The sequence below is a fragment of the Aethalodelphis obliquidens genome, unplaced genomic scaffold, assembly GCF_003676395.1.
Source record: "Aethalodelphis obliquidens isolate GAN/ISIS:26980383/991018 unplaced genomic scaffold, ASM367639v1 scaffold78, whole genome shotgun sequence".
NCBI lineage: Eukaryota > Metazoa > Chordata > Mammalia > Artiodactyla > Delphinidae > Aethalodelphis > Aethalodelphis obliquidens.
In genome coordinates this window covers 5,692,068-5,831,333 of record NW_020838022.1, presented here as the reverse complement: position 1 = coordinate 5,831,333, position 139,266 = coordinate 5,692,068, and the positions used below count along the sequence as shown (strand labels likewise).

The following is a 139,266-nucleotide window of genomic DNA, read 5'->3' as shown; positions in this document are numbered from 1 at the left end:
TTTTTTTGCGGTACGCGGGCCTCTCACTGCTGTGGCCTCTCCCGCTGCGGAGCACAGGCTCCGGATACGCAGGCTCAGCGGCCATGGCTCACGGGCCCAGCCGCGCCGCGGCATGTGGGATCTTCCCGGACCGGAGCAGGAACCCGTGTCCCCTGCATCGGCAGGCGGACTCTCAACCACTGCGCCACCAGGGAAGCCCAACTTTTTTTTTTAATACAGAATTTTTTCATGGGAGTCAAACTATTGAAACAAATGCCACTACCCCCCCCCCTCACTAGCTGTTATTATTATTTCTTGTAAACATTTCACTAATTCTTAGAGAATGGTCTCATGGGAAGCTGCTCTGAAGTGCTTTTTCAGTTACTTGAGTCTGCGATCAGTGTGGTAAGTTGCTGGCAGGCATTTTGGTGAAAGACCCATCCATAGTTAGGAAGGATGAGGCCAGTGGGCGGATTCTAAACCTACATTGATTGCTCAAAAATATAGCTCTTTCAATAAATTTAGTTGCTATGTTGCAGGAGGTGGTGGTGGAGATGGGGGTCACTGGAAAGGATTGAGGTTGAGACAGATTTTTTTTTAATATAGTATTAAAATCAGAAAGACTTGAACACATTTACATGGTGATGGGAAGTATCAATAGCTAGTTGAAGTATAGAGATTGAAATACTGAGGGGGAGAGGGTACGATTTAGCCAACCGAGCAAGGAAGGAGGGGATGGGGTCCATAGCCCAGATGGACAGACACCTCCTAGACAGAAGGTGAGACACTCCATTGTAACAGGAAGGAAGGAGGAAACGGTGGGAGTGGATGCTGGCAAATTTATAGATGTGGTAATAGGAATTTAAGGTAGTTCTGATAGCTTCTATTTTCTCTCTGAAGTAGGAGGTGATGTTACCTGCTGAGAGTGAGGGGAGAAGTGATAAGATGGAGAAGGTTTAAAATAGCTGCTATGGAGAACAGGAGGAAGCGCTGAATGAGGAAACAGAAGAACTTGTAGGCCTCCTTCAAGCTCCACTTGAGGTCATAATCGGGGGGATGGTGTGAGTTCATCTCCTGGGAGTGAGGGTAGAGGTGGAGGGTCTACACAATGTCAAGATCTCCGATCAACTGGGTTACTTGATTCAAACAACTAGTTAATTCAGTGAAGGAAACCTGCTAACATAATTACTTGGCACGAGAAGAGCCCAAATCATGATTACATCCCCAGTGGAAGCATTTGGATTGAATTCCATCACCAGAGGCTCTATAGCATGTTGGAGAAAAGGAGACTTAACAGTAGCACCTCATTACTCTAGTCACAGCTCAGAAGCAGCTGCCTTTACTATTCGCACCCTCACCAACAGTACTTTTCTAAATTGGAATGTTTCTTTTTTTTTTTTTTGCAGTACGCGGGCCTCTCACTGTTGTGGCCTCTCCCGTTGCGGAGCACAGGCTCCAAACACGCAGGCTCAACGGCCATGGCTCACGGGCCCAGCCGCTCCGCGGCATGTGGGATCTTCCCGGACCGGGGCACGAACCCGTGTCCCCTGCATCGGCAGGCGGACTCTCAACCACTGCGCCACCAGGGAAGCCCTAAATTGGAATGTTTCTTATTGCAGCATTACTTATGGCGACAGGAAGTTGGAGCGGCAAAATGTGGTGGACACACGTTTGGGAGTCGTCTTCAGCAATTAGAAGCAAGGGATTAGATGTAGATAGAACAACATGTATAGATTTTGAAAACAATACTGGGTAAAAAAAATAGCAAGAAACAGAATAATATTTACTGTAATACCATTTACAGAAATTAAAGACATTCATTGAAAATGATAATACGCATTTTATAAGAATACATACAAACAAAAATATAGTAATTAACCAGAAGAGAATGGTGGCCAATGAGGGAGGAGAGTGTGAATGACATGCTGGGATGGCTGGGAATAAATAAATTCTGTGTTTGATTAACTCAACCTTCTGCACCTAAGGCACTAACTAAATACAGAGGTAAATAAATCCAAACACTTCCTAATCTCTTGAAGACTTTGTTTCAAGCAACACCTTTATCTCCAACCCAGAATAATGGACTCATACGGGATCAGAGCTGGGGGAGAGCGTGCAGGTCATCTAGGGCTGCCCCTCACCTCACCACTTATTTTTATTGAGGAAGAAACTGAGGCTCTGAGAAGGGAAATGACTTGGCCAAAGTCACACTCTCAGTTGCAAAACAGACTAGATTCAGATCTCCCAAGCCCTGTACTCCTTCCCCTGAATCCTGCATATCCACTCGAGAGAATTCTCACTTGTTTTGTTGTCGTTGGCCTCTTAAATGAATTCAACTTCATCCTATGGTTTCTGTTTATTTTTTTTTAATCTAAAAATAAAAACAGGAAAAAGGTGTACTGCCCTGCTTTGCTTACACAGGGGAAGAGCGGTTAAAACCAGTGAAACTTGTCCCAATTGCAAGGGTTCTCAACAATTTTTTAAAAAGTCTATGACACACTTTTTAAAAACTTTTATTGGGATATGATAGCTAGATTGAAGGGCTTTCGAAAGTTTACTAAACAAGGCAGTAATAATAATAATGTAGTCCCTACTTCACTGCTACGTCTCACAGGGCCTGGGATAGCATGGTGACGTTAATCTACGTGTTTATCAGCACATGTCAACTCTGTGTCATGGTTTGAGTAGAACAGTTCCCTGCACTGACCACCCTCACTTATATACCCTTGAGGCATGTGAACATGCAGTCTTTCTGGACATCTGGAGTGATATTGTTCTGTGACATCCATTTGATGTTGTTTGATGTTGCCCTATGTCTCTTCCCCCTTTGCAGGTTGAACTCCAGTCTATTCTATATTGCGTGGTCTACTCAACACAATATTCTTTACGACAGTCATCATCGTGACATTTTGCATGTTTGGTCATAGTAAAAGTACATCACTTTCTTGACTCACCAGAGAGGTTCAGGGCACACCTGCTGAGCCCCACTGCCACAGGCTATAATGGAAGGCAGCAGAATGGAGTCATTATTAGTATCAGAGAGGCCAGGGTTTAAATGCTAGACCTGTCACTGTGTCACCAACCCTTGGCAAGATACTTAAGCTGTTTAATACAATCCAACAAAAATTCATGGACCTATTATAGGCAAGGTTCTGTTCTAGGTGCTCGGGGGTACAGTAGCAAATAAAACAGATGAAAATCCCTGCCCTCATGAGCTGACATTTTAATAAGGGGGAGATAGACAACAAACAATTAACGTAATAAATAAGTTAGAAGGTAGAAAATGTCATGGACTAAATAAAAAGTTGAGAAGTGTACTTGGGTATTGGGTTGCTGGGGAGAGGGTGCAGGTTGCAGTATTAAATAGAGTGGTCAGGGTAGGTCTTATTGAGAGGTGACATTTGGGCAAAGAAGAAAGGAAATTAGCCATATGGCTACCAGTGGTGGACAGAGGTATTTCTGGCAAGATCAAGGAACAGGGAGGTGGCAGTGGAGGGGTGAGGAACGCTTGAATTCTGGATATATTTTGAAGGTGGATCCATCATGATTTCATGACAGATTGGGTATGGTGATTGAGAAAAATAAGATATCAAGAATGACTCCAAGGTTTTTGGCCTGAACAACCAGAGGGATGGAAATCCTGCCTGCAACTGATGAAAGGTATAGTTACTGCCCACATCTGATGAAAGGCAGAGTTTGGAACAGGTTTTCCTTCTTTCTTACTTGTTTATTGTGGGGAAAGATCAGAAACAGTGTTTTGGACATGTTGAGATGTCTATTAGAAATGGTAGTGGAGGATTTCCCTGGTGGCACAGTGGTTAAGAATCCGCCTGCCAATGCAGGGGAGACGGGTTTGAGCCCTGGTCCGGGAAGATCCCACATGCCGCAGAGCAACTAAGCCCGTGTGCCGCAACTACTGAGCCTGTGCTCTAGAGCCTGCGAGCCACAACTACTGAGCCCGTGTGCCACAACTACTGAAGCCCACGCGCCTAGAGCCCATGCTTGGCAACAAAGAGAAGCCACCACAATGAGAAGCCCGCACACCGCAACAAAGAGTAGCCGCCGCTCGCCGCAACTAGAGTAAAGCCCGCGCGTAGCAATGAAGACCCAACGCAGCCAAAAATAAATAAATAAAAAAATAAAAAGAAATCCTAGTGGAGATAATGTTGAGTAGGAACACAAGCCTGAAGTTCAAGGGATAAGTCTGGGCTGGAGGTACAAATTTGGGAGTCATGGGTATAGAGATGGCCATGAGACTAGGTGAGACCACCTGAGGAAGGCGTGCAACTAGAGAAGAGCTCCAAGGACTGAGTCCTGAGGCCCCACAGCATCAAGAAGTCAGAGATGGGACACAACCAGCAAGGGAGACTAAGGAGTGATCTATGAAGTTGGAGGAAAAGTAAGACAGCGAGGTGTCCTGAAAGCTAAGGAAGGAAGTGCATGGAGGAGGGAGTGAGCCACTGTCTTCAGTGCTGCTGACGGGTCAAGGATGACCGTGACTGAGAACTGACCCATGGATTGGGAATGTGAAGGTTATTGGCGACTTCGCTGGAGCAGGTGTTATAAATGGTGGAGGCGAGATCCTGATTGGAGTAGCTCTAAGGAAAAATTGGAGACAGAGCAGAGGCAACTCTTTAATGGTGTTTGCTGTGAGTGGGAACAAAGAAATGGGTGGTAGATGGTAGATGATGTCTTAGCCCCCTCCTCTGTAAAAAGGGATTGATAGCATTGTCTATCCCTCAACATTAACAACAAAATTAAAGAAGATCCAATGCAAATTTTTTGAGTACTGAGATAGTACATGTAATATGTTTATTACATAATTGGCACTCAATAAGAGGTAGTTATTATTTTAATAGTGATTAGCCATTAAACATTATAACATTAAAATAGAATTAAAAGCATATTCCTTTTTAAATAATACATATTTTAGTGTCCTAGGCCAACAGATGAGTCATTGTATGAGGGAACAAAAAAATCTCAGAGGGAGGGAGGGAGACACAAGAGGGAAGACATATGGGAACATAAGTATATGTATAACTGATTCCCTTTTTATAAAGCAGAAACTAACACACCATTGTAAAGCAATTATACCCCAATAAAGATGTTAAAAAAAATCTCAGAATAAGTTTTGCTGTGGTGCACATCAAACCACATCTCACAAGATGACCTCCAAAGAACACATCAGCTGAGTTTTCATCACATCTGTGCTCCCTAGAATGTAGTAATTATATGTAACTACCAGAGGCCTAGGAGAAAAGCTTCTTTCAAAACCACAATCTTCTCTCAAAATGGGACAAGCATCTCCATTAGTGAGCATATCTCTTAAGTGTGACAAGGCCGTAAAGTTGGCCTCCTTTTTTCGTGTATATACATTATTTTTTCCTCTCTCAACCCCTAATTGCCAAGTTAAATGTCACAGAAGTAAACTGACATCTGAGAATTTTCTCCTGTCCAAGCCAATACACCTTCTAAAATCTTTTCAAGATGGTGAACAAACGATATTACATAAGCTACAAGTTGTGGAGCCTGAGCAGACCTGAAGAGAGTTTATCTGTGAAATAAAATAAAACTTAAAACGAAGTTAAGCTGATAAGTATTGAATATATGGTGGTATACACAGTAGTTAGCGTGCCGTATGTTAATTAGGCGTAAGTGGTGAGCTATTAGCATGAGTGATTCGAATTAGTTATTCTGTTACACAGCCAAGCCTGATTGCATCTTTCCTCTTTGTTAATTTTCCAGGCACTAATATTTCTATTAATGGTGAAGATGTTGATGTTCTCCAAAACATCACATTCTATCATGTTTGTTTACTTGTTAATTCCTTTCTGTTTCCAAGAAAAGGTGTTCTTCCTTTCTAAGAAACACACTTCCATCACCTCCTCAGGGATCTACCTCCATCAATTCCTTCTCCTCCATGACCCAAATCTGTCCTCTGCTCACAGTGCCCGAACCTCTGGCATACTAAAATTCCTTCCCCAGAATCTGTCTCCCCCACAAGCCAGCACCCTATTCTGCTTTCTTCCAGCACCAAACCCCTCACAATCCCCAATTTCTCATTTTTCAGTCCTTCTTCCTCCCCAACAACCTGCCTTCTTCCTCCCCTGCACTACTGAAACTGCTTGGGCAAAGATCACCAAGGACCTACTAATTAACTTATCTGATGATTTCCTCTCAGCACTTATCCTTTTCAACCTCTTGTAACATTCCAAACTATTGACACCTCTCCATGCTGAAACTTTGTCCTGCCTCAGCTTCCTTGACACCATTCTGTCCTGGCTCTTGTTGGCTTTTCCCCGAGTTCTCTCCTCAGTCCTCTCCTCTTCTTGCTTTGTGTATTCTCCCTGGGAGAGAGAATTCACTCCTGTGGCTTTTGTTAGCAATAATATGCTTGTAAATTTCATGTCTGTATCTCTAGCCTAACCCTCTCTACTGAACTCCAGCCCTATATTTCCAACTCTTAATGGACATCTAAATGACTCCTAGACAACTCAAAGTCAACATGTTCACACCCCAACTCATTAACTTAATCCCATCTTCCCAAATGAGAAATCTGGGCATCATTCTCAAGTCTCTCCAATGTCTGGCCACCCACATTCAATTTGTTCCCCAGTTCTGAAATGCCTCTGGAGTCCTTACCTCCCTCTTCTTCTCCAGGTACCAAGAACTTGATTCAGTGTCTCTGCATTTTTATATGAAGTCTCTCCTCCCCCACCAACTCTACTGGCTTCAACCACATGGAACTGCATAGCCTTCCCTGAAAGTGCAATAATGTCTTCCACTAAGGAGCAGAGCCTAACTTACTTATACTTCTCGAATGTATTTCTTATATTGTAGAAAATGCCATCTGTGTTCAACCTACAGTATATGCAGGGTCCAAGCCAATTATGCTGCGTTACTGAGTATTCAGTGTAAGGAAGCTCTGGGGCTGATGGGCTGCAATGTGCTTTGTTGTATTAACAAGGCCCTTTGGGTCCCTGGCTGGTCTGTGACCCCCTCCCTCTGCCCCGCTCTGGAAGTATTATGCAGATTAGAAAAGATCAACTAATGACCAGATATCATTCAGGGGACTCCTACCTTATTCTGTGCAGTGAAGATCTATAAAAGGAAAATGCCCATTCACTCATCCAAAGCAAAATGGAACCCCACGGTAAGCTGGAAAATGTAGGCCTAATTCCTGGTAGCAGCCTTTCCCCTCCACTCAACCCATTTGGAGAGAACGGATCTGATTGCAGTTCTCTCAGCTCATTGTAAAGGAGTATTCACATTTAACAAAGGTGTATTTTAAGAATATCTCTGTCACGTTGTTACATTTTTGTTTCAGACAAGAAATCCTAGCATAGTACAGTATTTCTTAGATCTTTCCTTCATTTCTCCAGCCATAGACCAAATGCAGATCTTAACCACGTCATTCTTGAGCAATTATAAGGTCTCTCCACCTCCCATGTTAGTCTACGTGATTCCTCTTTCCAAAGCCATTCGCTTATTTATCCAGTCTGCCTATTGTTTCATCAGTTAACAAGCATTCATTAACAGTTGTGCACTGGCCACTGTGCTAGGCCCTGAAATAAGGGAAGGGGAGGAAGATATAAAGTAAATCAGGGGACTTCCCTGGTGGCACAGTGGTTAAGAATCCACCTGCCAGTGCAGGGGACACGGGTTCGAGCCCAGGTCCGAGAAGATCCCACATGCCGTGGAGCAACTAAGCCCGTGCACCATAACTGCTGAGCCTGAGCTGTAGAGTCCATGAGCCACAACTACTGAAGCCCACGCACCTAGAGCCCGTGCTCCGCAGCAAGAGAAGCCACCGCAATGAGAAGCCCACGCACCGCAACGAAGAGTAGCCCCCGCTCGCCGCAACTAGAGAAAGCCTGTGCGCAGCAACGAAGACCCAACACAGCCAAAAACAATAAATAAATTTATTTAAAGAAAAGTAAATCAGACACCCACAAAAGGTCCACAATTCAGCGCAGGAGATAGACATCTCTGCCTGGAGAGGCTCCATTCTCCCCTCTGTGCGAGCAATTCTTCGTGCTTCAACTCAGCACTCAAATATCACAGGCAGAGGGGTTTGCTGCTCCTTGGTGCTCCCCCAGCTCTTTGTTTACACCTTCACTGGGGTGCCTGTTGCAGTGGATTGAATATTCTCTCTTATCTCAAGACAGTGACCTCCTTGAGAACAGGGATTATGAGCTTTAGACGTGTAGAGCTTAATGCATCCGAGATGGCTCAAACGTCGCCGAACGAAGTAACGCAAGAAGAGTTCAACTTCCTGCCACACTGAGTTCCAAGCAGAACGCCATCTGTTGAAGGGCGGGGGCTCTTCTTTATTCTGCGAGACCTCTTCTGCAGCCAGACAACCTGCTTGCCAGTCCATGAATAAGCAATGATTCGCCTGTCTCCAACACCCAGACATCCCGTTCCTGGCCCACCTGTTTGTAGTCCGGTGCTTCTCAACTTAAATGTGCGCCCAAATCGGTGAGACATCTTATTACAATGCAGATGCTCAGTCAGGAGATCTGGAAGAGGTACCTGAGATTCTACATGTCTAATAAGCTCCCAGGTGAAACCTGTGCTGCTGGCCCAAGGACCAGACTTTGAGTAGCAAAGACTCTAGCCAGCTTTCCCTATTCTTAGGCCTGCTAGTTACTTAAGTTAGGACAACCCCATACAGCTTTGTAGAAATGCCCAGCATCAAGGCACCCAGCGGAGGAGGATAATGAGGGTTGAAAGCTAAACCGTGCTTACCAGGCTCTGCACTCTGGCACTGGCCACATCTGCTGGCAGGAAGGGGCACCTTCCCCCCACCTTTTCTCTACTTCCCACAAAGGCTCTGTAAGCCCCGCGCACCTCCGGGACTGCATCCATCGGAAGGGAGCACCTTTTTTCTAATTCACACAAAGCTGTCCTATAGTCTAGCAGCCTCGGCCATGAGTGACACCCAGCCTACCCCGCTCCTGTATCTTTTGCTCCTTTCTGACTGATCACTCAGGTTGCTGGTTCTGTATACAGTTTGGTTTTGTTCTGTCACTTTCACGGGTGACCCTGCACTTGTTGATACGTGAGAAACAACAGGATGTGAAAGCACCGTACTCTTCATCACAGGACTTGGGCTCCAGACCCAGCTCCTTTTTTACTCACCTCATGACGTCAGGCAAGGCACAGAAAGCCTGTGAGCGTTGGTTTCATCATGTATCAAATGAGGATTGTTAAGACCTGCTGTACCGGATTCTCTTGGTTACTGTGAGGATCAAAAGTGATAACCTGGGGGAAAGCCCTTTGTAAATTGTAAGGTTCTGTACAAATGTTAAGGATTATTACGAAGGGGTTAGGTGGCATATCTTTAAATCCCTTTGTAATTCTCCCCAGCCCGGAAGCACAGTGACCTGCGTGTGGCGGCTTCAGAGCGTACTACTAGTCGACCAGCTGACTCCACAGGAGTGTGCTCTGCAGATTCCCTCTAAAAAGCCCAGCGACTTTGGCGAATGCCTTGTGTGCCAAATTTAGAAGGAACTGTAACTCAAGTCCATCAGCTTGCAGAGTCAGCAGGAAGATAACATCTTTTCATGCAATCACAGTGGTTTCACAGGAATTAGTCTGTACAGAAACACCAAAGTAAAGACACCAAATTCCAAAAAGTTGCTTTTAAAGGTAATCTTTCATTTTTTTCAGATTTGGAAGGTTGACTCACCTGTTTATATGCTAAAAAGAACCCCCTTATTTTGATTTCTGAATACTTTCCCTCCTAGTAGTCAAACTTATTATAGAATAAAACATTTTGATAATTGCTTTTTAATATGATGAAAGGTTGGAACCTTTTCCAATGACAAGGAAATGAGAGAATATAATGGAATGATGTCTTGTAATTTTTATAACTTCCAAATAGCAATGAGAGAGTCGTTCATTTATTCACTGAAGTTTCCTTCCAGAATCACAGAATTACTCCTACACAGCAATTAGGAGGGAGAGATGAATGTTTAAGCCTTAGCTGTAACTTGTCTTCTGGGGAGGAGGGGACTAGGTTTAAGCTGTTGGCAATGGGAAAAGCTAATTAACAAATAGAAAATTTTAGTTATTATTTTCCTATGTTCTGAAAAGCTTTTCCAAATTGAGGAGTTAAATAAACCATCACTGTAATCTTCAACGGTTTTCTTTTAGAAAGGAAGTCAAGGTAAATAAATCTAAATGTTCATATTTTAAGTGTTAATCTTTACTTTAAAAATATGGTTCTTTGGAGGAAGATTTCTTACCTATCACTTGTCAAAGTCCATGGCTGGGCAGTTGAGTGGGTAGGAGCCCAGAGCTAACAATTCCACGTGTTCAGAACCTTGTGGGCCCCTCAGCTTCCCCTCTTCTCAAGGTTACAGCCAAGCCTGCCAGTGTGGGTCACAACTCACCAAGGGCACTGGCCAAGAGAGTGGGGAGGGTTTCAAACAGAGCCATCCTCGCTCCTGGAGAGACAGCTCAGAGTTGATGACTTACTCTCGGGACTTCATGAATTATTTCCTTGATTGCCAGAGAGGCCAGGACAATTTCAGCCTTCAGGTGCAGTAACTTTCTATCTTCAGTTCCTAGTCCATTCCTGTCCCTCCTTTCCTGATGGAGTTGCTGATTTTTCCTCCTTATCTTTCCTTTAGCTTACCTGGGAATATGTTCTCTCCCAGTCTCTCTATCTCTGCCTCTGTCTCTCTCTGTCTTTGTCTCTCTCTCTCACAGTAAGCCTCTTCAGATCTTCTCTAGAAGTCGTTGGCTGTTAGATTTAAGGACAGCTGACTCAACAGCATATCCCAGTGGGCAAAGCTTACCTTCATCTTCTACCTAGAATCTTTATTTTTTAAATTTTTTTGACACTTCTCTTCTTCATCTCTCCTTGACATTTGTTTTCTCACCTATGTACTTTACCAGTTAGTGCTGAGAAAAGAATAACAAAAAATTAATGAGAAAGGACATGTGTGTTAGTATCCCATGTATTCAAGCTCTTCCAAGAACATTACTGTTTTGCTGAAAGTTGTGTGCGTCTGTCAAGAGTGAAAAAGCAGAAAATGGGATTTTTGAAGATGGATTTTTATTTCTTACTGCTTTAAACCTAGAGACTAGTTGCTACAACAAAAATCACTCGCTGGCTGTCCTCTTCAGCAATGTCCTAATTTTATATTTGTCCTAATCTAAATATACGTGACTTTCAAGCCATGTCAAGTCCTTTTGGGAAAACGATGGTGTGCAGATAAAATGGTTTTTTTGTTTTGTTTTGTTTTGTTTTGCCTTGCCTGCTGTTTTAGTGTTTTACAGGCTATGGTGTGTCTCCAGCATTCATTCATTAACTCCTCATTCATCATTCATTCATTCAATAATCACTTAGGAAGAGCCTCACTTTGTGCCAGCTCCTTTGCTAGGGCCTGGGGACACAAAGATACACAAAAAGTAAAAATCCCTGTCCTCAAGGAACTAGGTATAAGGGAGAAACAAAACTGCCCTCATAGAGCTTACACATTAGTGAGAGATGCAGACATGCTCACAAATAACTACAATATTACATAGAATTTATGTGCTATGAAGGATACAAGTAAAGCTGATGATAATGCAGAGGATGCAGTGACTAATTTTAAGTTGGGGAGGATGAGGAAGGCTTCACAGAGGTGGTGGCTTTTAAGTAGAACCTTGAAAGATGAATTGGTTTCTCTGGGCCAAGGCGTAGGAGAAAGGTATTCCAGGCTGAGGGAACAGTCTATGGGAAACCTCAGAGGTATGGAAGAACTTTCTGTGTTCATGTCGTTAGGTGGGGAGAAGATGATGAGAGAGGAGGTCGGGAAGGAAGTGGGAGCACTCGGAATACCAAGCTAAGGTAAGGACCACTCAGCACTCGGGGGCCTTCTCAACATGCTTCCAACCTCGCTTTCATCCTGATCCCGTCACTGTCTCCCATTGTCTCCCATTTTCCACCCCACTTCTGCAGGTGGGGGTGTAGTGACTGTACTGGTTTCCCTAGCATGATTCTCAATACCCATTAAGGACTTGGACTGGTACTTCTGCCTCTTTCTACTCCTGGTTGCTTTGGGTAATTCTCCATCTTAGCCTCCAGTCCTTGGGATCCAAATCCAACTGCCTTTGGCCTATATCCTGGTTAATTCTCTGCCCCCAGGCCCAACTTCCCTACACTTGCAAGGAGGGTCAGAGAGCAAGATGATCAGACAGGAACTCAGCTAGCAGCATAGGGCTGTGGGCTGATTACTAGTTTCCTGTGCAGCTTAACTAGCTAGAGACTGGGGAGGGGGCGTTCTTGCACCAAAGAATACCCCCAAGAGGCAGAATAAGACTACAATTAATTTGATATTTTAGGAAATTGAGTTTTGAAAACTCAAGGTTCTAAACATAAGGACAAATATCACAACATTGTGGCACCAGTGAGTGGCTTCTTGGAAAAGAAAAAAAGCAAATGTGGATGATTGAAGGGGAAGTAAAGGTGACCTAATTTTCACCTTAAATATAGTTATTTTTCCTGAGCTTTTCAGTAATATTGGGGGTGGGAGAAAGTTTGGAGACACATTATTGATATCTTCAGGCATTTCAATGAAATAGTTTATATTTATCCATTGTCATTTTCCTTCATTTTCTTTTCCTTTTTTTCCAGGTTAGCAGAGTGAAGAACCTATAGTGTGGGTCTGGGTAAGGCAGATCTGTATTTGAATTCAGGCTATGCCACATATTAGAGGTGTGACCTCAGCAAGGCATTTAATCTCTTGGAGTCGTAACTTCTTCTCCTGTAATATGGAGATAGCAAGTAGTACTTACTTTATAGGGATGTTGTGAAGGTTAAATAAGGTAATACATATAAGGCATTCAGCAACAGTGCCTGACACATAGTAAGTATTCAGTAAGTATTTATTTTTGCTGTTGTTATTGTCATCATTATCCTTTCATTGTGCCTCTTCTGATACCTTCATTCACAATTCTGTTCTTAAAATGTTATCTCCAAGGCAATCAATATTAAGGAGGCAGAATGGTTGAGATTTTACAGATTAAAGTAAGTATAAGGGTCACTGGTTATCTCTACTTAGAAGTTCAGTACTGTAACTGACATCAGTTAGAGAACAGCCATTGACCATCAAGCTCCCATTAATTTCTTTGAGATTATCCCCAACAGATAACCCAGGAGCAATGGATGCCCAAAGGTATCAATAATGTGTCCCCAAACTTTTCCCCACCCCCTGTATACATAAAAAGCTCAGGAAAAATGTATATTCTAGACTTAAACAGGAAACACATGTTTCATTGGCCAGAGTTACTTAAACAATCTTTTAAGGCCTGCATAGTCTCAAGGGAGTTGTCTCTATATGCTTGGATTCCTGCACAAAGGATTGGTCCCCTAGCTATTGTACTTTCATCTAAGAGCACTGGAACTGATTTGTGTCATACACGATTGCTGCTCTGTCCCAGGGAGGGCAATTTGTCTGGCCCAGGTAGTTAATTGGTCATTTGATAAAATTATAGAACCCTCCCATACTCAAAAACATCCCTTTTTAAAATATTCATTGCTGTCTCAATAGAACAATAAGTAAAGAAGCCAGATCTGAGAGAACTGAGGAATGAATGGTAGGTAAGAAAGTGGAGAAGGCACAACATGTGAAGACAACTATAAAACAGTTTTGCTGTGAAGAGGAGCAGGAAAATCTGAGAAGGGATGTGGAGTTATGGAATCTTTTAAGAAGGGAGATTATAATAGATTATGTTCAAATGCTGATGGAATGTTCTAGTAAAGATGGAGTGATTGAAGCTGTAGGAAAGAGGGGAATAAATAAAGGAGTCAAAGCCTTGAGTGGGTGAGAAGAGTTGGGCAACAGCTTGCAAGAAGTGAGTTTGAAAGAAGGAGGTAGTCTTCACTGTATCAAGAGGAAGGAGCGGACATGTACAGATGAAGGTAGAATTGTGGATTTGGTGATGACAAGATTCATTCATTCAATGAACACATACCAGGCACAGTTCTGGGCTCTATCTGAGGATAATGTGAAATAGACAAAGTCTCCCCTCTCACGTCATGGAGTTTTCATTCTAAGGAAGAAGACATATAATGAAGAATTAAAAACATAGAATATATAATAGAATTTCAGAGAAATACAAGTGTTAGGAGGAAACATAAATAGGATAAGGGGTCACTGGGTGGTTGTGTGTATGGGGGAGTTGAAGTGGTTATTGTTTCAAAGGGAATCAAAAAATGTCCTCTCTGAGGAGCAGAGCCCTAAAAGAATGTGAGGGGAGAATGTGTCAGAGAAATGGAACAATGAGGGCTTCCCTGGTGGCGCAGTGGCTGGGAGTCCGCCTGCCGATGCAGGGGACACGGGTTCATGCCCCGGTCCGGGAAGATCCCACATGCTGCGGAGCGGCTGGGCCCGTGAGCCATGGCCGCTGAGCCTGCGCATCCGGAGCCTGTGCTCCGCAACGGGAGAGGCCACAACAGTGAGAGGCCCGCATACCGCAAGAAAAAAAAAAAAAAAAAGAAATGGAACAATGAGCAAAAAATCCCTGGGGGAGAAAGCTGCTAGAGGCACTGATGAAAGAAGGCAAGTATTACTAGAACCTAGCAAAGAAGAATAGAGTCAGAGCTGGAAATGTGGGCATGGGAAGTTTATGATCATCCTTATAGGCCTTGGTAAAGACTTTGGATTACATTCTAACAGCAATGAGAAGCCTTTACTTTTATAAAGGATCACTCTGGCTACTTTGTAGGTAATGGACTGCAGAAGAGCAAGAGAAGAAGCAGGGAAACTAGGTAGGAGAGGCTATTACAGTAAGCCAGGTGAGACATGACTGTACCTTGGACTGGGATGGTGCTGTGGAAGATGAGAAGTAGGTTGATTGGTCATGATTTTGATAGTAGAGTTGAATGGACTTGCTGATGGATTGGTGTGAAAGCAAGAGAGTAACCCAGGATGACTCCTAAGCTTTGGGGCTGAGCAAATAGGTAAATGGTGGTACTATTAACTGAGATGGGAACGACTAGGAGAAGAATAGATTTTAGTGGAAAAATCTAGAGGATTTTTTTTGAAGATGTTAAATGCAAGCTCTATGTTAGACAACAAGTGGAGATGGAGAGTCAGCAGTTGGAGAGATGAGGCTGGAGCCCAAGGGAGAAGTCACAACTGGAGACATCAGTTTGGAAGTCATCAACTGATTGCTGGCACTTGAAACTATGGACATTGATACAACGACATTAGATAGAGAAGAAAAGTAGTCTGAGGAATGAGCTCTGGAGCACTCCAACATTTAGAAGTTGAAAGGATGTGGAGGAACTAGCAAGAAATGCTGAGATCGGGACTTCCCTGGTTGTCCAGCGGGTAAAACTCTGCGCTCCCAATACAGGGGGCCCAGGTTCGATCCCTGGTTGGGGATGCCGCAACTAAGAGTCCACATGCCTCAACTAAGAGGTCCGCATGCCGCAGCTAAGACCCGGCACAGCCAAAATAAATAAATAAACAATTTAAAAAAAAAGAAAGGCTGAGATGAAGTGGTTACCAAGGTAGGACAAAAACCAGAAGAGTGTGGTTTCCAGAAAGTCAATTGTATCAAGAGGGAGGGAAGGAGGGAACCACTGTGTCAAATGCTTCTGTGAAGTTGAGTAAGATGAGAGCTGAGAAGTGAGCTATTGATTTGACACATGGAGATCACTGGAGAGATTATTAAGAGAAATTTTGGTGGACTAGTGGAGATGAAATCCTGATTCGAGTGAATTCAAGAGAGAATGCGAGGAAAGTAACTGAAGACAGTGAAATTCTATAACTCTTGAGGAGTTCTGCTGTAAAGAGGAGAAGAGAAAAGAAGTGGTACCTTAAAGGATATTTGGCTTTTCTCTGATGAATGATAGAACACGTGTTTGTATGCCGAGGGTAATAATCCAGTACAAGAGGAATCTTGATGATGCAGGGGATGGGGCCATATATGTTGGAGCTGTATTCTCCAGTAGGCAAGAGAGGATGGGATCCAGTGTACAGGTAGAGGGGTTGGCCTCTGGTTTGCGTGCAATTGAATTACATGGCTAGAGAGGTAGGTAAGTTGGTAGATTTTGTGATAGAGACATATGAAATTTTCTTTTTTATCATATCTATTTTCTCAATAAAGTAAGAAGAAAAGTCATCTTTTGAGAGAAAAAGTAAAGAGAATCTTGGAGATTTAAGAGGAGAAGCTGTGAAATAATCGTCTGGAAGAGTAGGAGAGTAGCTTGACTAGAGAAATGTATACAGTAGGCCAGCCAGCCAGTACTGAGAGCCCACTTGAGGTCTTGGCAAAAATATTAAGTAAGATGAGTCAGTATGGTTGCGTGCTTTCCTTCAGACAGGCTTATCTGCTCAGGAGCTAGGACAGAGTAGGTGGAAAGTTGGGTTTAACCACCACTGAGGTTTTGTCAGGCAAGAATGATGGTGGAAGAAAGGGATCAGTCCTTTGAGAATATATGCAAGAGGGTGGTCATAGTATTGGAGTCTAAGCTGGGTAAGGAAGAAAATGAAGACATGAGAGTTTCAACTGGTTGGTGGAAAAGTGGTAGGGTTACTGGATTGGAGGTCTAGATAAGAGTCAAAGAGTGGTTGGCATAAGGGAACTAGAAGAAGTGAGCTGGAAGGGTTGGAGGTGGCAATCAGAGAGATGCTTGAAGTCAAAATTTTGCAGATGGTGCATTTTTGGACAATGACTATGGGAATGAGTGGCTGAAGTGAGTTGGAGGAAAAGATCACAAAGAGAGAAAGGGAGTCATGGATCTGAGCAGCTAGAGTGTTGGATGGATCCTATACTTAGATGTTGAAGTCACCAAGAATATCAAGAGTTTGGGCTGAGAAGATGGTAATTCAGGTACTGAAGTCTTCAGTGAAAGACTAGGAATAGCTTGGGGAAGGGTATGATTGATAACTGAAGTAAGGAGGGGATTCCTGTAAGGGGGCTTCTATTATCTCAATGAAATATAAAGTGAGGTCATCTGCTGAGAATGAGGAGTATAGCAGGTTTGAGGAGAGAGGAGAGACGTGACACGATTATTTTGGAGAGTGATAAAATGAATTTACCAGGGAAACGTACCAGGATTTCCTGGTGGTATGAAGTGCCATTTGATCCTGTGATCATGAACTGAACGTGAAGGCAGGCATCCCAGTTCTGTGATTATCTCCAGAAATATTTAGTGGCTCCGATGCTGAGTTCAATCAGAGTTGGACTTTTGCCAGGTGAATACTATGGGGGAGGAGAGAGAGAGGGGGGAGGAGAGAGAGAGGAGCGAGGGAGAAAGAGAAACCAGGGAGTTGCAAAGAAGTGATTATAAAAATGGCTCATGGAACCTAAGCTGGACAAGGAAGAAAGGATGGGAGAAGGTGAAGAACTTGAGAGAAAGTGATGGGTTGATGGATTGGAGGGCTCAATGAAGTTGGAGAATTTAGACGTGTCTGAATCCTAGCTTAGCTTCAAACCTGAATGAGTCTCCCCACTCCCCACACCATTGACAGAGCCAAGTCCTAGCACCTACCCAGCCAATTGGATCCACCATGTAGCAATCGATTGTTAAGACATTTGTACAATGGTTGAGGCAGTGGAATATTCTAAATTCATTGGATAGTTATACAGCCTTTGACTTGACTTTAGCTATATAAACACAAGTACTAAAAACCCAAAGACCTTATAAAACCTCCTTAGGGTGGACTTTAGAATGGTTGAATCCATTCAGGTTTTGCAAACGTTGTTCCCTAAGGTCACACCAAACTTTAGGACATTCACAAAAATTGGCTCTGAGTCCTTGCACAGTTTTGCTACTGAAACTGTGAGAGTCAATTCCCTGCTTGGCAGTACACTTTATGGGGGCACAAGTTCTTCTAGGATCTGGGCTAGAGAGCATTTGATTGAGACCACTCTGGGTCCCAAATGCATTCTTTGATGACTTCAAAGTCAAGACCAAAGACACAAGTATATTCTCTCTCTCTCTCCCTCCCTTCCATCCTTCCTTCCCTTCTTCCTTCCTTTTTTAAAAATTTATTTATTTACTTGTTTATTTATTGGCTGCATTGGGTCTTCGTTGCTGCACGCGGGCTTTTCCCTGGTTGTGGTGAGCGGGGGCCACTTTTCATTGCAGTGCGCGTGCTTCTCTTTGAGGTGGCTTCTCGTGTTGCGGAGCGTGGACTCTAGACACGCGGGCTTCAGTAGTTGTGGCTCACGGGCTTCAGTAGTTGTGGATCACAGGCTCTAGAGCGCAGGCTCAGTAGTTGTGGCTCATGAGCTTAGTTGCTCCGCAGCATGTGGGATCTTCCCGGACCACGGCTCGAACCCGTGTCCCCTGCATTGGCAGGCGGATTCTTAACCACTCTGCCACCAGGGAAGTCCCCCTTCCCTTCTTTTTCTATCTTCTTCCTTAGAGTGAATTTTCCGTCATCCTAGGGCCTTCCCCCATTCCCCAGCCAGAGGTTAGGGCACTCTTTGTTTTCCTACTTTGTCCCAGAATTTTAATCCTAGTATGGGAGACTCAATCTCTAAATCCCTTTTGTGATTCTTCTCAAGAGGCCCAGTGGTCACCATACAGATAAGGAATCCTTATGTTCTGGCTTGTCAGCTCAGAGTTTCTCATGTGACTTTTCAAATTAGATTCCTACCATTACTCTTGCTTCACTTTTAAAAAACTATCAAAATACCAAGAGGTTCTATTTAAGCGAGTTCACTATAACTGTATGTTAGCCAGTTCATTGGTTATAAAGTCCTTATAAGGAAAATAGTGCAACATGAGTTACAAATGAACTCTGCAACTAGACAGAAGTGGGCTCTGCTGTGACCTTTGGTAAGCACCTCACCTCTCCAAGTCTCCGTTTTCTCATCTGTACCATAGGGCTCATGACCACTGCGAAGACTAAAGGAGACAACGACCCACGTAAATTACACAGCACAATGTCAGGTGCATTGCAATTGCTCTACAAACATTCTTCCATATTATTATGGCATAGAATGCAAGTACTACGAGAGCAGGGATTTTTTTCTGTTTCATTCACTGCTATATCTCTAGTGCCTGGAGCACAGTTTGGTACACAGTAGACACTCATTAACTATTTGTTGAATGAATGAATTATACATGTCTTATATAGTCTCTTGTAATTCCCACAGTGTTAGGTACTTGTAAATGTCTATTAATCCCACGAATCTTGAAATAGTATAGCTATAAAAACTTGAGAGATGGGCTTCCCTGGTGGCGCAGTGGTTGAGAGTCCGCCTGCCGATGCAGGGGACACGGGTTTGTGCCCCGGTCTGGGAAGATCCCACATGCCACGGAGCGGCTGGGCCCGTGAGCCATGGCCGCGGAGCCTGCGTGTCCGGAGCCTGTGCTCCGCAACGGGAGAGGCCGCAACAGTGAGAGGCCCGCGTACAGAAAAAAAATAAATAAAAATTTAAAAATTTGAGAGATTATGACCAACATTTTTATTTTACAGATGAGGAGACTGAGGTTCAGGGAAATTGAGTGAGGTGTCCAAAGTCACAAATCAGTTAAAGACAGTACGGATGGTTAAGAGCTCAGACTCCAAAGCCAAACCACATAGATTCAAATCCCTACTCCCACTTACTAGCTGTGGGATTTGGGCAAGTTACTTTACCTCTCTGCACCTCAGTTTCCTCATGTGTGAAGTGAGGATAATGAATAAAACTCTTTACTCATGGAGTTTTTATGAGCATTAGACAAGTTAATATATATGCCTGGCATATAATAAGTGCTTTATGTATTAACTATTATTATTTATTAGTTATAGAGCTGAGAGTCTTCCTACTTTCAGTCCAAGTTGTTTCCTAGCACATTGCTTGGTTGAGGTAGGTATTTCTCCACTGGAATGAATTTCTCCAGGTTTCTAGAAAGTATATAATTGCTTCTGTGAAAGGCAGAGCAGATTAGCCTGCCTCAGATCCTCATCTTGTGTCTGGTGGCTTTTCACTGTAACATTTAGATCACAAATGCACCAGTGTTTACCCTGTCACCTGGAATGGGAATATGTACTTTTCTTGGTGCTGATAGTGTATCTTGTACAAACACTATTCAGGGTCTTCATCGTCTTTTAATTCCTAGGGTCTGGCACACATTCGAGTTCAGTTAAATATTAGTTATTTGTTGAGGCAATGTACCCTCCTTTAGATCTTTTGTCATATGATCGTGCAGTAACAGCAGGAGTCAGTGAAGTTTTTTCTGTAAAGGGCCAAATAGTAAATATGTTAGGCTTGGGAGCCACTCAGTCTCTGCCATAGCTACTCAATTCTGTTGTGAAAGCAGCCCCAGGCATAAACAAATGGGTGTGTCTGTGTTCTCATAAAATTTTATTTGCAAAAATAAGTGACTGATCTATGCATGGGTCAGAGTTTGCCAACTCCTGGTTTACAGAGTAGCCAGAGGTTTAGAGACAGAAATGGATAAAAGCGATAAATCTAGTTAGGAACATGTACTCGAATGAATTTTAAGCATTTAATTTTCATTAAACGAATGAACAGAGGTTTAAACCATAAACAAATTCATTTGAATTCTAAGCTTTTCTGTTGGATGTTGTCTGGGCCTGTGTTATCCGTGTTGGTAAATGAATCAAGCAGTAGATACTATTAAATTAAAATTAACAAGGTACAAATTAGTATGGGGACCAAGAGTACAGTGCTTCCAAGTTAGTGCTTTTTTACTCTTCGGGGTTCTTACACTTGATTCTTTATGAGTGCCAGTAGTTGTAGACCATATGACTTAGGGCATGGTTGGTCAGGGGCTCATAGGGACAGTAAAGCATGACTGGGGAGTCCTGCTTGCCCTCTACCTATTACTTTGACCCCAAAACATACACAATAAAGTCTCTACTCTTGCTTTTTTAAATGTGGCAGATAACAACAGGGAGAGGGGACTTATTCATTTGACAAGCAACTGAGCATCTATTCTATGACAAAGATTATGAGAACCTAGAGAAGGAAGCTAAAAGGATGGAAATATGCATGATCCCTGCCTTTACAGAGCTCCCAAGCCAGTGGGGGAGACAGATCAGCAAACAAGCAATAACCCTTGCACTAGAGTGTGGTATGGTTAGCGTCGTTGGAAAGCATTGACTACTCCTAGAGTTTTAAAATCATATAGTGTATTATTTGGATACTGAAGACTTACATTGCACTTTGAGGATGTTCACATCCAGTCGTTAGTATAAGCAAAATTAATTGCTATTATAACAGTTCATTTGATATGTGTATGGACGTGCTTTCAGTCAAATCTCATCCCTAGAAACAATACACTCAGAGAAGAAAGCATTTTTCTCCTTTGCTTAGCTTATGAAGGAGCCATTAACGATCCCAATTCGTTTGACATTTGTCCGGAAGGATAACAAAGCAAAACAGACCCGGGAAGAGGCAGAGTCCTTCATTCTCTCATGATCAATACTAGACTGCACAGAACAGGGTGCAGAAAATAAGGAAGAAATAGCACTCATTATAAATATGTCATGACTAAACCCTATCTGATGCATGTGGCATAGGAGGATAATTGGGAATTCTATTTATGGTCCTATTTACACTTCAATTGTCAAAATTAATGATTCACTATAAGTGAGAGGTTTTGCCTATATTCATCGCCATCAGTGCCTGTGACTAAGTTAACATGTGTTTATATTTCCATAAACCTTCATTTTCATTGTCAAACCCCAGACTCAAATTTTATGCGCTAACATTCATGACCAATAGCCTAAAGTATTCCCTAAATCGGCAAATCCTTACCCTTCCAAACAAACATTTATTTAATAGGTTTTATTAACTACTGAACAGATAGAATTTTCTAGCATACATCTAAGGAATGGCTATGAAACAAACCCGGAATGTCGGCCATCAAGAAACAAGAAATAAACACATTTTAAAAATTAAATTTACTTTTGTATAAGTAATGCATTACATGCTATAAATTCAAAATTTACAAGAAGGTATACATACGTTGAAAATTCTATCACTTTCTTTCATGTAAAACCCTTCCTTATTCTTTTTTTTTATGCGCATCCTCCGGTATACTTTATTTATTTATTTTTTACATCTCTATTGAAGTATAATTGCTTTACAATGGTGTGTTAGTTTCTGCTTTATAACAAAGTGAATCAGTTATACCTTATTCTTTTCATGGCTGCAGAGTATTCTATTTATAGATTTAACATCATTTATTTAATCAGTCACCTACTGATTTATATTTTGCTTGTTTCTAATATTTTCCTGTTATTTTTTAAAATGCTGCAATGATTAACCTTGTGTGTAAATTATTTAACACATATATGAGTATATCTGCAGAATAAATTCCTAGAAGTGGAACTGTTTGGTCAAAAGGCATGCATTTTTTGTTTTCTTTTCTGTTTTTTTTTTTAAGGCATGAGTATTTTTATACAGAGAAAGAGTATGCTTCTACCAGCAGTGCATGAGAGTGCTTGTTTCCCCACACTTTCATGAGTGAAATATGTCATTAACCTTTGTCGATGTTATAGGTGAAAAATGGTATCGTGGTGGAATTTAGATTTGCATTTCTCTTATTACCGAAGCTGAGCATCTTCATTTTTTCTGTATGATTCCCTTTATGTGAAGTTCTCCAAGAGGCAAAACTAATCCTTGATAATAGAAATCAAAATAAAGGTCTGGGGCAGAGATAGACTGGGAAGAAGCGTAAGAAATTTTTCTGGGGAGATGAAAATGTTCTGTATTTTGATAGGTGATGGGTATGAACGCTACCTCGATTTAGAAAAAAGATAAGCACATAAGTACCTCGCAGAGCATCTGGTTTGTAGCAGGTGCGTGGTAAGTGACTGCTGAATGAAATGACCACTCCCTAAGCGATGAAGATGAGGGAGGAGGGATTCGTGCTGGACTTCTCCCGGGATCCACTGCCTCCCACGGGCAAGAACTAGCTGGGACCGAGGGTTGCACTTAGGACCTCCCTGAGCATCATTTCTTATGTCAATAGCCATTTGTATTTGCTCCTCTGTGAACTGTTTGTTCATCTTCTTCACCTATTTTTCTAAGGCTTGTTGGTCTTTTTCCTATTGACTTGTAAAAGCTGTTCATTTAGGGAAATTTGCTCTAGAAGAAAATCCCTCTTCTCCCCAGTTCTAGAAGGAAAATCCCTCTTCTCCCCAGTTCATTTGTCTCTTTACTTTGTTTAGGTGGTTTTTCCATTTATAAATTCTTTATTACTATGTAGTCTAATGTATCAATCTTTTTATGGTTTGGGGGTTTTCTGACATATTGAGAAGGTCTTCACTCCAAGAGTAAAAGCAACAGACATTGAAACAGAACTGTGATTCCTGAATCTTCCTGCAATCGAGTGTAAATACTATTTTACCTGTAACATCTCTACATCTGACCTCAGGCACTGAATGGATTGATTGGGTATAAAGAATTCTGCATGGTGACGCTTCAGAAACCCAGTTGCTATGGAAATTTGATCCAGCTCTGTTGTTTAAAACACACTTATCACTTGTCTATTATGAGTAAAACACTGTGCCAGGCACCTTGTAGGATACAAGGAGAAAAAAATGGATCCTTCCCTCCAAAGAGCTTGCAATATAGTGTGGGAGATAGATTTGGTTAGAAATATGGGGGGTGGGGGGGAAGGAAGAGGAAAATGGTGTGTAGGGATGAGGGGTAGGGCTCAATGTAGGTTGAGTGTCGAACTAGCTAGCTTTTATTGGTCTCCATATTGAATCACCAATGTTCTTTTCTTAAAAATTTATTTTATTAAAGTATAGTTGATTTACAATGTTGTGTTCATTTCTGCTGTACAGCAAAGTGATTCAGTTATACATTCTTTTTCATATTTTTTTCCATTATGGTTTATCACAGAATATTGAATATAGTTCCCTGTGCTATACGGTAGGACTCTGTTGTTTATCCATTCTATTGGGTTGGCCAAAAAGTGCCTTTGGTTTTTAAGTAAAAATAAAAGGCACATTTTTCATTTTTACCAAGGACTTTATTGAACAACGTATTCACCCTTTCGTTCCACTACCTTCTGCCATTTTTCAGGCAACTTCATAATTCCATCTTCCCAAAACTTTTTATCTTTTTGAGCAAAGAACTGTTCCAGGTGCCTTTTACAGTCTTCCAGGGAATTGAAATTTTTTCCATTAAGAGAATTTTGTAACGACCGAAATAAATGGAAATCCGAAGGGGCAATGTCTGGTGAATATGGTGGATGAATCAGAACTTCTCAGCCAAGCTGTAACAGTTTTTGCCTGGTCATCAAAGAAACATGCGGTCTTGCGTTATCCTGATGGAAGATTATGTGTTTTCTTTTGACTAATTCCGGACGCTTTTCGTTGAGTGCTGCTTTCAGTTGGTCTAGTTGGGAGCAGTACTTGTTGGAATTAATCGTTTGGTTTTCCGGAAGGAGCTCATAATAGAGGACTCCCTTCCAATCCCACCACATACACACCATCACCTTCTTTGGATGGAGACCGGCCTTTGGTGTGGTTGGTGGTGGCTCATTTCGCTCACCCCACGATCTCTTCTGCTCCACATTATTGTACAGTATCCACTTTTCATCGCCCGTCACAATTTGTTTTTAAAAACGGAACGTTTTCATTACGTTTAAGTAGAGAATCGCATGCAGAAATACGGTCAAGAAAGTTTTTTTCCCTTAACTTATGTGGAACCCAAACATCAAAGCGATGAATGTAACCAAGCTGGTGCAAATGATTTTCAACGCTTGATTTGGATATTTTGAGTATGTCGGCTATCTCCCGCGTGGTATGACGTTGATTGTTCTCAATAAATGTCCCAATTTGATCGCTATCAACGTCAACTGGTCTACCCAACTGTGGAGCATCGTCCAGTGAGAAATCTTCAGCATGAAACTTCGCAAACCACTTTTGACACGTTCAATCAGTCACAGCACCTTCTCCCTACACCGCACAAATCTTTTTTGCATTTCAGTTGCGTTTTTACCTTTCTTGAGATAATAAAGCATAATATGCCTAAAATGTTGCTTTTTTCCTTCCATCTTCAATATTAAAATGGCTACACAAAAATTCACCAATTTTGATGTCTTTTTATAAATGCACACTGATATGACAGCTGTCACATACAATCTAACAAAATTGCTTTGGAATGAACTTAAAGACAACTAAGTGCTACTAGAGCCATCGTATGGAAAAAACTGAACGAACATTTTCGGCCAACCGAATACATATACCAGTTTGCATCTGCTAACCCCAAACCCCCAATCCATCCCTCCCGCACCCCATCTTGGCAACCACAAGTCTGTTCTCTATGTCTGTGAGTCTGTTTCTTTTTCGTAGATAAGTTCATTTGGGATGATTGATGTTCTTATCATGCAGAGCAGGGGTTGGCAAGCTTTATATGTAAAGGGCCAGCTAAGAAAATTTTCAGCTTTACAACTATTCAATTCTGCCTGAACAATGAGAGTATCTATGTTCCAACAAAAGTTTATTTATGGACACTGAAATATGAATTTCATGTAATTTTCATGTGCTGTGAAATATTATTCTCTTATGTTTTACTTTTTGTCAAGCAATAAAAAATATAAAGACAAAACCACTTAGTTCAAGGACCATACAAAAACGGATGGGACGCCATATTTGGCCCACGGGTCATAGTTGGCCAACCCCTGATGTAGAGGAACGACCATGAAATTCTACACAAGGAGGAAAGACGATTTTGGGGAAAGCTATCAATTATTGAAACCCTCAAAAATAACTCTAAGTTTGGTACAAATCATTAGGTATAATATAAGCTACAAGGATAGATTTACAACACGGGGAATATAGCCAATATTTTATAGTAACTATAAATGGAGTATAACCTTTAAATTTTTCAATCACTATATTGTACACCTCTAACTTATACAATATTGTACAGTAACTATACTTCAATAAAAATAATAATAATTTTAAAAACTTTAAGTTCATCACGTTAAGTTTTGCAAAAGGAACCTGGAAGCAATGAATGGAAAATCAGTGAATATGTGACCTTCTGCTCAGCTTAACGCTGCTTCAAGCTGGAGAGGATGGAGTTCTTTGAATCAGATTCACAGATTCCTTCCATTAAACTGCCTTTCACCTAATATTTCTGTCAAAGAATCTAGAAACTATGGTGATTGATGCCATAGAAACACATAGCGAGCAAGCAGGGTGATGAGCGTGTGGATTGTGGCATGGCTGAGAGGCAAAAAGCTTTTTAGCTGCCAATCTCCAGGTTAAGTAATAGAATAAAATGCACTGCAGCTAGCGTGTGGGGACCCTTGCTGTTTACAGAGCACTCTTCACGTATATTATTACCTTTAATTTTACTCAAAACTCACAATCACCCTGTGTGGTCGTTATTTTTATGATTTTACAAATGAGAATCTGACTCTTATAGCATTATTCACATTGCCCTATGCATAAGGACCAGATGTTCCTCAGGGCTAAGGCTAAGACCACAATTAGTAAATAATACGTATCTTCCTCCATTTACAATGGGGTTATGTCCCAATAAACCCATCATAAGTTGAAAAACTCATTAAGTTGAAAATGCATTTAATACACCTAACTTACAGAGCATCATAGCCTAGTCTACCTTAAATATGCTCAGAACACTTACATTAGCCTACAGTTGGGCAAAATCATCTAACACAAAGTATTTTATAATAAAGTGTGGAATATCTCATGTAATTTATTGAATACTGTCCTGAAAGTGAAAACAGAATGGTTGTCTGGGTACAGAATGGTTGTAAGGGTATCGGGTGTTTACCTTCGTGATCGCGTGGCTGACGGGGAGCTGCTATCGCTGCCACCACTCAGCATCACGAGAGAGTATCTGACCGCATATCACTAGCCCGGGAAAAAATCAAATTCAAAATTCGAAGTAGGGTTTCTACTGAATGCATATCGCTTTTGCAACATCCTCAAGTTGAACCATTGTAAGTTGGGGTTCATCTGTAATGAAGATGATGATAGTAAAAGCATGCTGGTCACTGGGTGTTAGTCATGTTCCAGACATTGAGCTAGGCAACTGACATATGATGGCCCATTTTGGCCTCACAACTGCCCGAGTATGGAGTCATTATGGCATTGTGTTTTCAATCACACGCTTTGGAGTCAGATAGATCCATGTTCAAGCCTTTGTTCTGCCACTTATAGCCCTGTGACCTGGGGCAAGTTACAGAACTTCTCCGATTTTCAGTTTCTTGATCTATAAAAGGCAGGTGACATAATGCTACCTATTTCTTCTGGCTAGAGGATGAATCAGATGGGATAATGAATGTAAAATGCTTAGCACAGTAGCTCACACATACTAAGTACTTGATAAATCTTTATTATTACTACACAGAGCTTATAATAACTCTGATGATCCTGCAAAGATGATGAAGATAATTTAATGGAATCCACACACACACCTGGCATTCAGACCATTAAAAAAGCTTTGAAATCATTATAGACTCACAGGAAGTTGCAAAACTAGCAGAAAGAGCCACACACTTTGCCCCCAGCTTCCCCCAGTGGTGACATCTTATATAACTGTAGTACAATATAAAAATCAGAAAATTGACATTAGTATAATATCATTAAAGACTTTATTCATTTTCCACATTTTTTAAACCTACATTCACTCATGTGTGTATAGCTCTATGCATTTCCATCCCAAGTATAAGTTTGTGTAACCACTACCACGATCAAGACAAAGAACTGTTTCCATTACCACAAAATAACTTCCTGGTGCTCCCTCTATGGATTTGCACCTAACCCCCATCCCTGTTCCATGGCAACCACTAATCTGTTCTCCATCTCTGAAGTTTTGTCATTTCAAAATGCTATGTAAATGGAATAATACGGTATATAACCTTTTGAGATTTTTTTTTACTACGTATGATGTCATTGAGATCCATCCAAATTGTTGCGTGTGTCAATAGTTCATTTATTTTTTTACTGTGTTCCACCATATATGAGAGTTTGTGCAACCAACACTCATTGAAGAATATTTGAATTATTTCCAATGTTTGGCTATTACAAGTAAAACTGCTATGAACAATAGTGTACACTTTTTTGTGTGGACATTAGTTTCCATTTCTTTATGCCCAGGAGTGGGATTGCTGGGTCATGTGATAAGTGTATATTTAAAATTATAAGAAATTGTCAAACTGTTTTCCAGAGTATCTGTACCATTTTATATTCCCACTAGCAGTGCATGAGTGATCCAATTTTTCCACATCCTCACCAGCATTTAGTATTATCACTATTTTTTATTTTAACTGTTCTAATAGGTGTGTAGTGATAACTCCTGGTGGTTCTAATTTGCATTTCCCTGGTAGCTAATGATGTTGAACATTTGTTCCTGTGCTTATTTGCCACACATGTCTCCTCTTTGGTGAAATATCTGCTGATGTCTTGTACCCATTTTATAACTGGATGGATTGTGTTTTTATTGTTGAGTTTTGAGAGTTCTTTATATATTATGGATATAAGGCCTTTTTTGAATATATGGTTTAAGTTGTGGGCTTGTGTTCCCCCAAAACCCCAGTACCTATGACTGTGATCTTATTTGGAAATAGGATCTTTGCAGATATATTCAAGGTAAGATGAAGTCATACTGGATGAGGATGGGCCCTAATCCAATGACTGGTGTCCTAATAAAAAGAAGAAAATTTGGGCACAGACACTTAAGGAGAACACCACGTGACAAAGGAAGCTGGGATTAGAGTAATACATCTACAGCCAAGGAATGCTAAGGATTGCCAGCAACCATGAGAAACTAGGAAAAGGCAAGGAAGAATCCTTTGCTTACAGCCTTCAGAGAAAGATACTGACACCTTGATATTTGACTTCTGCCCTGCAGAACTGTGAGGGAATAAATTTCTGTTGTTTTAAACCACCAAATTTAAACCACCAACCACTGTGCCATCAGGGAAGCCCCTATTTATTTATTTATCTTAATTTTTATTGGAGTATAGTTGCTTTATAATGTTGTGTTAGTTTCTGCTGCACAGCAAAGTGAATCAGTTATACATATACATATATCCCCTCTTTTTTAGTTTTTCTTCCCATTTAGGTCACCACAGAGCACTGAGTAGAGTTCCCTGTGCTATAAGTAGGTTCTCATTTGTTATCTATTTTATACATAGTAGTGTATATATGTCAATCCCAATCTCCCAATTCATCCCACACACCCCTTCCCCCCCAGTATCCATAAGTTTGTTCTCTACATCTGTGTCTCTATTTCTGCTTTGTAAATAAGTTCATCTGTACCATTTTTCTAGATTCTGCATATAAGCGATATTATACTATCCATTCTTTAGAAAAACAAGACCATGTGATCTAGAAACTAGAGAGAGAGAGAGAGAGGTCAGATAAGATGCCTAGAGGGAGTAAGGTGGAGAAAGTGTATCTGTAAGGGCACTGTACCTCTCACTTCCCTATGGTTTTATGGTATACAGTAAGTCTTAACATTAGGTAGAGTGATCCTTTCCACTTTATTCTTTTTCAGAATCGATTTAGCTATTCTAGTTCCTTTGCCTTTCCATATATATTTTGGAATAATCTTGTCTATAGGTACAAAACATCTTGCTGGGATTTTGATAGGAATTGCATTAAACCTATCGATCAATTTGGGGAGAATTGACATCTTTACTATGTTGAGTTTTCCAATCCATGAACAAGGTATGTCTCTCCATTTATTTAAATATTTGATTTCTTGCATCAGCATTTTATAATTTTCAGCATAGAGATCCTATACATATTTTGTTAGATTTATACCTAATTATTACATTTCCTTAGGAGTGATTTAAAATGGTTGTATTGTTAATTTCCTTCCACACGTTTGTTGCTACTGTATAGGAATGCAGTGGAATCTTGTGTGTTGATCTTGTGTCCTGCAACCTTGCTAGCTCATTAATTTTACAAGCTTTTTTTTTTTTTTGCTGATTTCTTGGTATTTTTTACACACTGTGACTCAGCTATTTTTTTAATAATCAAGATGCAAGTTTGCACTGATCTAGTGGTACATATTCAAGGAGGAAGTATCAGAACTATTGATATACAAGCTCAGAGTCATAACTCTAAATCCCCTTCACTCACTTAAGTCTTCTGAGGGTGGCAGCACATATGAGAATCCTTAGTTACAATTATTTATTTTAAAATTAACATTAACTTCCTAATATAAAGACAAGAGACTTGTCTCACATGTATGCATTCCTAAACTAGAATATGTCTTAGCAGCTAAGCTCAGTTCCATTGATCAGTCTGGGGAGCCATGTTAATTTCCTTCCTTCGTTCATTCATTCAACAAACAATTACTGAGAGCCTACTCTGTATAAAGTCACTGGAATAGATGCTGTGAACCCAGAAATAAACAAGATGCACATATTCTCAAATGTATTTGCCAAGCAACATCTTGAGCTCAAAGTCAAAATTTTATAAAAGGATGTTTATGCTGCTTCTAATTTCCTGAAGATTGAATTATTCATTCAATTAGCCGGTGAGTTCCCAAAGTGTTTTATGATGTGGCATTTACATTGGGAAAAGCATGAGAAAGAACACTGTGGTTATAGTTCTATTGACATAATGCTATATCTTTGAAAGCAAAAAATTAAAATAATAACAATAAAAGCAAAAAGAAAAGGAAAAAGGAACAGCCACCCACCCTGTAGTTTGATCAATGTGGTCACCATCCCCCCAACCCTACTTTTAAAGGCCATGACTCATTCCCAGGGTCTTCAGGTCTCCCTTCTCCCTATCATCCCAGATGATAATTTGACCCCCAGTTCCAGACTTAGTAGCATCTCCAGGCCCTAATATTGGTCTCAACCATTGCCATACATTAGGAATCACCTTGTGAGATTTTTAAAATACAGATCTTAGGGACTTCCCTGGCAGTCCAGTGGTTAAGACTCCATGCTTCCAATGCAGGGGGCGCAGGTTCTACCCCTGGTTGGGGAACTAAGATCCCACATGCTGTGTGGCAAATATATATATATATATATATATATATATATACAGATTTTAGGGATCCAGACCTGAGCAATTGATTCAGAGCCTCTGGGGCTGGGGCCTAGGCACAGGTATCCCTTAACATCTCCTGAGATGATGCTGAGGTGTAGCGAGAACTAAGAATTACTGTAAATCTAGCCCAACCTGCTGGATTATGGTTGTGTAAGTCCAGTCTTTGTGGACCAAATTGTATAATTGGATTTTGTTAAGGTTCCACTTACTATGTTCCAGGTACTGTAGTAAGCACTTTACACACATTATTTTGCTTTGTCCTCATGAAGTATTTGAGTCAAGAGGTGGCTTGAAGGATGTCAGGGGGAAGGAAAGTTTTAGCTTTCCTCCCATCTCCATCATATCTCTGAAAAACAACTCCAAATAATTATATACAGAATGAAAATACACTGCTGATTCCTCGGTATTTTTTACACACTGTGACCCAGCTATTTTTTAGGCTGTCCCCTCCAACTAAACTGTTCCCTCCAACTAAACTGTGCCTGAGTCACTCCTGTATGGAAATCCAGGAGCTGCCACTGCTTCAAAACAACCACGTGAGGTAGGTATTATCATCCTTATTTTACAGTTGAGAAAACCAAATCACAGGGCGCTGAAGTGATTTTCCCAAGATCACATAGCTAGCAGGAGAGCAGAAGCCATTTCTGTTCACCCACTTCACCAGGGCTGGGACAATCCTGTCTTAGTTGTCACTGTATAGCCAGCATGTAGCCCAGCACCTGCACCTGGTGCACGATGGACGCTCTAAATGAACAGAAAGGCAGCAAAGTCATGCTCTTCACCACTTTGCACACGCCTTGTCCCAAGGTCCAGGCTCCCTTGTCCCTTGCTCTAGTTACTGGATCTATGCTTCTTCCCCAAGCCCAGTATTCTACCTAGGACTCTCATCATTATGATCTGACTCAGCTCAGTGCTGGGTCTGCTGCTCTCTCCTGCTTAAAGGTATTGGATGTCAAAACACACCACACCAGAGCCAATGTTTTCAAGTGATTCAGAGGTTTATTTTTATACATATGTCCCCAGAACCAGGTGCCTGCCCACCCGCACTCTCTCTCTCTCTCTCTCTCTCTCTCTCTCTCTCTCCCCCAGGGACTCCTCTCACTTTGCCCATCCCTGGGTGGGTGGACCCACTGGTTAGAGGGCTTTCTGATGTTCAAGTGGAGGGAAAGAGAGAGAGCACACCTGGCCCTGGGTGGGGATACACACACACACACACACACACGTGTACGTGATAGGAGCCTACCTGCAGGAATTTTTAATAATATCGGGGCAGTCATCACATTGCAGGGTTTGGGGGGAGATCAAAAAAAGCAGGACAGGTTTCTTGTAAGGAAGTTATCGGACATAGTGATTAGAGCTGGGGCTTCCGACAGTTCCTGACCTGGCCAATGTGAATGGTTTGGTCAAACGTCATCTTGCTAGCAGTGACTTGCTGCGCTCAATTTTATTTTCCCACAATTCCCCCCTGACATTAGGTCACTGTGCCAGGACTCTTGTAAGTATACTTGCATGTAGGTGCTGCTGGTTTGCCACACCCAGCTGAGTATGGAAAGTCCACCTGCCATCGGGAGGGACCCCGGAACAAGGCGCACAGCCAGTCTCCCCAGGCTGCAGGGGATGCCCAGGAGAGAGGTCTGTAGGAGTTCCCACCACCTCAGGTAAAAGTTTAGTTATATTGTTAAGAGTTTTAGTTAGATGCTACATCTCTCTGGCTATTCGTGTGCCCAATTCTAAGACGTCCTGTTGCCCCAAGATTGTTTTTCCTGTGATTTAGTTGTTGCAGAAGGCTGAATCTCTACGTTTCCAGTACCAGCAGGTCTGCTGGGGGGCTTGCAATTTTGGCCCCAATTTCTGCCTTCCAGGGGTTCACCAAAATGGTAGACTTATGGGACCATACCAAATCTACTCAACAATTGTCTGCCTTCTTCTAGTGAGTTCTAGTTACTAAGGCCTGAGTCCCACTGCAGTGGGGTGGGCTGGGCTGTCTGTCTGGCCATGGAAACAGAATGTAGGAGAGGGAAAGATAGGGTCCTCCTTCAGGGACTATGATATTCTGGATGGGCCCTTTTTTGTCTTTTCTCTCTTTTTCTTTTCTTTTTTTTTTTAATTTCAAAATAAACTTAGAGAAAAGTTGCTAGTACAATGCAAAGACTTCTGTTTTCTTCAGCTGACACCAAGTTGCTGACCTGTTGTCCCCTGTGTAATAACCAGGTCTTTTATTTTTTGTATTTTGATGCTCTGACATCTGGGCTCTGGGGCCTTGCTGACCCTGGAGGGACTGCCCCCTCAGGATAGCCAATTCCTAGAGATAACAAACAACTTGTGAGTGAGGTCATTTCAATGTGAATCAACCACTCCAGAGTACCCCTCGCCCAACTCTCCACTCCAGCCACTATCCACCTGCCCTAACGGCCCCAGGGCCAGGTACCAGACAGGTAGGGACAGCTCCTGGAGCCCAGGGAAATTATTCCAGCTAGCCAGTCCTAAGCCTGCTTACACTGCCTTGCCTATTCCTTCCAATGGAAACCTCTTGTATGTCATCAGACTCTGTTGCTGTGGTGTTTCCCTCCCCCATCTGCCAGAGCCTCCCGTTTTGGGGGGAGAGGGGCACAGATACTGACCCCACTTCCTGCACCAGTTACGTGTTATGGTCATTCTTTACCTGCTGCTCTGGCCTTTACGCCAGGCCTGAAGTAAAGAAAAGCCCAGGGGTTGGCACCAAACCCTTCCAAGTGTCACCTGCTGCTGACTGCCTCCGGCCCTACCTGATCCCACTGTGTCTCCCTCATGGTGCCCCTCAGGCCCTCACAGCCTAGGGCAGCTAGAGCACACCCAGAAAGTTAGCACATACCAGGTCCACCAAGACCCCCTACCCACGTTTGCACCAAGTCTGAGAACACAGAATATTCTGCAAGAAACCAGCTGGAGAAGGCCCCCGTTAAAGCATAAAGGCCCCACCCACCTGCAGGAGGTCCAGCTCTGGGATCATGTGACCAGACCACCAGCCATCGCCAACACCGAGCTAAGGCAGACCGCACATGCCACCCCTACCAGGGAAAGTGAGCTGCTCTCTCGGGGGCCTTCCGCTGGTCCCCGGGCCAGAGCCTGAGCTACAGCCTGTTCTCCTGGGAGAGTCACCTTCACAGACCTGAAGAGAAGGGCAGGAAGGCAAGAGAGGGAAGGAGAGTGGCCAGGAGGAAGGAAAGAGCTGTTGGAGGGCGGTGCGGGGGGAGGACAGCCCGCGGGGTGTGAGATGCCAACGCTTCCATCAGGGATAGCCAACAGGGGCTGAGGTGCGGCCCCCTGAGAAGAAGAGGCTGAGTCCCTCTCGCAGACAGTGCGGCCGTGAAGCAAACCTGGGGGCAGGAGCGCCCCTGCAGGCTAGTCCCTCAGCCTGACCCCATAGCGCCCCGAGTTAATGCTCCCCTTCCTGACCCCCGTGCCTCAGCATGGGAGAAGGGAGGAGTAGGGGTGGGGTAGGGTCAGGGGAGGGAGGCCTTGCCCTTGGCCCCCAGGGCACACCTCCTTCCAAGTAGGAGTAACCAAATAGTGGGAGGCTCCAGGCAGAAGGGGTTGTGAGGGGATGGGAGGGGGTGGGGGCGATGGAGACTTTCCCAGCAACCAGAGAAGACGGTCCTTCTGAGCGGTGGCTCATCCACTTTTCCACTTTTTTTTTTTTTGGCTGCTTTGGGTCTTCGTTGCTGCACGCAGGCTTTCTCTAGTTGTGGCGAGCGGGAACTACTCTTCATTGTGGTGCACGGGCTTCTCATTGCGGTGGCTTCTCTTGTTGCAGAACACAGGCTCTAGGAGCGCAGGCTTCAGTAGTTGTGGCTTGCGGGCTCAGTAGTTGTGGCTCGCAGGCTCTAGAGTGCAGGCTTCAGTAGTTGTGGCTTGTGGGCTCACTAGTTGTGGCTTGCAGGCTCTAGAGCACAGGCTCAGTAGTTGTGGGGCACGGGCTCAGTAGTTGTGGCTGGCGGGCTCTAGAGCGCAGGCTTCAGTAGATGTGGCTCGCGGGCTTAGTTGCTCTGCGGCATGTGGGATCTTCCCGGACCAGGGCTCGAACCCGTGTCCCCTGCATTGGCAGGCAGATTCTTAACCACTGCGCCGCCAGTGAAGTCCCGTCTCATCCACTTCTGATGGGTTTTAGTTTTAGAGACTCTGTTAAAATGGGACAGAGATGAGAGAGAAGGAGGTAGGATGGACAAGGAGGGGCACAGCCCCCTTAAGCACGGCTGGCATCAGAAACGGCTGTGCTGTCTGGCTGGAGGTGCACTCTAAAAAGACTCCTGCGTGTCACAAAGCCATCATCCTTTCTCCACCTGTCCGTACTTTAGTTCCACCACTGCCAATTTAGTCCTGAGGTCAATACTCAATTACCCCCAGGCTCCTTCCTCCCTTGGGCCCTTTTCAAAGCCCTAGAGGACGTCATCTACTAACTGATCCGTTTCCCTTATGAACCAGCACACAGTTTTCCCTCCAGAAAAGGTAAAGCAGGAACGCAGAACAGGCATTAGGGACTGCAGGCCCCCACTTGCATAAGGAGAAAAGCCAGAAGTATCGGTAAAAGGAGAAAGGCAGGCTGGTGTAGAGTGAGTGAGTCTGTTGGCATATTAGAAAAGGCCCAGAAAGGTTGTGCAAGTGGGACCAGGGCAACGATGTTTCCCCTTCTGTTCCTATCATTCCACAGAATACTTCCAGAGGTCCCTAAACAGGGCCAGGCTCTGGCAAACCAGCCTGAGCTGTCTTCCAGCCCACCTCACAAGGAAAGGATCACTACTGATGCAAATTTATCTACTGCAAATCACCACCCACACTGCTCCCTTCCACATAGTTAAAGCTCAAACATGATAGAAATGCTATGAGTAATTCTAGGCACCTGCCTCTGTAAAGGCAGGCACACAGCTGCTGTGGCCCAGAAAAGGGATCTCCCACACCCGCTGGTCCAAGGCCAAAATGTGTTCTCACTGTTTCTACCACAGTCTAGAGGACCAATATCAGAGTTCCCGGTCTGGGTCTTCACACTAAGCCTCCCTCTCATAGGGGTAACACCTAGGAAGGGGCAGCTAGTGTGGACAGGGCAGCAGATTTGTCCCTGCCGTTGCCACCAGTTTTTTGACTAACACCAAATCTCCTTGTCTGGGCCATCCAACCAAGTCTCCCCCTGGGCTTCCTCCCAGCCGCCTAGTAAGGGGAGGATGTCTCCTGATCCATGCCCCTTAACCAGTGCATGATTTCTTCTACTGGAAATAGATCAGACTCTGGAAAAACAGAAAAGCTGATGCTATTTCCAGTTCCTGGCCCCTGCAGAGTCCCTAAGGCAACTGTTCAATTTCAGAGGGGAGGGGTCTGCAGAGACCACAGGCGCACGGCAGCAGAGGCTTGTGAAGGAGGCGCTAGACCTCATGGGGCACCAACATTTCCTCCACTGTCAGTTATTTTCTCTGGACCAGAGCTCCCTTTAATTCTCCCTTTGGTCTGTGTTCTACCCATCAATGGAGGGGAAGATGACTCTTGACCTATCCCCTTAATAGTCAATACCCAACTGCTTCTGCTGGAAATAGATCAGGCTCTGGGAAAATAGAAAAGCTGATGGTGCTTCCTGGCCCCAGCCGCTGTAAAGGCCCAAATGCAGCCGCCCCATCTCAGTCTATCCAAGGCAGAGGAGACGGCAGCAGAGCCGGCAGTGTAGACTCAACAGGGCGGAAAGGAGAGTGGAGCAGAACGTGTGGAGAGTGTATTGATCCTTGGGTAAAGAGGGTCAATCAGTTTCGGAAAAGTTTGAATCCTTGTTTTCTGGCTTTTGCTTTTAACCTCCTGAAAGCCATGATCACAAATCCACCTTTCTACTCTGTTGAGTCACTGCCAAAAATTCAAGGATTAGTCTTGGTTTATTAGTTTTAGAAACCGAGAGAGATAGTGTCCCCTTGCCCATAGTAAATTCAGCTGAAAGAGTAAAGCATTACCTAAATCCCTTACCCTAGCCCTGTAAAGGCCCTAACACAGTTGTTTTATTTACAAGGGAGCTAAAGAATGGGTTGAGGCGGACAGCTCCACATGCCAGGCCTGTGAGAAGCGGAGTCTTGACTCTCGAGGACTCTGGAGCAGCTGTGTTGGCAAGTCATTGTTTCAGGCTCTCCGACTTCTCCCCCTTCCGTACTCAGGATTCTTGTCACCACATAATCTTTTCAAAGTCTTCCAAGAGATCGTCTTTGAGATTATGTAAGTAACTGCGTATTGATGTGCACTCAAACGTGTGGTGTGTGTGAGAGAGATGTATAAAACAGTTCATTTCATTACCCGCCATAAAAATGACTAAGGCAGGCTTGTTATAACCCTTAAAGACAGGAAACTTCGAGGTGGTCGAGGAGAGTCTTGCTTTGGCAGCCTTTCTCTCATCCTGCCTCTGTTACCCAACCTCAGGTTAATCTGGGGATGTTCATTCCCTAACCTCATGTCCATCATGGACCCCTACTTAGCCAAGGGCCGTGAGACTCAGAGACTCGGTACCTAAGTCCATGCGACCACCCCGATAAGCAGCCTGGGACACAGGTGTTTCTCCCCAGCCTCACACCACGTGAAGGAACAAGCCTGCCCAGTGCCTCTGAGGGTGTGTCGGGCGTACTTGAATCCTAAACAAGGAGGAAGAATGAGAACTTTGGTCCGTCTGACAAACTGCACGGGAAAGCCATCTGGGTGAGGTCGGCTTTGGAGCGGAAAGGCCAGTTGTGCGGGGAGCGCCCAGCTGCGTCCTAACTGCCCCCTGCTGGTGCCGGGACCATACGCTCTGCCGCCACCACCACCCCCACCCCATGGAAGGGGCTGGCCCCCTTGCTCTTGTACGTGCCAGGTGAGGCAGTGAGCTATTTTGCACAGCACCCCGCTGGAAAGAAAGTGGATAGTCTGAAACGGAGGAAGAGCGTCTCAGAAGTAACAAGAGAAAGAAAACGGGAATTGAAGCACCATCATGCCTTCACAAGGCCATGGCAGTCTGTTTCGCTGGTCAGGAGTTCAGGGTCTACTTCTTGTTGTTATTTACGTGCATCTCCAGAGCTTCAAACTATCATTAGAATAAGATCAGATGCAAAGAATGCAGGCTGTTGCCAGTTGAGTGCATGCAGAGCACCCCTCTTCTGGGCAGATCCCTGGTGCATGGGATAACAGTAGCAAAGCCGCCATGGGCCTGCTCCCTAGACCCTGAAGTCTATCGCCTGAGAGATGGATGTTCTCGGGTTAGCCCTGCCCAGGAAAGTCACTATACTGTTGTAGCAGACGCTAAAGCACTTCCTCGGGCCTGTGAGAGGGGCAGTGCAGATCCTGTCACATCCTCCATTCCTGGGACTGTAGGACGCTCAACTATGTATTCAGTTCCAACTCCCAGTTCATGTGACTGAGGACTGGCTCTGAGGCAAAGGAGTGTGTAAGGCGCTCCAGCCAGCATTTTGGACTTGGCTTCAAGCTCCTTTATTACTTTTTGTGGCCCTGCGTTTGCCTTTAGTTTAGATGGCCTTCCACGTTACCTTTTTCCTACCTTATATAAACTCGGGCCTAAGTCCTTCTCTTAATACTTTACAAAGTACCCTTCATTTTCCTTCCTCCACGGGGGGAGTTCTCTTGTTTCTTGGTGGAGGGTAGAGGTGGGTGACTCACAGGTTGGAAGTTACTGTGAGGTTCGGGAAGAATCCCTGAAACAGCTCGGGTCACCAGTCCTTCTCCCCCCGCTTCCACGGACCCACCTTCTCTAATTTACATACCTCCCCTTCCTCCTACAGTCACTCAAGAAGCTCTAGCTACTTAGCTTTATTGTCCATTCCTTCTCCCAGATGAACCCAACTCACAGAAACCAGGCTAGATCCCGCGAGTCAGAGCTGCCCGCGAGGGCCTGGGGTTCCCAAGGCAGTGCCAGAGGTATCCCCACTGAAGAGCAGCCGGGTCTCTAATCAAAAAGGCCAGGTTCTTAGAGAGTAGATGTAAACAGCCTCAGCTGCCCCTACACCATGCCCCAGGGATCTGCCCAGAAGAGGGGTGCTCCGGCAATGCGCTCAACTGGCAACAGCCTGCATTCTTTGCATCTGATCTTATTCTTTCTTCCAGTTCGTCCTTATGCTTTGTCCTTTTCTGTCTGGCCTTAAGGATGAATAAAAAGAAAATAGACCTTGGTACTAGAAGGCTCAGGATTTGAATTCTGGCTCTTCCACTTACAAACATGTGTGACCCTAAGCACATTTCTTTACCTTCTGAGACAATTTCTTCACCACTAAAATGCAAAAGCCTATCATCTACCTCTGAGAGCTGGCTCCGGATTAAACGGGATAACATGCATGGAGAACACATTACAGCACCCAGCGCACAGTAGGCGCTCAGGTCCATGGTGGCTGTTAGTCCACCTCCAATCGAGCCTCACGGAAGTCTGGTCGTGGCCAAATGTGTATATTCTGCTCTTCATATCTGAACCTCGCGACTCTCCAGCTAGAACACTTCCCTCCTCAACCACGTGGCTTCTATCCCCCAGCATCGGCTCCAGCAAACAGGCTTTTTAAAGTTGGCATGGCCCTAGGAACCCTGTTTTGAAGCCCCTCCTTCCTATTTCCAGCCCCCCACGGCACTCCAACCAGCCCTGCTTGTACTGGGTGGGCCCGGAAAATGGGAACTGGAAAAGCAAAACAAAACCAGATCTTCAGACCAAATAAGACTTGGAGACAATGTGGTCAAAGATAAGATGAGGTATGGGCAGGTTAAGGTGATATTCAGAAATGATTCCAGGGTCACAGCCAATCTGCCCTAGTACACCCCTTAGGTGTGGTTCAGCGCACCTCTTAAGGGACAAGGTGTGTCTCGGGTGTTTTTAAAGGAGCCAAGCTAATCCAGACACCCACTTTAATTCTCTCAACCACAGGTGTAGTGTGGTGGCTGTACCCCTAAATTGTCAACCAAAATACAGAAGAAGGCTCCCGGAGTATCTGGTCTGAGATTGTGGAGAGGGGATCTGACGCCATCGCTCTTCGGCTAAAACATTGAAATAACTTCTTATTGAAATGACTTCTTATTGCCTTTCAAATTAAGTTCAGTCTCAGACCACAGCGTTCAAATGTTTTTCACAAGTTAACCTCAACCTACCTTGCCAGGCTTATCACCTTGCTTCCTTTCCACCCACACTTCAGCCAAACTGGACTGTTTATTCCCTGAACATGCCCATGTACACTCCCACCCCTGTGTCTTCGCTGTTTATCTTATTATTTTTATTGCAGAGTTTTGGTGTTTTTTTTTATTGGAGTATAGTTGATCTATAATGTTGTGTTAGTTTCAGGTGTACAGCAAAGTGATTCAGTTATACATACATACATATTTTTTTTTTCAGATCCTTTTCCCTCATAGGTGATTACAAGATATTGAATATAGTTCCCTGTGCTATACAGTAGGTCCTTGTTGGTTGTCTGTTTTATATAGTGTATACATGTTAATCCCAAACTCCTAATTTATCCCTCCCCCTTTCCCCTTTCCCCTGTTTATTTTTATTTTTGACTTCTTTCCCGTCCCTCATCACTACCTACTGAAATCCTCCAGACTCCCTCCGAAGAAATGGACTCTCCCATGAATCCTTTCCTGATCCCTCAGCTCTCCTCCAACGGGACAGAATTTACTTTCTATTTTGCTTGTGGCATGGATTCTAGCTAGAGCCTAGGTGCTGGGGTTGAGACATACTGGGCAGTCAGGTAAATTGAGGGAACGGTGGTGGGGCTAAGGGCCTCTGAGGAGATAAATCCTCCTGAGGGGAGGAAATAACCAAGCATGACAGAGCTGCCTCAGGCACAAAGGCCAAGTCGGTAGTAGGAAGCCGTGAATTGGAGTGCAATGCGAAGGCTCGTAACTGAATCTGCCCAGCCCAGCCTCCCTGGATGCCTGCTTCTGTCCTATCCAGGGACCTATTTGTATCCAGGAAGGCTTGTCATGGCAGCAAAGGGAATGAGATCCGAACCCCCTCTTCCTAACACAGCCCACTGAGGTTCAAACGAATAAACCAGCGGCCCCAAAACTTTTTGGCACCAGGGACCGGTTTCGTGGAAGACAATTTTTCCATGGACAGGGGAGCGGGGGCGGCGGGATGGGGAGGGTGGTCCAGGCGGTGATGTGAGCGATGGGGAGCGACAGATGAAGCTTCGCTCACTCGCCCGCCGCTCACCTCGTGCTGTGCGGCCCGGTTCCTAACAGGCTGCAGACGGCTACCTGTCCGCGGCCTGGAGGTTGGGGACCTCTGGCATAAACGATGTCTAATGGCCTGGAGTGGTCCCAAATGAGGTCAGATGGCTGAGAAGGATCGAGGAGGGTGCTCTGAGAGGAGGCTTTCCATAAAAGGGGAATGTGGACAGGCTCTCAGAGTCCAGATCATTGGAGGGCATCTGGTTCAGGACACGCAGACATTCTGGATATCCTGTGGGTGCTCCTCAAAAGGAAAGAGCTGCACCCAAGCCGCTAAAGGGTTCGAATCCTCCAGGGCCCAGGCAGTCTTTCTTTAGGACCCTTCTGAGCTGAGTCTGACAGAGTAGAAATGGCACCTTGAGAAACCATCTTGATGAGGATGGAGCAAGTCAGCACTCTGTGCTGGAACCAGTTCAAGCTGGTGGTTTCGTCGGGGCCACCTCTGATTAACGGGGGTAGTGGTTAGTAGCAAGGACTCTGGAACCAGCTACCTGGGTTCAACAGCTTTCTCATATGTAAATGGGGAGAACTGAATCGGTCAACTGAGAGCAGCAAATGGGACCACCTTGTTGTTAACAGCTGTGAAGTCCATTCCAAGAGGCAAGATTAGGTTGCCAATAACCCAGCGGACTAGACCAAACAAATAAAGTGGACGACTGATTCGTGCATGTGTGGAAGCAACCCTAGAGATGCTTGGGTCAATTTAAGGAGGGGAACCATTAGAATTCTTTCTGGAAAAAAAATGAGTGTGTATGGGGGCGGGGTCTCAATGCCATTGTAATCTGGATATGGGAAGATGAGACTTTTCTTGAGGAATTTTTGACCTACAGCATTATATTAGTTTCAGGTGTACAACATAATCCTTCAATATTTGGATATATTGTGAAACGATCACCACAATAAATTAACATCCATCACTATGTGTAGTTTAAATTTTTTTTTCTTGTGATGAGCAGTTTTAAGATTTATGGAGACTGGGACTTCCATGGTGGCACAGTGGATAAAACTCCACACTCCCAGTGCAGGGGGCCTGGGTTCGATCCCTGCTCAGGGAACTAGATCCCACATGCATGCTGCAACTAAAAGTTTGCATGCCACCACTAAGGAGCCCATGTGCCACAGCTAAGGAGCCAGCAAGCTGCAACAAAGAAGCCCTGGAGCCGCAACTAAGGACCCCGTGAGCTGTAACTAAGGAGCCCGCCTGCCGCAACTAAGACCCAGTGCAACCAAATAAATTTACAAAAATAATAATAAGACTCAAGGAGAACTTATTGTTTTTTACATCTTTATTGGAGTATGATTGCTGTACAATGGTGTGTTACTTTCTGCTTTATAACAAAGTGAATCAGTTATACATATAGGAGAACTTATTCTTAATGTGCAGGCTTATCCTACCCTACCATACTGGCAGAGCCTCGCAGACCAGTGGTGCTCCCTGGAGAGGGACTGCCGTGCTCGGTGGGGCAGTGGAGAAGACCACGAGGCCTGGCAGAGTGACCTGGAGATGGTAAGGCACCCAGTGGAGCAGCAACAGCGCCTGTGAGAATATACTTGTTCATGAGCACACGGAAGACACTAGGAAAAACCTTGAAGAGTTAAACGATTGCCACCAACTCTAGCACAACCTGAGTCCCAAACTACAGCTAAGACCCCCATCCTTAGGGGCTGCCAGAAATACTTGAGGTGGAGGACTTTGCAAGAAGCTAAAGATCTTGCGTGACGGGGCTTCCCTGGTGGCGCAGTGGTTGAGAGTCCGCCTGCCGATGCGGGCGACACGGGTTTGTGCCCCGGTCCGGGAAGATCTCACATGCCACGGAGCGGCTGGGCCCGTGAGCCATGGCCGCTGAGCCTGCGCGTCCGGAGCCTGTGCTCCGCAACCGGAGAGGCCACAACGGTGAGAGGCCCACGTACCGCAAAAAAAATAAAAAAATAAAAAGATCCTGCGTGAGCCCGTGTGTGTAGGTGCCCGAGAAACTGAGGTTTCCTGGTTGTGTCCTTACCTCCTCTCTCTCATTAAGTTCTTTGAGGACAAGTGCTATGTTTTACTTATCTCTGTATCTCCCCAAAGCAGGAGCCCTAGTCCTGGCAGAGGGCTGCAGGGCAGAGTCTGGTGCCCGGTGGGGCGGCAGCAGTGCCAGCGAGAGCAGCCTTGATCTAGGCACAGGTGAGACTCTTCCACCTCGCCATCCCCCAACAGCATCTAGCCAGGGACTTACTATTTTCTTCTCATTTTTCAGCTCCCTTGAAGTATAATTTACATATCATGAGTTCACTTATTTTCAGTGTACAGTTTGAGGTTTAATAAATTTATACCATCACGCAGACATCATCGTGCCACATCATTACAGAACACTTCCATTATCCCCAAAGTTTTCCTTGGGCTCCTTAGCAGTCATCCTTGCTCCAACCTCCAGACCTAGGCAACCACTGATGTGCCTTCCATCACCATAGTTTCGCATTTTCTACAAATTTCATATTAAGGAATTATACAGAGTAGCTGGTGTCTTTCATTGCATATGTTTGAGATTCATCCCTGTTGTAACACGTATCAATAGTTTGTTCTTATTTGGGATCAGTGGCCAGTCTGAACTCATGACACTTTAGTGCTAATATGTAGGAAAATCAACTCTCCCAAGTTATTCCAATCCTACGGTCAAGGTGAGAGTGGAATGATCAAAATGCATTTAATATGCAATTTCCAATTTGCAAGAGTCACCATTTTTATCTGGGACGATTCCCACTACAGATAATAGATCATGAAAGGGTTTCATGTTGCTAACTAAATAGCCACAGAATGGTAATACTTATGTCTCATAAAAAAGTAAAATTAATAACCAATAAACTGGATTTTAAAAATAATACTGTTCTTTTTTGAATTGCTGACTAGTAGTCCACGGTATGGATAAGTCACATTATGTTTACCCTATTGCTAACTTATGGACATTTAGGATGTTTCCAGTTGGGTTTTTTTGGGGGTTTTTTTTGTGGTACGCGGGCCTCTCACTGTTGTGGCCTCTCCCGTTGCGGAGCACAGGCTCCAGACGCGCAGGCTCAGCGGCCATGGCTCACGGGTCCAGCTGCTCCGCGGCATGTGGGATCTTCCCGGACCGGGGCACGAACCCGTGTTCCCTGCATCGGCAGGCGGACTCTCAACCACTGCGCCACCAGGGAAGCCCTCCAGTTTGTTTTGATAAATGATGCGTCCATGCACATTTGCGTTCAAGTCTTTGTGTGGACATATGTTTTCATTTACTTGGGTAGATACCTAGGAGTGGAATTGTGTGGCCTTTATTGACTTAGAGTCCCTTAATAGGGATTACGCTGCAGGAAGCTGAAAGTAAGCCCCGTGAAAACGGAACACGTAATTAAGGATATGTGAGAGAATTTTAGGAAAAGGGAGGTTACTGAGAGGTAGAAACGCACTAAGAGATAAATTTATCTACTTCATAATTTGTACCTCAATATTTAGGAAGCCTAAACATTTTATCTGATGCAAAACTGCCTCCATCTATTATAATTGGAGACTCATTGACCACAGCATACAATATTAGGCACGTGTGGGTGGACAAGTACAGTGGTCAGGGCATGAAAGGCACCGAAATCTGAACAGCCTACATGGTTGTTCACTTTTTCGGAGCCATCAGTAATTATGACAAGAATTTGCTCTAAAGAAAAATTCCACTTAAAGATTCGAGTGGAATTTCTACTCCTTGTAGAGCCTACCATTACATAATTTGTATTTTTTTTAACCTGGTCTCTGCAGAGACCATTCTGAATAGTAGTCTCCTCTTGAAATATGGAACTATACCAATAAGGTTTTGGAGCAAGAAATTATGAGGGAGAACAGAGAACTCTGTGATGACAGGAATCACTATTACATAGATCTAAATACACCCACAAGTCAAACTTGTCCTCTTAAAATTGATCTAACCCAGTTAATTAATAACAAAGAAATCCATCCTGTTTCCAGCACAAGAACATTAAGAAAAAAAAAAAAAAGGAAACTGTATTGTTGGAGACTTATAGATTGGGAATTCTCGTTATTCATTTTTCAGCTCTCAAATATGCAGACAGAATTTGACCTTGAGTCATAGGCCAAAAGTTTAACCACTTCGTTTTTCTCCCATTGGAAAGATCACCTCAAGCACCCTGAGTCATTTGAGCGCAGGTACCCGATGGTTCAGTAGATGTGGCTTACCCGGGACTGAGATTCATACGGAGGATTTTTGAAGTATCCATCACATCACAGAATTCCTTTTTCTTTAATGAAGACCTACAGAAATCTCTCTTCGACCTCAATATCAGGAAAAACCATGCTTCTCCTGAACAACTGGACTGTTTTCATTTTTATCCTATGTAAGTGGGAACCTGTTAGAAATGAAAATGCTCAGGTTCCACCCCAGACCTATCAAGTTAGAAACTCTGGACGTGAGACCCAACAATCTGTGTTTTGTTAAGCCTTCCTGGTGATTCTGACCGCAAGCCGAAATTTGACAACATTAACTGAATTGGACTGAAACCAGGAAGACCAACTTTAGAAAATTGGTAATTTATTTGTTCAATGTCTAATACTTCCTTTTGAGTTAAAAGGTTACATTAAGGTTGTATTACAATTGCTTAATCTACAACCAAGTAGTTGGTTTTGAAAATCTAGGATGATAATATTGACCAATTATGTACTAAAAACAAACAAAAAGGGATTTCATCATCTTGTATAGGCTAAGTGCCCTGCAACTTGAACTACAGACGATTAACTAGACACGATTATGCTTTGTGCGTGAATTACAGGGTAAACGAAGTAGATATTAAAGCAGATGAACTTAAATTATCTATCACGATTTACTTGTTAGCCTGGAAATCTCTTGTTCTTTAGTTAATAAAACACACAGAAAACCTAAGTCCACGATGCCAAATGAGCAAATATGGCTCATTGTCAGGAACTGAGTGTTTTTTAGCTCTTGCCGCTTTCAGAGTCCAGAGGGAACCTGTTTCCATCTCAGCTCTGCTATGGAATGCTTTGTGTGACCTCATATGAGATAACTGTCCCCCTCTGAACCTCATTTTTGCCTCTGAAAAAATTGGGGATTTGATTTCATCATCTTTAAGTTCACTTCCATCTTTGATCTGCTGGGATTCTGGAATTCTAGAGATCCCCAAACACCAACAGCACCCGGGACATCACTGCTCTCTCCTGACCTCTCCTGACCAGAGGGCAGAGGAAGGAGGGAAAGCACGCATGTGGTTGCAGCCTGAGGCAAGCGTGCCTGAGATCTTCCGAGTTCAGATCATTTTAAAAATCGCCCGCCAGGGGTTTGTTTCTTACTAAACAATGCTGTGTGGCCATCAGCCGAGGTGTGAATTGGGGGATACTGCCTGCTCTTTGCTAAATGTTACACAGGAATCCCAGAGAGATTTTATCACTAGCTTTGTGAGAACAAGATGTGAACGGTATAGAGAGCCGTTTTCTGTAGAGCCGATCTTAAAGAGGCAGCCCAGTGTGTGAAATTACGTAAGGGTATATACTTCAAAGCTAAGGGGTTTGGGTTTATCCAAGCATTCCCCTTCCTCTTTCCCATCAAAAACAGTTATTTCACTGGGTAATTCAAGACCTGGAGATAATTTCATAAGGAGTGGAGGATAGGTGTGGTTTAGGTTGTTCAAATTAACCAGATAATTGATTCAATTCATCCAATTCACTCTCCCTGTAGAATTTATTGCACCTATTATCATCAGTAGAAAAAGCTATCTTTGCGCCTCCTGTTCATTGGCCAGCCAAATACTTTGCTGTCTTTCATGCCACTTCCCAGACTAATTCTGATCTGGATATACTTATAAGCACCTTACTACAAAAAGTTTCTCCTAGCTGAGAGATTATCCTTTGAATTTGGTCATTTCAGAGAATATTCCTTAGCAGGTAATATTATCCAATGCCTTTAGACTGCTGGCCTCCCACCCTGCTTATACACGCAGAAATCACATACTTACATTTTCTGTGTCAAGGGGCATTTCTTGCTGGTACTATTGCTGGTACTAAGGGAATTGCCTTAATTTTCTGCTTCCTTCGGTTGATGTAAACATTATCTCCATGCCCATCACCTCTGGAGTAGCCTGTGGCATTCCCTCACTTGAAAAGAATGATTTTCATTCTTACAAGTCCTTTTGCGTCAGGACCTCGAGCTGGGTTCTGCATTATTTTGTTTTGGAACAAGGCAGGTTCCTTTTAACCACTTCTAAAGGGAGAAACCCTAAATGGCATTTACAAAAATATGTGGCATTAAAACAGACGGTCAAACGGTAAAAGGGTGTTTTATTAGGACATTTAGAGACAAAGCAACTGGTGGTTTGCCTGGATTTTGCATCTCTTAAAGGTTGCTTTGATACTGTGCAGCAGAGCCCTGGTAATACGCAGGGTTGGGAATTACCATGTGTCAGAGCTGGGTGATAAGCCCAGGTCACCTGAATTATTCCTCTTTGGAAGTGACATCAGCCCTATCAAAATGTGAATGATTTGTTGCCTCAGCACCTCTCTGATATTAAATCTAGAGGAGTGGATTCAAGTTTGTGCTTCAGGGGACACACATGCTTATTTACCCTGTAAAAGAGAGTGCACTAGACCACCTTCTGATTGCAGAGAAATGGATGAAAATTGACAAAATCTGTACAGATCTTCGTGGTTAGACATGGAAACAGAGTGATTCTAATAAACAATAAGTATTGTTTAATAACATCTAGGTAGTCCATAAGATTCCCTAACAGGGAAGAACAAGCAACTGCAGAGCATTTCCCAAACCCCCCTCCTTCTGTCATGGAAACGCCGGTAAAAGTCCTCCACCTCCCACACTCCAGTGCCAGATCGGTAAGCATTTAGCCAAGCATGCTGGGAGACAAAGAACAACCGAAGGAAAGGAGTATCCGGGTGTCTTGGATTCGCTTTCCATTCTGCTCTGTTGCTCTACCATCTCGTAACTAGACGTAGGCATTGGACGTGACAATCAACTACATTTGAACTGAGCAGAAGAAATATTAAAGGCATAGGCTTCAGAAGAAATGTCTCAAAGGCAGCCTCAGTCACCTAATCAGACTTTAATTTCAACCACAAATGAAACAGAATCATCAAGCCCTGTCGTTCCTAATGATACCACAAATAAAGGAAGGACCGGTGACAACTCTCCAGGAATAGAAGCATTGTGTGCCATCTATATCACTTATGCTGTGATCATTTCAGTGGGCATACTTGGAAATGCTATTCTCATCAAAGTCTTTTTCAAGACCAAATCCATGCAAACAGTTCCCAATATTTTCATCACCAGCCTGGCTTTTGGAGATCTTTTACTTCTGCTAACTTGTGTGCCAGTCGATGCAACCCACTACCTTGCAGAAGGATGGCTGTTCGGAAGAATTGGATGTAAGGTGCTCTCTTTCATCCGGCTCACTTCTGTTGGTGTATCAGTGTTCACGTTAACAATTCTCAGTGCTGACAGGTGGGTTTCTTTTCTCAGTTATATTTGCCAGGATGTGAAATTAGGCGAAAAGAAAGGAAAGCTTGTACGGAGCGTTCACTGGCTACTATTCTGCTTTTCTCACACTCTGTAACCTGGATGTAAGATTGAAAAATCGGGGGGCATTTTAAATAAAAGTCGGTGTAAGAATGTTAAAATTCCTGTGTTAGCATCGGACGAGAGATTGAAATTGTGTGCTTCAGGGATCATTTAATTTCTTTGAAGTGTAATTGTTTGTTTGAAAGAATACTGAACGGTGTTTTCCCCCTCGGTTTATTAAGGCAAATTATTCCAGGTGTAAAAGAAAAACAATCCTTTCTTTATACATTAGTGCAGCCTAGTGGTGCAATATTGTCAACATTAAAACATCAACATAGGTGTGAAATTGACCACATACACATTACTGTCTACTGGAAGAATGGTAAAAAGATACATGCATCTAATTTATTTGAAATGCATCAAATTAATTAATGGCAAGAAAACGGTGAGGCTCTCAGCTTCCTGGTAACTCAGTGTAATGTCATCACTTAATTGTATTTGTTTATTTCTATAGGCGTTCAATGACATTCTCATTTCCAGACATAAATTAATCCCGGCTGACTTTTAGAGCTCTATGGATGGAGCGTGTGAGAACCTCTGGCAGCCAGGGTGTTTGGGCTCTGTTAGGATATTTTCAGTCTATGTACTGGGTCTTTCTGTGCCTATTGTAGAATGATAACTGTGAAAGCATGAAGAAAAATTAAGCCTCCAAATGTTAAAAGTGATGCTTTAAAAAGCCTGTAAGAAGCCTGTAAGTAATCAATGCCTGGCAGTACCAGAAGGAAAAGCTTCTTCGGATTCTGGAATCTGAGAGGAGGAAAAGCTTTCCCTGTGTCTTTTATGGAATTTTGCTTTGACTGGTTTTATATTCTGTTTGAAGGCAGATTTACTTAGAGGCTGTAGATTTTAAGGTGGATTTGTCAGAATAAGGAGGCATCTTTTCATGGGTACAGGGTTTCCGATTTCACCCTTGCCTTGCCCTAAATCTACCTACAGATTGGATCGGCTTGGGCACGAAATTAGCACTTATGAACAGGGAAGAAATTAACCCTCTCCTCTTTCCTGCATAAACTCATGGAATTCTTTTCTAGGAAGGTTGATGACTGCTCTCTCACAAGGAAAGGAGAATTAGGTTTAACATCAGTCACTTACATAAAAAGGAAGTCTTTTAGAACACAAGGTAATGCACAGGTAATGAATTACTCTCCATCACACACAAAATCGTGCCGAAAAATATTTATTTGCCCTAAGTAGAAGGTCTACAGGAAAATTATAAAAATTGCAAATCTGGAATATCTCATAACAGTGAATAAAGGAAAAAGTGATTAGCATCAATATAAAATACTGGGATGTATTATGCATATTTGAAATCATAACCAATTCCAGTTGGTTAATGTTGACTTGGCTATATACATATGGTATAAGAAGGTAGAACTGGATGACCACGGAGATCACTTCTAACTTTAAGATCCTGTAATTTTGATATTGATTTTTCCCTTTGCTATGATTATGTGTTTCTAGATACAAGGCAGTTGTGAAGCCCTTGGAGCGTCAGCCCCCCAATGCCATCCTGAAGACCTGCGCCAAAGCTGGCTGCATCTGGATCGTGTCTATGATCATTGCTCTACCAGAGGCTATATTTTCAAATGTATATACTTTTCGAGATCCGCACAAAAATATGACCTTTGAATCGTGTGCCTCTTATCCTGTTTCTGAGAGGCTCCTGCAGGAGATACATTCTCTGCTGTGCTTCTTAGTGTTCTACATTATTCCACTTTCGATTATCTCTGTCTATTACTCTTTGATTGCTAGGACTCTTTACAAAAGCACCTTGAACATACCTACTGAGGAACAAAGCCATGCCCGCAAGCAGGTATGTATTAATCAGGACTCACACATGAATTTAGAAGGGAAATGCCTCCTTTTGCACCCCTGAGCAATAAATACTTTAGCAGTATCGTATTTTTGTTATGGTCATGGGCTGTGGAGTCTGTCAGACCCAAGATTTAATTCCATACCAGCTGGGCAATCTTGAGTAAGTTACTTAACATCTCTGAGCCTCACTTTCCTCATGTATAAAATGAAAATGAGGTCTGGATGATATATATGAAACGCTTAGCATAGTTCCTGCTGCATAGTAAACATTCAATAAGTGGTAGGACTACTATTATTAGAAAGGGAGCAGCTCAAGTTTGGGATCAAAAATCACCCCACAGGATAGTGAGAAACATCACACAAGGTGAGACTATAAAGAGAAGCATCTTTTGTTTAGAAAAACACAGGATGGTAGAACTGGCAAGAAGCCATAACATTATTCAATGCAAACCACTTACACACAGATCAGCAGACTGGGCAGAGGGGTTGTCTCGAGGGATGCAGCGCCAATGGCAAGAGAACACAGTGATTCACAGAAGCTTGATTAAGACCATTGCAAGACCCAGGTGTGCTCTCCTCTCATAAATATGAACAGAATAAAAAGAATATTGGCAAAACATCGTTCCATTTGATTAAAAAAAAAACCAACAGGATTTCTATCTTTCTTGGGCGGGAGGAGATGATTCCATTTACCTCTTAACCAGTATGTGCAGAGCTCAGCGCTTTTTTTTTGGAGCTAGTACATTCAGTTGCTTCAACAGTGGTGGTCAGGAGGCTAAAGTTGCGTTTTAATGCCCATGTGAACAGTTATCTTTGCTCTATCTGTGACTACAGGCAATGTTTTCACTTAATCTGGTTCATTTCTCTTATTAAGAGGTGCAGGTAGGATTATTTTCATACATGAAGGGTGGCACATTGATTTTTATTCCTTTGACTATATAGTTAGAATTCCTATATGTTAACAACAATTTTTGGTACCAATTTAGCAACTTTCATAAACCCCAGAAGACTATTCTAACCTAGTCAGCCTCTGCTGGTGCAGTGAAAGCAGGTTTGCATAGCATCTATTTCTTAATTAAATTAAATTTTCGATAATTCCACAACACTGCTTGAGATAATTAGAGACACCCTAGAGTATCTCAAAACCAGGGATGGGAGTCTCTGAATTAGAGCTAATCAGAGACCAAGATCACGGGTTACCATGTCAATTAACTTGCTGTATTCTCTAGCCACGGGCTGACTTCCTTTACCTGCACGTTCAAAGGGACACCAGCCTGTGAACTGTAAATTTCTATGTAAATCTAGAGAATAGCTTTTTTAAATCTCTGCCAGCTAAATGTTTTTGATTGGGTTTTCGGTTGTTTTTGTTTTTTGTTGTTGTTTTGTTTTGTTTGTTTTGTTTGGGTTTTTGTTTTGTTTTGTTTTCCTGGTTGTTGTTTTTGCCATTTTTCTTCCCCCTATAGATTGAATCCCGAAAGCGAATTGCCAAAACGGTGCTGGTGCTGGTGGCTCTGTTTGCTCTCTGCTGGTTGCCGAATCACCTCCTGTACCTCTACCACTCATTCACTTCTCAAACCTACGTGGACCCCTCTGCCATTCACTTCATTGTCACCATTTTCTCTCGGGTTCTGGCTTTCAGCAATTCTTGTGTAAACCCCTTTGCTCTTTACTGGCTGAGCAAGACGTTCCAGCAGCATTTTAAAGCTCAGTTATTCTGTTGCAAGGCAGAGCTGCCTGACCCTCCTGCTGCCGATACCCCTCTTGACAACCTGGCCGTGATGGGAAGGGTCCGGGGTGCTGCAAGCACTCAGGTGTCTGAAATTAGTGTGTCCGTGTTTGCTGGCTGTACTGTGAAGAAGGAAGATGACAGAGCCTAGCTTTTCAATTAAAAATAGTATTTCTCCTCCCAGCGTGTGTATTCGACTCTGAGCTGTGTGTAGGTGTATGGTGTCAGGATTTTTTGTTGCTTGAGAATTGTGCTGAAATCTTAGGAGGGAAGGATCAGACAAACCATGATTTTCTTCAATCTACAAGCATTAACGAACATTATTGGGCTTTCTAAATAAAATGGAGCCCCACTAGGCATAGAAAGACATATCTGCGTATGTCAGTGGGTCCTATGAGAGGTTGAATAGGAGGTGAAGTGAAATAAACAAGATGACACTTAAAAATCTAGTATGTTAGACGCAAGAGGGAAGAGACGTGGGAACATATGTATACGTATAGCTGATTCACTTTGTTATAAAGCAGAAACTAACACACCATTGTAAAGCAATTATACTCCAATGAAGATGTTAAAAAAAATTAGGCCTATGAATAAAGAACTTCCCTAAAAAAAAAAATCTAATATGTTTCCATCACATCTCTGATGCTTATAATTTCACATATACTCCTGTGATTTGCATAAGACTGTGTTTATTATGCGATGTAAATCTACAGATTATACTTTGCATATGAAAAGGGGCTCAAAGAGAGGTAAAACATCTCTTCTGCAGTTTTCTTGAAAAACAAAGTCCTAAAAAAAAACCTTCCCAGGGTTTGTTTTTGACTGCCCTTTTCCATTAATCTCTATTCCATTAGAACTAAAGCTATGCAATGACAACGTCTTGGGGTCAGTGAGCATAGAGTACCGAGTAAGGATCGGGGGCAAGGTGTTTGCCTTACTAGGTCAGCACTTACTGACTTAAGGTAGTTCTGGAGTTACAACTCCCATTGATTGATAATTGGGCAAAGTTATCTTTCACACATATTGTGAAGAACTTGCCTTCTTCATAGGCAGAATAAGTGGCCATGTTTATGGTGTCATTTGAGGGCTCCAAAGAAGGACCTCTGTCAAAAAACCTGTGAGCCTGCCAGTGTCTGAAATCCTTCCTTGAAGGAAATTCATTTCTTTCTGGTAAGCAGTGCCCTCTTTCTAAAAAATGCAGAAGTACCACATGAGATCCCTAACACCTGGGTGTGCAGTTATTGTCAGATCATCTTCCTGCTTGACTACCTTAAACCTGATGTGTGTCTAAATCCTGTAAGAGTATGACCTAATTAATCTCTGCCCTTGGAAATCAGAGGATTTTCTATCCTCTGCTCCTACTTGCTAACGCTATAAGCTTGCTAATAAATATTATTTCAAACAACTGTTGTCAATAGACGTGTCAGATTTAGATTTATGGTTTCAGAAAATGTTTTCTTGGGGGCAAATTAAAGCATATGTTTGGCACTATCGCTAGTTAAATTTGAATTTTCAAAAACTTGATTTTGGGGTGTGCTTTTGGTAGTTTTGAGCTTTCTTTAAATGGCTTGTGTAATTGTGAACTTTTGCTTAAAGATGTGGCTTGAAAAGGGGATATATATTAACACTAGACTTTACATTTAAGTAAAATTGGCTTACTTAAAGTGGGGGGGGGGTGTTAGAATTGTATTAGTATTGCTTTGGGTTGGATGTTGTAACAAGGGGAGAAAAATAAATATGAAATAAAGTTTTAAATGACTGTGTAACTTTATATTCTAAAAATACTTCTGACAGAATATCACTGAGAACCTATTTTAACTCCAAAATGTATTTTCAAGTGCCAAATTCCAAAATATTTTACTATTTTCCTTACTCTGGGTAAAAATTACATCCTTATTCTCCTAAGCATAACATTTTAGAAATAACTTGATAAAAGTACCAGATTACAAAAGCTAAGTGATCTTTTTTTTTTTTTTTTTTTTGCTGTTCGCGGGCCTGTCACCGCTGTGGCCTCTCCCGCTGCGGAGCACAGGCTCCGGACGCGCAGGCCCAGCGGCCACGGCCCACGGGCCCAGCCGCTCTGTGGCATGTGGGATCCTCCCGGACACGGGCACGAACCCGCGTCCCCTGCATCGGCAGGTGGACTCTCAACCACTGCGCCACCAGGGAAGCCCCTAAGCGAGCTTTTCAGCAGTTGACAAAACTAGAGCTCCGAGAAGTTTGATTTTCTTCATTCTCAGTAATCCCTGGGTGACTTAGGGATCTGATATAAAATAAATCCCTGAATGGCTGTATAGGGCATCAGCCTCCCATCCAGAATTAGGGAATTGGGATTAAAATTCATGGCTTTGCTTTGATTTTTTTTGGAGTGGGTGGTCTTTTTTTTCACAGATTATCCTTGTCAGAGCTAAACTTACAAGTAGGCCCCAATATCCACAATTTTTCTCACACTGACTATTGTGTGCAGAAATGTTACTACATTTCACTTTTTTGGAGAGGGTCCTAAATGGGGGCATGGGGGAACACATGAAAAACAAATTTTGTATACTTCTCAATTTTGCTGAGGGCCTGCCTTGACCCAAGACTTAGAATAATGGACCATAATAATATAATATGCTACAAAGCAGGAAAACAAAGTCACAAACTTAGGTAAGTCTTTGTCATTGAAGTTGATAGTATTACAAAACATTTAATACTGGTATACCTACTGACAATAGCAAATTTGGGTTTAAAGAATTTCTGCAGTTATTACCATCTTAAGTCAGGGATCCATCAATTTTTTTTGTCAAAAGGAGTTACTTTCATTTCCACTAAGTCTTGAGATTACAGGAAGTGGGGACAGGAAAATTCCCGAACAGAGTGAGCCTGAATGGGCCATTAAAAAAAATCTACTTTGGTATAGTTCAGTAGTTTTCCAGAAAGACTTCCTCAGCCAGGTAGATGACTTCTCTGTCCAGGCAGTCTCTGCTTTTGTAGGTTAATGAATTTTTATCCACCAAGAAGTCGGTGGCCTATTAGGCCAGGAGTACAGCACAGATCACCCCTCACAGAGAAGAACGAAGATGATGATCAGGGAGAAGCCGGCTGTCTGGGTTTTGTCTTCCTGGGTCCAGCAGCCCCTTGTGCAGCCCATCCATATTCCATTCCTGGAGTTTCAGGAGCTACCCCCATCCTTATAATAACAAAGGACCCCCCTTTTTGCTTGTTAACTTGAGTGTTTCTTGCAAAAAATCTTGGAAATAAAAACAGGTTATAGGGACTTCCCTGGTGGCGCAGTGGTTAGGAATCCACCTGGCAATGCAGGGGACACGGGTTCGAGCCCTGATCCTGGAAGATCCCACATGCCGCAGAGCAACTAAGCCTGTGCGCCACAACTACTGAAGCTGGTGCCCCTAGAGCCCGTGCTCTGCAACAAGAGAAGCCACCGCAGTGAGAAGCCCGCGCACCGCAACGAAGAGTAGCCCCCGCTTGACGCAACTAGAGAAAGCCCGCTCACAGCAACGAAGACCCAACACAGCCAAAGATAAATAAATAAAATAAATTTATATATAAAAAAAGAACAGGTTATAAAGAGATACTTCCAGATTACCTCAGTTCCTAGGGATTTAATTCTAGGAATCCACAAGGAAATAAGAACAGGAACCAGGCCTCATAGAGACAAAAGTATTGCTTAAAAAAAAAGAAAAAACTGGGAATTCCCTGGCGGTCCAGTAGTTAAGGACTCCACACTTCCACTGCAGGGGGCACGGGTTTGATTCCTGGTCGGGGAAGTAAGAGCCTGCATGCCGTGGGGCACAGCCAAAAAAATTAAATTAAATTAAATTAAAATAAAAAACACAAAACTGTCAGGGCCAGTGGCCAAGTAGAATGCCATTGTAGGTACAAGCATGCTTAGGTCCCAACTCCACTGCTCCACTATTACGGTGACTCAATGACCCTCTGTCACTGCCTCAGCTTCTCCTCTCACCCCTGAAGAACTTCTCCACACAAGGCCTCTGTTCTGCTTACTACCTTCCCTGTGTGGGCCTCCCTGCTTCTGGGTTACTCTGACCATGTCCCTGTCTGTTCCATACTCAACCCTCTTTCTGGGAGAGGCTTATTGGCTCAGTGAATCAAATTCAGTCTAGAATGCGGGGCTACCCTACCAGGTCACCTCACAGGCCTCTGGGTAGCCCATGACTGGGTCATATGGGAAGTAACCTTTTTGGCCACCTGCTAAGAGGGGCCTGTGGAGAGAGCAGGCACTCAGTGTTACGTGCAGCAGGGCTGCGTAGCATATTATCACCTATGCTGTGAACTCACTCAGGAATGAAATGGGAGCCCAATGAACACATTGCTGAAAACAGCTGTACACTATTTTTGAATCCTGGGAGAAATATTTAGCAATGCTTAAATGAGCCTAATAAAACTCATGTTATCTATATTATAAAAATGCACGCAAGTCCTATTGCGTGCATGTTTTTTTCTAAGAGAGCAAAAAACGACGTTAGTGGGGGCAGTAAAGGTGGCGTGCACACTGGACGTTAAAAGTTTTAGGTTTGGAGCTTGAGCACGTCTGAATCACGGAGTACAAGGGGCAGGCAATTGCTGCCCTTCCTTTCCAGAGACATCTCCAGCCTGAGGAAGGTACCGGAGAGATAAAGGAGGGAGCAGAGGCTTGGAAAGAAGGTTGGTCCTTCCACCCATCGTTCGTTCATTCATTCATTCACTCACCACACACGCACTAGACACCAGACCCTGTACTAGGAACTCGGGCTAACCAGAGCCAGCGCCTCTCCCAGTGAAATCGTAACGAAACAAACCAAAGACTCGTTTCCTACGCGGAGGAGGAGCCTCCGGGCGAAGGAGGGGCGCCTTTCTCTCGCACTGAAACCTGTCCCGCCCGCCCTGTCCACTCCCCCAAGATGGCGGCCGCCCCGACGCCTACTCCGGAGCCGGCCGAGGGGGAACCTTCCCACGCCTTCGGCTACCGCCTCGTCCCGGCCCCTCCCGGCCCACCGGGGACCCAGCGGAGTCAAACGGCCCCGAGGCGCCTCGCCAGGAAGTCCCAGCTGGGCATCACCGCCCGGCAGCAGAGCTGACCCCCGAGCCCCGCCCCCGAGCCCCGCCCCCCGAGCCCCACGCCGCCTGCCCGCGTCGGCGCCTGTTGACGCCACTGGGGGCGTGTCTGCGGGACCCGCGACGTCGCGACGCGTCAACAATGGCGACTGCGTCAACAATGGCGACTGCGTCAGCGTGAGCGGGCCTCCGTTGTCAAGCGGTTTCCAGACGTTGTGGCGGGACCCGCCGTCGTCTTAGAATCGGCCGCCGGGGAGCACAGAGCACCTTGTGCCCGCTCCCGCCGCGTTGTGGCTCGAGTGGCGGTGTCAAGATCCAGCGGGGCGAGCTAGGTGGGCGGCTGGGCCGGGAGCAGCGGCGCCTGCGCGCGGTGGGCGGGGGGGCGGTGCGGCTGGCGAGCGGCCCTGACTTCCCGGGGGCTGCTGGGGCGCCGCGGGGAGGCGGGCGGGGGGGGGCGCGGGCTGAGCACGGCCAGCCTCCCTTTCTCTGTTCCCCTCCAGCGTCACTTCGGCCTCTTCGCTCTCCCGGACACTGCACCTGGGCTAAGTCGGCAACATGAGCAACAACTTGGATGAGAACGACGAGTTTGATGAGCAGTTGCGAATGCAAAAATTGTACGGAGGCTCTGAGGACGGCGACACCGAGAAAGATCCCGGTGGAGAAAACGATTCTTTCCAGCAGCAGCCGACTGACACCCCATACGAGTGGGACCTGGATAAGAAGGCTTGGTTCCCCAAGGTAAAAGTGGCACGGGCGCCGATGCGCAGCGGGCCCGCCTGGCCAGCCTCGCGGGGCGCTCCTTTCACGTTTTCTTTGCTGAGGTCCTGGGTTAGAGCCCCTCTGGATAGTGACGTTTCTTTTTGTTGTGTCTGTAGCAGAACCGACGTGTAAAGGAACGGAAATCTTTAGGGAGATGGCTTCAATGTAATTTAATTATTAAGCCTTTTCCATGCCTAATAAATTTTATCTATGAAGGTTACAGTTGGTGACTGCTTTTTATTGCAAAGAGGAAAAACACCAAGAGCAAATTCAGTCGATGTTAATCTCACGTAGTCTCAATCTTACTTATCCTAGGAATTCAGATGTTTAGCTGATGTGCTATGTGCAAAATTCAGCTTCTTGATTTGAAAAATTGATAAATTGATAATTCTTTACTGATTGAACTTTGCACCTCTTTTTACTTTCCTACTAAATTTTGTGCCTAGACACGTATGTTTGAACCATATTACCACGGGAATATGACAAGAGGTGCACAGAATATGGATGGAAAAGATCTGAGCATATTTATTTAGAGTACTTGGAAATTGTGAGGTATTCTATTTTAGCTTGAAAGTAAAATGACTGATGTTAAACTTGGCTCGAAACTTTTTGGTCAAAGTACCCTGTTAATCAAAGTCTCACGGTATGGGTGGAAAAAAAGGATACTTATCACACACTAATAGACTTGCAAGCCAGTAATACAAACTGTGTCTCCATTGTGTAATTTGAGTGTGATTTTTTAATTATTTATTTCACCTTTTTTCTTTCCCACTTTGTATTTGTGTGTATGTTCCAATCCCTCTGAATTGTTAAACTTACTATTTCACTTGGCTGCTGGTGGTGCCAGCTAGAGTGCATATTTGGTTTCTTCAGCCTTCGGAGTACTTTAACAATCGTCTGACAATGGATTAATTTGTGGCTCTATCTTTTTATGTTATGGAAGCCCATACCTCTTCAAACTTCAAGTTTTACATTTTCCTCATTCCAGTGTGTGCCTTTCATTGATTGGTATGAAGATATAACTATATTTCTTTTGTTGTGCAATTGTGTTTTTTCCCTAAGAGCCAGGAGGATAGATGTGAGTTGGGATTTGTTCTTGATTTGTTCTGACATTAAATGATAATGTGATTTAATTAGTGACGGTGTTAAAATAGCATTTAATTTTATAATTGTTAGCCCCATTCTTTACACACCAAATCAGAGTTCTCCTTTTTGTGTTCTCTGCCTACAGGTATTTAAATATTTAGAGTACATATACTTTTGTTCATCCATATAGTAAAAGAAAATTTGATCCTGTTGTTAGATTGTTAGTTGACTGTTGGTTTTATTCTGTTTATTGTTATCTGATACTTCCTTTGTTATATTTATTTGTAGCCTTAGTCAAGTAGACTGCAGAGATAGTAATTTACAAATGAAACAACTAGAAAAGGTGCCAACTTAAAATGCCTTTAATAGTATCTCAGACTTTTGTGCTGATAATCCAAGTACCCATGTCTTAATTTTTTATTATTTTGTGTGCAGTTTTCTAGATAAGGTGACTGCTCTTGCATTTACACAGAAACACTTGTATGTTAAGTTGTATAACTGAATATGCTGTTATTTAACACTGTAAACTTTTTGCATGAGGAAATCATTTTTGAATTTATGTATGTGTGCTGAATTTCTTGTTTAGATCACTGAAGATTTTATTGCTACATATCAGGCCAGTTATGGCTTTTCTAACGATGGTGCGTCTAGCTCTACTGCGAATGTCCAAGATGTCAGTGCTAGGACTGCAGAGGAACCTCCGCAAAGAAAATCCCCCGAACCCAGTGATACCAAAAAGAGGGGAGAAAAGAGAAAGGGTGAATCAGGCAAGTGGATTTAGTTTTCAAACATGAGTGAAAAAATTAAAAATATGAGTGTGTGTGTGTATATATAGTTACTTTTTGGAGAATTATAAAATAGCTTTGACAGAATCATAAGATGGGTTTTTTAAATATTATTATTTGGGTTCATATGTTGGCTCTCTCACTAACCTGTGGGCATCCAGTGGGCTCTTTCAATTCAGTTCAGTTCTCAGTTTCTTCCTTTGCAAAATAGAGCTGTCATTAGGAGATTATCTAAAGTTCTGTTTGTAAGGTGATTTTTTTTTTGTACTTTTTGAGTTTAATTAAACTCAAGAAGTCAATTTTGCTTCAGCTTGGCCAGGTCTAACACAGTAGATTGGAGTCAGAAGCAACTTACACCAAGGCCTAAAGTCAGTGCAAGGGTGAGGTTTTTTAAAGGTAGTATCAGATTCATAAAGAACCAAGATAAACTAGCCATCTTTTTTCAGACTGGGCTCTGAAACAAATTACTTGTCCAAAGATCCAAATACTTTGAAAGCTGGACAGTGATTTGATTTAATCTGTCTTGTTCTAAGGGTAAGAAAAAGTTTCTAGAAGTTTTGAGAAACTGCCACACTGTCAGGATTTCATAATGGGACTCTTACCTTTTCTGGCATGTGTTTTATTTATTTATTCGATTTTGATTTTTAGGATGGTTTCATGTTGAAGAAGGCAGAAACACAAATGTGTATGTTTCTGGTATGTATACCTTTTTAACCACATTTAGAGTAGAAAATATTTGATTTTGAGATTTTTCACATAGTGATTTTTAGTTTTCAGTTTCTCTAAATTCTATTTTGTATCATTGTGTCATTATTTGTTCAGCCATTTACGTGAGTGAGGAATATGTTGTTTTTTTATGACACTGAGAAAAATTAAGTGTATGTAACTTTGTGTGCCATCCTTTCTGTCTGCTTTAGGTAACTCACAGCTGTTTGCCCCTTCAGATTCATTGATACAAGGCCTAAGCAAAGCATGATTTTAATGTATATTTGAATACATTAAAACATGACATTTCCTCAACGTCTATAGATGTGAGATTTTTACATACTTTTAGAAAATCAAAATTGCACTCATCCAAGTTATGGATTTCGAATTGGTAGAATCCCTAAGTAATGCTCACTTTTGTTTTAGATGCCTTTATAATTTTTTTCCCCCTAACGTCACAGGTTTGCCTCCAGATATTACAGTGGATGAATTTATACAGCTCATGTCCAAGTTTGGCATTATTATGAGAGATCCTCAAACAGAAGAATTTAAGGTCAAGCTTTACAAAGATAATCAAGGAAATCTTAAAGGAGATGGACTTTGCTGTTATTTGAAGGTTAGTTATGTGGTCAAGTAAGTTTCTCCTATCTCCGTTTCTTTTTTTTTTTTTCATTTTCCTATCTCCATTTTTAACTCGGGAACCAGGGCTATAATTTTGTATAGATGATAACCAAGAGTGAGAGCTATTCAAAACAGGATGTGAAGAAAACTTGTTTCATGTTGTGCTTGTGTGTATCACATTGGTAAGGTTATTCACTTGCTCTTGTAAGAAAATACGTTATCAGGTCAAGGTATTATGTAAGTCATATGACCGAGGTACTTCTCTTGTCTTAAAAAAATTCTTGCTGCAAAGATCTCTTTAGGAGTGTATGCATATAATCAATGCAGAACACATTCTAAAAATCCACAGAGAAAAGAAAGCCAGTAACATTTTATTTGCCCATTGGAATGAATTAGACCAGGGTTTGGCAAACTTCAGCCTACTGCCTGTCTTTGTAAATGAAGTTTTATTGTAACCGGGCCACATTGATTCATTTACACATTTGTCTGTACCTCCTTTCACATTTCAGCAGCAGAGTTGAGTGGTTGCAACACAGACCACAGGGCCCACACAGCCTAAAATATTTACTCACTAGCCCTTTACAAAAGTTTTCTGACCCCGAATTAGACCATAAAGGTGATAACTTATGCTGACTGCTTCAAAATATATTTTGAATGAGAGAGAAGAGAGAGTGGTATTAACAGACATTTGCAGAACTTTATTTATTCATGATACCATAAATGGCATGGGGGGAAGCTCAGTGCCAAAGGCAGCCATCATTTTTGGAACACCTGTCCCCTTAGGAGCATGTGTTATGCATTGCTGCACGGTACAAAAGAAATGGGCACAATGATGGTGTGTACGTGTGTCATGGAACCTGAAAATAATTACAAAGCAAAATCAAAGTGATGAAACAACAGTACCAACATCACAAGTGTGTTGCAAGTGTACAACATTTCAGTGTAATCAGAGGGCGGGTAAGATTAAGTTGACAAGCTTTGGGGGAGATAGGTTTTTGACCTGGTTCTTGAACATGATGAGATCACACATGAGTACGACCATTATAGGAAGATATTTATGTAATTTTCAAATGTAAGGAGATTGAATGCTTTATAAGTTCTTCAAGGATTACTAAAAATCTGTGAACAGATTCTTAGGGGGGTTGATTGGGTTGTAAAATTTTGAAGAGAAAAATGGGGTTTTGACAAACTTGATATGTCAAATTTATGACCCATAAAAATGCAAGATTGCCAAACCAGTAAATTGAGTTCCAGAAGAATATAGTTAATTGTTCCGGGATCCATATTTGATGGCGTGGCTGAGTTCAGTTGTCCTTTTGAGTTCTCCTCAGGTCCTCAGATCTTTGAATCTGTGTAGAGCTGACAATTGCCCCCTTTGTATAGGACCCAGAATCCACAAGTGTGTGTAATGTTCAAGCTATCAGATAAGCATCTTGTTCCCAGTATATCACAGACCTACATTTTAATTGGTGAACACAAAAGATTAAAGGCTGACTATGCTATTCCCAGTTTCTTGAGTCATCTAGTCTTTTAAGTAGGAAACTTTTAGAATTTTAAAACTGGAATGCACCTTGGAAATCACACAGGTCTATTTACCTCATTGTATAGAGGAGAAATTGAGATTCCAGGAGGCAAAAATACTATTCCAGTAATGGTAGAACTTATTGAGTACCTACTGCATGCCAGTCACTATCCTTTATGTGCCTTGTTTCATTTAAATTTGTCAAGAACCCTGCAAAGAAGGCATTTCCATTCCCATTTTACAGATGAAGAAATTGGGGCTCAGGGAGCTTGAATAACTTGCCTAGGTTCACATAACTGGTTGGGGACAGCTATGTCTTAAGTACACATTTTCCGATACGTGTTCTGTAGTTCTTTTTTCCCATGTAGGTAGTTACATTTAAATCTTTATTTTATGTATAGTCATCATTCATCTAAAACACTCCTGCTGAAGTTTCATTTCAGTGTGTGACTGACTGTAACTTGCTTTCCCTTTACAAAGAGAGAATCTGTGGATCTTGCATTAAAACTTTTGGATGACGATGAAATTAGAGGCTACAAATTACATGTGGAGGTGGCAAAGTTTCAACTGAAAGGGGAATATGACGCCTCAAAGAAGAAAAAGAAGTGCAAAGACTACAAGAAAAAGCTGTCTATGCAACAAAAGTTTGTGTTGTTTTTTTTTCCATTTTGAAAGATTTTGTATAAATATCCTAGAGTATACTTTTGGTAATAACCACCTAGTTTTTTTTCTTAACGTCTTTATTGGAGTATAATTTCTTTACAATGGTGTGTTAGTTTCTGCAGTATAACAAAGTGAATCAGCTATACGTATACATATATCCCCATATCCCCTCCCTCTTGCGTCTCTCTCCCACCCTCCCGATAACCACCTAGTTTTGTTCCATCAAGTATGCCTACAGATTATTTTTAAAGAATTTTATTTGCTATACACCTGAAACTAACACAACACTGTAAATCAACTATCCTCCAATATAAAATAAAAATTAAAAAAAAATTTCATTAGATCATCGGAAACCCTCAGTAATCTGCGTAATAGGATGATTTGGCAGTGGTGGTGTTTTGTTTTCTGGGGTATTCATTTTTAATATAACATGGGCTTAAATGAAATAAGAAAGCCATCTCTACAGAAAATGTTGAACATCAGATTAAGTAAGATGGTTTAGGTTTATATACTGGAGCCATTAGTTCATTTTTCATGTGGCTAGAATCAGCTACACCAGGAGCTAAATTTTTACATACAGGTTTGTTAGTAGGAGTTAGAAATTAGAAATGATAGGTTTTATCATTTTATCATGTACTGTGTGGTTGTGTGTAGTATATACAAGTCATCAAGTTTCTATTATTCCCTTTATTTAATGTCTTTTGAAATATGCTGGTATTAAGAAATGAGTCAAAATGATAAGTACTTTTATCAGAGTGAATTCTAATAACACTTCTAACACTATGCTTAAACTAATGATAAAATGATCAAAGAAGCATTTAGTTCTGATGTCTATAGTTTTTACAGGAATCGTTAAAATAGATACCTAAAATTTTTATAAACAAATCAGTAAGATTTTAAGATAGTAACAAAGAGTGAGTAGTTTTACATATTTTAATGCAGTTTGTTCTTTATAATCGTAAAATACCTAAAAACCAATACAATTTGAACATTTTCTTGGCCTCAGTGTCTCTTCCTAGATAGTCATAGATACTAAATAATTAGCAATTTTTCAGAAGTCTCATTGGAATGTTTGTAACCAGCCAGCAGTTCTGAAAAATATATATATATTCTGGGGATTTCAGATACTGGGTCCCTCTTTCACCTGCCCATTATTTTGATTCAGAAAGTTGTAACGGAGCTGTGACTAAAATACACATTGTTGTTTTGGAATCAGATAATTATCACTATTTAAGTGCTCAATAAAGGGTTATTTAACTGCTCTTTTTTTTTTTTTCGCTCTGACAAGTCTGAAACAAAATTCACAGCTTCTTGTTCCCGCTTTGTCGCATTAGGCAGTTGGATTGGAGACCTGAGAAAAGAGCTGGCCCGTCCCGACTGCGCCACGAGCGAGTTGTCATCATCAGAAATATGTTTCATCCTATAGATTTTGAGGTAGGAAGCAGTGTTCTTACTGATAGAAACATAGATGTGCTTTCTTTCAAGGGAGCCCAAAGTTTGCCTCACCCCATCTTTCTCATGTCACATCCTGCACGTTCATCTAGTCTTCAGGATCGGAAGATGATACCAAGAATCAACTGAAGGTTTCAGATTTTCCCAGGTTTAACCCAGCGTTCTTTTAATCGTATCGCAGGTAAACCTGTCTAATACCTGTACCGTGGCCCCAAACAGCAGCTACTTGGTATGGGAAATGATTAAAAATATAAACTTTAAAAGGTTTATGGGAGTCGCTTGTGGATTTTGAGTGCAGTTCAACATTGCAGGCTGATTTTGGTGGGGAGGACCAGTTTCACACTTGGAATTGAAAACTTCACTTTAGTGCTAAAAGTTTGATCCTTAAAAAACCTTAGGTTAATGAAATACAGCCCCTGACATTTGAGTAGCGAAGGTTGTTTTTTTAGGACCTAATCTTTACAAAACTCTTTAGTGGCTATTAAGAGGACTTTGTAATAATTGGTGTCCATGTAAGATTCTAGGAACAGCAAATAAAAGTGAATAAAGGAGGAAGAGCTACTAGAGAGGTTTAAGGAATATTAATTACCATCAGGGTACCTTGTGTTACGTTCTGCCTCTTGTCCTTATCTCTGTGTTTTGGCCTAGACCGATGGGATCGTTCATGGAAGAAGAATTCTTTATTCTCTGCCTGACTTCTGAAATTAATGATAACAAATTACACATAAGAAAAAAATGTTCATAATGTAAAATTTCAGATGGTTTACAAATGATCTAGTTGCGCCCAAGGCCCACTCTTGTTCCTTTTGTGCAGTTAAGCGGATTTAGAATGACAGTGTCATTTTACCCCCCTTAGAGAGGACACCAGAATTGTCTGTTGAACTCCATCTCTGCAGATAGTGATGTGATAGGGTTTACCATGCACCTGTAGAGTCTGTGTCTTTTGAGGTCATAGGGAAGATACCTGTGGACTATTTATACTGTTTGGTGTCTTCTCTTCTGACTAGAATCCTGAAGCATCTTGAAATACGGCAGAGCTGCTTTAGAGTTGCAGTGATAATGAAACATGTTTAAAAAATACACATATATACATGCACACTAGATGCTTTTTGAAATGCTATCCCTGCCAGGTGGGACTTTGAAAGGCATGCATAGATGGATCATGGTGTCTAGTCTACTGGGTACAACTCCAGAATTTCCTGTGATTCACCTACATTTTATTTCCCTGGTAGATAATTGGTTTTTTAATTAGGTGACCTATTACTTTCTGTGACTTGAGATCCTTGATTCACAACATTCCATACTCCTAACACTTGGACATGAATATAAATGCAAACTTAATTCATTAAGTATCTGGGCCCTGTGCAAGTTGAAGTGTATTGTGCAATTGCCTTTACGTGTTTCCGCCTCCTGCCTTTGCTCGTTGAGACCCTAATTTAAGTCTAGCTATCACCCTGGGCACACTTAATTTTTCCTAGCTTAACAAATATTCTTTCCTCCAAAAAGCCGCATTTATTCTTCCTTGACTTCCCACGAATTTCCTCCAGTGGATATTTTTAAAGATAAAAGTTTCATGCTTGTAAATTCTTGATAGCTTAAAGAAAAAAAACCTTTATTGGTTTAATATAAACTTTGGAGTTATAGAACCTTTATATTAACCCTGTTTTATTTTATTCATAGCATTTATTATTATCTGAAATAACTGGATCTTCTCCGTTAGAATGTGAGCTCCATGAAAGCTGGGGCTCTTGTCTACCTGGTTTGCTATTATATGCCCGGTGCTTAGAATCATGATTGGCACATAGTAGGCCCTCAGTATTTATAGGAAGAAAAAGTGAGAGAATGATTGAATGAAACCCTTTTTACTCACAAGGCAGAGTGTTTTCATCCACTCAAGGAAGAAAACATTTTCTCTTTAGCATCTTTGCAAATGAAGGAAAGTTTTCAGACGGCTGCACCACAGGGGCTGGGAGCACAGAGATGGGCTTCAGAGTTCACGGGCAGAGAAACCCTTGATGCTGTCCTTGTTTGCCCATCTGACTGGTCTTGTGTGGTCTGACGAGTTTGATGAGAGCCTGTCAGAAGTCTTGATTTTTTGCTCAGTGTCTCATGGGCCTGAATGTAAAAGTGCATCACTGTAGCAGACTGTCCAGTATGCTAGACTCTAGCCACATGTGGTTAAATTTAAATTAACTGAAGTGAAATAAAATGAAAATTTAATTCCTTAGGTGTATTAGCCACGTGTGGCTAGTAGCTACCATATTGGATAATGGAGTATTCACTTCTGTGAACACAGAAAGTTCTGTTGGGCAACGCTGGTGTAGACATTATATAACTCTGGATAGAGGTGTTCAACTGGAAAACTGCTTTCACTGGACGTTTTTGGGGAGTGTTTGATTTGTCCAGAGATTCCATATGAATCTAAAGAACAGATCAGCATTGAGGTTTGTAGTAGAAGACAAAAACTGAATTGTCAGGTAACCAGGGTGTCAGAAAGAAATCAGATTTTGTGGGGTGGAATACAGGCACACCTTGTTTCACTGTGCTTCGCTTAATTGCGCTTTGCAGATACTGCTTTTTTTTTATTTTTACAAATTGAAGTTTTTGTAGCAACCCTGCATGGAGCAAGTCTGTCAGTGCCATTTTTCCAATAGCATTTGCTCACTTCATTTCTCTGTGTCACTTTTTTGGTAATTGTCCCAGTAGTTTAAACATTTTCATTATTATTATATTTGTTATGGTGATTTGTGATCAGTGATCTTTATTACTGTGACAACTCGCTGAAGGCTCAGATGATGGTTAGCATTTTTTAGCAAAGTATTTTTTAATTAAGGCATGTCTTTTTTAAATACAATGCTATCACACACTTAAGAGACTACAGTATAGTGTAAACATAGCAGGAAAACCAAAAAATTTCGTGTGACTTGCTTTATTGTAATATTTGCTTTATTGCGCTGGTCTGGAACCGAACATGCAATATCTCTGAGGTATACCTGTATATGTTTATTCCAGACAATTGACTAGTGTTAGAACCAAAATACCTAGAAATACCCTTTGGTATCAGGGTGAACAGTGAAGGCTAATATTTTAAATGTAACTTTAAGGGGTTTTCAGTATTTAATTCAAAGCCTTGTTTAAAAAATTCATGCCAAAAAAAAAAAAAAAAAAAAAATTCATGCCTGGCAAATTTGAATACCAAGAGGTGAAGAACCAAAAGTCAGATGCAAAGGTAGGTTTCTCATTGTGTATACTAGCGCTGTCCAATAGAGGTGTAATGTGAGCCACATGTGTAATTTAAATTTTTCTAGCAGCCACAATACAAAAACAACATGAAACGGGGTAAATTAATTTTAATGGTGAATTTTATCTAACCCAATATATCCACAGTATTATAATTTCAACATGTAACATAAAAATGTTAATAAGCTATGTTACATTGAAGTTTTTTCCTCCTTTGGTACTAAATTTTCAAAATCTGGTGTTTATTTCACACCTGCAGCACACCTCAATTTGGACTAGCCACATTTCAAGTGCTCGGTAGCCATGTGTGGTTAGTGGCTACTATCTTGGACAGTGTAGGTTTAGCTTGGAAAAGAATGAGAAATACGGTTTATTTCTGGGAAAACAAAACACCACCCTGGAAAAACATTATAAGTGTTGACTGCGGAAAGTTTCAGCGTTTCAGTCTGAGTTTAGTCTCAGGTCTGTTGCTTGCAAAGTGTTGTCTTTAGAAAATTTTCATGCTTAGCTAGGTTAAAGATATTTTTCCCAGGGGAGAGGGTTATTATCTTTAAGCCTCATGATACTATATAACAGTGAAGATATATTTGTTTTTCAAGCTGGTAAACATGAAAACAGAGGTCTGGGAAGTCCTTGGCTGAAATTTGATATTCTTGTAGGAAAGGCACTGAGACTTTGATAAAGAAATAAAAATGGTAATTCACCCCTCCCCCTACAGTGGAATCATGCTTAAATTTGTTAAATATTTTGAAACAGTTATTGTTTGTTTTTAATATAACCCTGATTTCCCTTGGTAGATAAAATGGAGTTATTAGGAACAATTTATCAAACTCCGAAAAAGCTTTTATTGATTATTCATTGCGTGAAAGACTGCACTGTGTTCTGTAAGGTATTCAAAATTCAGTCAAAGGAGATTCCTGCCTGCGGAAAGCTCACAGTCTGATAGGAGCTACCCCCACACATATACCCCCGTAAAAGCCACCATATGACTTTACCACCGGAGCACATGGAGTTTACGCTCCATCCCCATTCCTCTCAGGCCTGAGAATTTTCTATAAAGCAAATTGGCACATTCTCCACAGTTAGATCTTAGAAGTGGGAGAAATCCAGGGTCCTGCCGGCTGTGCTCTTAGAAGCTTAAGATTTATAGGATTTGATAGCTTTTATTTTAAATTTGATTTCAGTAACTGCCTACCAGTTGTTTATTTTTGCCTTTTGACAAAACTTTAGGAAGGAGAAGCCACTTCTCATGTTTTGCTGTTCTCTTTAGTTGGTGAGGAACATACAAACCTGTGAGATAGACAAATTCATATGTTTCCTAAAAAGTGTAAGTCTGCTTCATTAGAAATTTGTAGGTAGGATATCCTCGTTTATATTTGTATGTAGTTGAAATTCAAGTTGATGACGTAACATTTTATGAGCCTTTTTCATGCATTGGGACTTGGAGGCAAGATGAACAGGAACCCTTATGGGGGAGGTTTACACTGTGAGTTAAAATAGAATCGTGGAAGCACAAAGAATAATCTTAAAACACTTAGTCAATGAAAGGGATATATGTCTTCCCGTTACAACATTTCTGTAAATAGGAATCTATGCAAAACACAAAATAAAGTTTCCTCATCGGTACAGTCATCGTGATGCCGGTGCAGAACATAGGAATTAGCAGTCTCTGACTTAATATGTGCCACAGGACTTCACCTGCTTCAGCTGCTGTTATTTGTGATTTCCAGTGACACTTCCCTTCCCTCTCCTTTGCCACTGCACACCCCTAGTGCTGCGTACCATACTTGCCCATTCCCCATCTTAAAGCAGGGCAGACCTATAGTAGTAGCAGCAGCTGTGGTAGTCTAACTTCATTTTTAACTTTGATTTTTTTTAATTTTGTAGACTGCAGACAAACAACTAACCTTAAGCAAAACCTTTTTTTATTTGTTGGTTCGTCAAAGTAGGAAATTTGATTCTCAGGGTTTATAGTTAAAGAAGGGGGCAAGCCCATTTTAATCAAGTGTGTTTTTGCAGGATGATCCACTGGTGCTGAACGAGATCAGAGAAGACCTTCGGGTGGAATGTTCGAAGTTTGGACAAGTTAGGAGGCTCCTCCTCTTTGATGTAAGTTCATGGCTTGGACAAATGATTTCTAAAGCAATTTTCTTCCATTTTAATAAGTTATTACCAAATATCAGTATGCCTCCAAATTCTACATAAATGTTTTTATGTAGTAGGTCTGCTGTCTAGTGGTAGTCATCTGTAAGCAGTATTAGATAGCATAATAGATGAACATGGATTGCAAGCGAAGGCTTTGATAGACGTGATATCCCTTGGTTATTTTCCTTTATCATCACTCTAGAGTTTATGATCAGGTGAAAAAAAAGTATGAGAGACATGTATGAGGCCTTATGGTTCCCTATTTGGCCACATCTCCCCCTCTTTCTGAATTATTTCTTCTTCCATATTTGGAGAAGAACAATCGAGAAAAATACTCTCCTGTATGTTCCCCTTTTCACCTTTTTTTTACATCCAGAATCAACACATAATAATTAAAAGAGTCCCCATTTATCGATTGCATACTACAGCTGCTTTACATGTTATCTCATTAAGTCCTCCAAATCCTCTGAGGTAGGTAGGCGCTATTTTACCCACTTTATTTAGTTAGCCATTTTACAGATGAGCAAGTTTCGAGATTGAGCACCTTGCCCAAGGCCATTCAGCTGGTAAGCAGCAGAGCCAGGATTTAATCCCAGGGCTATTCAACTTCAGAGTCCACATTCTTAACAGCCGTACTGTTCTGCATCTCATTACAGTGTTATCAGCAGGAACATTTCCAAGGATATCATGCTTGGTTTTTGCTAGACAATGTTAAGCTGAAGAAGCAGCTAGCTGCGTGTTACTGGCTGCAGTAAAAAGGAAGAAAGACTTCATACGTAAAATCTTTAGCTCAAATGACCAGAAGGAACACTACTTCCTTACTTTGTCAAATGTATATGTTTTACTTTAAATGTTCTCATTCATTCCTTCTTTTTCTTCCTTGTCTTTCTAGAGACACCCTGATGGTGTGGCCTCTGTGTCCTTTAGGGATCCGGAGGAAGCTGATTATTGTATTCAGACCCTCAATGGAAGGTGGTTTGGTGGCCGTCAAATCACTGCCCAAGTGTGGGATGGGACTACAGATTATCAGGTGAGTTCTGCAACTGTCAAGGGCACATGAGTTGTTTCATTACCAACAAATACTGATCTAGCAGTTTTTCACATAAGTTTTAAGTTCTGTTTAATCTGTTTAACAGTACTTCTTTTAAATAATCCTTTATATTCAGAGTACGGAAAGAAAAATGTTTCAGTCTTTCAGTTTATAAGTCTGAAATCAGTTTATAAGTCTTGAGGCTTGCTCAGGATAGCAATAAGAGAAGAACAAATTAAAGCGCTTCTCTTCCTTTCTGTCTTGTAAAGTACAGACAGTTCAATTATTAACTTTTTAATTGATGAGACATTTCTGCAGTGCTGTGGTATTAGGCGTTCATGTAAATGATCTTAAGGTCAACTCTAGTAAATCAAGATGTAAAGTGTTGGAAACTGAAGATAGGGAATTGCTTTAATTTCCTAAAAGTGATACCTTATAAAATCAGAGTACTTCCGGCGATATTAGAAATGTTCAGAGACGCTGTTACTCCTTTTGGCCTAAAACATATTTTAACGGCACTTTCCATGTGTACACAGGTGGAGGAGACCACGAGAGAAAGGGAGGAAAGGCTGAGAGGATGGGAGGTTTTCCTCAACACTCCCGAAGCCAACAGAGGCCTTCAGCGTTCAGATTCCGTCTGGGCTCCAGAAAGGGTGGGGCCTTCTAGAATGAGGCATTTTTCAGAGCACCCTTGCACATCTCAAACGAATGTTCAAGAAGCCGCGACTGAAATGGCATTTGAAGAACCTATAGATGAAAAGAAGTTTGAAAAAACAGAAGATGGGGGAGAAGTTGAAGAAGCTGCTTCTGAAAAAGATGCTAAAGAAAGTGGCCCTGAAAAAGAGGCTGAAAAAGGCTGTCCCCAAAAAGAATCTGAAGAGAGCTGCCTCAAAAGAGAGTTTGAGGAAGGCTGTCCCAAAAGAGCGCGTGAAGAAGACTTCCCCGACAGAGAGTCCGGAGAACGCAGCCCCGAGAAAGAGCATGAAGAGGGTAGTCCTAAAAAAGAGTCGAAAGAGAATGGTGCAGAAAGAGAGCCCAAAAAGAAGAGACTCAAAACAGATCCTGATGAGAACAGCCTTGAGCAGGAGCCTGAGGAGGAGGCCAGCCCCCAGAAGGCGGCTGAAGATGGCAGCTCAGAACAAGGGTCTGAAGAGTGCTCGGAAAAGCAGTTTGAAGACGACTCCGAAAAAGAGTTAGAAGAAAACGGCCTTGAGAAAGGTTTTGAGGAAGAGGGCTCAGAGAAGGAACTTAATGAAAACATTCTTGAGAAAGAGGTAGAAGAAAATAACTCTGAAAAATCAGAATTCGAAGATGACAGCTCTGGGAAAATGTTTGATGAAGAAGGCTCTGAGAAGGAGTTTGACGAAGAGTCAGATGAGAAGGAAGAAGAGGAAGATGTGTATGAAAAAGTATTTGACGACGAGTCGGATGAAAAAGAGGACAAAGAAGTTGCAGAAGAAAAGGGACTGGAAGATGTGGTTGAAAAGGACAAAGAAGACGATGCAGATGAAAAGGTGTTTGAAGATTCAGATGGAAAAGAAGACGAGGAAGATGCAGATGTAAAGGAAGATGAAGACACAGATGAAAAGATGTTCGAAGATGATGATTCCAACGAGAAGTTGTTTGATGACGATGCCAGTGACAATTTGTTTGAAGATTCCGATGAGAGAGGGACTGTGGGTGATTCAGGGAATGTTAAGGAGGAAGGGCCCCTGTCCACAGGCAGCAGCTTTGTCCTCAGTAGTGATGACGACGACGAAGACGATGATGACGTTTAATCCCTTAAACTTGCTTTGTAGGGTGATTCCTCCATCTCCGTTTGCCTCTGCTCCAGGGTAATTACTAGTAGTGTTACATGAACGTGTGCATAGAGGTAGGATGCCCTCAGATCAATGCAGTGAAGTGTTCGTGATTATCTGTACTGGCCGATTTTAAATATATGTGAACAAGTCAACTGGATTCTTGTCTTTTGTCATATTGGTTAAGTGCATGCAGAATAATATTTTTTAAAATATTCTGATTGAAGTTTGTGATATTCAGAAATTAAAAATAAGTTGTTAATATGCAGAAACAGAAAATTAGACCTGAGTTAAATTGCATTTTTCATTCTTGCTATTGCTTTATTCATACTAAGGTTTGGTTTTTCTAAGGACCTGAAAAATCCCTGTAGGAGTCTCCTTGCTTCAGCTTATGATGTTACCACTGATGTCCCCATTTCCCCTCTCTAAACCAAAACATGTTACTAAAACTTATGAAGTAAAGAACACTTCGGAGTTTTTCCCTGCCCGGTCCTCGCAAGTTACTTTTATTTTTCTTTTCTACCCTCTTGCCATAAAAATTGAGTCTTAAACGTGCAAAAGTAAACTTCCCAAGGTCCACAGCTTCCATTATTGAAAATACAGAGGAAATCAGAATTCTCCCGTGTACTGTTTGGGCCCCTCTAGAAGCTGATTAAAGTTACAGGACCTTTACCCAGAAAAATCTATGCATGCACTACACAATCTTTTGTATACAGTTTGGGGTGGTTCATGGATCCCCTGGAGTTTAAGAACGTTTGTCATGCATATTTCAGATGTTTGCTTTTGATTTTGTTCTAGAATCATGGTATCTAGTATCTGCTAAGTTGTGTAGTCCCAATAAAAATTTGGGTCTTTCTTGACTGTGCTTTCCGAATTCAGTATTGGTGAATTGACTTCTGATGTAGCATTAAGAAGTTATTCTCATAAATTAGAAGAATTAAAATAAACTGCATTGGTGCTTTCTCATTATACCGTCTGTCAGTGTAATCATTACCCTCTATAGACAGAAAAGAGTTCTTATACTTCAGGACAGCTTTCTGAGAATGTTTTAGTTGATGTCTGGGATCCATTAGAAATCTTTAGGCTTTTCACCAGGGATAAATCAGTAAAAGAGGTGAAGAAAGTTAAACATAGAAAAACTGCAAACCAAAACTGTTCCCTTTGAAGATAAGCCAGAAGCATTTAAACACTGTATTTATTGTGTTTTACTACAATTTATTGTAATTTGTTGGCAAATTGGTTTTCTAAACAAAAGGGTAAGAATGCTTAATCTTCCATACACAGTGGTTGGAACACATAACTACAACATAAATTAGCTCCAAGCCTGTCAGAAGGAGGCCGTTTTCAGTCTAACTTCTTTTCCCCTGCTCATTAGTTTGGTTGATATCAAGTACTCATGCTCTTTTCATATAAACACCCTGGAGCAAAAGTCACAAACAGCTGTAAAATGGTAAATAATTTACAAGGTGATATTGATGAACAGACGTTAAGAGTCATGAAACACCTGTTTTCTAAGCAATCAGGTTTTATCGGTCCTGAAAATGGAATTTATGGTGGAGCAACAATACATCTTGTTATCAAAAGAAAATTGAAATGTACGGGTGGATTGTAAGCACAGCAATGCTCAGCAATTACCCGACAGTTTCTAAGGAGTAATGCTCCTTAAGACTATATATATAAATTTCAAATAATGTATTCAACCCTGAGTGTATGAACCAGAAGTTGCTTCAGAGATGCCTTTCAAAGGCTTGAACGCTCTGCCCTCTGAGTCTACAAGTACCTTGTATAGGAACATACCTGAAACTTCATGTTAGCAGGTAAGAATATTACTGGTCTAGACAATATTAATGAAATCTTTGAAATCATTACTAGTTTCTACAAAAGAAACCCGACAGCAAAATTGGAGTAATTTGTTCCAAGGATCTCTTCCTTCTCAGGTAACTCTGGGCTCTTTCTCGAGCCCTGCGTTGTCAAATCTGGCCAATCTGGAAGCCACTACCTCTTCCTTTTTAGAGTGGAATCTTCTGATGTAAATTATTTGGTGATTCTGAGGCTTGGAGAAAAGGTGGGAGTTAGCTAGTTTTCTGAATATACTTTTCTCAAATAATGCCAAGAAGTGCTCTTGGGAGTTCCCTGGTGGTCTAGTGGTTAGTATTTGGTGCTTTCACTGCTGAGGCCCAGGTTCAATCCCTGGTCCAGGAATTGAGATCCTGCAAGCCGAAAGGTGAGGCCCAAAAAAAAAAAGTGCTCTTAATTAGTTTGAACAATGCCATGGCTTGGGCAACAGCGGAAGGCTTATAAATGTGCCCTTTGTGAATATTTGTCAATATTCTTACGCATTATTTTTTCCTTATTGAGTCTCAGATTTACAAACTGCATGCCTTTTTTTTAGACAGTCACTTCTATTCATTTAAAGTCTATTCATAAATGCTTCAGAAAAATGAGCAACTTACAAAAACAAGAAGCTGCTCTTCAAGTTGTTCTTTCTTAAAACCACTTACGCAGTAATCCAGAGATTAATTTCAAATCCCTCTGTTTTTTAAAAGCACAAGTTATGAAGCACCATAAATAATCTTGTGATACATCCTAATAAATAAAATTAGTGTAAAAAAATCTGTTTGCTCAAATTATTTTTGCTTCTTACCACACTCCATTTACCTGACTGGCTTTGTTCATATCTCTCTAAGTGAAATACAACCTGATGTGAGAAAAAATGTTAAAATTATCCCTTTCTAAAATCACTAATTGCTATTGCAAATAGCCTAAATTCTTGGACACCCATTATTGCAGGGATCGATTGCTTGAGAAAAATACTTAACAGTTTAAAGTTCATTTTTAGGTGTTCAGATCTGTCCTACAGACTTGTTTCAATTTTCATTTGGAACCAAGAGGATACTGTTGTTAGGTACAGTACGCTCAAATAGCATCTTTAGATTGGCTTGTGTTTATAGTTTAGTTATCTAGCCTTTCTGGGCTGTGTGATGAAGATGCACCAGTGGTCCCAGGCTAGATAAAGAAAGCTCAGACAATAAAATCTTTTATAATTTTTTTTTAAAAATTTAAAAAATGAAAAATAAATAATAAAATTTTTAAAAATTTAAAAGCTCAGACAGCAGCAGCACAAAGGTGGCTTTTCTGCTGCCAGCATTCTACTTTTTGCACCCCTTTGTAATGTTTCTGCTGAAATAGCAATGATAATGTTAGAAGAGCAAAGCTCTTAAGAATAAAGCGTTTTTTGATTTGCCATTTCCAGCTTTTTCATAGAAACTGGGACTTTGATAATAATAATGATAAACCTGCAACATCTTAATGTAAAAATGTCTAGACTCAACTATGTCTAAAGTTTGAAAATGTGATATCTTGTGCTCTTGTTTTTCTTTATTTTAAAACTATCTTTTACTTTAAAAAAAAATTTTTTTTTTTTTTTGGCCGTGGCGCGCCCCACGGCATGTGGGATCTTAGCTCCCCGACCAGGGATTGAACCCAGGCCCTTGGCAGTGAAAGCATGGAGTCCCAACCTCTGGACCACCAGGGAATTCCTGAAACTATCTTTTAAATGAACAAGATAAGCTTTGGTTTTCAGGCAATTCTTAGGAAATTATAGATTAGGGTAATAAAATTTTGTGTATCATTTCAATGCTTTTTACTACGAATATATTGCTTACCATATTAAGATACAAGTAGTGTTAGACTATTGGTTTGGTGTATTTACATTCACTATAGCATTTATTTAATTTGATTCAGTCCATTAGCAAGTATAGATTCGGCCAGTGTGTATCTATTAATATACTAGATGAAGTGGGGCAGAAGGGGCAGTGAGAATAAAGACAGCATTAGGCATGAACCCTCCTCAAATGGCAGCTGTCATCTATGTTGAGATAAGACAGCCAAAAGAAAACAAATGTGGCAGTGATCCGGCAATACCGTTTCTAGAGCCTAGCACCGTGCCTGGCACTTAATAGGGGCTCAAATAAATATTTGTTGGATGAATGAATGTAGTCTATGGATACACTTGCACACTCCCATTCATTCATTTGAAGAGGTTCATGGGCTTTACCACCACCTTGTCATCATTCTTGTTGATTTCAATATTAGAATGAAAGACCCTGTTCTTCCCCCAGTCCTCCCACCTCAGCAACCCAACTGTCCAAACCCCACATCTAGGAATCGTCTTTGGTTTCTCTCTCCACCTCCCACATCCAAGCCATGTTGGCTCTAACTCCAAATACACCCAGCATTTGAACGCTTCTCCCCATGTCCACTTCTACCACATTTACTGCCCACAGTGCCCTGATGGCTCTCTATTTAAATGCTTCAGTCACACTTAGAATAAAGTTCAGACTCCTTACTGCGGCCTGAGCACAAAGCTCTGAGTGATCTTGCCCTGCTGCCTCTCCAGACTCATCACAATCACACTACCATCGCCTTGGGTTCTCATTCCTATCCCAGGACCTTTGCACATGCCTCAGCCTGGGATGCTCTCTCCCCGGCCAATCTGGATCTCTCTCATCCTTTAGACTGCTTAAGTATCACCTGCTTAGAAATCCTGACCGTCAGTAAACCACCCTCTTCTCCCCCTTGATACTATTACTGTTGAATCCTTTTCTCAGCAACAGATTATCTTATTTATTTACTTGCCTTCCCCACCTTCCCTTCTCCCCACAGCTGCCTTGCAAGCTCTGTAATAGCCGTGGCTTTCTCCTGGGCTCTGCTGTCTCTCCAGTGCCTAGAACAATGACTGGCACAAAGTAGACAATCAGATATTTTTTCAGGGGTGGGTGGGAATCATCATCATGAATGTTGTATTCTGTGAGAATCTCCACATTTTTAGAAAAATGTGAAGAACAAGTAGGGCAAGAGAAGGGGAGTAGCAACACTTATCTGTAATATAAAACCAATGAGATAAGAGTTTGAAAACACAAGGCTCACAGATAGAGTTAATCTCTATTGGGGAACATAAAAAATTTCATTTTACAGTTTATTACATTCTTTTTCTTCATCTTCATGCAGAACTGGATTTGAATCATAGCAAAAGGCCAAAGGCAAAAGCAAAAGGCCATAGCAAAAGGCAAAAGATAGGTTAAGCTTTCTGACAGGACCTCTCAGTGGGAAGCTTATGGAATCCTCATTTCTGGAAATCTTCCTGGATAGAAAATGTCTTTCCTGAATGAATAGTGGAATATTTGCGTTGGAAAATCCATTTATTTGATTCCTGCAACGATTTCATTCTCTGACCTCCTGATCTCTTCTTTCCTGTCATTTTATTCTCTCTACCTGCTCTGCAGACAACCGGAAACGTTACCAAAATGTTGTGTCTTTACAAACTAGTTTAGGTCTCTTCCAATCTGACTACACACATCATCACTAACCAGTAGAAGTAGCTCCATCTTTGATGAAAATGAAAAAACAAGAGCCAGATTCAAATGCAAAGGCCAGTATCACCGCAAGAGAGTAGGGATTTGGGCCAGTTGGTGAGAAGACTCTCTATTTCATATCAGTATATACCAATATCTCTGTTACAAACTCACTGTCTATTAATACCAAGATACTGAGCTTCATTTCCAGTTCCACTTAGATATTGAAATCTCCCAGAATGATGACAGGGACAATGGTGAAGTAAATGAACCTCTTCAAATGAATGAATGGGAGAGTTCAAGGATATCCATGGAATACAAGAACAGGCCTGCAAATCTTAGAACTTTTTATGTCCGAGTCCCACACAATCAGGAATTCGCTTATAAAACTTTCAGAAGTACTAGTTAATCTGTTCATTCAGTGAATACAAACTATGACCCAAACATTGTTTTAGCTCTGGGAATACAGGAATGAACATGGGGAAATTGGAGGGGAGATAGACAATGCATATATATATATATTTTTTTTTTTTTTTTTGCTGTACGTGGGCCTCTCACTGTTGTGGCCTCTCCCGTTGCGGAGCACAGGCTCTGGACGCGCAGGCTCAGCGGCCATGGCTCACGGGCCCAGCCGCTCCGCGGCATGTGGGATCCTCCCGGACCAGGGCACGAACCCGTGTCCCCTGCATCGGCAGGCGGACTCTCAACCACTGCGCCACCAGGGAAGCCCCGACAATGCATATATTTTTGAAAGATAAATTCAGATGGTAGATGCTGGGAACATATCAAATCAAGATGATGTGCTAGAGCCGATTTAGTTGGGGGAGAAAATTCTTTAGGGTGGTAAGGAGGGAAGATCACTGAGGAGATAACATTGAAGCCAGTACCTGAGTGATGAGAAAGAGCCTGCCAAGTGAAGAACTGGGGAAAGATAGCTCCAGAAAGAGGGAGCAGCAAACAAAAAGACTCTGAGGCATGGTTTGAGAGCCATGGAAAGGGAATGGGTTTTATTTGGAATATAATAGGAAGCAGTTAGAGAGTTGATTTTTTTTTAAACTGTTTTTGGACTTGGTTTTAATTGAGGTATAGTTGATTTACAATATTGTATTAGTTTCAGGTATAGAACAAAGTGATTCTGTTATACATATGTATGTATATATATATATTCATTTTTTGGTTCTTTTCCATTATAGTTTATTACAAGATATTGAGTATAGTTCCCTGTGCTATACAGTAAATCCTTGTTGTTTATCTATTTTTCTATACGGTGGTGTGAACCTGTTTATCCCATACTCCCAATTTATCCCTCCCCCCCCAAGAGAGTTGATTTTTAAACAGAGTGTTGGTGCAATCTGATTTATATTTTAAAGGGATCTTTTTAGAGATCTCTACTGCTGTGTAGAGAACGAACTAGAAGGAAGAGAGAAGAAAGGAGCCTATTTCAGTAGTCTGGGCAAGCAAAGATGGTGGTTTGGACTAGGGTGGTAGCTGTGGAAGAGGTGAGAAGTGATTGGATTCAGGACATTTTGCAGGTAGATATAACATGGAGACTGAGGGTGGTAAGAAGTTTGGATTTTATAAGTACAGATGTTTCTATTATAACGATGCCTCTGAAAAACTTCACATTCTGCAAAAATGTGTGCTAAAAATAATAGGGCTTATGGGAAAATGTAGGGTTAGGGAAAACCACTCAAAACCCAAGGAACATGGTAACCGGAGCATTAAGAAAGCAACAGCAATTCCAATGGTAGTAATAGTGGAGTTATGTCTCTATGGCATTTGTGTCCTGTATCCCCACCAGTTAATCCTTCACAGTATTAAACCCTGGGTCAGCTTCCTCCTCCAAGATGTGAGTCCTTGAGGGCATTCACTTCTAATAAAGACCATCCTCAGTGAAATTAAATAAATGGTTCAGGACATAAGCCTTTTTATTTTTCATCATTTTACCATGGGAGAAATGCCTCTGCAGTATCTTCCTCTTCATCTGTGCTCACAGCTTGGACAGACAGCTTACCACAGAAAAGACCACAGCCACTATTGAAAGCACTGAAAGCACACTAGTACTAAAGGAAAGTCTCTGCAGATTTCCTGCTTTTTGCTTAGGGTCTTCGTATATTGCTCAGGCCTTTTTGTGTGTGTGTGCGGTACGCGGGCCTCTCACTGTTGCGGCCTCTCCCGTTGCGGAGCACAGGCTCCAGACGCGCAGGCTCAGCGGCCATGGCTCACGGGCCCAGCCGCTCCGCGGGATGTGGGATCTTCCCAGACCAGGGCACGAACCCGTGTCCCCTGCATCGGCAGGCGGACTCTCAACCACTGCGCCACCAGGGAAGCCCCAGGCCTTTTTAATGGTGAGGAAGTTGGCCACAGGTCGCTTCAAAATGTTAGCATGCTAGAAAAATGGCATGTTAACCGGCACAACTTCTGTGTTATCCCAACATCAGTCCCCTATTACTTATTAAGTAATTTCCAACACAGAAAAACACACTGTCGGAAACAGGCTATACAAAAGAAAGCCTTTGGAGCTGTTAAGCAAAGGAGTGATGTGATGTGATTTCTGCTTCAGAAAGATCACACTGACTGCTGACAGGAGGACAAACAATGGAGGAAAAGGGCAGCCCTGAGAGACTGTTGCACTGGGCCAGGTGAGAGGTAATGGTGGTTCCGATTAGGCGAATAGCAGTAGAGATGGTGAGAAACGTCTGCATTCATTCTGGATATAATTTGCTGGGAGAGGTGATAGCATTTGCTGATTGAGTGGATGTGGGGATTGAGGGCAAGAGAAGAATCAAGAATGACTTTCTAGTGAAATAAGCCAGATACAGAAGGACAAATATTGTACAATTCCAGTTTCATGCAGTATCTGGAGGGCGCAAATCCATAGAGACAGAAAATAGAATAGAGGCTGCCAGGGGCTGGGAGGGAGGGAGGAAGAATGATTGCTTAATAGGTACAGAGTTTTGTTGGAGAAGATGAAAACTTTTGGATATAGATAGTGCCCATGGTTACACAGCATGGTGAATGTATTTAATGCCACTGAATTGTGGTTAAAATGATAAATGTGAAGTTACGTATATTTTATAACAATAAAAGAATCTCAGCTCACAGATGGCGGTTTCAGGGAAAACTTCTGAAATCCTATTATGCTCACTCACAGAAGACTATGCTTTTTCTTTCATCATTTTTATCCTAGTTTGTAAATATGTATTTATTTGTGTGGTTTTTGAGGAATGTCTTTCTCTTCTCCAGGACTGTGTGATCCATAATGATTTCCATGTCAGGTTTGCTAACTTATCTCCCAGCAGTGTCTAGCCCATTGAACTAATTTGGTATGAAAGTTTTTATTGAATTAATTTTTTCCAGTATTAAGGAAGGAAACTAAAATACAACCTTCAGCACCACAAGCATCGCAATTATCTAAATCTTTCCTAGCCATGACATTTATAGAGCTAATTTTAATAGGTCATTTAAAAATATATTTAGCAAATGTGGCATGACTATGCCACACACAAATGCAGAGAGAGAAAGAAGTCTAATTATTCTATTGTTACATCACATAATTATCCATGATCAAATTATAGATTGTAGAAGGGATAATTATTCCTAATGGTCTCCAAGAGCCATCATTTTCTTTAATTGGAATTTGGTAGGGATTAAGTGATTCGGAAGGGGCACGGCAAAACATTCTGATTTTAGGTGATTCACCTGAAGACTGATAATCATGGTAAGTAAACAAAGTTTCCTCTGAGAATCTACATGTCTTGTAACGGGCTTCAAATAAACTAACAGAGTGGGAAATATTATGGACTTATATGCCTAATAATTTGCAATAACTTTTCATGCAATTATTAATAGTTCAAGGCATGAACAACAAAAAAGTGAGGTTTGCTCCTGTTTTTACTTTTCTTTTCTCATTTGACTAGAAAGTTTAAGATTTTAGAATAGCTTCTTTGGCGAATGATTTAGATTCTGAATACCCGGCAGAATACTGACAAAATTTATTCTGTAAGCGTATTTCTTTTTTCTGTAAGCTTATTTAAAAACCAATTCTCCTTCTAGTCAAATGCGTTTTTGTTTTTTAGTAGTAATGATAGTGGTGGTGAGGCTGGTAGATTCAATGCTACTTACAATGGGAAATTTCTCTAGTTCACATTAACTATATTGAAGTTATTTTACTATGTGCCTATTCCTTCTTAATCTGCTTTGTTATTAATAAGTGTATTCTCCAGTTGTGTCACTTAGTCTATTTTTTCTCCAGTTGTGTCACTTAGTCTATTTTTCCAAATAGAAACGACTTCATGTCTTTGTAAATAAATGATTATGACTGTTAAAAAAAAAAAAAAAAAGAATGACTTTCTAGAATTTTGTCCCGAGCAACTGAGTGATTGGTAGTGCTATTAACTGTAGAAAGAAAGATGGGAGAAGGAACAGGTTTGAGGAGGGGAGGAGGCCATGTTAAGTTGGAGATGTTCGTATGACATCCGTGGAGAGAGGGCAAATAGGCCACTTGATGTATGATTCTAAACCTGAGGGATGACACAGGAGCTGGAGATTTCAACTTAGTGACATCAGCATAGGGATAATATTTCAAGCTAGGGGACTGGATGAGGAGCCTTCAGGAGAGACAGTGAAGAGGTGAAAGGAGAGGACCAGACCCAGCCCTGAGACACGTGAGCATTTGCAGCTGAGACAGGGGAGGAGGGATCAGAAAAAGAGACTGAGAATGAGTGCTCAGTGATACAGGAGGAAAAAGGGGGAGGGTGTGGGTTTCTGGATGCCAGGAGAAGAAGGTATTTCAGGAAGGAACGAGTGATCAGCTGTGATGAGGTGAAAAGCAGGGCAGAGAATTGATCATTGCATTTGGCACGTTGGAGGTGGCCGGTGATCTTTGTGTAGAGCCATTTCAGCAGAGTGCTGGAGAGTAAATTTAAGTGGAGGGGCTTAAGAAGAGAATGGGAAGCGAGAATGTGGAGACAGCAACCACAGGCAACTATTTTGAAGACTTTTGCTGTGAAGGAGAGCAGAGAATGGGGCAGATTCTGGAGGAGAATGTGAGGTTAAAGGAAGGGTTTTCTGTTTTGTTTCATTGTGTTTTAACCTTCACTTATTCCCTCTCTTCTTTTCTTTATGTACATCCGAGTTTCCTTTTTTATTTTTCTTTTTTAGCTTCATCATGCGGCACGTGGGAATCTTAGTTCCCCGACCAGGGATCGAACCTGTGCCTCCTGCAGTGGAAGCAGGGATTCTTAACCACTGGACCACCAGGGAAGTCTCAACATCTGAGTTTCTGACCTATACCATCTTCCTTTTCTCTAAAGAACTTTTAAGGGCTTCCCTGGTGGCACAGTGGTTAAGAATCTGCCTGCCAATGCAGGGGACACAGGTTCAAGCCCTGGTCTGGGAAGATCCCACATCCCGCGGAGCAAATAAGCCCATGAGCCACAACTACTGAAGCCTGCACGCCTAGAGCCCGTGCTCCACAACAAGAGAAGCCACTGCAATGAGAAGCCCTTGCACTGCAAGGAAGAGTAGCCCCTGCTCGCCGCAAGTAGAGAAAGCCTGCACACAGTAACGAAGACCCAATGCAGCCAAAAATAAATAAATAAATAAATAAATAGTTTAATAGTTTACAAAAAATAAAATAAAGAACTTCTTTTAACATTTCTTATAAGGCAGGTCTACTGGCAGCAATTCCTTCATATTTTTGTTTGTCTAAGAAGGTCTTTATTTGTCTTTCACTTTTGAAGGATAATTTCACAGGCTACAGAATTGTAGATTGGTAGACTTTTATTCTCAGCACGAAATATTTCACTCCACTCTCTTCTTGTTTGCATGGTTTCTGAGAAATCAGATATCATTCTTATCTTTGCTCCTACTCGTAGGTAAGGTGTTTTTTCCCTCCGGCTTCTCTCAGAATTTTTTCTTTATCTTAGATTTTTTGTCGTGTGCAACTGATATACCTAGGTGTAGTTTTGTTAGCATTTTTTCTGCTTGGTGTTGTCTGAGCTTTCTGGATCTGTGGGTTGGTGTCTGACATTAATTTGGGGACATTCTCAGTCATCATTGCTTCAAATAATTCCTTTCTTCTTCTGATAGTCCCATTACGTGTGTATTACACCTTTTGTAGTTGTCCCACAGTCCTTGGATATAGTTGGGTTTTTCCCCTGTCTTTTTCTTCTGTTTGCTTTTCAGCTTTAGAGGTTTCTACTGAGATGTCCTCAAGCTCAGAGGTTCTTTCCTCAGCTGTGTTCAGTCTATTAATAAGCCCACTAAAGGCATTCTTCATTTCTGTTACAGTGCTTTCGATCTCTAGCATTTCTTTTTTTTTTTTCTAGCATTTCTTTGTGGTTCTTTCTTAGAATTTCCATCTATCCGCACACTGTCTACTTTACCCATTTAGAGCCCTTAGCAACTTAGTCATAGCTGTTTTAAATTCCTGGTCTGATAATTCCAACATCCCTGCTGTATCTGGTTCCAATGGTTGCTCTGTTTCTTCAAATTGTGAGTTTTGATGTATTATTAATTATTATGTCAGTGTTTTACAGATGTCCTTTATCAAATTAAGGTAGTTCTTTTCCATTCTGAGTTTTCTGAAGTTTTTATTATGAATGTGTGTTGAAATTTATTAAATTTTTTTTCTCTATTGAGAGGCTCATTTAAAAAAAAAAAACAGAAATTGTGTGTTTTGTCTTTTAGTATGCCCTGAAATTTTTCCTTGAAATCTGGACATGATGTATGAGGTGAAAGGAACTCTGATAAATAGGACTTTAGTGGTATGCTGGTAAGGTGTTGGGGGAGGGGAGGCATTCTACAGTCCTATGATTAGGTCTCAGTCTTTTAGTGAGCCTATGCCTCTGGACTGTGAACCTCACAAGTGTTTCTCAGCTCTTTCTTCCCCCTTAGGTGGGACAGGATGGCTAGAGGGGGCTGGAGTTGAGTATTTCCCTTCCCTCAGGTCAGTTAGGCTCCGCTAAAAACCCCAGTAGGTTAGGCTCTGGTTAACTAGTCTCTCTTGGGGGTAGACCTTAAGAAAAACAGGGTGCTCCGGTGTATTTCAAAATGGTTCCTTTTCCCCTCCGCCTGTTGGAAGCACGAGGGGATTTTTCTCAGATATTTATTGTGAGAACCTGGTCGAGCTCCTGGAGGTAAAGCTCATAAAATGTGGACACTCATTGATGACTAGGTCCCCCTGGAGTATTTTATTTCTCAGACTTGTCTATACTGAGCCTCCAGCAATTTGTCGATTACAGTTCAGGTTTTCCTGCCTCAGCACCACTTCACTCAGGGGTTTCTGCTCTAGTAAATTGTAATTCAGTCAGTCTCTTCAATTTGGGAGCAGCGGTTTGCCCTGTGACCTCACTTTTCTTATGAATCTAAGAAGAGTTGTTGATTTTTTAGTTTGTTTAGCTTTTTACTTATTGTTAGGATGCAGTGGTGACTTCCACGCTTCTTACATGCCAGACCAGAACTAGAAGTATTTTTTTAAAGTGGGTGTATACACACACACACACACACGCACACACACATATCACTTGTATGCTGATGGGATGCTGCAGAGAAATGGATGTACAAGAGAGGAGAGGATACTTACAGGTCCAAACCCTTGAGTAAGCTATTTCAATTGGAGAGATGCAAACAAGTTGCCTTTGGCTGGGCAATTCAATTGATCAATGCAAATTGTAGGGCAGATAATAACATGTTTAGCCTTCCATTGTGACCAGCAGTTACCCACACCTCACTCCTCGAGGCCAAAACACAGTTTGCTCAATTGAGGGACTGGACTAGCTTTTAAGTGGCTTATGCAGAACTGTCAGCTTAAAAGTTGCCTACTGAACAGCAATGGAGACCAGGCATACCAGAGGTGAGCAGCTGCCCTGATCAACTCTGGAGCATGTGTGGACACACTCCCAGAAATACTATGGGGAGAAGGGAGCAGACCTGGAAAGGATTGGGGAGTCCTGCAAATGTGGGTGATCGAGGGAGCTAGTGTCATTTGGGCAGTGATGTAAATGTGACTTCATTTGTACCCAGAGACTGATGAGGCTCTGGTCAAGTACACTTAGCTTAGTGCTTCTTAAACTTTAGCATGAGAAACCTGAAAAACTAGTTAAAACGCTGGGCCTCATCCCCAGAGATTGTGATTCAGTAGGTCTGGGGTAGAGCCTGAGATTCTGCATTTCTAACAGGCTTCCCAGGTTCTGCTGGTGCTGCCGGTCTTGACAGAAGGCTGGCCTGGAAGCAGTGGGGCCATAAAGAAGCACTGATCCTGTCTCCATATGGCAGGGGGTAGTCAGGAAAATCTTCATAGGAAGAGTATGTGAGCTGCAAAGATGCGTAAGTGTCGGGCATGCCAATAACAGGAGAGGGAGGGCGCTTCTCATGGTGGTATCAGCTGAAACTAAATTGATCACGTGGTGATTGACGATGATTGTTAACTGTAATGAACACATCCGCTTTGCTGTGGGGCATTGCAAAGGAAACACTGATTTTAGATAATGCAGTCTTAATGGATGGGTTAGTTTTACTAAATAAATATGATAGGAAAAGATTTGGATAATACTTGGCTATTATTGGACTGTGAATTTAGATTACCGGAATCCTAATTCGTTAATAAAGGAGCAAAGGAGGAGGGACACGAGTGTGTTTCATTTCCTACCATAAACTATAATAAAATTTTAATAAATACTTTAGATAAATATCCCCTGGCCCCCCTCCCCCTGAGAATACCTTTGCTTATTTAATAGCTGCAGGCTCTACCCATCCAATAAAAAGAGAATTTTTTACTGTACCTCTCTGTAGATTGACATTCTTTAGTTTGGTTTAGTTTTGTTTTGGTTTTAAATTAAGCAAAGGCCAACAGCGTTATCAGTCTCTCTGGAGGTTTGCACAGATGAATAGTGTTCATGTTGAAACTTCACAGTTGACTTGTAGTTATCTCATTATAAATCAGAATGTTGTTTTTGTTAAATGCAAGTTGATCTTTTAAAATAAAATTCACCCTTTTATTTTTTAATTAATTTATTTATTACATATTTATTTATTTATTTAGGCTGTGACAGGTCTTAGTTGCAGCACTCAGGATCTTCGTTGCGGCACGTGGGATCTTTTAGTTGCCACATGCAGACTCTTAGTTTTGGCACGCATGCGGGATCTAGTTCCCCAACCAGGGATCAAACCCGGGCCCCCCTGCATTGGGAGCATGGAGTCTTACCCACTGGACCACCAGGGAAGTCTCCAAGTTGATTTTTAAATGTCTTCTAGTATTTCTTTAAAATAGATTCCATAAAGTAGTGGTGTGGATTATAAATCATGTATATATTTTAAACTTTGATTGATTCTGCCAAATTGCCCTATAGAAATGTTGAACTCACACCACCACTCACTGCAACGGTGTGTGAAACTGTGCAGTTTCCTCATATTTTTGTTAATACTAAGTGTTATTGACCTTTAAAGTGTTTGCCAATCTGATAGTTGAAAATGGTACTTCATTTTAATTTGTACTTCCCTAATAACTAAGGAAGAGAAGCTTCTGTTCATCACTTGACAGTTCTTCCTCTTGGATTTGCTTCTTCATATCCTTTGTCAAGTTTTCTATTGACTTGCTTGACTTTTCTTAAAGATTTGTAGAAGTTCTTTTTCTATTATTGATAGTAGTCATTTGTGATAAGTACTGCAAGCAGTTTATCTCAGTCTGCCCTTGGTCTTCGAACTTTACGTTGATTTTAGTCATGCAGAAGTTTTTTGTGTGTCAATTGGGAAATCTTTCCCTTTATGTCTCCTGAGCTTTGTGGCATGCTTAGAAAGACCTTCCCCATCTCAGTATGATACTTATTGTAATATATTTCCCATATATATGTTTCTATATATTCTTTTTTGTAGTTTAATAGTTTAATTTTTATGTTTCTATCTTTAACTCTTATGGTATTTACTTTTGCACAAAACATGAGAAACAATTGGAGTGAGGGGAATTCAGAGCTCAGTTTTCAACATATGATGTTTGTGGTGCCTATTAGGAGAGAGGGCTGGGCTGGAGATGTAACTTTGTGAGTCATCGTTACATGGAAGATATTTATGACTCTGAGGCTGGGATCATCAAATGAGAGATTATAGCATCAGAGGAGAGAGGCCAGAACTAACCAATCCCTGAGGTAACCCAAGGTTGAGAAGTTGAGCAAAGGAGATTGGGAAGAAAGAGGCAGCAAAGCCAGAGAAAAACAGGAGAGAGCGGTGCCACGGAGGCCCAGAGGAGGATGTTCGAAGAACAGAAGAAAGTGATCAACCCTGCTAAGCACCTCTAAGAGGTCGAGTAAGACAAGGACAGAGAGATGTCATTGGATTTAGTAACGTTGAGGTGATTGGTGACCTTGACAAGAGCAGATACGTTGGAGTGGTGAGAATGGACACCCTCCTGGACTGAGTTTAGGTGGGAAAGGAAAGGTAAGATGTAGAGATGATGACCAACCATGGACCACAAGTTCAAGAAGTGTTGCTGCGAAGGGGAAGAAAGGAATGGAAATGGAGGTGGTTGGGATAATGATGGAAATGATCCAGTAGAGATTGAGAAGTTGAAGCAGGAGAGAAAGGGGATAACTGAGCTTTAAGATATGCCTCTAAGTTAATTCATTTCCAAATGAATAGCCAATTGTCATGATACCATCAAATGATTCACCCACCTGTTTCCTACTGATTTGAAACCTATAAAAATATGAAATACTCATTTGTTGTCCATAGTCTGTCCTACTGATCTTCCATGACTTGGCTTCCAAGCTACTAAGACCATTTTCAAGTTATGCCCATTGCGATTGACCTGTTTTATTTCAACAATTGTTTCCCATTTGTAACTCTGCCTTATTCTCTGACCACTTCTTCTTAGCAGACTAATTTTGTTCTAGGGATGCAATATTCTCTCAGACATCTCTCAAGATATAAGGTAGAATTTTAAAAACATTTTCCACACTAACTTTTCCCTCAGGAGTCAGTTGTTTTCTTGTTCATCCTAGTGTTTCTCCGTTGTGCTGTTGATTTTCCTGAAATGTCTGGTGACAAGCCATTCATATGAAGGACTTGGCTACATTTTGGTAACCTGGTTGGAGTCCTCAGCAGTTGTGAATCACTATTCACCTGACAGGTTTTCTCTCGGAATGTGACAGAGCTGTGTGGGTGAATGGTTAGGATGTACCAACAGGAGGGTCCCCATTTATGAAGCATGGATGGGGAACAGGTGGCAGTCAGAGGTGGGGAAAGTGTCTTATTGGGTGTATCGTGGTTTAAAGGATTTAACTGCCGTGCCAACATGTCCTTTGTTTCCATATCCTTATGGTGGTCCCCAAATTACCTGGACACATCCCACTTCTCTCTCCAACCACAGAGTCGATGCTGGGCTCCCTTTCTGCGCACAGAAGGGCTTTATTTAGAAAGCTGCTCTCACTGGCTATGGCCAGGGCTGAACACTACAGCAAGACACTGTGCGCAGAGTTGGAGAATGGCCCAGCTGCTTTGGCAGACCTTTAACTTCTCTACTTTCTGTTCCATGACTCACTCTAGCTCCTAGCCTCTGTGAATTCTGAGTTTTTCTGGGGCTCTATTTGAAGGATTTATAATTATTTCTCAAATATCCTTCTCCTGTTTCTGTGTTAGCAGGATGTGAGTTCCACAGTATAATTTCTAGAAATATCCTATTGTTTCTGAAAGGTCACAGAACGGTGGTTTAGCGTACGGACTCTAGAGTCGGACTGCCTGGGTTGGACAAGCTCTTAACCTCTCTGTGGCTCTGTTTACTCGTTTTTTAAATTGGATAATAATAGCGCCTGCCTTGTAGAATTATTTAAGTGGTTTAATACATGTAAATTGTTTAGTGCAGTAGCTGGCCCACCGGAAGTGCTGAATAACTTATTAGCCATTATATTTATCTGGTCTGAAGGTGATACCTTTTCGGGCTTTCTAGCACTGCTCTGGATTTGTTTTCTTCTTATTTGTTTATTTCTTTGGGCATTTGGGAGGGAAGATGAGATTAAATACATTGCCTAGGTCCATCACCTTGAACCGGAAGTGAGCACTGCATTTGAAAACAATAAAAAGTAAACATTTCAGGTTGTTAATTTTCTACCATTTTGAATTTCACATTCTCTTGATTTACTTAGAATAAGCACAGCTGTAAGAAATCCTAAAAAAAAAAAAATCCTAGAGATCATCTAATAGCGCACTCTTCCTTTAAAAATGGGCAAAGAAATGAGAACTTCCCCAAGGCTGTGAATCTATTTAGGGGAAGATCCTATACAAAAGTCAGGATCTCTTGCCTCCTAGTCCAATTCTCCTCCCACTGAAAATAAGTAGATAAATATCTACCATAGGTACCAAGGTTATAAACTTTGTCTGTCTGGGACCATCCTATGCCCCTTTCCTCCTCTTACGACAAAACAGTCTCTCCTTGTATTTAAAGCCCATCTTTCTACCTGGACTTTGATCCCATCCTCTCCTCTTGCTTTCTCCAATGTTTTATATTATTAATACCTTCTTTTCGTAGTATATTCAGTTTCGTGCTCTGAACTGGATCCTTTCCATTGGCCTTTAATCATGTCGAAATCTATCCCTTCAAGAAAAACGAACAGTGAAGTCAGTCAACCACTCATACTCTCACTCCCAGATTCTGCTCAATCTTTCCACTCTCTTTCACCTCCAAACTCTTGCAAAGTCCTTCTCACATTGTCCGTACTTTCCTCTTCTCCCATCCCGCTGGAGTCTGCCTCTGGCCTCATCACTCCAGCAAACATCTCTCACTAAAGTCAATTATGACTTGCATGCTACTAAATCCAACAGAAATTTTTCAGGCATCAGATTCTCCCACTTCTCAGCAGCATTTGACCCAGGTGATGGGTTCCACCATCTTGAAACATGTTCTCCTTTGGGCTGTAGGGTCCTAATGTTTATCCTCCCTCCTTTGCCATTCTTTCTCAGTAATGTCTGCTGGCTCATTGCTTCCACCTGGCCGGTAAATGTTGCCGTTACACGAGCAGGTCTTTGTTCTTTTTTTCCCCCCGTATTTTTAGAGTGGTTCAGTTCTTTTTTATGTCTCACTCTCTACTGCCCCTGGGTGAGTTAGACCGTCTACATAACATGACCGTCTACATAACATCGGCTTCCAAGTTTATAGCTCCAACTGAGACCTCTCTCCCTACTGACTACTATCATCCCTTCTTAGATAGCTCAAAGATTCCTCAAAATCAACATGTTCAGACAGAAATCTTTATTTCCTCTCGTAAAGAAGACACACCTGCGATGTTTCATAGCTCAGTGAAAAGTGCTCTAATCAATTAAGTTATGCAACCCGCAAACCTAGGAGTTATCCTTGAGACCCCTCATTCCCTATATCCAATTCGGTATCAAATCTGTCGAGTTTATTTTCTAAATACTACATCTTGAGTCCGTCCACTTCTCTCTGCTTCCACCTCAACCCCCAGATGCAGCTACCATCATCTCTCCCCTAGACCACGCGAGCAGCCCTCCAACTGGTCTATTCACGGTCATGTGCTCCTTCATCCTTTCTCTATACTGCGGTCAGACAGAGGTTTTCAAAATGCATATCTGGGGATTTCCCTGGCAGTCTAGTCGTTAGGATTCTGCGCTCATACTGCCGAGGGTGCAGGTTCGATCCCTGGTTGAGGAACTAAGATTGTGCAAGCCGTGGGATATATAAAATACAAATAAAAAAGAAAACAAATGCATACCTGATTATATCACTTCCCACTCCCTCCCCTTCCCCACTCTCCTCAACACACATCTCCAAAAAACCTTTAAATAGCTTCCTCTTCTGCTGCTGCTTAGGAAAGAGACAAAATGCTTCAGTAGGGCCTGCAAAGCCCTTCTTGCTCTGGCCCCCTGCTTACCTTTCCAGCTCACCTTGCACCACGCTCTCTCCCACTGTCTCCATTCCTTTTCCCTATGACTCATATTTCCCAGGCCCCTCCCGCCATAGGGCTGCTGCACAGGCGGTTTCCTCCGCTTGGACCAGTCACCCCTCCCCTCTTTGCGTGGTTAACTCCTTCTCAGCCTCTCGGATCTCAGCTGGAGCATTTATTTGCACAAGGAAGACAACCCTACCTTTGCTGACGTAGTCAGGGTTCCTTATCACAGGCTCTCCTGCACCAGCTATTGATTCATTACCATTGTGGTTGTCTATTTGTGTCAATACGTGAATAATTTCTCTCCCTCCACTACTCATTCATTCACTCAACAAATATTTACTGAGCCCCTACCATATACCAGGCATGATTTTAGAAGGGACAACCAACTGTAAATAAATAAATATGCAATATGACGTCCAGAGATGAAAAGTGCTGTGAAGAAATAGGATGTGGGGTAAGAGGACAGAGAGTGGGAGACGCTGCTGACCTGGACAGGATGATGAAGGAAGGCTTCTCGGAAGAAGTGACTGAGCCCAGGTTTAAATGAAGGGGAGGGCAAGTCAGGAGGGTGTCAGGGGGGTGAGCATCCCGGGGAGAGAAAACAGTCAGTGTGAAGACGACAGGGTGTTTAACTTGTTCAAGGACCTGTCAGGAGTGAGTGGGGCTGGAGTGGAGCGAAGGGGACGGCGGTAAGAGATGAGGACAGACAGCAAAGGGGAGGGGGGCGGGTCACGGGCCAGGAACAAACACCACTGGAAGATTTTCAACAAGGAGTGACAGGATTTGATGCGTGTCCTCAAACGATCACTCTGGCTGTCTTGGGGTGAAGGATTAGAAAGGGCGAAGGGTGGAAGTACTGAGTCAGTTAGGAGGCTGTGGACCAGGGGGGAAATGATGGGGGTTTGGACGAGGGTGAGCAAGGTGGAGGTGGCGAGAAAGGATGGAAACCATCAACAGGTTTCCTTCTCACTTAGAGGAAAAGCCCACAGCCTAAGCGTGGCGGGAGAGGCTGTCTGTGCTGTGGTCCCATCTCTCCTCCCTCCGCCTCTCCAGATGCACTGGCCACCTCGTTCTTCTGTGAACAAGCCAGGTGTGAACCTGCCTTTTGTATTAGATGTTCCCTCAGATATCAGGAAAGCAGGTAACAACATGGTTTTCCCCCCCGGGGTTCTGATCAAACGTCACCTTATCAGAAAATTCTTTCCTGACCGCCTTGGATAAATGAGACACTTCCTATTCCCTGTCTCTGCTTCGTTTTCCTGATTAATTTCTCCTTGTACTTACTGCCATCTGACAAGTCCACATAACGTACAAACATAGAACGTGTGTATATTTATTCCAGGAAGGCAGGGATTCGGTCTGTTTTGTTCACTATGGAACAGAACTCCCAGAATAATGCCTGGTATAGAGTAGGTGTTTAATAAATATCTGTTAAATTAATATGATTGAAACAGAGAATAGGAGAAGCAAAGGACGTCTCCAGACTTTGGGGTCTGAATGATGGTGCCACTTACTGAGGTACTATTGAAGATTTTTCAGGATGAGGGCTGGGACTCCTTTGCTCCAAACCTGCAGCTGGAGTCCTGAACTGCTCCATCTCTTGCCAGTTTGGAGAAGTCCTCAATCCCTCTGGGCCCCTGGAAGCCTGAGAAAGTCCAGAATCCTAGGGGGTTGGGCTCCCCTTCTCTTCCCAAGGGGAGAGAGGAAGAAACTAGAGACCAGCCAAACTTCCTGTCTGTTCCAGAGACTGAAAGTCACATCACTTGGATCCCAGCCCCACCACTGAGGCTTCAGACATTACTACTCTGTGTGTGGTTTCCGGGCAAACAATTGGCCGCCCACTTTAAGAGACAATATCGCTAAGTGCTTTTTTTTTAATGCAAAAAGAAAGAAATAAAAAAAAAAGAACTACCTATTTTCCTCATTCCTGCAGGTGCCCAACCCGATTGACTTGTTGGAGTACATTTTCTGCATTCTTAATAGATAGCTAGCAGGAAATGCCTCGTTTAGGCTCTGCTAGAAGGGTAGAAAGTAGCAAGGGGAGGGCACAAGATCGCCAGGCCCTGCTCGGGCCAGCACTGAGCTGCTCGAAAACGGGCCAGGCGGCTCCGGCCATAAAAAGGTACGTTTGCCCGGCCATAGCATCTTCCTGTGTCTCCGCCGATGGTCGAGAATTAAGGTAAGAGGTGGGGACTTTGGGGGAGACAGGAGGGATGGAAATTCAACTGGGAAGGAATCGGGGCTGGGGGTGGGGTGGTGGTGGAGGGCATCACATGCTCTGTTCAGTGAGATACAGTCCGGTCCCTTTGGGGTTTTTGTTCCAGGTGATCACCTCTTTGATTTCCCATCCCACCGCCGGGGTGCTGGGTACCATTTCGCAGAAGGGTGGTAAGCACGTCAAGGTAGGCAGCCTGGTAGAAGTCAGGTCAAACCGTTCCTCTTGGATTCCATGTTAAAATATTTGTGCAGAAGACCGGGCAGTATTTTAATGCCTGCTTGGTGTCTTGATATTTTGTGCGTTGGGGAAACTGCAAGTTACAGTGGGCTTTTGTAGTTCTGCTGTTCGAACGGCACAGCTGACAAAGCTTGGACAAGGCCGAGGGTTTTGTCAGCAAGAGACTTTCGCTACAAAGCCAGGCGTCGATACAGAAACATCTTGGCTAGGAAAGTCCCACCCTTTCTTCTGCCTCGTTGACCTCCCATTAGTTCCAGCTTTGCGGCCCCCCTTCTAAGTCAGACCCACCCCACCAATTCACTCCCGAATAAAGACGAGAGCCCTCAAGGAGGCTTCGTGTGGGGATGAAAGAATTAAATCAGATAACAGTTCTCAGAATCTGAATCGCCCGCAAATACAGATCCTCGCCCCTGAGCTCTGAGTACAGTCCGGAGAACTGCTTATCAGCTGGGTCCAGAGACGTAACCCAGGGCTTTCCTTTCGAGTATGTGTCATGTGTTTGGTGAGGAAAAGAGAGGGGCACGGGCAGGTCTCGGGGTTTATTCAGGATCAGAGTTGTGTAAGGTCTGAGCCCCCCGGGTGAGGGCGCTGAGACGGTGCTCTGACCTGCTCTATCGCTACGGAGCTAGCCTGTGGTCTCTTACCACGGGGGCTGGGAGTGTGCTTCACCGCCCTGATGTCCCAAGAGTCCGGCCGGCTCTTTTCGTGGCTTCAGGGAGACTTAGCAAAGAGAGGTGGCAGGCTGGGTCAAGCCTGAGCTAGAGAAGTGGCCACTGACGAGAGGGTAAGAGGGCAAAACCCACAAAGGCGCCAAGCGACCCTTGCCGGTACAGGCTTCCAGAAGATGTGTGCGAGAGCGCACGGGCCGCCTGCCTGCACGCCCGACGGGGAGCCAGAGAGCTGGGTTAGGGTCCTGGTGCGAGTCCCGTGGAGGGGAACGGACGGTTAGCCCCACCAGGTAGTTAGAAAGGGATGGGGAGAAAAGGCCAGACACTGAAGTCAGGGAGACCTGAGTTCAAACCCCAGCTTTGCCACCACCGAGCTGCGTGGCCTGGGCCCTCGATTTCCCTTCTCGAAGCCTGAATTTGCTCATCTATAAAATGGGGACAAGAATACCTCCTTGAAGGTTGTAAAGATTGGAGAAAGTATATCTGTAGCTTCCGACACAGGGTAGGTCTAATGTAAACTGCCGCTTTAGAAGAAGGGCTGCGTCCACATTTATCATTACTTCGTCATTCACAACACTGTCGCTTTATTTATTTGATTTGCTATTTTTTGAAATATATTTGACGTATAACTTCTGTAGATTTAAGGTGTACAACATGCTAATGTGATAAATTTATATGTTGTCATATGATCGCCGTCGGAGCCATTAATTAGCACCTCTATCATGATGCATAATGATCCTTTCTTGTTAGTGGTTGAAATAATTAAGTTCAGTCTCTTAGAAAGTTTGATGATTATAATACAATATCGTTGTCTACTTTCACTGCACTGCGCAGTAGAGCTCTAGGACTTACTCACTACTCGTGGCATGTTTGTTTCCTTAAACAACATTGGTCCTGCCCCCCATCCCCGGGAACGACCATTTTATTCTCTATTTTTACAAGTTTGCCTCTTGAAAATTTCACATATAAGTGAGATCATACAGTACTTGTCTTTGACTTACCGTGTAACGGGCCCAAGGATTACACCTTTGCTTTATTTCTATGAGTCCAAGTATCTGACGATAATATGTGCTTTTTCACTGAGGAATAATTTGCCTTCAGTGAAATGCACAGATCTTAAGTGCACAATTTGATGAGTTTTGACAAATGTCTACAACCACGTGTAACCTTCACCCTCTTCAGGATGTAAGACATTCCCAACACTCCTACGACTTCCCTCTCACCCCTTTCCAAGCCCCACCCCGCAGGCGACCGTTGTTCTTTTATTACCATAGATTATTTGTGCCTGTTTCGTGTAAGTGGAATCATACAATATGTGGTCTTTTGTGTCTGGCTTTTTTCACTCAGCTTAATGTTTTAGTGATTCATCCATGCTGTTGGGTGGATTGGTAGTCTGTGCCTTTTTCTGGCTGACGAACATTCCATTGTATGAAAGTGTCACAGCTAGTTTATTTATTCTCCTGGTGATGGACACTTGTGTTGTTTCCACTTTTTGGCTATTATAAATAAAGCCACTGAGAACATGTAGAAGTCTTTGCGCAGATATCTGTTTTCATTTCTCTTGGTTACATGTGCCTAGAAGTGGGATTGCTGGGTCATATGGTTAAGTGTACGTTTAACTTTAGAAGAAACCGCCAGTTTTTCAAAGTGGTTGTTCTCGTGTGTTTTGAAATAAGGATACAGTGGATTCAGTTTTCAGGTAGTACCTGTGATGCTTACTTAGCATGGTTGTCACCCGGGGGAAACAGATTGACGTGCTCCATCAGAGGCTTCTGGAGACTAGAGAATCCAGCCGTGACTGAGGCTAGGATTCCGAAAGGAGAACTTTTAAGTAAGGGTCCTCTGCTCTCTGCCGGATTCCCTCGTAATGTTTCATCATAATCTGTTGGCACTTCTGGCGGGACCATAAAAGAACAGGCTGCAGAATTCATACACCCCAACCTCTTCATTTTACCCTAGAGGAATCTGAAGCCCAGAGAGGCTCTGTGATTTCCCCCAAAGGCACACATCCAGCCAAGGGCAAGCCCAGGTCCTCTGACCTGTGACCGGTGTGACTTCCTTGCTTTGTGCTTTTACTGCCCGAAATGGCATTTCACCACTCAGCCCATTGTTTACTAAGTGTTAGGTGCGAGAGATAAAGAAATGAATAAGAAATGGTCCCCATCCTCGAGGATCTCAGAGACTAGAGAGGGAGGAGAGCTATTAAACTCTAGTCATTTGCATTATATGCATCAGAATAGATTCAAGGTGTCTTTAGCCAGAGCACGGGGCAAGTCGGATTGGATGGCCAGAGGTGACGAAGCACCCAGACTGGTTACTTCCTGGTGAAGGAAGGCCACGGCCTGTCTCCAGTGCCCACTGTGTGCCGGTCCCCGCCTGGGTGCAAAAGGACAGCCTCTGCCCTCAAGGAGCTCACAGGTAGAATCCAATGATGGAGGCCAAGTTTAAGGCAATTTAGCCAACGGCTGTTGAGCATTTGTTCAATATTAAGCTAGGCATCAGGCACCGTTCTAGGCGCAGAGGAAGCGTGGTGAACAGAGCGCTTTTCCCCAATGTCGCCACAAAATATTAGTGTGAAAAGTGTTCTCTGCATTTGCTTCAGCGTATATCTGTCTGGGAGTTCCCTGGTGGCCTAGTGGTTAGGATTCCGGGCTTTCACTGCCGTGGCCCGGGGTTCAATCCTTGACTGGGGAACTGAGATCCTGTAAGCCATGCGGCGCGACCAAAAAAAAAAAGAAAAAAAAGAATATGGGATTCAGAGTCAATTGGACCTGGATTTAAAGCTCTGACATTTTCTAAATGACTCTGGGCAGAGTATATCTGTCTGGAGGCCTCAGAACTGGTGTTGTTTGTAATTGCTAGTTTCTAAGATGGGGTGGGGGTGGGTGCAGGACCCCATCGAACACAGATTATGGCTTCAGAGGGGAGGGAGAATTTGATGTGTTTGATGCTCCTGCGTGGAAGTCGCCAAGGTGGAAGGCAGTGCTTATTAGGGAACCTGAAATTGTCAGTACCCACTGGACTGCTTAGCCAAGCTCTACTGGGATACTCAGTGCCCTTGTTCAGGGGGATCTGCACGTGCTTTTCGCGGGAGGCAGACACTTCCCCAGAAGGCAAGTTACTCCACTCTTTGTTCTCAGTGTCCCCTCCCTCCCCCTCCTCCCTCCCTCCCTCCCTCTTTCTTTTCTTTTCTTTTTTCTTTCTTTCTCTCTCTCTCTCCCTCCCTCCCTCCCTCTCTTTCTTTTTCATTTCCTGATGCTCTTCTAATCATGCTCCCAGACAATCTTTTTCATTTGTAAGAGAGTCGCTTCAGGACTTGGTAGAGCTCTGTCTTGTTTCCTGGACTCAGCAGCTGCGCAGCTACCCAGGGCCCCAGTGAGAAAGCCCGAACCTTAGGAGCAAACTGCTCGCCCTCAAGGACGCTGCTTCTCCAAACTACAGCCAAGCCGCTTGGAAAAAGAGTACCAGTGACATTTTGCGTTTGCTCCGCAGCTCTCCCCTGTGTCACGATGGAAGAAGTGAGGAAGACCGCCGTCCAGATGCAGAGTCCTATCAAGACTGAATGGAATTCCCGCTGTGTCCTTTTCACCTATTTCCAAGGGGACATCAGCAGCGTAGTGGACGAACACTTCTCCAGAGCTCTGGGCAATGTCAAGAGCCCCCAGGGACTCAGCCCTTCCAGCCAGAGCGGAGATGTGATCCTGAGGAATGGTGAGCATGTCGGGAGAGTGGGGCTGGAATTACCTATCGGGCTATCACGGAAAGACCAGTTCTGATGCCCTCAATGCTGTTAGACGTGTGTATATTTCCTGAAGGCACGTCACACTGTCTAGTGAGAAGCCACACCCTTTTCTCAGAAGTTTCACATGAAAATGGACACTGTTTAGGGAATTTCCTGATGGTCCAGTGGTAACGACTCTGTGCTTCTACTGCAGGGGACACGGGTTCCATCCCTCGTCGGGGAACTAAGATCCCCACGAGCCGTGTGGCACGGCCAAAAAACAAAAAGGACACTGTTTAATCAAATTGATATACCTATTCCCTTATGTCCTCAATTGTGTTAAGTGCTGAGCTCACTACTCAGTATACAGTAAGAGCGCCACAGCTGTTCATTATTAGCACCATTATCTGTACTATTATTATTATTATTACTACTACTTTTGTCTGACAGGTCAGGAACACCAAAGGACTTGTGATAAGAGCATGCGTGTCCCCCGCGTGTACACCCAGCCTCCTCTCAATTAATAGTGGGTGCTCTAGGGAGCAGGGCCAGGGCCAGAGGGAGGCAAATGAACTGTCTGGCGGCATCCCTCTCCCCACCCTTAACAGCATCAGGGGTGTCTATTGCACAAGCTCTTGGGTCATTTTTTTTTTAATAATAAGCATTCTTTCTTTTCAAAACACATTTCAAGACAGCTGTGTCAAAAGGCGCCGCGCTCACGTGCTGAATGCCTCCAAGTGGGACCTCTGCTTTCAGACGCCAACACCCTGGCTGGCCAGACTCTTTCAGTCTGGGCAGGGAGTGGGTGTATTAGCTGATATAGCTTTTCAGAATTTGCTTCTCTCCCAGAAATAACTTTTCCAGTCAGGTGACGTGATTTCCTCAGAGACTCTTGGGACTTCAGGAAACATGTGGAAGGGGGTGTAGCAGCAGCAGATCCTAAAGGAAACACTGGGCACCAGGGGCTGGGTGGACAGCGGGGAGGTGTGCTGTCTAACGGTGTGCTGAGCGCTTTAGAGCAGCGGCAGGAATGGCTGCTCTTGAGTCGTTTGGGGAATTGACATGCGGTAAGTGGGATTCACAGGATCTAACTGGCTCCTGGGAAGGGTCAAAACCGCAGGCTCTTCATGCCTAGACAAGTCTGCTCACTTTGGGTATTTGACTCTGGGTTAGTTCTGAACACTTTGGCTTGGATATATTACAATCCCTTCTTTGTCAGCGCCAGCAGTTCATAGTCCCTCACTTCTATCCTGCTCGCCTTGTAAACCCAACCTGAGATAAAACCAACTCTTGTCTTATTGTCACATCTCTTCGCTTCATTTTGCAGCAAGACTTATAACTGGTGTCCGTGGACTCTCCGTCCTCTTCCTCTCCTCTCCTGTTCTCTTGAATCCACTCCACTCTGTTTTTCATCCTCAACACTCCTTGAAACCACTCTTATCCAGGCTAGCCGGGGACCTCCACTTTCCAAAGCCAAATGTTCCTTCTCTGTCCTCATCTTAGCTGAGCCATCGTCAGCAACGTTTGCTGCAGTCGACTGCTCTCTCTTGTAAATACCTCCTTCACTTGGATTCCATGTCACACCCTCATGCTTTTCCTCCTGGCTTCCTGGTTACCCTCCTTCTGTCTCCTTTGCTGGATGTCCTCTCCTCTTCAACGCTTCAACTCCTAAACATTTGAGAGCCCCAGAACTCCGATCTCAGACAATTTCTCTCTCTACACTCACTCCCTAGGGGATCTCTTCCAGTCTCTTGGTGTTAAATACCATCTATATAAATACCGCCTGTGTGCTGGTCAATCCCAAATGCGTATCTCTAGCCCAGACTGGATTTCAGACCTATCTACACAGCTGTCTACTTGATACCTTCATTTCACAGAACTAATAGGAATCTCAAACCAAACAGGTCCCAAGCTGAACTCTTAGTTTCCCCGTCACCCTGCTCCGTCCATAAGTGGCAGCTGCATCCTTCCAATTAATTGGAGTCATATTTAACTGCTCTCTTTATCTTATATCCCACATCCAATCCTTCGAACAATTCTGTAAGTTCTACCTTCAAAATATATCCGAGCTCTGACCACATGTCCTCACCTCCACTGCTGTCCCCTTGGTCTGCGAAGCCGTCTCCACACCCCCGCCCCGGAATTTTTTTTTTTTTTTATGGTACGCGGGCCTCTCACTGTTGTGCCTCTCCCGTTGCGGAGCACAGGCTCCGGACGCGCAGGCTCAGCGGCCATGGCTCACGGGCCCAGCCGCTCCGCGGCACGTGGGATCTTCCCGGACCGGGGCACGAACCCGTGTCCCCTGCATCGGCAGGCGGACTCTCAACCACTGCGCCACTAGGGAAGCCCCCCCGGAATTTTGCAGCAGCCTCCTCACCAGTCTCCCTGCTGCTGCCCTTGCCCCACTTCAGTCTATACCATTAAATTGAAAGTCGTACCATATGATTTTTCTGTTTGAAATCCTCCACTAGCTTCTCGTCTCACTTGGAATCAAATCCAAGGTCTTTAATGGGGACCTCCCCGGCCTGGGCCCCTGTCATCTTTCTGCTCTCATATCTTACCACTTCCCACCTCCCTCACTCCAGTGTAGCCTCCTTTCTCTTTGTAGAACTTGACAAGTACAGTCCTGCCTCAGGCCCTTTGCACTTCCTCTCCCCTATTCCCGAAATGCTCTTTCCCCAGATAACGGCATGACTTCCCCTTTCTTCATTCAAGTCTCCATTGGAATGTCATCTTTTCAGACAGGCCTTCCCTGAACAATCTATTTAAAAAATAGAAGTCCCCACCCTGTCACTCTCTGTCTTACCCTGTTTTATTTCTCTTAGCATTTGTCACCATGTGGCATATTATATATTTATGTGTTTCTTAGCTCTTCCTACCCCCTAGACTCTGAATTCTGTGGCAGCAGGGACTCAACCTGTTAACTGATGTTTTCCAAGTACCCAGCCTAATGTCTGACACCTGGAAGGTGCTCAATAAATATTTCGTGAATGAATGAAATTGTGATTTGTAGAGCTCTTTTTTAAAAAAAAAATTTATTTATTTATTTATGGCTGCATCAGGTCTTCGTTGCGGTGCATGGGCTTCTCATGGCGGTGGCTTCTCTTGTTGTGGAGCACGGGCTGTAGGTGCGTGGGCTTCAGTAGTTGTGGCACAGGGGCTCAGTAGTTGTGGCTCGCGGACTCTCAGCGCAGACTCAGTAGTTGTGGCACGCGGGCTTAGTTGCTCCATGGCATGTGGGATCTTCCCGGACCAGGACTCGAACTTGTGTCCCATGCATTGGCAGGCGGATTCTTAACCACTGTGCCACCAGGGAAGCCCCCTGAAGTTGTGACTTGGATCACAAGGTGTTGATTCTGTCAATTATGGAGTCACTGTAGAGAGAGATTCATTTGGTGTATGGCTTTAGAACCAGGCAGCCTGAGGCGGGGCCTGCTTCACCATTGATCAGCCATGTGATCTCAGGGCACAGCACTTCATCTTTCTGGGCCTCCGTTCCCTCATCTGTAAAGCTGAGTATTATTGAACTAGAGAAGAGGTGAGATAACGCATGTCAAAGGGCACATAGTAAATGCCATGTAGGTGGTAGTTACTTTTGCGGTGGTGGTGTGAAGGCTTGACGCATGTTTCTGAATGGCTACAGTGGGTACGAGGGCCCACCTTCAAAACATCAGGATCAAAGCGGCAGGCCCCTCCCGTCAGCCCCCAAGTTGTCCAGGTGCTTCTGCTGAGTGGCTGCTGCCCTGTTTCTTATGCCTTCTGACTTTGCTCTGTATTCTGTGAAGCCCCTGCCCGCCAAGGGAACTTGGACATGGCCTTATATCTTGCCCAAGCCAGCCTTCCCAGGCCAAACAGAGAGGCGGCTTTCTTCTCCACCTACCTTCTGGGTTGCTGCATTTTCCGTGAGAGTCTCACAGATCCCGGGACTGTGAAGATGTGTCTCCCTCGCAGCGCGTGGTAGGGGCTAGGCCAATGTTCATTCGTCTAGCTGCTTGAACTGAAATGAAGGAGAAAGTCCGTCTTCCTGAAGGCCTCTCTTATCGCAGTTAGGAGTCAAGTTTCTCATAAGCTCTGCTGCCTCCGGGGAGGGTCCCCTGAAAGAAGGCGGGTCCCCAGTTGTTCTCACTGGAAGTGTTACATGAGATGCACGTAGCTTCGAAGATAGTGGGAAATTCATTACTGACCCTTAGCATCCTCTCAGCCTCTTCAGGCCAGTCCCAGGCTGCCTGGCCCTACAGAGGCCTCAGCTAAGCCACACGGAGAACAGGCTTCCATTCACGGGCTCCCATGGCGGGCTCACCCACATTCTAAGGGTGCTCTGTCAGGCCAAACACGTAAAGCCCAAACACTGAGGCCCGTATGGCTAGGAAATGCCGTTGAACTTCCTGGCTGCTTTTCTCAAATCAAAGTTACTCTTTTATTTACTTAGGTATAATTTATACTGGCTCTCCTTGTAGAAAAGAAAACACAAGCTGAAAGTATCTTTGAATTATCTCCCTTTTAGAAGGATGTTGGGGATTTTAGAGTAGGTAACTCGAGAAGCTTCAGAAGTTACTATTTCTGGGGTCACGGTTCTGGTACACTACCACCCTGTATTCTTCCTATCCCAGCCTCGAGCCCAGCCCTAGGCCTGGCAACATGCTCAAGGGCTGCTGAGAAGAAGGTATACGTACAGCCTGAGCCCTCAGAGGTCTTTTATAGCCAGTCTCCTTCTCTTGCCCCCTCCAGAATCCAGTCGGGGTGGGGAAGAAATGCTGGGTTTCTTCCTTCCTTCCTTCCTTCCTTCCTTCCTTCCTTTCTTTCTTTTTTATTTAAAAAAAATTTTTTAAATTGAAGTATAGTTGATTTACAATGTTGTATTAGTTTGAGGTGTTTAGCAAAGTGATTCAGTTATACATATATATGGATCTATTCTTTTTCAGATTCTTTTCCCTTATAGATTCTTACAAGATATTGAATATAGTTCATAGAGTTCCCTGTGCTATACAGTGGGACCTTGTTTTTTATCTGTTTTATATATGGAAGTGTGTATCTGTTAATCCCAAACTCCTAATTTATCCCTCCCCCCTTTTCCCCTCTGGTAACCATAAGTTTGTTTTCTAAGTCTGTGAGTCTGTTTCTGTTTTGTAAATAAGTTCATTTGTATCATTTTTTAGATTCTACATATAAGTGATAGCATATGAAAGTTGTCTTTCTCTGACTTACTTCATTTAGTATTATAATCTCTAGGTCCATCCATGTTGCTGCAAATGGCATTATTTCGTTCTTTTTTATGGCTGAGTAATATTCCATTTGTGTGTGTGTGTGTGTGTGTGTGTGTGTGTGTGTGTGTGTGTGTGTATCTCATCTTCTTTATCCATTTCTCTGTCCATGCACATTTAGGTTGCTTCCGTGTCTTGGGTTTCTGTTTTAGTGTGAATATCTACATGAGGTATAGTCATGCTAGTTGTTTATGGCCCCTGTGAACCCTGATTACTTCGTGTCTTCCTTCCCAATGAGGGAGAGGACTCTGCACTAACTTACAGGGAGCCACACTGGGTGCCAGGTGCTGTGCTGTAACTGCATTCACTTCAGTCCTTTAAATCCACTACAACTGATAAGGGTCAAAGCTGGGTAAACAGAATCTATGGTGTTAGGAGACAGGAGAGGGCTTACATTTGGAGGGGTTTAGTGATGGGAAAGGGGGCTGAGGAAGGCTTCTGGAGTGACCGTCATATTCTGTTCCTTGATCTGGGTACTCATCACCCAGTTTGTGAAAAATTTTTACCCCCAGCTGCACACTTATACTTGTGCATTTTCCTACATGCGTGCTGTACTTCACAAAGCCACTTTACAATGGGTATTAATAGCTTCACTTTACAGAGGAGGAAACTGCATCCCAGAGAGGGTAAGTGATGGGATGGGTCACACAGCCCAGTGAGTGATAGAGATTGAAGCCCAGGTCAGTCAGACTCCAGAATCAGTCTCTTGACTATTCCACTGTGGTGCCTTTGTAGACCCTGACGACACCCCAGCCAGAGAGTTCATGCCTATTAGGACTCTCACTAATAATGTTTATAATGACTAATATTTATTGAGCACTTCCTGTGTGCCAGACCCTTTGCTAGGGGCTGTCACGTGAATTATCTTACTGAATCTTCAGACCAACCTATTGGTTAATTCTCACCATGCCCATTTTCCCGGTAAGAAAACTGAGGCTCAGAGAGGCAAATGACTTGTCCAAGATTCCACAGCTAGTAAGGGGCAGCTGTTCACAGCCAGATCATTTGTTTCCAGATACTGAGCTCTTAGCTACTTTCAAAATACTAGTACACTTTCTATGTTTAATCTCCTATTTTCAGTTGGGAAAGGGAACCTGGATAATCAGCAAAAGACTAGGTAACCCAGGCAGGAGGCCATGAAGGAGGGGGTGGGACTGAATAGGACCCACCCCCCCGAACTGGGTGCCCTGGAACAGGACTGTCCTCCATAAGCTGTCTCTGCCTCTGGTGTTATTTCAGCCGTCGGCTAATACAAAGAATATCCTCTTTGTTTCTGGGATGAATGAATCAGGCAGGTCAAAGTTGGGACGTTCGTGGGGCAAGATATGTGTGTGTGTTCAGAGGGATCTTGGCTTCAACTTCATCATAAAACAGCATTTATATTAAAGGTGGAGATGGGACAAAGAAGGAGGAAAAGATGGGTGGAAGGTAATCGGGCAATTATTTCACAGCTGTGACAGGTTCACTGAGTCAAGTGGGTTCATAAATTTTTACTTAACTAAATTTTTCTAATCACAAAAATAATGTGTCAAGTTTTGAAACTTTAGAAAACACAGAAGCATTCAGGACACAAAACCACATGTGCATCTATGTGCACATACTAAGTTTTACAAACTAACATCATTTTGCACATCATGGCTTGTAACTTGGTCTTTTAACCGACAATAAGCCGTATGTATCTTTATTGCCATTACATGTTCTACTACAACATCATTTTATGGCTCAAGAGTATCCTTTTTATAGATGTACCAGATCTATTAAAATTTTCAGACATTTAGATTGTTGCCAGTCTTTCACTATATGTAAATATCACATCGAATATCCTTGTAGCTCAATTTTTGCAGGCATCATTGCTTATATTCTTAAAATAAATGGCTGTAAGTAGAATGACTGCATCAGAGTCCACTCAAATTTTAGGGTTTCGATAGCTACTGACAAATTGCTCCCAGAAATGTTATGCCCATCTGCCCCCCGTCCGGCCACGGGAGTGTGTGAAAGTGCAGGCTCGCTGCATTCTTGCAGTTATGGGAGACAGAACCAGTGAATGAAGTCTGAGGCTGAGAATCAGCCAGCTCTATACCTGCTAGCTACGTGTGGCCTTAGGCGAGTTCGCTTAACCACTATTTTCTCATCTGGGTTCCTGTGAAGCTCACGGGAGATGCATCCAGAATGCTAGATAAATAGCCTGGCCCATAGTAAGTGCTCAATAAATAAAAGCTCTTCTAGACATACAGTTGTTCCTGCCCACCTCTGATGGATTATTTCTGGGAATGTACACACCAAGCCAAGGCTTCTGAAATCTCTCTCATAGCCAATACCTACTCCATCCTCCACGTCAGCCCCGAAGCGCTGCGGCTGCCACTGCTTCCCAGACGCCTTGGCTTTGTCCTTTCCTGCCCTCCCTTCTGTGCTGACTGAGGGCAAGGAGGCTCCTCAGGCCTCATGCATTACCAATTTGCTTTTTCCTGGTTGATTCTGTGGAGTGTTGCAGACCAGGGGAGAAACCCGTGAATGTGAGCCTACACTGCGTTTCTAAACCACAGCAACAGCTCTCACTTCTTGAGTGCCTGCTAGGTCCCGGGCACCATGCCAAACGCTTTACATGTATTGTCCCCTTCCATCTCACGACAGCCCCAAGAGGCTCCGAGACGGGAGGGGACATGCTCGGTGTCACACATATAGGAGGTGGCAGAGCTGGGATTGGACTCCCAGCCTGTCTGGCCTCAAAGTCTGTGCTCTTAGACCCTCTGCGTGCTGCTCTCGTCCACAGAGAAGGATTTAGTGGGGACAGTGTGTGTGTGTGTGTGTGTGCGCCAGTATGCCTGTGCACGTGTGAGGGCACACACGTGGGTGTGCCTTCATTACAGTAACGTTTAGTCAGGGCCCACTCTGTGCCAGGCACTGTGCAAGTTCCTGAGTATGTGATGGTGAACAAAAGAGAAGGGATCTCAGTCCTCTTAGAGCTTACTGGCTAGTGGGGAGGACCAATAGTGAGGGAAGGAGGGCAGGAGGGAATGGAATCACAGGTTAGGCTTATGCCACGGAGCGGTAAGCAGGGCATAGTCAGAGAGTAGCAGGCTAACACCCTGGACATTGGCAGCTCAGGGAGAGCCTCTCTGAGGGGGTGACATTGAAGTTGGTGTGTCCAGAAACTAGTCTGGAATGGGAGACGGGACCACCACGCAAGGATAGAGTGGAGGGAGGGTCCTCTGGGGTGGAAGCAAACTCTGATGCCTGGAGGTGCTTTGTAGAAGGTTCTGGGGTTCTCAGCAGTGTCTATGGGTGGCATGGGTGGTGCCTCTGGGTTTGCTTAGGACGCCAGAGAACAGCTAGCTATTTTCACCCTAAAAGGGCAGGGTGGGAAATGGAGACTTGCGCTCTCTGAACAGGACCTGGTCTTAGGACCAGAGGCCTCAAGAATGCTAGAGGCATGGATGGGACTAAGAGGCTGGGGCTACATGTTCAGAGTTGGAGTAGAGGGGATGGAAGCCTTTTGTATTCCTACTGAAAGAAAAATCCAGCCTGGGAGGGAGGGGGAGGGGCAAAATAGGAGAAAGGGATTAAGAGGTACAAGCTACTAGGCACAAAATACATAAGCTACAAGGATGTAATGTACAGCTCAGGGACTATAGGCGATATTTTATAGTAACTTTGTATGGAGTATAATCTCTAAATACACCTGAAACTAAAATAATATTGTAAGCCAATTATACTTTAATTTAAAAAAAAGACTAAAGCAGCATCCACTTCAAGACATCACAAGATAGGAGGTGGTTAACATTTCACAAACACTGCCTAGTATCACCTTGAAGGAAAAGAAAAAGAATGAGAAAAATCCAGCCTTCCCTAAGTGTCCGCAAAGAGCTCCTTGCCCGCTCTCCGTTCATTAGTGTAGGTTGGGGTTTGAGAAGGCAGCAGAGTCTTCCCTAGGGCTCCCTCATCTCCCAAGTAGCTAAGAGGGGGATCTTGGGTAAGGAAGTGTCACCAGGGCCACTTCTAGCGGTGGCAACCGGGAGCCACTCCAGCGGTCCCCAGGATAGATGGCCGTGGTTGTTGGAAGCTCTTTGCCCAAGCAACCTGGGAAAGAGGCCCACCAAAATCTAGGGTCTCTGCTCCACGGGACACCGCACCCAAGCCTGCTCTGGCCAGGTGCTTTCCCCAGGCCACCCAAGGCCCACCATTGGGTTGCTGTGAATTCAGGATTGGGCCACATACTCCAGCCAAACTGTGCTCTGGTGCACTCAGTGACCAAGTGTGACCTTGGCCAGAGGCGCGCCACCCACTCCCCTTAACGTTTCACTCAGAGAATTCTGGAAGGGAAGCAGTTCTTAAAAATTTTCAAAACACGCTGGGGCCTTGCCTTCCACTTTTCAAGTGTTCAAAACCTAGGTCCTGTGCATGAGATCTGTGAAGCCAGTTCAGATGGAAACTGCCCAGTTATCAGAGGCCACGCATTGTTTCTCATTTGTGCTTCGGACATGTTCTGTGCCCTCATTCAATACGAAGCACAAACAGTGATTAGCCTAAGTCAGCTTAATCACTCTGTTTGTGCTACACAGCGCCCTGAATTGCTACTAGCCCGCAGATAACAGTTTTCAAAAGTAACATCCATCCCCAGGAACAAATCTTCATATGCTTCCTTGCCCTTGGCTTCATTAAAAGTAGCCACCCATCGCCCATCTCTCGTGAACGCTGGGAAAAGTTGGGCAGAGTATCTGTGCCGTGTAGGTTAGGGCTTGTTTTGCTGTGGTGGTGGGTGGGACACTCCAGTATCACTGGGCTGACCTCTCAGACAAAATCCAGGCAAATTGAACATTCAGGGGCACTGGGACAGGTGCAGGAGGAGGGGGAGGGGGCCTGACAGCCACACCCACACGCCCTCTGCATTATCTTGGATAGATAAGAACCTCCAGGCTTTAAGCCCCATCTGCCAGTTCGCTCTCTCCCTCCGCCCCTCCTCCTGAGTGGGTGTTGAGAATGGGGAAAATGCCCGTCCATGTCATGGGCTGCCCGAGACTCTTGGAGAACTCTGATTCAGCAGCTGTTAGAGGCGCAATTTGAACAGTGTCTCTGAGACCAAAGGAGACTCCATCCCCACTAGCTTGTCCACAAGAACTTTGCAAGAAGAAACTGAGTTGCTGCTTGACCTTGAGCATTTCGCTTTCGCAGGAAGAGGTTCAAGCCACCACTTCCCTGCCCATCACTGATCCCTCCAGCTCAGATCCCTACTTGGCTAAGCTGCTTGGCTAACTTGGTCCAGTCTGTTAACATCCCCATGCCCCAGACCTCTCTTGAAAGTGGGGTTTCAATCCCTAGAGTTGGGTGATGTAAGCAAGTATTAAACCCTTTGTAAAGTTCTGTGGAGTCCTCCTATTCGGTGTGTTCCAAGCACCAGCTATAAAATAAAGCCAAACAACGGCAACAAACAAACACCAATCACCTTTAACCAAGTAATTCTACTTCTAGAAAAGTTTCCTTGAGGGGCTAGTTGGACAAGGGATGTACTGCCTTATGATGGGATACCTGCAGCCATTTAAAAATCTGGTGTTGGCTCTGCTCTTTGCTCTGGGAGGATGTTTGCGATATTTTAATAATGCAAAAGCGACCTTGAAAACAATATGTGATGTGAAAACAATGCATACATGAATAGAAACAAATCTTAGGAAGAAGTACACCTAAAGGTAGACAATGGCAGTCTCTAGATACTATGCTTAGAGTGATTTTTTTTACAATTAAAAAATAGTATATATTAACCAGAAATAAATTAAGCTAATTCCATTTTGAAAACAATACATAAAACTGTCTTCTAAATCTTTCCTTCCCAGATAGTGGCATGCCTCCAAATCAGTGGCGTTTCTCTTCTCAGTGGACAAAGCCACAGCCGGAAGTATCTTTTGCAAATGGTGCCGCCAGCTGCAGCTTGAGTGGATCTGGTCCCATGGCTGTGGATCAGTATCCAGTGTCCCTGACCGGGAGCCCTTCCATTCAGCCTGGCGAGCCGAGGCATTTCTCCTCCCTCGCCAGCTCCAGCTTCCCAGAGCTTGGCTACCCTCATGCCTTTTCCACTGGGCACTCGGTTCCAGAGACCCAGCCTGATGGGAAGTATGAGCCCCTCCTAAGTCTCCTCCAGCCAGAGAGATGCCTAACCCATCCTCAGGAATCTGCCTCGTGGGAGGATGGCAACTCTGCCCAGACGGCCGGAAGCATGGGATTGCTCTTCAACCTGCCTTCCGGCTCAGCCCACAGTAAGGAAATGCCTCCAGATGCTTGGAGGATTGCCTCTGATTGGTTGTGGTTGAGAGTGAGTTGGCGTGAGATGGGATGTGAGGACGACTTGCTGCCACTCCAGCTACAGGGCTTCTGAGGGATAGAATGTTTTGCTTAAGTTCCATTTGTCTTCACTAGGCTGCGTCGATAGTCACCGTTTAACGACTAAAGGGTTGCATAGATAGCCAGACAGATGCACTTGGCTCAGAGTATTCACCCTGGTCTGCTGACTTGGACTTACCCTAGAAAAATGGGCTGCTGCCTAAAATCTTAGGGTCCTGCACTCACCTCACTGTGAGCTGCCGAATAATCCATTTGTAAGACAGAACTCAGGGACATACCTACAGGCTCAAAACTCTATCCTCCAAACAGGTTGGCAACTTGCAATAATGCCAGACCCCTAGGCAAGAACAGGGGCCATCTATACCATCCATCTGCTCCACACATTAAAATTCAAAGTGACTGGAGGCAGCCCCCTTGCTGCCTGGAGAGCGTCACGGTGCCTGACTGTCTGGGGCTTCTGCTCCCAGACCCACACCCCTCCACAAACGAAAGCATCCTTAAGGCTCATTCACCATTTCATTTACTCACTCACCCGACAGATATTTAATCCTCTGGCTTTCTGTACCCTAGATGAATTTTCTTTCCAGCTCCCTGGTCCATACATATCTGGTTCTAGTGTTCCATGCCTGAAAGAAATTGCTAGAAGCTGCTTTTACTTCCGAACCAAGTATATATATTACACAAAGGGCCTGTTCAGTCTAGCCCTACCCAGGTCAGGTGCTGTGCTCCATCCTAATGTCGAAAACCAATTTCCCATTAAAATACCACTCCATCATTCCCACAGTTTGATTAGGAATGTACCTAAAGAGTAAATCATAAAAATGTCATGCTTGGGAAACCTATGAGAATTCCCACCCTAGTCCTCTTTTTCAAAAATCTGCTCCTGCTGGATTCAGAGGGACAGATGAGGCCAACTGTGTATATATGCTTGTGCACACACACAGCAGAGCCCTGTCTCAACAGATGGTTAGAACACAGATGGCTCAAATCATCACCTCCCAAACATAACAAGCCCGTGCAGTTCAAATCCAATTCAGCAAAGATTTAGTGAGCATCTACTATATGCCAGGCACATCATGGCAATGCCACCATGCAGGCATTATCCAATTCCTGAAAGTTCTAGACACATTCTCAAACAAATGTTGATCGCTAAAGTCTCGACTGCTACCAACTCTTCAGACTCTCCTACTAATGCAGATATCTGTCGGATTAATTGGTGACCGATGGTCCAGGATCTGTTGAGGAAGTCAGTGACCCTTGATCAGAGACATTGCCTGTAACATGGGAACAAAACCCACAGGGCCTTCAAAACAGAAGCTTCTCTGTTTTTGTAGTAACTGATAAAATGTCAGGTGTCTATAAATTGAGGACCAGGCGATTTGGGGTTCCCTGGGGGGCTTCTGGGCACTTTCTAACCCAGCCCCCGATTTCATTCCCAATCAGGTTTTCTATTTTCCTAGGTAAGAAAATCTATTTCCCCCCTGACGGTGGACCTGCCAGTTCCAGCCTTGCAGTTGAAAGTAAGTATCTGCTTCTGCCTTTGATAGCATGTCTCTGTATCCTGAGAACAAGCTTGTAGCATAAAAACCAGGATCTCCCACGCTCGACAGACACATCAAGGCATTTTTATGGGCATCATGACATTTGTTTCTAGTTTTTGTTCCTGAGAATTGGGCTGCCCAGACCTTTTAGTCATGTGCAATTTTGTCATCATCGTGTAGATGTGGATAAAATCTTTTCATCATGGTCAATATGTTCTTTACAAATGTAGCAATTTCTCATGGAAAACTGCCCTCCTGAGGGAACATAATAGACTTCATGGTTCCCCAGTGAAGAGGGAAGGTGCTAACTTAGCCGTGTTGCTCCAAGTACATCATTATAGTAACTGCTTCCCTTTAAGGAATAAAGAGCTGGTATTACAGCCTTAAAATGCCCTTTTAATACCAATAAAAAGACATTTTCACACTTGCTCTGTGAATAAAGTTTTTTCAGTAACTCAAAAAAAAAAAAAAAAACAAACCCAGGATCTCCAGCAATTGAAATGACCCCCATTTCTACTTAGTATTTTCATCCCTAGAATAGGTTTCATTTTGGTCTCAAAGAGCCCGTGCACTTGGTATCTTGTAAAACGTCTTGCCCATTTTCTAATTTGGCTATAAAAGCAACTCTATTGAGTTCTTTGCGCTGGATTTAAGTGAGATAACCAAGGTGACGCAGGAAAATGAACAGATTCATGAGGGCTAGCCTGCTCTTTCCCAGATGTTCAGTTTTCAGCCTAGAACATAGGGCCACCCCGGGACTCTGCAGTCAAGAGAAAATGCCACCTGATACCAAAGGCTAGGAGTCTGTCTGGGCCCACGCTCAATTTGAAAGTGATGTCAAATGAGGACAGTCTCAGGGGTTGACATGAGGATTTTCATGACCTGGTGTCGAATCCAGCAGCTTCATTACTTACTAGCTTTAGGACCTTAGCCACGTTTCTTCACCTGTCCGTACCTCAGTGGCTTCATTTATAAAGTGATGATTAAAATAACGCCCACCTCATCAGGCTTCTGTGAGGATTAATTGAAATAATACATGTAAATGCTTAGAATTGACATTCTAATGGGAATTAGCTCCAGTGAGCCCGGCACAACATAAGGCAGCAAAAAGTGCCTTTCGGGAGGGCATCCTGTGTGCCTTCAGCTGTTCTCTGCTGTGTGTTTGAGAGGCATCAAGGGAAGAGCTGCCACCACGGCCCCAGATCTCAGGCACTTTACAGTTTGGTGTGGAGTGAGGGTGAGCACGATATATAGGCCTCCCTAGGATGTCCGGTCCTTGAGGGCCGAGGCTTTGAGGGGTGAACCGCCCCATCCTTAGCACCTGCGGCAGCGCCTGGCGCAGAGGTCAGTACGTATGTGTCAGACGAATGAGTGCACAGATGCTGGAAACAATAAAAGAACATCGAAAAAGGAAATGGTAAAAATCTATCTGCCAACAGAGTACAGATTAATTTTGTTTGACACCATTTTGTAAAACAGAAACAAGCAAGGCGCAAATCACCCTCAGGGAGGAACTGGCGGTGCCCAGGTAGCGAGGCTTTGTCAGGCTTCATGGAAGGCTCTGCCTGAGGGGATGAGCTCTGCTGGCCTTCTAATGAATGATATCAGGGTTATCAAGTCTCCTAAGTACTTGTTAAGAGTTTATACATTTAAAAATTATAAGCCTTAGAATTACTAAAAACTTGATGATTTCCGTTGTTCACAGGCCCAAATTAACAGCAACACCACCTGTGGGTGATGGCTGTAGGGCAGATCCCACACACTGCATCCCGCTCAGTCCCCACAACGACCTTGTGATACGGGTATGAGGACATCCTAGGCGCCTTATACGAGAGGTAGCCAGTAAATAGGGATTGACTGACTGAATGAAGGAATGAATATGCCCACTTTATAGATGAGGAGACTGAGTCTCAAACAGGTGAAAGGCCTTACTCGCCTTAAGATCACACAGCAGCAGGCAGCAGAGGTATTCTCTCTCTGCCCTTGCCGTGTCCTACAATGATCAGCATCGAAAATTACACGAAACATAAATCATCAAAACAATTCCAACTTAAATCAAGTGTACAACAGTGAAGATTAGCAACTGGTACGGTTGTTTCACTGTATATGGGTTCACTGTCCATCTGTGGCCAGGACACCATCCTGGAATAAGAGGAGTGGGTGCAGAAGACTTGGAAAGCATGCAAAGGAGCAGTATTACCTTGAGAAAGGGCCAAGGGGATGAGCCTTCCATGCAGAGAGCAGTTGACAGGAGGTGGGGAATGGGTACCTGGCTATGCCAATAGCCCCCATCCCCATTGGCCAAGCTGCAGCTGTGGCTTTGGGCAGAGGAGGCAGCAGGGCGTGGGGACGGGGAAGTGGGGTGACTCCCTAGGTGGATAAAAGGACCAGGAAACCCCTTCAAAACCCATGCTCTTAAGAGAGCACACTGCCAGTTTCTCCATCTTGCCTGGTGCTGAGAACCACAGGGGAGCTCGTGAAATGCCCAGATTCTGTGCCATCACTTCCTGGTTGGTAGCTTTGGCGTGGGACTTGGTCGCCTCTTTATATGTTTGATTCTTGATATATTTTATATTGACCTGATTTGGGTGGGGGCTTGGTTTTTTTGGGGGGGTTTGTTTTTTGTTTTTGCCCACGCGCCTTGTGGAATCTTAGTACCCCGACCAGGGATTAAACCCAGGCCCTGGCAGTGAAAGCGCTGAGTCCTAACCACTGGACCACCAGGGAATTCCCATATATTAACCTGATTTTGAAGTGAGCTGGATGAAACTTTCAGGAAGGATTTTGGTAGTTCTGAAAGATTTCCTCTGTGAGACCCCAGATAAATATTTGTCAAAGGAAGGAAGGAAGGCCGAGTCCCCTCCTTCCCCTCCAATATGGCCTAGTCCCCTCATGGAGGTGTCCCACACCCATGAGGCAGAGACCTTGTGGAGAGAAGAGCGATCTGCTGGAAGGGTAGTTAGTTGGAGAGACCTTTCCGGAGGGGACTCCCCAAAACTGCGGTGCCGAAATTTTTAGTGAATTTGATTTTTTTAATCTGTACAAATAGACACTGATTCCTTGTACATTTCTTCAGTTTTTACAGGTAATAATAATATTGACATTGCTATTTGCCAGACACGGTGCTCTTTTATTTACATATATAAATCTCATAGTGTATAAAACTGTCTTGGTCCCTGCTCCCCAGAGAGTTAATAGTCTAGTGGGGAAGGTAGACTCCATCAAAAAAACAATAAAGAAGACAAAACAAAATATTTGCAAGTTACGGTAAGTATGAAGGAAGCATACCAAGTGTTGAAATAGAGAAAGATGGAGGCCAACTTTGGATAAAGTGGTCAAGGGAGGCTTCTGTGTGGAAGTGATGTGCAAGCAGGGACCCGAATGAAGTGAGGGATGGAGTGAGCTTTAGGAAGAGCTGGAGTGGAGATGGAGGGAGCTGCCCTGCCCAGGCCCGGAAGTGAGTGAGGAACGGGCCAGAGCCCAGCCTGGAGAGGTCGACTGGGGCCGGGTGACACAGGGCCTTCTGGGTCATGGTGGGAGGTTGGATTTTCTCTTCTAAGTGACCCAGTGAGCCATGGAAGGGTTTGAAGTGTGAGCCAATTTGCATTTATTTATTTATTTTAAGTATTTTTACAAATTTTATTTATTTATTTTTGGCTGCGCTGGGTCTTCATTGCTGCGCTCTGGCTTTCTCTAGTTGCGGCGAGGGGGGGGGCTGCTCTTCCTTGCGGTGCGCGGGTTTCTCATTGCAGTGGCTTCTCTTGTTGTGGAGCATGGGCTCTAGGCGCACGGGCTTCAGTAGTTGTGGCACGCAGGCTCAATAGTTGTGGCTCACGGGCTCTAGAGCACAGGCTCAGTAGTTGTGGCTCGCGGGCTAGTTGGTCCGAGGCATGTGGGATCTTCCCGGACCAGGGCTCGAACCCGTGTCCCCTGCATTGGCAGGCGGATTCTTAACCACTGCGCCACCAGGGAAGCCCCCAGTTTGCACTTAATAAGGGCGCAGAAACCTGCTGTGGAGAGGATTGACTGGAGAAAGGGATGAGAACAAAGAGACCAGTTAGGAGGCCAGAAGCATAGGATGGTAGCCTGGATCAGATGGCAGCAGTGGAGGCCAAATGAAGTTAATGCATTTGAGATCTATTTGAGGGGGGTTAGCTCTTTGGTTTTCTGCTTGAGCAACTGGGTAGATATATGTATGGAAATGAGGAAGACTGTAGGAGAACAAAACTCTGACCACGTTCAGTCTGGGTGCCTACAAGACATGCAAGCGGATATCCCTCTTCAACAGTTGTGTATGTAAATGTGGATTTCAAGAGGGGAGTCTGGATAAACTTCTGAGATTGTTCAGTATAAAATGACATTGAAAGCCATTGAATGATCACCCAGGCGGAGAAGAGAGAAGGGCAGAGGGCAGAGTCTTGGAGTGTGCCAATATTTACAAGTTGAGGACATAAGGACCCAGAAGATGATACTGAGAAGAAGCAGTCCCTGGGTGGGAGGAGAGCCAGGAGCGTGAGGTGTTACAGAAACTCAGAGAGGAGAAAGTTCCAGAGAGCATGATCAACTGTGGCAAAGGCTTCCGAGAGATCAAATAAGAGAAGACCAGGGAAATTTCTATTGGATGTGGCATCAAAGATTTTGATAACCTAGTTAAGAGCAGTTTTCATTATAGCGTGTGGACGGAAGCGAGGTTGGGTGGGTTGAAGAGGGAATGGGAGATGAGAAAGTGGAGACAGTAAATGCCAGTAGCTTCTCGGAGAGCTTAGCATTGAGGGGGGTGAACAGAAATAAGGTGGTAGCTACGGAGACTAGTGGAGTGGAGTGGGTCTTTTTTTTTTAAAGAAGGCAAATATTACAGCCTATACAAAATGAAGAGATGGATGACAGGAGGATGAGGATAAATTCGTGGTTGAAGTCACTGAGAAGTTTTTTTAAAATTTTTTTACATCTTTATTGGAGTATAATTGCTTTACAATGGTGTGTTAGTTTCTGCTTTATAACAAAGTGAATCAGTTATACATATACATATGTTCCCATATCTCTCCCCTCTTGCGTCTCCCTCCCTCCCACCCTCCCTATCCCACCCCTCTAGGTGGTCACAAAGCACCGAGCTGATCTCCCTGTGCTATGCGGCTGCTTCCCACTAGCTATCTATTTTACGTTTGGTAGTGTATATATGTCCATGCCTCTCTCTCGCTTTGTCACAGCTTACCCTTCCCCCTCCCCACACTGAGAAGTTTTGAAAGGGACATGTGGAAGTACTGACATTTGCTAAGAGGAGGGGACCTTCTGCCATTGAAAGCAGACAAAAGAAGGAGAATAAGGACACAGATGCAAGTAGATTTGCAGGCTTGTTTGTGGGGAGTCTGAAATGTACTAATTACACGATTTCTCTCTTCTCAGTCAACTATGAAGGCTGAGATCACCAGTTTAAGTGGAAACAGGCTTGGGTGACTTTTGCCAGTGCTGTTGGGTTAGTGTAATGCAGAGAAGGCAAACGGTGAGGTTCATCCAGGGTTGAGATTTTGATGAGTGAGTGCGATGGGTGGAGAAAGGGGAAAAGGAGTTGAGGGTATTTGCAAACGAGTGATTGGAACAAGGGACCATGGCGTGTAAGCTGCTCAAAGAAGGAAATGGAGGCAGATGGGAGGTGCCGGGTAGTGGAGGTTGATGGATTGGAGGATGAGGTTATATAAAATGCGGTGATAAGACTACGTAAGCCAATGACATTGGGACATGGTGGTTGGAGAGCGGATGTTCGAAATTGAGAGGGCAAGGATGCTACCTGTGTAGGCCATGATGAGGTCTGGCGTGTGACCAGGGCAAATGGCTGGCTGAAGTGGCATGAAGTAAAGATCATTAGAAGGTGAGGAGAATGACAAGAGCCATGGAAGTGAGACAAAAGAAGAACCAATAGCTCCCCACACCACGGGTACTGTTTATATCCTCATTCACAGATGAGAACATGGAGCTTTAGTCACTTGCCCAAAGTCAAGGTAAGTGTCAGCGTCAGCTTTCTCTGTCCTTGGTCTTACCCACTAATCTAAGCTGCAGCATGACCCCAATAATTCTACTCCCTATAAAGGCACTGCCTCTTTAACAAAATAAGAGCTAATATTTATTGAACATATCTGTGCCACACACTGTTCTAAGGGCTTTACATGTGTGTAACTCATGTAGGAGGTAGGTATCATTAGTATTCCCATTTACCAGTTGAGGAAAGTGGGGCTCAGATAGGCTAGGCAACTTGCCCAAGGTCACACAGCTAGGAGTGGTGAGATAGGTCAGAATTCAAACCTGGGCTCCTTGGACCCCAAGCTGGCTTCTTTCCTCATCATGCTTATCCTATTTTTCAGAAAGCCAGTCTCCAGAGAGAAGAAAAGATCTGTTCTTTTACTGAACTCCGGTTTAAAGAAGAGAATTCCTTTTTCCAAACCTGCTTATGGTTTTCTACTGAGAATCCAGAGGGTCTAGAGACATCGCCGTCCTTATCTCTTTCTGCCACAAAAGAGCACTGAGTCCAAAGCAAGTTTCTGTTCTCCCTGAAATTCTATACTTTTCCTTGGCACCTATGCCCCACGTTAGGTTTTTTTTTTTTTTTAACTTTTTAAGCATATAAGATGGTTAAAAGAGATGTTCCGCGGTGGGGAGCATAGAGGCTCACACCCCCTGCACCCACTGCCCTCCTACTTAGAAATCAGCCGCCTTACCCTCCATCAGCTGGGTCTTCCACATCAAGACTGATGGCGTGGTACCCGATGGGGTTGTCCCACTCTTCGAACTGAATAGAGGTTCCAGGAACAGCCTGACACTTTCTAGCCTTAACCAGACTATTTCCATCTTCCCTCTTGCCTCTACAAAAAGCAAAATGGAAATGGGGTGGGCAAGACCCACTGAGAGTGGCTGGAGTCTGAAAGGAAGCTGAAAAGGTCTCAGGCTGGCCCTGATGAACGAGATAGTCACCCGGAAAATTCGATCCCTGAATTCTAAAAAAGTGATTCCAAGTAGAATGGCTGAGCAATCTGAGAAGTAACTTGCAAGTCGTTAGTAAGCAAACCACGCCATCCCAAGTGGGGCCTAGAATGAGCTCTGTATCCAGAACGGTTCTTGGATGAGTTGCAAGACTTGCTGGCTGCCTTCCCTCTGAGGAGGAGGTCATCTGCACCTGACAGCCTTCTGCAGAGGCCCGCCTGGCTGCCATGAACACGGAAGCTTTCCTGTAGCTCTTCCGCTGTTAGTGACATTGGGAAAAATAGTAACTTTCTTTTCAGCACAGAACCGTTGGGGCCACCAGTGTGGATGCCCACGTGGGTCCAAGACTTGGTAGCAGGACTTCCCTGCAGATTGTTCCAGATGAGATGACAAATTTCTCCAAACTCATTCATCTCTCCGATCTGATAGACAGCTCATGGTCCGGTGTGAGCTCGGTACTTAGCCCTGACAACCCTGGAGGCCCCTGCCACCAGCGTTCCCCACGCACACCCCAGTTGCTCCCGTGTAACAGCTCAAAGGGTGAATAATCAAATGACATGTTTGGATTATGCTGTTCTTAATTCTAAATTCTTTCACATCCATGATCTCATGCAAACTTCTCAGCAACCCTAGGATTGACATGATTATCTTCACTTAATACATGTGGATACTGAGGCTTAGAGTTGGCCAATGACTTGCCCAAGGTCACACAGCCAGCGCTGGAACCCGGCTCTGATCTCGGGGCTCTTTTCTCTCCACCATAATATTTATCAAAGGTTACCATCAGGGCGGCCTTGGATATTTTGTTCTCCCATCTGCTATGTAAATAAAGACCACAGCTCTTGCAGGAGTGAACTGGTAACTTTGGCAGTAATACAGTAATTCTCTTGTCTCAAGCAGTTTTTCCAGTGTGTTACATAGGTTTCCGAGATTTACTAAGAGAAAAAAAACTTGACCAGTACATTTTCTCTCAGTTATTTGCCTTCAAAAGCCGTGTTCTATTTTAGGTGATGGTTGGGAAAATTCAGGGTGGAGGCTGATTCCAGCACTTAAACAAGTGTGTGTTTATCTTGGCTCGCTGTAGAAAGATTCATCTGTTAGAAGATAACATGCCCATCAGAACTGAACTCAATATGCTATTTAGGGAAAAGAAAAATGATTCCAAGAGGGCTGGCATTTTGTGTAGCCTGGGTAATCTGATAATATCTCCCTGCAAATCCCTCAGCCTGGAAGCTCTTTCTTGAATAAAGTTGAAAGCAGTGATCAATTTTCCCACGTTAATAAAGAGGGAAGAAAAGGTCGCCTGCCTCTGAAAGACCCCTGCTCCTGAGACAAGTAAATCCCTCCCCAGATCATCTCCTACTTAATCCTAGACTTTGGTTTCTGTCTTTCTAGATCCATCCTTTTTAACTTTCACACCTCACTTCCAAAAAGGTAACTTGAAAAGCATTTCTTTGGCTCACTTTGGCATTTTGCTCTTGCTAATTGCACACACACACACACACCCCAGCCCCCTGTGTTATCTGTAGGGTTTCATCTACACTCCTAGTTGATAATCTTGTGAGATGCTAGTTGGGGAGGGGGTGGAATTAGCAGATCGATCAAGGTTTGAAACTGGAAAGTCAGGCCCAATAGGGCTACAGCCCATAAACCTCATTCACATTTTTCTCCACAATTTTCAGAAATTGACAAGTGGCCGGATTGACTCTGACTCACCCGCTGCCACATCTCCCCCAACCCAAACACACTCATTCCTGAACTTTACAGTCTGAAAGAATGGAAATTGTTTCCAAATGTGCTGGAAACTTACATACTTGAATGATACCTGGGCTAAAACAAAAGGTGACAATTAACTTTTTCTGGTAGTAAAGACTATCAAGAATTCCAAATAAGGATGTTGTTTGCAAAGCCAATTGAGACTTTTGTTGAAGCAGTTTTCCATTCTAAAAATCAATATCACGTGTAAGGCTGAAAAGAAAGTCACCTCTCCAGAGATAAAGCTAAGTAATCTTTATATCACATCTTTCTCCCGTATAAACAATAGTTTCTGCCCTTTCCATAACTGTTTCTCTAGCTTGACATAATTGAAAATCATTTTGTAAACCGTCTGTATTTTCAAAATAATGCAATGGTCCGTACGAATTCCTTTAATAAGATTAGTACGATTTTAAAATAGTATGTCACTGAATTTTTTATAGATTAGTGGTGATTATAGAAATGAAATGGGCTATAGAATTTTCATAAGGATTACAGTTTTATCACTATTTCTTATCAATTTAATTGAGATTAAACTAAGCCTCAGATCTCAAAGAGAAGTTTGGTTATTTTTTCCCTTCATTTTAATGATTCAGCATACTTGGAAGCAAGTTTAGTCTATTGATTTACAGCAGTTAACGTTTTAGGTGAAGACTGACCCTCCACTCATCTTTCAAAATGATCAGCCTTTTCTTAATGTTAACTGCAAACCGGAATTGAGCGTTAGGACACTTGGGTTCCAGTCCTGGCTCTGCCACCAGCTAGCTGTGCCATCTTGAATGACTCACCCTCCCACCCCGCCCAGGTCTCAGTTTCTCAATATGTAAAATGAGATGATCCCTAAGGACATTTCCAGCTCAGACAGCCTATATTTCGAAATACATGTAGTGGTTATGACAAGACCTGTCAACAGTTGCCATAGGAGGGCTCAAAGAAAGGACAGGGTCTGGCCAACTGGAAAACGGAAGAATTGGCAGCCAGGGGTTTGCCATTCAGCTCCAAGAAGTGCTGTCCGCTGAGTGCCTCCACCTATGAGCACCTTAGGATCTGCTTCAGTCATGCTATTCATGGGCAGCCAATGACTGAGCATGACAGGAGTGTTAGGACCTGGCCATTACTGCCCAACATGGGACTCCTCTATTGGGCAGTATTTGTTCCAGGGTTCCTGTTGAGTTGGCTGAGACTTTATCAGATCTGCATCCTAGTCTGAGTCTCTTCCTCCTCAATTCTGCTTCCTTCCCTTTTTTAAAAAATATATATTTATTTTAGGCTGCGTTGGGTCTTCGTTGGGTCTTCGTTGCTATGCACAAGCTTTCTCTAGTTGTGGCAAGCAGCGCTACTCTTCGTTGTGGTGTGCGGGCTTCTCATTGCGGTGGCTTCTCTTGTTGCAGAGCATGGGCTCTAGGTGCGCGGGCTTCAGTAGTTGTGGCCCACGGGCTCAGTAGTTGTGGCGCACGGGCTTGGTTGCTCCACGGCATGTGGGATCTTCCAGGACCAGGGCTCGAACCCGTGTCCCCTGCATTGGCAGGAGGATTCTTAACCACTGCGCCACCAGAGAAGCCCTGCTTCCTTCCCTTTTTATCTTTTGCAGATGTTTCGCCCCAAGCCCCTGTATACCTCTCACATCTTTAACTCTTTCTCGGAGCCTGCTTTCTGGACGACCCAGCTGACAATAGGGCCGTATTTTAAGAGCAAAGACAAATAAATCTCAAGATTTGTTGAATAGATGACGATTAGACTAGTCTGACTGGAGTGGAGCATTTGGGTTGATAAGCAGTTGAAAAATCAAGCTGGGGTCAGATTAGTGAGGTTGATTGACACTGTCACGTGGACATGGAGCTAAGGTTGGTGCCAGATTGGAGCCCCAGGTCAGCTCCATCTTCAATCAGCTACCTGGACCATCCGCCAGGCCAGCAAATGACTGTCTACGTAACAGGAGATGGCTACTTCTGCAGAGCCATGTGGTCTATATCAGTGCCTCTCGAGAGCCCCACTCGATGCGTTTTATTACCTGGGGAGCACAGTGAAAAATACTCCTCAGTTCTGCCCTAGACTTACTGAATCAGAGTCTCTGGGGATGAGACACCCCCATTCTCCTACCTTTCCCCCGTCTCCTCCCTGCCCCACACCCCACCATTAGTTTTGGGTGTAAACAAGTGTACCCGTTTCCTATTGCTGCTGTAGCAAATTACTACAAATTTAGTGGCTTAAGACAACACTCATTGATTCTCTTACAGTTCTGGAGATCAGAAGTCCTTCTACGTGGGTTTCACTGGGCTGAAATCAAGGTGTTTGCGAGGCTGCATTCCTTCTGGAGGCTGTAGGGAAGGATCTGTCTCCTTACCCTTTGCAGTTTCTAGAGGCTGCCCACATTCCTCAGCCCATGGTCTCCTCCCTTCATCTTCAAAGCCAGCAATATTGCATCTCTTTGATCATTCTTTCATAGTCCCATCTTCTTCTGACTCTCTTCTTTTGCTTTCCTCTTCCATTTTTAAAGATCCTAGTGATTTCACTGGGCCCCAGATAATCAGAATAACCCCCCTGATTAGCAACCTTCCATCTGCACCCCTAGTTTCCTTTGCCATGTAACATAACATATTCACAGGTTCTGGGGACTAGGACATGGCCATCATTGGGGCTATTATTCTGCCTACTACATCAGGTTTGGAAACCACCGACCTACGTGATATAAATGTTTCTTCCTGAGGCTATATATCTGAGGACCTCTGTTTAGCAAATCTGTGTGACAGAATGGGCGTTTTCCTTTTAAATGAAATGACTACTCAAAAATATGTGTACTCCTTGACCTGGCAACTTCACCTCTAGGAGTACGTCCAATGAAAATAATTTGACAAATGCACAAAAATTTAAGCACACAGATGTTTAACATTGCGTTGTTTATACTAGTGAAAAATCAGGAACAGCATAAATCTCCAACAGTAGGGCATTCATTAAACAAATTATGTTCCATTCATCCAATATAACATAATACACAGCCCTTAAAATGATGCTATAGAGACTTCCCTGGCAGTCCAGTGGTTAAGACTCAGCGCTTCCACTGCAGGGGATGTGGGTTTGATCCCTGATCAGAGAACTAAGATCCTGCATGCTGCACTGTGTGGCCCAAAAAAAAAATGATGCTATAGATCTATATTTATGCATGAAAATGCATATTATTAAGTACAAGAGGTATACACATGCACTGCACACACACACATACACATATACTTTAAGCTCATTGTAAAATATACATAGATAATTAAAATAGGTTAATTGTTTATTACAGTATGGTTACTAGTAGCAAAAAAACTAGGAATGATCCCAATTCCTGTCAAAAAAATTGGCTAAATAAATGATAATACATCTGTACAATTGAACACTATGGACCAGGTACAAAGAATCAGGGAGATTTATATACACTGGTAATGAAAGACATCTAAGATATATCATTAGTTGAGAAAGGCAAGTTACGGAATAGCCAGCTTCTATTATCCTCTTTGTGATTTTTGAAAAAGGACATGTTAGTGTGTGTGTGTGTGTGTGTGTGTGTGGAGTTGTTGCTTCACAACACATAGGTGTTGTTATTCCCACCTTGCAGATGAGGAAACTGAGGTTGTGTGAGCTGTTATAACAAATTACCACAAACTGGGTGGCTTAAACAACAGAAATGTATTTCTCATAGTTCTGGAGGCTGGGAAGTCCAAGATCAAGGCACAGGTATACTCTGTCTGGTGAAAGCCTGCTTCCTGGTTCATGAACAGCCATCTTCTTGCTGTGTCCTCAGGTGAGGGAAGGAGAGAGGGTGTTTTCTGGCGTCTCTTTTATAAGGGCATTAATCTCATTCATGAGGGTGCCACCCTCATGATTTTAATTACCTCTCAAAGGCTCCACCTCCAAATACCATCACCTTGGGAGTTAGGTCAAAATATAAATTTTGGGGGACACAAACATTCAGTCCATCGCAGCCATAGAGCTTGAAACTTTGCAGAGCCAGAATTCCAAACCAGCTCTCTCCTTTTTTTAGAGGAAAGTGTGCTCTCTATTCCTCCACTGGGATCTCTCTGCAACTTTTCCCTGGTGAGCCTTAAATTCCCTTGACTTAATCCTTCCATTCAAACAATAATTAATTTTACTTTTTATTTTTACAGAATACAGAATCCTGCATTTCAAGGTCTCAGAACTTCTGCTCCCAGCCCTCGCGGGCAACGATGGTGGGAAACGGGAACTCAGCTCTGAGATTTGGGGTTAACAAAAGATAAAATGTCACTACTTCAGAATCATTCTTTTGTTCCCAAGTAGTGGGCAGGGAAAGGGAGGGAGCAGCTTTTGCGACAATTATTCCTTTTAGTGAAAACACTGACCCATAAAGGATTGTCTATGAGTGATCCCTTGATAAAACCTGTTAGAGGGGGCAGCAGGAACGGGGAATGGTTGCTCAACGGTTACAGAGTTTCAGTTTTGCAAGACGGAATGTCCTGGAGATCTGCTGCACAATATTTTGAATATACTTAACACTACTGAACTGTACACTTGGAAACAGTCAAGATGATAAATTTCATGTTATGTGCTTTCTACCACATTTGAAGTTTAAAAAAAATTTCTTAGTTCTGGGAGCTTTTAAATGATGTCCCAGAAAGAAAAAAGAGAGAGGTTATGCTCTAACAATGCACACTTAATGCTGGCCCTTCTCCCCCCGTGCCCCGACTTATAGTCAGTGCAGACCTAGATTCTTTAGATTGCAGACCCGAATCTATCGTTCTCCTGACAAGGTAAGGAGTCAAGCAACAGAGCTCATAATCATAATACCAGAATGAAGGAGCTGACCATTTCCTTGCACCTAGAATCTCTCTATGAAACAATCCACAATGACCTGAGCCCACAGAGATTCTCTTAAAGAACAATTCACTTAAAAAATATCTATGTGTCAGCTATACCACTAGATGGTACAGAAACCTAGTTTTCTGGTAACGATTTCCTCATATTGTGAAGGCAACAGCAGCGGATTTCATTGGAAATACTCTGAATATATTCTTTGTGAAGTTGGAAAGTGAAATACATTGAAATAGTATCTGGCCAAGATAGCGTGACATTCTCATTTTCTGTTAGTTTGCATCCAGCTTGCTAATGACAGAAAAGGGACTTTGGGGAAGACAATTGGGACACATTTTCAAAATTTCCCAACCCTTTCACGAGGATTTTGTGTCCCCAAACCTAATCGCAATGGCGATCTGTCCACTCTAACTGACTTAACCCCAGTAACTTCTAGAATTATTGAAATTATGATAGAAGCAACTCCATCTCCGGGTCAGAAGAGCTTGGTACCTTGAGATAATATTGTCTTTTTTACTGAAAAGAGAAATGCTTTGGAGTTCCAAAAGAAAAGGTAGCAGGATTCCATTTATATATGGTTAAAAAAAAAACACAAGCAGAACAAATCTATGGTGCAAAATGCCAAGCCTCTAAATGGAATAAAACTAGAATTTAAAAATGGAAGCCAGAAACCAGAAAGACAACCCTCAACGTTAACACGTCTGCTCATATCACTGACATTGAGTTTGATTTCATCCTCAAAAGGTGAAGGTCAGTCTTCAAGACTTCATTAATTAATATCATAACCTATTACCATGCAGGAAGCTCCAGAAATTCAGGTGCACTTTCCTGCTCACAAACTAACACATTTTGTGCGGGGCGGGGGGGGGCTGCGTTCGGTCTTCGTTGCTGCGCACGGGCTTTCTTTAGTTGTGGTGCACAGGCTTCTCGTTGCTGTGGCTTCTCTTGTTGTGGAGCACGGGCTCTAGGTGCGTGGGCTCGGTAGTTGTGGCTCGCAGGCTCTAGAGCACAGGCTCAGTAGTTGTGGCGCACGGGCTTAGTTGCTCCGCGGCATGTGGGATCTTCCTGCACCAGGGATCCAACCCATCTCCCCTGCATTGGAAGGCAGATCCTTAACCACTGTGCCACCAGGGAAGCCCCAAACTAACACATTTTGTGATGCAAAAAGAACAAATAATCAACAGATGTTTTAACCAGGCAGAAATCCAACCAATGAATTTTTCAGACTTAGTTATCGTTACCTGTTACCTGAAGCTGATGGAGTTGATAATTCTGAATACATTGAAAAGCACTATGGCTACCCATTTCCTAAAGGAAAGAGCCAGCTTTCAGAGGGGCAATACCCAGGGCTGAGTCATCTCTGTATTTTATTGTGCCTAGCACAGGGACCTCATTCTGTAAATGTTTGTTCAAAAAATGAATGAAAATAGCACTGTGCCACTGACCAATTGATATTACTCTTGGCCAACAGAAAGAACAGATGAACTTTATAGATCCTTCCTGGACCCACACCCTCACTCCCACCCAAGTCTGGGTTAGCTGCCCTCCTCTGAGCTCCCTCGGCTCCCCAGGCATCCCATTACAGCGTTGGTCACCCCGTGTTTATCCCCTTGTCTGTCTTCCTCATTAGACTGTGAGCTGGGTCTTCCCTGATCATCACTGTACCCCCAGTGCCATGTTTATGAATGACTGGATGCCTGGACTATTAATTATACTCTATGTTCCAGAAGTACAACATCAAGGCTAAGGAATAATGGATTTACCACTCTTTCTTCAGGTCTCCTTGCTCAGCCAACTGTGTGACCTTAGGCAAGTAACTTGGCTTCCTGGGAGCCAGCCTCAGTTAGAGCAGTGGACTTGAGGATGGACCCTGAAGGGGACGCAGGGCAGACTTTCACAACCTGGTTCTGAGAGATCTCGGGCTGGAGGGAAGAGTCGATTGCCCTTCCAGAACAAAGTTGACATGGGAGGCTTAGTTCTAGCCTCAGACAGACAGGGCTTAAGGTCCATCTCTAGCACTTTCCTACCAACTTTGGGCAATTACGTCATCTCTCTGAACCTCATTACTTGATGAGGGCTTGTTTCGGGCATTTTATCATGACCATTGACTGTCCTCAGTGTGAATTCATGATTGCGTGCCCGTGTGTTTTAGCATTCTTATAGTATTTGAGTATATCAAGGGCTGTGATTTACCGAGCACTCGTGGTGTACCCTGCTCTGGGCTAAGTGCTCTACACGCATCATCTCATTGAATCGTTACAATTACCCTTTGAGGCAGGAATTAGTGTTGCTGTTTTACAGATAAGGAAATTGAAGCTTGGAGCGGTACCATAAGTGGCCCAGCCCAGGCAGCTGTTAGAGCTGTTAGAGAGCCGGGATTCAAGCCCTGTTTTGTCTGACTCCAAAGCCCATTACTCTTAACCCCTTCACTCAACTGCTGTAGAGTAATTAAGGGGTATTAAAATGGAACCCTGTAAAAGCCAGAGAATAAAGTAAATAAATAGAAAGCTTTTGCCTTCTCTTGAAAGGCCATTAGTTCCAGCAGCCTTTTGGTGTCAAATGGAAAAAATAATAAGGTTGGCCCATCAATTAGTAGAAGCAGGCCACTTCACCAGTATGCTGGGCCCTACTTTCCACGGCTAGCTAAAATAATTACCATCCATTCAACCACTTTAAATGACTCCCAACACGGACTTGTGGGGCCTTCTATTAACGACAGAACATCAAAATAATATGTAGACAGCAGCTCTCTCTAAGCGACCTTTGAATACACTATTTTAAAAAAAAGGGAAAGAAAGAAACAGAAGTTTCCAGTTCTCGATCTTCTAAAGCCAGGAACTCTTTCCAAACTCGATAATACCATTTGTCAAACGCATTGAGCTCTGTGGGAAGGAGTTGGGAAGCGCCACCGTCCCTCCCTGGAGAGTTTCAGGCCTCATGAATGTGGTGGCTTAGCAAACTTTGGGAATGGCCTTGGTGACTAAAACGACTCCTGTTGCCCTAGTTTCAGGCCGAAATTTGAAAACTGCTAAGGTTTGGGGAAACATTTTAGTCAAACGGAGCACAATTTATACCCCTTGGGAGAGAGGCCAAATGCCATGCAATGTCAGAGATGCACGGAGACTGGCCGGGTACCCGGGCTCGCGCCGGCACGGTCTGGGCCTAGGGTCTCTGCTGCCCTCTGCTGGCCACAGGCTGGTGCGGTAGGACTGTAGTCATTCCTTCGAAGTGCTGCTGCTGGGGCCTCTCCTCCTATTGCCGCTCTCACTGTTACCCCCAGAAACTAGTACCAGATACCAGGCGCCTCTCAGGGCCAGGTACTGAGCCAGGTGCTGTGGAGACAGAGATGACAAGTCCCAGACAGATATCCAAACAGAGAGTTACAATAAAGTGCAGTTAGGGACTTCCCTGGCGGTCCAGTGGTTGACTCCGGGCTTCCAATGCAGGGGGCGCGGGTTCCATCCCTGGTGGGGGAATTAGATCCCACGTGCCGCGTGGTGCGGAAAAAAAAAGTACAGTTGGTGTCGCCAGAGAGCGTGGATCAGGATCCCTAAGTTCCCCCCATCAGCGGTGCTAGGCTCCTACTTTGTGTCCACTGCTAAATGAGGTTCTGGGAAAATAAGAGTCCCACCTACTTGCGTCTGCACAGAGCTTTATCGTTTTAAGCATTCGCTTAGTACACATCTAATTGCTCATCACAACAAACCGGTGAGGTTCGCAGAGCCGGAATTAATATCCCCATGATATAGATTACGAAACCCAGGCTCAGAGAGGGTGTGTAAGTAGCCAAATGTAGCACAGCCTGCTGTTAGATTACAGAGCTTGGACTTGACTGGCTGACTTCAAATCCAGCCCCTTTACTCCTGCACCACGCTGCTACCTGCTGCCCCTTCCTGAGAGGTCGGTAGATCTTGGTTAAGGCCAAGTGCTCTTAGAGCCCTACCATGCTCTAGCTAGACAGCGGCAGGCAAGTCACTTTACTTCTCTTTGCCTTGTTTCCCTCATCTTTGAAATGAGAAGAATAACTGTACTTGTAAGGTTATTTTGAGGACTAAATGAGTAAAGGCTTATGCCAGACATATAGTTAGCACTTAATAAACGTCAACTCAATATCACTGTCAACACGTGAGGCAGACAACTTGGGGCACGTGTGACGAGCCCACGCCGACAGCTCATTTTTCAGTCTTCCGGGGACCACACCTCTTCCTGTTGTCTCCAAGAGGACCTGCAGGAATAACGGGGCTGCAGAGGGTGGAGGAACTAATTCTGCCCTGGAGAGATGACCTCTGTCTTTCTAGGGGCAGGGGCAGGGGGGAAACGGGACCAGGGACCAGGACTCGTAAAAGAGACTTTTATAATGTTCTTGTTAAAAACATTCTCATCGTCGGGTGATGTGTTGCTATAGCTCTGGACTCATCAGTGAAGGGTCGCAAGCCACCCATGTCAGTGACCAGTCGCATGGCTTATACATTAGCAGTTTAATTAAATTATATTTTAAGAGACAAAGATATTTGTTTGCTATGTATTTTTTAAAATTTTTATTAAGGTATAGTTGATTTACAATATTATGTTAGCTTCAGGTGTACACATAGTGATTCAAAATTTTTATAGATTATACTCCATTTAAAGTTATTATAGAATATTGGCTATTTTTCCTGTGCTGTACAATATATCTTGTGGCTTATTTATTGGTAGACATTTTAATAATGTATTAAATGTCCTTATTAAATGTCCTTATTATCAGGACATGTATCAAAGAAGGACCTTATAATGTGTACCATATATGCAGTCGGAGAATTTTATCTGGCTGTAAATACAGGCAGACCTCATTTTATTGTGCTTCACTTTACCGTGCTTTGCAGATACTGGGTTTTTTACAAATTGAACGTTTGTGGCAACCCTGAATCGAGCAAGTCTACCGGCGCCATTTTTCCAACAGCATATGTTCACTTCATGTCTCTGTCCCATTTTGGTAATTCTCTCAATATTTCAAACTTTTTCATTATGATTCTGTTTGTTATGGTGGACGTGATCATTGGTCTTTGATGTTAGTATCAATGTTATGACTCGTGAAGGCTCAGATGATGGCTAGCATTTTTAGCAATAAGGTATTTTTAAATTAAGGCATGTACATTGTTTTTTCAGACATAATGTTACTGCACACTTAATAGACTACGATATAGTGTAAACATAAATTTTATATGCATTGGGAAACAAAAAGAATTCATGTGACCCACTTTATTGCGATATTCGCTTTATTACCATGGTCTGGAGTCAAACCCACAATATATCCGAGGTCTGCCTGTAAATGCATTTTGTAGCAAAAGGGGGGGAAAAAAGAATTAAAAGGTGTTCTTGTTGAAAACATTCTCTTCTTAAAGAGAACTTTTTAATTACAGAGAATTTATCATTGCACAAAATTCATCTTACCCATACAGGCAAAACAGGGTCAGTATGGGCTGGTACTAGGAATGTGGGCAATGACTTAATTATATAATAGTATTTACATTGGATTTTGTATCTCAGTGCTCTGGGTTCCCATGACAATCCGTCCTCTCACTTGGCTGCTTCTCCTCAAATCTTCCTGAGCCTCCTCTTTTGGCTCCTGCGTGAGCTCGTCTTTCTCTACCATCCCCTAAATGTTAGTGTTTTCCAGGGATCTTTCCTTGGCCTACAGCCCTCACACACCACAACCTCTTCCTCAGTGATGGAATCCTTTCCCATAACATCAATGACCGTTGATGACCAAGTTGATGACTCCAAAATCACCATCTCCTACCAAGACCTCTCCCAGGAGCCTGGGACTCACCGTCTACCTGGCTACTGAACATCAGTACCCGGAGGCCCCACAGGCACCAGTCCCTCTGAAATGTGTTCTGCCAGGATTCCCTTGGTGGTCTAGTTGTTAGGACTCCATGCTTTAGCTCTGAGGGCGTGGGTTCGATCCCTGGTTGGGGAACTAAGATCCCGCAAGCCGGGAGGTGCAGCCAAAAAAAAAAACTGTATTCTGTCACCTGTTTTCTCTGCATCATTTAACAACACTCTTATCCATTACTAGTCACTCCCCATTCCCCCCTGCCATTTTACAACCCCATCAGCAAAGTATGATGGTCAAATCTCTTGGGGAGTCATGCCTGATCCCTCCTTCTCCTTTAGTTCACACAAATAAGCACTTAACACTCCAGCTACAGTGATCTGCATGTGATCTCCAATAGAAACATGCTTTTCCTTCTCTGTCTCCTCTGCCTAGAATGTCCTTCCCAACTCTCTTCACCTAGGGAGTGCCTACTCGTTCTCTAAGATTCAGTACCTCTGGGAACTCTTACTATATCATGTCCCTCTTGTTCTGTGGACTCATTGAGCCCTGTTGGAGCTGTCTTCCCCAGAAGACTGGGACACCCTCACCCCCATCCCCAAGCCCCACTTAGCTGATTCAGTCCTCTCTCACAAGCACGCTATGAAGAGTTGTCAGGTGAATTTATCAGGCACGCTATGAAGAGTTGTCAGGTGAATGAATGTCCTCAAATGGGTTGCAATACAATATTTACTGGGTGCTATCTTAACAGTCAGACCCTGAGGGCAACGAGGACTTCAACCTGGAGGAATGGCCCTGTGTACCCAGTCCCACCACATCAGCACACAGCTCTCCTAGCCAGGAGAATCTTAGGCACCTCGAAACTTTGTCCTCAGTCAGATAGGTGGCTGTTGACTAGAATGCAATGAACATGAAACTAACTCAGACCTACCGGAAGCACATGCCGTAGCAGATCCTTCCCCTCAAACTCCAAAACCCCCGCCAAAGAGAAGGGTGGCCACCGCCTGAGCCTGAGTAAAGAACTCTAGCGTGGGGCAGAATGAAGCTGCATCCCTCTCTGAGTCTGTTCTAGTGCGCCATCCCATCTCGGGGACTTCCATGTTTAATGCCTCTCCACACTGTCTCCACTCGAATCCCAGATCCACCTGCCTGCCTGGCTCTCAGACCTTGGTGCCGCCTTGATCACTTGGTAGCAACTGATTGGCCAAGCACACCAAGTGCCAAGCCCATGAGCTCAAAGGAGCCCATCTCTCTGAGGAGGGCATCAGCCTTGCCAGCCTACCTCAACATCAGACCTGGCCCCTTGATTAGGTATTCACTTTACACGTATTTCAATACTGAAACGAGATACCAACGCTAACGTTAATCTCCCATTTGCATGCCAACTATAAGAGAAAGCATCATTTGAAAAAACACAGACTGCACACATTAGAATACTTCATTACTTTAGCTGTGCTTTATTGCTGTTTAATTCATGATTCTCAATCTTGGCCGCACCTTGAAATCACCTAAGGAGTTTTTTTTTAAATACCGATACCTATAAGTAAATCAATCAATCAACAGTAACTTATTAATTAATTAATTGATTAATTAACTCGCTTAAAACAACTGATTCCTGAGTCTTCCTCCCAGAGATTCTGATTTAATTCATGTGGAGTGCAGCCTGGACACAGAGTTTTCAAAGCTCCCCAGGCGATTCTAATACGCAGACAGCACTGAGACCACTTTCTTTCCGTTTACTTTCTAGACCACAAATCCCCTCCCCTTGACTTGGTTCTGGGCAGTGGACATTGGCAATGTGATAACTTGGTCTTACAATGACGTTAGTTCCCCCACCCAGTGGTGTCCAAACTGAAAGCCCAAAGTGCGAGAAACCCACGCTACAGAGTGACTCGCTGGGGTTTAGTGCCAGGTCTTACAACGCCCACTTTCCAGCCCAGGGTGACTAAATGCTGAAGTAGTACCGCCCCACCCCCTCCTTTTTAGTCCCTCACAGCGCCTGCTCTCGCCTATTTTATAATTAGTAGTTGATTCGCATGAAAAGATCTTCCTTCCTGAATGAGGCCTCGCAGTCGTATTTTTCAACTTCTGACTCGAATTGCAGGACCACTTGGGGTTTTTGTTTGTTTGCTTTGCTTTTTCTTTACACTCACTGAATTCTTAAAAATCCTTTTTTGTTGTTGTTGTTGCTGTTTTTTGTATTTCATTTTTATTGGAGTATAGTTGATTGACAATGTTGTGTTACTTTCTGCTGTTCAGCAAAGTGAGTCAGTTATACATATACATATATCCACTCTTTTCCCATATAAACCATTACAGCGTATTGAGTAGAGCTCCCTGTGCTATACAGTAGGTTCTTATTAGTTCTCTTTTTTATATATAGTAGTGTGTATATGTTAATCCCAATCTCCCAAGTCATCTCTCCCCCCTTTCCCGCCTGGTAACCATAAGTTTGTTTCCTACATCTGTGACTATTTCTGTTTTGTAAATAAGTCCATTTGTACCATATTTTTAGATTCCACATGAGTGATATCATAGGATAATTTGTCTTTCTCTAACTTACTTAGTATGATAATCTCTATGTCCATCCATGTCGCTGCAGATGACATTATTTTGTTCTTTTTTATGGCTGAGTGATATTCCATTGTATATATGTGCCACATCTTCTTCATCCACTCCTCTGTCAATGGACATCTAGGTTGCTTCCATTGAAACTCCTTTTGAAAAAAAGCAGCTTGGAAGCCGAGTTAGGTTGTTTCTGCATACAAATAGAAGAGCGCCTATACCCTGTGTTTTCACCAACGGTAGAGAAACTACTTTTTTCTTTTTGCAGGAAAAATAAAGATTAACAGCCATGGAGGACCAAGGCTCAAGTTTCATTTAGAGGAAACCAGATTCAATTTTCCATGTGACACTGAGAGTTTGTATTCCAAGGTCAGGATTTACCTAATCAGGGCTCTGTTTTTTCCAGGGAGAATGTGAATTCTACACGTTGGGTTTTAGGGTGCACATGGTGGGTGGTTTTGAGACATTTCCTCAGCAGTTTATTACTGGCCAAGACAGAGGTACCACTGCAGCTCTCTCCCTGAGAAGGGTCCTCCCACAAAGCTTCTCACTTCCTTTTCAAAATTTACTTATTTTGCTCATCAGCAAGAAAATGAAAATGTCTTTTTCACTTCTCTATGATCTTCTCCCCAACTCAGCAACTTAATGCACCTCTGTCACTTTGATTTATTCAAATGATGTGAAATGTCAACCTATTGAAGATCTGTAAGGACCGTGGGTAGTGTCACCCACTGCCCTGAAAAGCCAACGGATTTCAACTCTCTGAACGGATGTCAGACAGGGGCAAAGCTGAGCCCGCGGGATGTCTTCCTGCTGTGCTTCTCACTGGAGTGAGTCGAGGTGACTTGGGCACATTAATGAGGAAGCCACATCTCCTGCCAGTTTTCAAAAAACATTTATTTATTTATTTGCTTGTTTATTTTGGCTGTGCTGGGTCTTAGTTGCTGCACGTGGGATCTTCGTTGCGGCATGAGGGATCTGGTTCCCCGACCAGGGATCGAACCGGGGCCCCCTGCATTTGGAGTGTGGAGTCTCAACCACTGGGCCACCAGAGAAGTCCCTCTCCTGCCAGTTTGAATGACACCATCTTGGCAAAAAGGAAAATAGTCCCTGAGAGACTTTCCCCCCCAACTGTGATTTCTTAGAGAGCCACGACAACATTCTGACACTTAATGAAGCAGAACCTTTTGATCCCAACCACAGTCTGATCTCACTGGATTGGGAACAGCCCCAGACAATTTAGATGAGGACGCCAGCAGCTGAGGTCTTTGTGTGAGGCCTCGTTCATTAGTCTGTGAGGATGGCCTTACATGGCGCTTGGCACAGAGGTACGAAACACCCATTGTGTGTTAGGTATTGCTATGATTATTAAAAGTTCTTTTCCAGAAGGTTTCACCAGTGCCTGAAAGGTAGGCTTATGTCGACGAAAAATTAATCAATCTAAGAAAGAATTGGAAAATTTTATTCGAGCCAAATTTGAGGATTATAACCCAGGAAGCGTATCTCAGAAAGCTCTGAGGACTGTTCCACCCGTTAGAAGTCAAGCCACAATTTATATAAGCTTTTTGAGACAGAGGGCTGTATATCAAATGACGTATTATTGACAGTTTACGTAATCCAGATTTAAGCACTTTTGTGGTGGGTCATGTGACCCTTTACAAGATCAAGAAGGAATGTTATCTTTAAAAAAAATTAATTTATTGATTTATTTATTTTTGGCTGCGTTGGGTCTTTGTTGCAGTGCGCAGGCTTCTTATTGTGGTGGCCGCTCTTGTTGCGGGGCACGGGCTCTAGGCGCGCGGGCTTCAGTAGTTGTGGTGCACGGGCTTAGTAGTTGTGGCGCACAGACGTAGTTGCTCTGCGGCATGTGGGATCTTCCGGGACCAGGGCTCGAACCCGTGTCCCCTGCACTAGCAGGCGGATTCTTAACCACTGCGCCGCCAGGGAAGCCCAGGAATGTTCTTTAAGGAGTTGTCTTGTTGATGCTGAGAGAATGTTGCTCTTTATGGTTGAGCAGGTCTTCCTCTCGATGGGGGAGGTTTGTTCGCTCCATAATGCAGATACACGATGCACAGTCGGGGGAGAGAGGAGGCCAAAGGGCAGAGAAGAATTTTTATGTTTAAATTCTTCTCATTTTACCGTACATATGAATATTATTTCACACTTACTATGACTTGGATTTGGCCTGAAACATACTGTAACTATTTCCGTGGTTCTATCCTGCTGGTGGCCGGCCTGGTGCTCTGGGGTAGTCAAAACCATTCCAAGAAACCTCAGGGAAATGTCTGAATTCTCCCATTGGGTTGGAATTCTGTGAATTCTAATGGGTCTTGAAATAATTGGATCGGTGTCTGAGGCTTGGAGAGGCAAGAATTCTCTTTTGCTGAACGGGATTTGGCGTGAATTTGGCCTTAAGATCAGAACTGGACTATCTTGCTTGCTTCCTTAGGAAGAAAGCTGGTGTTTGCCCCTCAGCCTCCTGGTAGCTCAGCGGGTAGGAAGCTGGTCGTGAGGTCTTATATGTCAGAGATCTGACCTTGTTCTTAGCTGAGGTCGGAAGGCTTCCTCTAGAGCATTTGCCAAGTGACCTTTGTAGGGGAGCAAAACTTGCCACCCCAAGATGTCTCTTTGGCATGCGGATTATTTCGAACTGAAAACAATCAAGGCCTGAAAGACTCGGGAAGAAATTTTCACCTTCCCCCTAAGTGCCTAAAAGAATGTACACAGAGGGCCTGTTCCCAGAATAAAGCTATCAGCGGAGACATCTGCAGAGAATATGGGCTGGGGGCAGGGGATTGGGGGAAGAGGACCTAGAGATCAGAGTCCACTCTGTGTCCCACTGTCTCTGCCTGGCCTGGCAAACATGTATTTACCAAACATTTGCTTGTCCATCTCTATGTCAATTGCCTTCCCACCCTTCTGAAGTCCCAAACCCCTACCCCCAACAGCCTCTTTTGTCTTTAGCTGAAGTTGGTATTTAAGGTGAGGGTTTCGTCCATTTTCGGAGTTACTCAGTTTTCCTGGGGCTCTCCCATGTATACATGTTCCTAAACTTTGTGTGATTTTCTCCTGTTAATCTGTGTCGTGTCAGTTTAATTTTTAGGCCAGAAGAACCTACAAGGGGAAAGGGAAATCTCTTCCTTCCCAACACCTTTGTGGTTAAAGAGCACAGCGAGCTCTCTCTGAACTTCTTCGATGGGGGAACCAAAGGTTGGATTCGCCCGGCTACCTCCAGTGAACATGGGTGAGTGTCTCCTCCGAGCTGCGGGGCAGGAGGTACGGTGAGGACAAGATGGTCCTGGTCTCAGTCCTCAAGGAGCTGACAGCCTAGTCTGGGAGACAGAGAATGATGTGCTGGCGTGAGCTCCTGCTGGCTCGGGAGCGTGGATAAACAGAAATTTTGCAAACCGATTGTTAAACACACTGCTATTAAAAATTAAATTATGTAAACTTACAATTAAAGCAAATATAGTTAAAACAAAGCTAATAAATACTCAAAGCGGGCTTCCCTGGTGGCGCAGTGGTTAAGAATCCGCCTGCCAATGCAGGGGACGTGGGTTCGAGCCCTGGTCTGGGAAGATCCTACATGCCACGGAGCAACTAAGCCCGTGCGCCACAACTACTTAGCCTGCGCTCTAGATCCCGTGCTCCACAACAAGAGTAGACACCACAATGAGAAGCCTGTGTACCACAATGAAGAGTAGCCCCCGCTCGCCACAACTACAGAAAGCCCGCACGCAGCAAAAAAAGACCCAATGCAGAAAAAATAAATAAATAAAATATAAATAAATAAATACTCAAAGCTTATCAGTTCCTAATCATTTTTTTGTGCCTTTTATGATTACCTGTGTTCTTGAGGTTCTCCACATCCACTGTGTCTGCATGGTGGAAATACTGTATAATGTTGCACAGCTTCACACTGGTAGCTTGAAATTGACCACGGTAGGAGTATTTATACTATGGAAATCAGCAATCACTATCAACCAGGAATATTTTTTCAGAAAACCAGTTATTAACCATTTACCAGCACACCACTGGAGATAGACTAGCAAATATGTGGTTTCAGTAAATCCAGGAGGCCACATGGGCTGTAGGAATTCCGTCTAGGGTGGAAGAGTGTGGAGGAGGCTTCACACAGGAGGCAGGGCTTAAGCGAAAGCCCTGAAAGATAATTAGGAGTGAAGACCCAGAAGCAAGAGAGGGCAGAATGATTGACCGGAAAAGATGTGTTCTTGCCTTCAGGGGATCTAGGTCCAGTGGGAGAGACAAAAGAGGAAACAGGCAGAAGGAGGTGAGCAGTCAAGTGCTCTGCTGGGGCTGCTTTGGAAGCACAGAGGAAGATACTCTCTTGGTGGGGGTGAAGGAAGGCTTCCTGGAGGAGGTGATGTGGCATCTTAAGCTGAGATCAAAAGATCATTAGAAGCGGCCATATCTCTTGGAAACTGAGGTAGAAAAGCAATGTCTGCTTATATATTAAAATATGTTGCCCACATATTCCACATAAGAGTAGAGTAATAATTCTTTTTAAAAGGAGTTCTCAAGAAGTGCCTCAGTCTCTTTAGAGCTTATGTAATTCTTGATATGTTGCCTTGTGGGTATGAGGGGGGCCTCAGTTTCTAGGACAGCCTCCCATCCATTACAGGGCTTTGCTTGACAACAGGCCTGATGGCAGGCTTCCAAGTTTTGCCTAAATACTATAGGGGTTGGGGCAGGTAGAGAAGGAAACTGGGTGCATTTGTTAAATTCTGAACTAAATGGGAGCAAATCTCTCATTTGGGGGAGTAATTCCTAAGTCCTATATTCAAAAGCCTGGCATTTGCTAAGTCCTTGGGTTTCCTGAGCAAATTTTTAAAAATTAATTAATTAATTATTGGCTGCGTTGGGTCTTCGTTGCTGCGCGCGGGCTTTCTCTAGTTGCGGCGATCAGGGGCTACTCTTCACTGC

General features: G+C 43.4%; 3 protein-coding genes and 1 long non-coding RNA gene across 5 annotated transcripts; 3 read left to right on the top strand and 1 right to left on the bottom strand.

Annotated features, from left to right (window-relative positions):
• Positions 1–48,059: 48,059 nt before the first annotated feature.
• Positions 48,060–52,507, top strand: BRS3 (bombesin receptor subtype 3). Its single transcript, XM_027092470.1, has 3 exons — positions 48,060–48,634; positions 50,213–50,564; positions 52,030–52,507. Exons 1-3 carry the CDS (start codon positions 48,201–48,203, stop codon positions 52,441–52,443), a joined length of 1,200 nt encoding a protein of 399 aa, XP_026948271.1. The 5' UTR covers positions 48,060–48,200; the 3' UTR covers positions 52,444–52,507.
• A 4,798-nt stretch (positions 52,508–57,305) lies between these two features.
• HTATSF1 (HIV-1 Tat specific factor 1) lies at positions 57,306–74,126 on the top strand. Of its 2 annotated transcripts, XM_027092409.1 has the most exons (10): positions 57,308–57,682; positions 57,851–58,088; positions 59,782–59,962; positions 60,629–60,676; positions 61,147–61,301; positions 63,309–63,472; positions 64,826–64,925; positions 70,203–70,292; positions 71,221–71,358; positions 71,895–74,126. In XM_027092409.1, exons 2-10 carry the CDS (start codon positions 57,906–57,908, stop codon positions 73,134–73,136), a joined length of 2,301 nt encoding a protein of 766 aa, XP_026948210.1. In that variant the 5' UTR covers positions 57,308–57,682; positions 57,851–57,905; the 3' UTR covers positions 73,137–74,126. The 2 variants fall into 2 exon arrangements, with proteins under 2 accessions (XP_026948211.1, XP_026948210.1); XM_027092410.1 differs by lacking the exon at positions 60,629–60,676 and having other exon boundaries at positions 57,306–57,682.
• A 10,189-nt stretch (positions 74,127–84,315) lies between these two features.
• On the bottom strand, positions 84,316–96,567 carry LOC113612479 (uncharacterized). Its single transcript, XR_003429864.1, has 3 exons — positions 96,557–96,567; positions 89,470–89,475; positions 84,316–84,430 (listed from the first exon to the last, which is right to left on the bottom strand). It is a non-coding gene; the product is annotated as an uncharacterized LOC113612479 (long non-coding RNA).
• A 2,474-nt stretch (positions 96,568–99,041) lies between these two features.
• VGLL1 (vestigial like family member 1) lies at positions 99,042–110,878 on the top strand. The gene is made up of 2 exons (XM_027092460.1): positions 99,042–99,243; positions 110,340–110,878. Exons 1-2 carry the CDS (start codon positions 99,042–99,044, stop codon positions 110,876–110,878), a joined length of 741 nt encoding a protein of 246 aa, XP_026948261.1.
• Positions 110,879–139,266: the final 28,388 nt, after the last annotated feature.

Excerpts from the sequence above, each read along its gene's own strand:
- BRS3 (XM_027092470.1), top strand. The coding sequence starts at position 48,201 with ATGTCTCAAAGGCAGCCTCAGTCACCTAATCAGACTTTAATTTCAACC. Across the intron at positions 48,635-50,212 it reads ACAATTCTCAGTGCTGACAG|ATACAAGGCAGTTGTGAAGC; the intron begins GTGGGTTTCTTT and ends ATGTGTTTCTAG. Across the intron at positions 50,565-52,029 it reads AAAGCCATGCCCGCAAGCAG|ATTGAATCCCGAAAGCGAAT; the intron begins GTATGTATTAAT and ends TTCCCCCTATAG.
- HTATSF1 (XM_027092409.1), top strand. The coding sequence starts at position 57,906 with ATGAGCAACAACTTGGATGAGAACGACGAGTTTGATGAGCAGTTGCGA. Across the intron at positions 63,473-64,825 it reads AAGCTGTCTATGCAACAAAA|GCAGTTGGATTGGAGACCTG; the intron begins GTTTGTGTTGTT and ends TTGTCGCATTAG. Across the intron at positions 70,293-71,220 it reads GGAGGCTCCTCCTCTTTGAT|AGACACCCTGATGGTGTGGC; the intron begins GTAAGTTCATGG and ends TTGTCTTTCTAG.
- VGLL1 (XM_027092460.1), top strand. The coding sequence starts at position 99,042 with ATGGAAGAAGTGAGGAAGACCGCCGTCCAGATGCAGAGTCCTATCAAG. Across the intron at positions 99,244-110,339 it reads AGATGTGATCCTGAGGAATG|ATAGTGGCATGCCTCCAAAT; the intron begins GTGAGCATGTCG and ends TTTCCTTCCCAG.